Source organism: Ranitomeya variabilis, chromosome 2 (assembly GCF_051348905.1).
Source record: "Ranitomeya variabilis isolate aRanVar5 chromosome 2, aRanVar5.hap1, whole genome shotgun sequence".
NCBI lineage: Eukaryota > Metazoa > Chordata > Amphibia > Anura > Dendrobatidae > Ranitomeya > Ranitomeya variabilis.
The window spans coordinates 586,372,074-586,516,252 of record NC_135233.1 but is presented as its reverse complement, the minus strand read 5'-3'; positions in this window follow the sequence as shown (position 1 = coordinate 586,516,252).

The window sequence follows — 144,179 nt, the reverse complement described above, 5'->3', positions numbered from 1 at the left end:
CACCGTTATTACGCCCAAATAATAAAGACAGTGGTAGTAGGCGCAAAGTATTAAATGGAGGCCAGGGCCCCTGTATATTTTAACTATCACCTATCATTTCAAATAATTCGTATTGGCAGTGCCATTTAAGGTTTTAACCACACAGACTACACAGTGGTGGAGCTGGGAGAGGTAGTATTGCAAGTGGTAGAGCACTGTTCAAGCTGGGGCGGGAACACTCTCTCGTGGGCGGCGGTACTGGCACAGGGCCCCTCATATTACCACAGTGTAATATGAGTTGTGGTTCAGTGTCTCCCCCCAAAAAATGAGGAAGTCTGGTGGAAGAGGCCGTGGGCGGGGGTTGCCAGCTGGTACTGATGGTGCTGGTGGTGCTGCATCTCGTGGTAGTGGCAAAAGCACAGTAGCACCTAAGGCTGGAGGTGTTCAGCCTGCGTCATCGTCTGGCTACACAAGGCCTCTAAGGCTCCCTTACCTGGGAGTAGGAAAACAGCTTTTAAAGCCGGAGAACCAGGAAAAAGTGTTGTCTTTCCTTTCTGACTCACCCTCTAGCTCTTTCGCCTCCTCTTCCCAAAGTTCTAAATGTAAGAGCAGCCAGTCGTCAATGGATGCTCCCGGTCAGGAAAAAGATGTTTCCTTGTGTCCTTCTCCCAAACCAAAAGTGAAGGATGCATCAGGCGACACTACAGGTTACTCCATGGAGCTCTTTACACATACCGTGCCTGGGTTAGAAAGGGAAATTGTACACTGCCAAATACAAGAAGAATCGGACATGGAGTGCACTGATGCACAGCCACAGCTAGATTGTGATGCTGTTCCATTGACTCTGATCACTACATTGCCCTCGCAGTTTACTGAGCCAGAATGTGACCCTGATGAGACTATGGTGCCCTGTCCCGAACGTTATAGCACCTTACACGGTGACACTGAGGAAGGTGCACATGACATTGAGGAGGTGGTGATAGATGACCCAGTTGTTGACCCAGATTGGCAGCCATTGGGGGAAGAGGGTGCCGCTGCCACTAGCTCAGAAGCGGAGGAGGATGATCCGCAGCAGCCATCTACATTGCAACAGCTGTCATCTGGCAGGCCCGTATCAGGCCAAAAATGTTTGCGAAAAACAAAAACAGTTTTAGGAGAGCGTGGCCAGTCGGTGAAAGTAGCACAGCGCAGAATGCCTGAAAAGTAGTGTTGAGCATTCCGATGCTGCAAGTATCGGGTATCGGCCGATACTTGCTGTATCGGAATTCCGATACCGGGATTCCGATACTCTTGTGGTATCGGGTATCGGGTATCGGAACAACATTAATGTTAAAATGTGTAAAATAGAGAATTAAAATAAAAAATATCGCTATACTCACCTGTCCGACGCAGCCGGGACCTCAGCGCAGGAACCGGCAGCGTTGTTTGTTTAAAATTCCCGCTTTTACATGGTTACGCGAAGTCCCGGCTTGTGATTGGTCAGGGCGGCCATGTTGCCGGGCCGCGGACCAATCACAGCAAGCCGTGACGAAAATACGTCACGGCTTGCTGTGATTGGTCCGCGTCCCGGCAACATGGCCGCCATTAACCAATCACAAGCCGTGACGTCACGGGAGGCTGGAAACGCGCTCATTTTAAAAAGGGCGCGTGTCCAGCCTCCCGTGACGTCACGGCTTGTGATTGGTTGCGTCGCGGTCAACCAATCACAAGCCGGGAGGCTGGACACGCGCCCATTTCAAAATGAGCGCGTCCAGCCTCCCGGCTTGTGATTGGTTGATCGCGGCGCAACCAATCACAAGCCGTGACGTCACGGGAGGCTGGACACGCGCCCATTTCAAAATGAGCGCGTGTCCAGCCTCCCGTGACGTCACGGCTTGTGATTGGTCAGGGCGGCCATATTGCCGGGACGCGGACCAATCACAGAAAGCCGTGACGTAATTTCGTCACGGCTTGCTGTGATTGGTCCGCGTCCCGGCAACATGGCCGACCTGACCAATCACAAGCCGGGAATTCACGTAACCATGTAAAAGCGCGAATTTTAAACAAACAACGCTGCCGGTTCCCTCGCTGAATTCCCGGCTGCGTCGGACAGGTGAGTATAGCGATATTTTTTATTTTAATTCTTTCTTTTACACATTTATATGGTTCCCAGGGCCTGAAGGAGAGTTTCCTCTCCTTCAGACCCTGGGAACCATCAGGAATACCGTCCGATACTTGAGTCCCATTGACTTGTATTGGTATCGGGTATCGGTATCGGATTGGATTCCGATACTGTGACGGTATCGGCCGATACTTTCCGATACCGATACTTTCCGATATCGGAAAGTATCGCTCAACACTACTGAAAAGGTTTTCGATAGTAGGAAGAGTGTAGTGTAGCAATTTTTTAACCAAGATCAGAATGATCAGTCAAAAGTTATCTGTAAGAAATGCTCAAAGACCTTTAGCAGAGAGAAGAATCTTCAAAATTTAAATACAACGTGCATGCTTAGACATTTAACCAGCATGCACTTGCAAGCCTGGACTAACTACCAAACGTCCCGTACCGTTGGTGCACCTGCTCGGAATGAAGGTAGTCAGCAATGCTACATTGCTTCCCTCACTGTAAGCCCACCGGTTAGGACACCACCAGCAGCAAATGTGGAGGTATCGTCGTAAGGCCAAAGCAGTCAGGGAATCACAAGGTTATTGGTAGGAAAGACTGTATGTAGGCCAACAACTAGAATACCATAACAAACTCTCTCTCAATCCGCCATGTCCACCACCACCACCGCTATTTCCACCATATGTAGCTCTCCAGTCCAGCTCACCCTACAAGAGACTCTCATTAGGAAAATAAAGTACTCATCCTCTCATCCGCGTACACAGGATTTGAACGCCCACATTGCTATACTAATCTCATTGCAGATGATGCCCTACCGTTTGGTTGAAAGCAAAGCTTTCAAAGACCTGATGGCCCACGCAGTACCACGCTATGACCTACCCAGTCGCCACTTCTTTGCGGGAAAAGCCATCCCAGCCCTCCACCAGCATGTCAAAGACCGCATTGTCCATGCCTTGAGGCAATCAGTCAGTGGAAAGGTGCACCTCACAACAGATGCCTGGACCAGTAGGCATGACCGGGGACGTTACGTGTCCATCACGGCGCACTGGGTTAATGTGTAGGATGCAGGGTCCACAGGGGGCAGCCATAGTGGGACAGTTCAGCCTATCCCACAGTCTAAGGAAACAGTTGGCATACGGCATTCACCACTCCTCCTCCTCCTCCTCCAGAAGCGAAAGCTCGTGCACAGAGCGCAGTCGCCCTACCACTCCATCCGCAGCTGCCAGTGTTGCACACGGGATGTCCCGTTATCGAACAGCTAGTGGTAAGCGTCAGCAGGCTGTGTTTCAAATGAAGTGTATGGGTGACAACAGACACACCACGGAAGTACTGGTGGAGTACTTGCAGCAACAAACTCAGTCATGGCTGGGCAGTGTACATCTTGAGGCAGGCAAGGTATTCAGTGATAACGGAAGGAATTTTATAGCTGCCATAGCACTTTCAGAACTGAAACACATACTTTGCCTGGCTCACACCTTTAACCTGGTGGTGCAGGGCTTCCTCAAAAATTATCCAAAGTTACCAGCCCTGCTCCCGAAGGTGCGAAGACTTTGCTCGCACATCCGCCGGATGCCCATACACTCCAGCCGTATGCTGAACCATCAGCGATCGCTGAATTTTCCCCAGCACCACCTAATAATCGACGTTGCAACAAGGTGGAACTCCACACTGCACATGATTCAGAGGCTGTGCGAACAGAGGCGTGCTGTAATTACTTTGTGGGAGGATACACGGGCAGGCACTTGGATGGCAGACACGGAGTTGTCTGGTGTGCAGAGGTCGACGCCATCATAAGCATGAGCATCCCACTTATGCGTCTGCTGATGCAAAGTTTGATGCACATTAAGGAGCAGGCGTCTGCAGCCGAGGAGGAGGGAAGCCTTGATGACAGTCAGCCATTGTCTGCTCAGGGAACTGTCCAGGTTGAATTGGCGAACGAAGAGGATGAGGAGGCGGATGATGGGGATGAATATGTATGGGAGGAGGATGATTCTCAGGTGGCAATAGAAACTGGTGGCATTGCCAGTTCTGGTACAGGTTTATTGCGGGACACTTGTGATGTTGATTTGCAAGAAAGTGGTCCTCAACCCAGCAGAAACAGTTAATTGACACCTGGAACATTGGCCCACATGGCTGAGTATGCCTTGCGTATCCTAAAAAGGGACCCCCGCATTGTTAAAATGATGACCGATGACGACAACTGGTTGGCCTGCCTCATGGATACAAGATATAAAGGAAAACTGCAAAATATCATGCCACATGAGAACCTAGGTCAAATATTGGCTACCAAACAAGCAACTCTTGTAGACCGTTTGGTTCAGGCATTCCCAGCACACAGCGGCGGTGATGGTTCTCACACGAGCTGCAGGGGGCAACATGGCAGAGGTGTTAGAGGTGCAGAAATCCGAAGTGGCGTTGGATAGAGGGGTTTTATGACAAGGTTGTGGAATGATTTCGCAATGACCGCTGACACGACAGGGACAGCTGCATTGATTCAAAGTGACAGGAGACAGCATTTGTCCAGTATGGTTACAAACTACTTTTCCGCCCTTATCGATGTTCTCCCTCACAGGTCATTCCCCTTTGATTACTGGGCATCTAAACTAGACACCTGGCCTGAATTGCCAGAATATGGATTACAGGACCTCGATTGCCCTGCTGTCAGTGTGCTTTCAGAAAGAGTGTTCAGTGCTGCTGGTTCAATACTGACCGAAAAAAGGACACGTCTGGCTACCAAAAATGTTGATTAGCTAACCTTCATTTAAATTAACCAATCATGGATTTCACATTCTTTTGCCCTACCTTCCCCTGCTGACACGTAGCTTGCCTGAAAGACGACTTGCTTTTGGGGGGAGACACAGAACCCCAACTCTGGTCCTGTGGTATAACACAACACTATGAACGTGGCAGAAAGTGGCTGCCTGATATACGACGCACTAGCAGTACAGCTGAACATACACTGTGTGAGAATTTGAATCTCCATTTTTTGGGGGGAGACACTGAACCCTAACTCTGGCCCTGTGGTATAACACAACACTATGAACGTGGCAGAAAGTGACTGCCTGATATACGATGCACTAGCAGTACAGCTGAATATACACTGTGTGAGAATTTGAATCTCCATTTTTTGGGGGGAGACACTGAACCCTAAATCTGGCCCTGTGGTATAACACAACACTATGAACGTGGCAGAAAGTGGCTGCCTGATATACGACGCACTAGCAGTACAGCTGAATATATACTGTGTGAGAATTTGAATCTCCATTTTTTGGGGGGAGACACTAAACCCTAACTCTGGCCCTGTGGTATAACACAACACTATGAACGTGGCAGAAAGTGGCTGCCTGATATACGACGCACTAGCAGTACAGCTGAATATATACTGTTTGAGAATTTGAATCTCCATTTTTTGGGGGGAGACACTGAACCCTAACTCTGGCTCTGTGGTATAACACAACACTATGAACGTGGCAGAAAGTGGCTGGAATTATTATAAAGAAAAAAAAAAAGGTACTGCAATAACGTGCTCCCTAGTCCCTACAATGATCTCAGGACAAGTATGGCAGCAATAAAAAGGACTTCAGAACAAAAAAGTGTGGACAAATAAACAAGACAGGTAACTGTGCAGAAAGGAGCAACAGGATTTTTGCTTTCAAAAAAGCAGTTGGTTTGCACAGCACCGTGCACACAGATATGCAGCTGATGCACTAAAATACGACCTCCACTGTCCCTGGACAAAAAGGTGGTGTTGGACAGTGGAAATCGCTACAGCACAAGCAGTTTGGGGGTTAATCTTCCCTTCCAAACTATATCCCTTCTTCTGATGAAGCTGCAGCAACCTCTCCCTATGCTAAGATCGGCAGAAGTAAGATGGAGGTCAGCGTGCACGCCCCTTTATAGCCCCTGTGACGCCGCAGAAAGCAAGCCAATCACTGTCATGCCCTTCTCTAAGATGGTGGGGACCGAGACCTATGTCATCACGCTGCCCACACTCTGCGTCCTCCTTCATTGGATGAAAAACGGCGGTAACAGCGTCATACGAAACGCGACTTTGGCGCTCTGATCGCCGACCGCGTGGCCGATCCCACACTAGGATCGGTTCGGGTTTCATGAAACCCGACTTTGCCTAAAAGTCGGCGATTTATGAAAATGACCGATCCGTTTCGCTCAACCCTAGTGCCGACGCTCTCTCGCACTCCGTTGTATCATCTGAGGAGGAGGAAGAGGAGCCTTGGCTTATTGTCCCTTCCGAGAGCCTGAGAACTGTGGCCCCGGTTTCGCTAGAGTCTGTGCCTCCGGGCAAGACTTTTGTACCATCCAGTTTGAGTCCGGAGGTTCTCTTTTGGGCTCACTCGTCTAGGGTTTGTGGACATTTTGGGACCAAAAGGACATCTGAGCTCCTTGCGAGGACATATTGGTGGCCGCATATGGCCCGTGATATCGCAGACTATGTTCGGGCATGTGTCTTCTGCGCCAGGAACAAGTCTTCTCGTCAACGGCCAGCTGGGGTACTTCATCCCCTGCCGGTGGCAGACAGACCCTGGGAGATGGTCTGGATGGATTTTGTGGTGGGCTTACCTAAGTCTCGTAGCTGCACCATTATTTGGGTTATCACCGACCATTTTTCCAAAATGGTGCACTTGGTGCCTCTTCCACGGCTACCTTCTGCACGGGCTCTGGCGGTGTTGTTTATCAAACACATATTTCGCCTACATGGTATGCCGGACAAAATTGTCAGTGACCGGGGTCCCCAGTTTGCGTCTCGTTTCTGGAGAGAGCTTTGTCGTCTACTCAGCATTGACTTGAATCTCTCTTCAGCTTATCATCCCGAGACGAATGAGTTGGTAGAGAGGGCCAACCAGACCTTGGTCACATATCTTCGACATTTTGTCTCAGCCAGGCAGGATGACTGGGCATCCTTGCTACCGTGAGCGGAGTTTGCGCTGAATAATGCTGTAGCTGACTCCACCAGACAGACCCCATTCCTCCTAAACTATGGTCAGCATCCGCGGGTACCTGTGCCTATGCCCTTGTCTTCCGCCAACTCCAGGGTGGCAGACTGGGCTGTGGAGGCACGGGACATTTGGGACCGCACTCAGGATGCCATTCGGGCCTCCAAGGAGAGAATGAGGTCCTCCGCCGATGCACATCAGCGCCCCGCTCAGACCTTTGCTCCTGGTGACTTAGTGTGGCTCTCCGCCCATAACATCAGGCTGAGAGTTGAGTCCACTAAGTTTGCTCCTCACTACCTGGGTCCTTTCAAGGTCCTCGAACAGGTTAACTCAGTGGTCTACCGTCTGGCCCTTCCGCCACGTCTGGGTATCACCGACACCTTTCATGTGTCCCTCTTGAAGCCCGTATACATGTCCCGGTTTTCCGAGTCATCTGGTTCATCTACGGACGATTATGAGGTGAATGCTATTTTGGGGTGCAAGGTAGTACATGGCAAAAAATTTTATTTGGTGGACTGGAAGGGTTATGGTCCTGAGGATAGGTCCTGGGAGCCTGCTGAGAATATTCGGGCTCCGCAGCTCATTGCTGCCTTCGAGGGTGGCGAGGTCCAAGGAGGGGGGGTAATGTGTCATGATCTCAATGGCAAGAGAACATAGCATAAGCATATATAGGAACTAGCTCTTGGAAGATGGGAACTGAGCTGACCATGAACTAAACCTAACGCACAACTAGCAGTGGCCGGGTAGCATGCCTACGTTGATTCTAGATGCCCAGCCCAGCCGGAGGACTAAATAAAGCTAGCAGAAGAAAATATTAGTCCTAGCTCACCTCTAGAGAAATACCCCGAAAGGAGACAGAGGCCCCCCACATGTATTGGCGGTGAGTTGAGATGAAATAACAAACGTAGTATGAAAATAGGTTTAGCAAATTTGAGGTCCACTTACTACATAGCAGAAGACAGAAAGGACACTTTCATGGTCAGCTGAAAACCCTATCAAAAATACCATCCAGAAATTACTTTAAAACTCTGGCATTAACTCATAACACCAGAGTGGCAATTCCCGTTCACAAGAGCTTTCCAGACACAGTAACGAAACTACAGCTGTGAACTGGAACAAAATGCAAAAACAAACATGGACAAGAGTCCAACTTATCTAGTAGTTGTCTAGGAGCAGGAACAAGCACAGAGAGGCTTCTGATAACATTGTTGACCGGCAAGCAACTAACAGAGCAGCAAGGTTATATAGCGACTCCCACATCTTGATGGGAACAGGTGAACAGAGAAGATGAAGACACCAGTTCAATTCCACCAGTAGCCACCGGGGGAGCCCAGAATCCAAATTCACAACAGTACCCCCCCCTCAAGGAGGGGGCACCGAACCCTCACCAGAACCACCAGGGCGATCAGGATGGGCCCTATGAAAGGCACGAACCAGATCGGAGGCATGAACATCAGATGCATTCACCCAAGAATTATCCTCCTGGCCGTATCCCTTCCACTTGACCAGATACTGGAGTCTCCGTCTGGAAACACGAGAGTCCAAGATTTTCTCCACAACGTACTCCAACTCACCCTCAACCAACACCGGAGCAGGAGGCTCAACGGAAGGCACAACCGGTACCTCATACCTGCGCAATAATGACCGATGAAAAACGTTATGAATAGAAAAGGATGCAGGGAGGTCCAAACGGAAGGAAACAGGGTTAAGAATCTCCAATATCTTATACGGGCCGATAAACCGAGGCTTAAACTTAGGAGAAGAGACCCTCATAGGGACAAAACGAGAAGACAACCACACCAAATCCCCAACAGAAAGCCGAGGACCAACACGACGGTGGCGGTTGGCAAAAAGCTGAGTCTTCTCCTGGGACAACCTCAAATTGTCCACCACCTGCCCCCAGATCTGATGCAATCTCTCCACCACAGCATCCACTCCAGGACAATCCGAAGATTCCACCTGACCAGAGGAAAATCGAGGATGAAACCCCGAATTACAGAAAAACGGGGACACCAAAGTGGCAGAGCTGGCCCGATTATTGAGAGCGAACTCCGCCAATGGCAAAAAAGCAACCCAATCATCCTGGTCAGCAGACACAAAACACCTCAGATATGTCTCCAGGGTCTGATTAATCCGCTCGGTCTGGCCATTCGTCTGAGGATGGAAAGCGGACGAAAAAGATAACTCTATGCCCATCCTAGCACAGAATGCCCGCCAAAATCTAGACACGAATTGGGTCCCTCTGTCAGAAACGATATTCTCAGGAATACCATGCAAACGAACAACATTTTGAAAAAACAGAGGAACCAACTCGGAAGAAGAAGGTAACTTGGGCAGAGGAACCAAATGGACCATCTTAGAAAAACGGTCACACACCACCCAGATGACAGACATCTTCTGAGAAACAGGCAGATCTGAAATAAAATCCATCGAGATGTGCGTCCAAGGCCTCTTAGGAACAGGCAAGGGCAACAATAATCCACTAGCCCGAGAACAACAAGGCTTGGCCCGAGCACAAACGTCACAAGACTGCACAAAGCCTCGCACATCTCGTGACAGGGAAGGCCACCAGAAGGACCTTGCCACCAAATCCCTGGTACCAAAAATGCCAGGATGACCTGCCAACGCAGAAGAATGAACCTCAGAGATGACTCTACTGGTCCAATCATCAGGAACAAACAGTTTATCAGGTGGGCAACGATCAGGTCTCTCCGCCTGAAACTCCTGCAAGGCCCGCCGCAGGTCTGGAGAAACGGCTGACAATACCACTCCATCCTTAAGGATACCTGTGGGCTCAGAGTTACCAGGCGAGTCAGGCTCAAAACTCCTAGAAAGGGCATCCGCCTTAACATTCTTAGAACCCGGTAGGTACGACACCACAAAATTAAACCGAGAGAAAAATAATGACCAGCGCGCCTGTCTAGGATTCAGGCGCCTGGCGGTCTCAAGATAAATCAAATTTTTGTGGTCAGTCAATACCACCACCTGATGTCTGGCCCCCTCAAGCCAATGGCGCCACTCCTCAAAAGCCCACTTCATGGCCAAAAGCTCCCGATTCCCAACATCATAATTCCGCTCAGCGGGCGAAAATTTACGGGAAAAGAAGGCACAAGGCCTCATCACGGAGCAGTCAGAACTTTTCTGCGACAACACTGCCCCAGCTCCGATCTCAGAAGCGTCGACCTCAACCTGAAAAGGTAGAGCAACATCAGGCTGACGCAACACAGGGGCAGAGGAAAAACGGCGCTTAAGCTCCCGAAAGGCCTCCACAGCATCAGGGGACCAATCAGCAACATCAGCACCCTTCTTAGTCAAATCGGTCAATGGCTTAGCAATATCCGAAAAACCAGCAATAAATCGACGATAAAAGTTAGCAAAGCCCAAAAATTTCTGAAGACTCTTAAGAGAAGAGGGCTGCGTCCAATCACAAATAGCTTGAACCTTGACAGGATCCATTTCAATGGAAGAGGGGGAAAAAATATATCCCAAAAAGGAAATCCTCTGTACCCCAAAAACACACTTAGAACCCTTCACACACAAAGAATTAGACCGCAAAACCTGAAAAACCCTCCTGACTTGCTGGACATGAGAGTCCCAGTCATCCGAAAAAATCAGAATATCATCCAGATACACAATCATAAATTTATCCAAATAATCGCGAAAAATATCATGCATTAAGGACTGGAAAACTGACGGAGCATTAGAAAGACCAAAAGGCATCACTAAATACTCAAAGTGGCCCTCGGGCGTATTAAATGCGGTTTTCCACTCATCCCCCTGCCTGATTCGCACCAAATTATACGCCCCACGAAGGTCAATCTTAGAGAACCACTTGGCCCCCTTTATGCGAGCAAACAAATCAGTCAGCAACGGCAATGGGTATTGATATTTAACAGTGATTTTATTCAAAAGCCGATAATCAATACATGGTCTCAAAGAGCCGTCTTTTTTTGACACAAAGAAAAAACCGGCTCCTAAGGGAGATGACGATGGACGAATATGTCCCTTTTCCAAGGACTCCTTTATATATTCTCGCATAGCAGCATGTTCAGGCACAGACAGATTAAATAAACGACCCTTTGGGTATTTACTACCCGGGATTAAATCTATGGCACAATCGCACTCTCGGTGCGGAGGTAACGAACCAAGCTTGGATTCTTCAAAGACGTCACGATAGTCAGACAGGAACTCAGGAATTTCAGAGGGAATGGATGATGAAATGGAAACCACAGGTACATCCCCATGAGCCCCCTTACATCCCCAGCTCAACACAGACATAGCTCTCCAGTCGAGGACTGGGTTGTGAGATTGCAGCCAAGGCAATCCTAGCACCAAATCATCATGTAGATTATACAGCACCAGAAAGCGAATAATCTCCTGGTGATCCGGATTAATACGCATAGTTACTTGTGTCCAGTATTGTGGTTTATTATTAGCCAATGGGGTGGAGTCAATCCCCTTCAGAGGAATAGGAGTCTCCAAAGGCTCTAAATCATACCCACAGCGTTTGGCAAAGGACCAATCCATAAGACTCAAAGCGGCGCCAGAGCCGACATAGGCGTCCGTGGTAATAGATGACAAAGAGCAAATCAGGGTCACAGATAGAATAAATTTAGACGGTAAGGTGCAAATGGAAACAGATTTACCAAGCTTTTTAGTGCGCTTAGAGCATGCTGATATAACATGAGTAGAATCACCACAATAGAAACACAACCCATTTTTCCGTCTAAAATTCTGCCGCTCGCTTCGGGACAGAATTCTATCACACTGCATACTCTCTGGCGACTTCTCAGTGGACACCGCCAGATGGTGCACTGGTTTGCGCTCCCGCAAACGCCTATCGATCTGAATAGCCATTGTCATGGACTCATTCAGACCCGCAGGCACAGGGAACCCCACCATAACATCCTTAATGGCATCAGAGAGACCCTCTCTGAAAGTCGCCGCCAGGGCGCACTCATTCCACTGAGTAAGCACAGACCATTTACGGAATCTTTGGCAGTAAATTTCCGCTTCATCTTGCCCCTGAGATAGGGACATCAAAGTTTTTTCTGCCTGAAGCTCCAAATGAGGTTCGTCATAAAGCAACCCCAAGGCCAGAAAAAACGCATCCACATTGAGCAACGCAGGATCCCCTGGTGTCAATGAAAAAGCCCAGTCTTGAGGGTCGCCCCGGAGCAAGGAAATCACAATCCTGACCTGCTGTGCAGGGTCTCCGGCAGAGCGAGATTTCAAAGACAAAAATAATTTGCAATTATTTCGAAAATTCTGAAACCCGGATCTATTCCCCGAGAAAAATTCCGGCAAAGGAATTCTCGGCTCAGATACAGGTGCATGACAAACAAAATCTTGCAAATTTTGTACCTTCGTGGCGAGATTATTCAAACCTGCAATTACACTCTGAAGATCCATTACAAACAGATGGACACAGAGCCATTCAAGGGTTAAGAGGAGGTAAGAAGCAGCTAGACAGCAATTAAGGGCTAGGCAGCAAAACTCTGAGGGGGAAAAAAAAAAAAAAAAAAAAAATTTCCCTTCAACACTTCTTTTTCTCCTGCTTCAGCCCAAACAATTAACACTTTGTCGGCCGGTCAAACTGTCATGATCTCAATGGCAAGAGAACATAGCATAAGCATATATAGGAACTAGCTCTTGGAAGATGGGAACTGAGCTGACCATGAACTAAACCTAACGCACAACTAGCAGTGGCCGGGTAGCATGCCTACGTTGATTCTAGATGCCCAGCCCAGCCGGAGGACTAAATAAAGCTAGCAGAAGAAAATATTAGTCCTAGCTCACCTCTAGAGAAATACCCCGAAAGGAGACAGAGGCCCCCCACATGTATTGGCGGTGAGTTGAGATGAAATAACAAACGTAGTATGAAAATAGGTTTAGCAAATTTGAGGTCCACTTACTACATAGCAGAAGACAGAAAGGACACTTTCATGGTCAGCTGAAAACCCTATCAAAAATACCATCCAGAAATTACTTTAAAACTCTGGCATTAACTCATAACACCAGAGTGGCAATTCCCGTTCACAAGAGCTTTCCAGACACAGTAACGAAACTACAGCTGTGAACTGGAACAAAATGCAAAAACAAACATGGACAAGAGTCCAACTTATCTAGTAGTTGTCTAGGAGCAGGAACAAGCACAGAGAGGCTTCTGATAACATTGTTGACCGGCAAGCAACTAACAGAGCAGCAAGGTTATATAGCGACTCCCACATCTTGATGGGAACAGGTGAACAGAGAAGATGAAGACACCAGTTCAATTCCACCAGTAGCCACCGGGGGAGCCCAGAATCCAAATTCACAACAGTAATGTTAGGGGTCGAGTTCCTGCCTCTGCACAGGGGGGAATCTCAATCCATCTCCGCTGCGGTCTCCCATTCTTCTCCTGCCGCAGTGAAGCCTGCTCAGTGTAGACTTCGGTCCCAGCGTCATGCTCAGTCTGACACTGTGCGAAGGGTTACTGCTGTCCTTCCAGCTTCTGCCATTGTGGCCAGTACTGGTCAGCAGCGAGCAGACGTCTTTGGGACTAAGTCCTACTTTTCCTCTTCTGAGCATGCCCAGGGTAAGATCTCTCATTGGAGATCAAGGGTCACATGCTCAGGTACTGCAGCAAATCCTATTGGTCCTCTAGGAAGGTCCTGAAGGTGTTCAACGTCTGTGGCAGTCTCTCATTGGTCCTTCTAGGAAGGTCCTGTACTTGCTGCAGCTATAAGAGGTGCGCATGACCGCACGGCCATGCGCTAGTGTCAATTTATGTATGAGCTCTGTGCCAGTGTGGTCATGTTTGTGTGTGTATTCAGGGACCAGGTTGAAATAAGCCCCTAGAATGCTGGCACCTCCGGCGAGGAGCTGCGTGCTTGCATTTGACTGCATGACCACCATCTGCTCTACTAATTAGCTGTGTTCCTCTGTGAGCCAAACAGGGCACAGCGTTATCCTTGCTAACAGACTCTGTGAAGTAACAGAGTCTGTTTATATTACTAAATTGTACCGCCATATCTAGCTGCACGTGCTTTCCTGCATGGTGGATCCCGGGTTGCAAACGCACCAACTTCTTCTAATAAATATATATATATTCGGTGCGTTCCGCCAACCCTAACAGACACAGGAACATATGGTATTAAAGTCTCTGGGTGGTTTATTGCTTCATAAACCACAAAGCAAAGCAGTAACACAATAGCAGCCTTTCTGGCCCAAATGAAAATAAAAAGTCCATACAAAAAGTCCTACCCAGTGTGGCTCCAGCCTTCTGGGACACAACACACTTCAGCTCCCAATGGAGGCTGAGTCTGGAGACTTCCTTCCCCCAAACATACAGCAAAGAAAAAAAACAGTAGCTGGACAATTAACTCCCACCAACCACACCCTTGAGTTGGAGATATGGTGAGTAGGTGTCCTGCCCATCTCTTATACCTACTCACAAAAAAAACCCAAACCTCGGTAACTGCTGATTAACCCCTCAACGCATAGCACCCCTTTACAAAATGACATCATACTACACAGCGTAAAGAAGTAATAGAGTAATCATATAAAAAGGAATCCATCTTTAAAAAATCTATGAACAAATAGTTCCTTTTTAGCTTCTTGCACCTGAAATCTGTTTCTGGAGATCAGCAGCTTGAGCCTGTGATAAGCAATAGAAGGAGCGCATTCTAACGGTATACAAACAGAAGTGAAATTCACTCATGAGGAGATTGCCAAACCTTCAAATTATTTTGGCAGCTTCCTCCCAACAGGGACTTTGCAGAAAACCATATCACTGTACTGTACAATATGAATGTTCATTGCATTTCTCACGTCTAAGCTGGTATTATATCCCAAGTAGAGCCAAGTTGCAAAAGATATAGTAGATGGATCCTTTATTTCCAAAATGTAAAGAGTTTCTCTTCTAAAGCTATATTAATTATACACACACAAATATATACCATACAGGACTACGGGCTACCCTCTCTGTTGAATATAGGAAAACATGACTGCTTTCTTCGAGAAACAACGCCACACCTGTCAACAGGATTGCAACTCAGTTGTATAGGAGTGAATGGAGCGGAACTGAAATATCACACACAACCTCTGGACAGGTGTAGAGCCGTCTATGGAAGAACATGTTTACGTTGTTACACACTTCTCCCTTCACCTTGGTCAGCTGGTCTCTGTTGGTCTCTACGTCGGGCTTTGCGGGTTTCTTGTCATGTGACATCATCTCACGAGACCTTTTTACTTCAATCTTCTCTTTATAGAGTAATGATCGATTTAGGAGAACTTGCAGTAGAATGTCAGGTTAGCACTAGCGGGTGCAGCTGGCTCAGCTGCCGTTGAGGAAAGCCCTGGTGGGTGCAGCAGGCTCGGCTGCTGTTGAAGATAGCACTGGCAGGTGAAGCAGGCTAGAATACCAGTACTGGGACCTGAGAACTGACAAGCCTGTTAGGAACAAACTCACAACATTGCACAGGCACCTCCATGTTGGAAGAGGCACTTTAAATAGAAAGTGACCTCCAGCTATTGCTTGGGGACACTTTAGAGGAATGCACATGGCCCTTTTAAGAAAGAGGAAGTGTTCACGTGCATGCCCTAAGCACAGTGCCTGGAGACCTGATAAGAGTGCACCCTAGGCAGTAGCAGACCCGGAAGGGGCAGGACGAGAGGCTTGGCAGTGAGTATGCTGGTGTCTCTGCAGGGAGAGAGGGACTGCAAGCAGGGATGTGGATTCTACGTTCAACAAACCATCTGATGTGAATGGGAGCCTCACGACTCTCCCTGCTACCTGATGTTTGGAAATATGAGGATTAGGCAGATTGAATTTGATCACCCAATCTTTTTGTTCAGCATTCAGACACACAGTTGTCAGGGATAATTGGAAGTGAATTGAGCCACTCTCCCCACTGAGAACATAAAACGCTTTGACCAAGTTAGGCAGTAATGGGGGGAGATTTAGTTGACAGATGTCTAAGGCAACTTTAGTTTTATAATTCTGTTTATGACCCAGGTCAAGATCAGGCAATCATTAACAAAGGGGTTATATGGTCTTGTGGTTGAGAGGTCACATGAAGTTACTGCAGTCCTTTGAATCCTCCAAGTGTATGGCGCACTTGCAGTGAGGGTTCACCGGTATTGCCAATGAGAATGAGTGGTCAAGTGACAATAAATAGTTATTTGCATACATATGGTCACATGCAGACTAGACATGTACTTGCATTGAGAGAAGCCAGTCATGTCTAGTCAGAATGAGCCTCGAAGTATCACTTTCACAGGTTTATGCCGGTGAGTCCTAACAGAGTACACTCTGTATGCTGAGAGGTTTCAAAAGTCTGCAGTCACATAGAGTGACTGCAGACTTTTGTCAGTAGACTGAACATCTCTTTTAATCTACAGGGGTGTCATGGAGAAGCAATTAGGCTCTGATCACGTTGACATCATGGTTTCGATCTATCACAGATGCCATCAAGCTGTGCAGAGTCCATTGGGTCTAAATGGCACACAACAAACTCTGTTGACTTACTTTGATTCGTGAAGGTTTCTAACATTTGACGGTTTAATTTTTATTGCCATCAAAAGTGACAAAACCCCAAAAGGAGCAACTGATGGACAGCCCCGATGCGAATGTGAGCAGAGTCTTAAATCATTAAATGTGTCCTTTGTGATTTTGTCGGGAACAGGCAAATCATAAAAACTAGTGTTTGGTTCAAGCTGGGAATTAAAGCGTGGGGTTAGGGGGTACACGGTACGGTATCAACGGATATGAAATAATTCCAGTAGCTGTAATAGAGTAGAAAATTACACTGACGTATATATCTTTATTGCAGCTTTTCATTCTGCTCTGTGTATTCCAGCTTTGCTTTGAACAGATGCGATCACACGCATGCAATACCAGGACAGAGACAGATGCCAAACGGTGGAATATACATACAGAACTAACACAGCAGTAGCATCTGGATAGCTGGATGATCTTCATTAAAAGATAAAGCTTGTGGCTATACTTTATACCCAAGAGATGTCATATGATAGGGGGATGTTATTTTTGTCTGAGCTGCTGCCTTTATTTTTCTAATGCTAATCCTTCCAAATCAAATTAGGCAATGCAAAACCTTAGTGCTAACTTTGTTCGAAAGAACAGAGAGAGAAAAAAAGATTTCAAAGAGAGGAATTCAGATCAAGTTAAATCAAGTTAAATTTTTGGTGTGTCTTATCAAGAAATTGCGCCACACTTGGCCAATTTAGAGTCTGGTCCTACACCACAGCTCTGTTCACTAAGGGTTGCACCTTTTGGGGCGCAATGTATTTAGGACTTATTATTAGTGAAAAAAGTTGGTAAATCTGCGCTGCTGTTACTGTTGTCCCAACAAAGATCCATTATGTGGTTTGGTTTAAAAAATTGCTGTAGTTAAAAAAGAGGATAAAACTGCATAGCTATTTTTGAATCTGATCTTTTTTGGGAATACAGTACCAGCAGCTGAAATTTGCCAACTCTTTTCCACTATTTGATTACCACATTTTCCAACCTGTTGGTCTTTTGGCAGCTGGGGGTACTGCTTTCTAAAACATAAACCTTGGTTGTGGGACATACAACTTCTCAAGGTGAGCAGTTATCGTATCATCTAATCCCTCAACAGTTTATCAAAAAAGACCCAATTGCTTGTACTGTTCCACTTGTCTTTTTAGTGCTCATTATTTTGTCACTGACTTGGCCCACCGGTTGATCCTCTGCTAGGACAGTCTGAGCAACAGACTTAAAGAGTTGGAGAATGAATGAGAGGAAAGAGTTTTGATAGTTGAAGGATCTGAAAAATATAAGTTCCAGCTGAAAGTAATAAATGGAAAAATATAAGTCAACTCTTTGGTGAATGAGGTCAAAAGTCAGAAATGAGGTTGAATAGGAGCAAAAGATTATGCAAGTTTGTAGGAATCAACTTCCTACAAACTTGCATAATGTGACGACTCAACGACTTAAGGCTCACATACACATTAGACTACTCTCAGCTAAACCAGACGATAACGATGGATTCGGCCGATGGTCTAAGATGCATGGCCAACCCACTGATGGTCTGGAGAGATGTTGTTTGGACATGTCTGATTTCAGACTGTTTATTGCATTGTTCTCCTGGAGGCAAGTCAGTGGCCTACATGTCAGTTGTTGGCTTCTTATTTAGAGCTCAGGAGCAGCTTGAGCTCTTCTATGTATGGGGAGTCAACTGAACAATTGACCAAAGCATTGTTCGAGCAACTACCATCTAATGTCTATGGCCGTTCCATCCAATGGATACATGGTCTATCCCTTAATAAGAATTTGAACGCCAAGTGATGTCTTGCTGGGAGCCCTACAGATCAAATGTGGGGTAATCTTAAAGTAAAGAACCTTATATACTTTAAATAGCTGACAGCCGAAAGGTGATTTGGCTGATCGGTCAGAGGGAAGCTATCTCACTGAACTCTCCCATACACCAAAGTGCTCATAGTTTGAAATCAGGATCCTTATCTCCCGTAACATCATCTGTCGGGAAGAGTTGAGGGCTTTAATATGAACATGTCATGTTGGGAAAAACCTATTTACAGGCAGATATAGGGTTAATCCTCAGGAAAATAGTGTTAAAATGATGCCTGCCTTACTGGAAGCATAGCCGTAGAAAGAAAATTATAATTTATATCCTCCCATTCCTCCTCGAACTTTTATGGCCGTATAGATACTAAATAAGTTTCTGTTTTATTTTTCTAATGTCTTTATTTTGAGGAGGATAAATGTGTGGGATTCAAATGTTTAATTATTTTATCAGACTTGAACTTATGACGAATACAATGGCAATACAAATGACTGGGCTTCATAAGAATACCAACATGGCAGCCATGGGCCAGCTCCCTTGGCTAACTCTTGGCACCCTAAAATTGCCTTGCGGAAGAGCTAGTGGGTGTTCATAGTGATTGTGCTCCTTAAATGCCATTGTCAGAGATTGACAAGAGCAATTATGAGACTAAACAGTATCGAAAGGAGCAAGTTCATGGCCAATTCTGACTGTGTAACACAGCCGGCATCTTCTTTCTCTGGTGCAGGCTCAGGTCTGGAACCTGATCCATATAGTCATATGCTTTACATGTTAGGAAGGGTTTTTTGGAAAGAAATTAAATGTCAAAATTATATGTAAGGAAATGCTAATACTATTTACTCAGCTCTGTTGCATTGATATCTTATATGGTGCTAAATAATTAACATCTGCTGTATCAACAAATCTTCATAATTGTTAAATCTAGAAGTGAATTTAAAAAAAAATAAGGAAATGAGTAAGATAAAATTAAAATTTGTGCACTCACCCTGCTTATTTTAAGCTTTTCCACTCGGTTTAAATATTTCTAGAGGCTCCTCATCATTTGAACTTAATCAGCATTTGTATTCATTTACGGCAACGATTAGAGCGACTACTGTCCAAACAACAGCTTCCACATTTAACACATTTATTAATATAATTGTCTGCGTAAAAGTGAATGTTGCTCTTCCATCCTGCTCCCTAAAATGTTTCAAATAAGGTTATACAGTCATTCCATTTCCAATTAAGCTGTGGGAGATTCAATTACGAGCAGTAGGAAAGAGAATATTATGTCAATAAAGCAGCGGTTGGGTTAAGGGTGCTTGTGCGCTTTGCAAACATGAACAGCTTGACTTCTGAGGGAGTCAGCGTTAAAATTATGTCATGATCATTCTAATTTTACTTCTGTTGAGACTGAACTTTCAAAAACATTGGATGTGTAACTCACTGAAGAGGATAAAGCCAACAGAGCACGGGTTGCCAGTGGTTTCCAGAAGGTTTTGTGGTAGGCTGCAATACCTGAAGGTAGAGAAGTTGATGTGCTTCATCCTTTTTGGATGATTGTGGTGCAGCTTTCGAGGCAAAGCCTTTGTAAGCACTAGAGATGGAGTAGTGTCCATCACAGAGGCTGACAGGAAGTTGTAGATGACAGTATCATCTGTAAGAGGGAAGAGACCACCTAGATCACATGTAGGAAGCTGGACATACACATTAAGTTTATGTTGGCCAAACCCAACGATATTGACAGGTTTGGTTGATGGCCTAATGTGTTTGGAGGTGCCAGCCAAATGATGGTCAGGAGTGGTGTCGATCAGACATGTCCAATTTCGGACTGCCGATTTGCATTTTTCTCCCTGAGATGAGCCGATAGCCAATGTGTCAAAGCATTGTTCCACCAACAGCCATCTAATGCCTATGGCCAGCTTTAGGTGAAAATCAAGTCGACGGTTTTCTCATAGAGAATGTCCTCCCGTCCTGCTGTCTCCTGGCCTCATCTGCTTCTGGGGCCCGCTCATTAACTGCACTTGGCAGTCTTCGGCTTTTTCCGGTAGTGTTGGTGCGATGACGTTACCGAGTGCACTGAATACCGGCAGAATGTAATGAGTGGCCCCAGAAGCAGATGCGGCCGGGAGACAGCGGGGCAGGAGGACGCGTAGCTGGACAGGTAAGTATAATTCTAATGTTTATTATTAATTTTCTACTTTATTTTACAGCCCAAACTGGACCCGAACTGTAACACAGGTTTTCCATAGAAACCTGTGTTCGGGACAATATGTTCGGTACGGTCCTGAAATTTACAGTTCGGTTTCCCCCATCCCTACTGACGACATGATTAACTGTAGGACCAAGTTGAATATTGATCCATTATATTACGATATTAGGGCCATGATTCATCAAAGCTGCTTTTTTTGTATACCAGTCTTAATGAAGCGTTAATTAAAAGGCATGTGCCTCTTAAACATGTTGTCTGGTACTTGTATACTGATGGACTATGCTTAGGATAGATCATCAATACCATATCGGTGGGGGTACAAAACCCAGTTCTCCAATCTATCAGCTGTTGCCACTGGGGTTGAGCGACTTTCATTTTTTTAAGATCGAGTCGGGTTTTGCGAAACCTGACTTTGTCCAGAGTCGAGTCGAGTGCAGTCGGACGATTATCGCTAAAAGTCGGGGATCGACCGAAACACGAAACCCAATGCAAGTCAATGGGGAAGCATAGTCGGCAGTGAGTGGAGGACAGGAAAAAAACACCTACAGTGCCCATTTTAATGCCAAAAACATCCATTCTTGTTTCTGAAGCTTGTCAATCTTAATTAACTTTATAATAATAGTTGGGCATTGGAAATTGGGGGTCATTTGGCAAAAGTTGTGGGGGGTAGGGCTGGTTCAAGGTTTTAGTGGGCCCAGGAAACATGGACTACGTCACGGCGGTGGAGAAGTGAGAGGTAAGTATTTCCACTTTGCAAGTGCTGTGATCCTAAGCAAGCAGGGGGGGCCCACTCGTTGGCATTGGCACTGGCACAGGGCCCCTCAAAGTACAGCGGTGTGTTTGCACGGCGGGGGCGCCTCCCACCAGCAGCGACACTTTTGCGTACTCTGAGGGGCCCTGTGCTAGTGACGTCGCCAACGAGTATGCCCCCCCACCTGATGAAGGAACCTGCACTTTCATCTGCACCTTCCTCTTTGTCCCTGTGTAAGGTGGTATAACATGCGGGAAGGGGAACCTTACTTTCAGCAGGGTCAGATTCTGGCTGTGTAGAGTGCAAGGGGAATGTAGTGGTCTAGGTCAATGTACCAGCAGACTCATCTAGCAGTGGCTGGGCAATGGGCAGGATGAGGAGGAAACACAGATATAGGGCCAAAGAATAAAGTAGGCTAAATGCAGTTCAAAATTGGTAACAGGACTAAACAGGCGGCATTGCTTTGTTCAGTGGAGGAGCAAACCCAGGAGCAGCAGACACTGTTTTAAGGGCCCAACCACACTAGTAGGCCAAATGCAGTTTAATATCTGCTACTATAGGCCAAAAGCCTTAAGACTGAAGCTCAGCTTTATACAGTGGAGGACAACACCAGGGAGCGGCAGACCCAGTTAGTATGCCGTAACCACCAAGCTTTTTAAAAAACAGCACTTAATGAGAGCCAGAAGGTTGAAGCTCAGCTTTATTCAGTTGAGGTCGACACCAGGGAGGGGCAGACACCGTTAGTAGGCCGTAACCAAAGTTGAAGGCCAAATGCAGTTTAATATCTGATACTTTAGGCTGAAAGCCTAAAGACTGAAGCTCAGCTTTATACAGTTGAGGTCAACACCAGGCAGCGGCAGACACCGTTAGTAGGCCGTAACCACCAAGCTTTTTAAAAAACAGCACTTAATGAGAGCCAGAAGGTTGAAGCTCAGATTTATTCAGTTGAGGAAAACACCAGGGAGCAGCAGACACCGTTAGTAGGCCGTAACCACCAAGCTTTTTAACCCCTTTCTGTCATTAGACGTACTATTCCGTCCATGTGGGGTGGGCCCTACTTCCCAAGGACGGAATAGTACGTCATACGCGATCGGCCGCGCTCACGGGGGGAGCGCGGCCGATCGCGGCCGGGTGTCAGCTGCCTATCGCAGCTGACATCCGGCACTATGTGCCAGGAGCGGTCACGGACCGCCCCGGCACATTAACCCCCGGCACACCGCGATCAAACATGATCGCGATGTGCCGGCGGTGCAGGGAAGCATCGCGCAGGGAGGGGGCTCCCTGCGGGCTTCCCTGAGCCCCCCGCAGCAACGCGATGTGATCGCGTTGCTGCGAGGGTCTTACCTCCCTCCCTGCCTGCTCCAGACCCGGATCCAAGATGGCCGCGGATCCGGGTCCTGCAGGGAGGGAGGTGGCTTCACAGAAGCCTGCTCAGAGCAGGCACTGTGAAGCAGCCTGCACTTCTCTCAGATCGGTGATCTGTCAGAGTGCTATCCAAAAAACTGACAGATCACCGATCTGTATTGTCCCCCCCTGGGGCAAAGTAAAAAAGTAAAAAAAAAATTTTCCAAAATAATGAAAAAAAATAAATAAATATTATTCCCATAAATACATTTCTTTATCTAAATAAAATAAAAAAAACAATAACAGTACACATATTTAGTATCGCCGCGTCCGTAACGACCCGACCTATAAAACTGGCCCACTAGTTAACCCCTTCAGTAAACACCGTAAGAAAAAAAAAAAAAACGAGGCAAAAAACAACGCTTTATTATCATACCGCCGAACAAAAAGTGGAAAACACGCGATCAAAAAGACGGATATAAATAACCATGGTACCACTGCAAACATCATCTTGTCCCGCAAAAAAAGAGCCGCCATACAGCATCATCAGCAAAAAAATAAAAAAGTTATAGTCCTGAGAATAAAGCGATACCAAAATAATTATTTTTTCTATAAAATAGTTTTTATCGTATAAAAGCGCCAAAACATAAAAAAAATGATATAAATGAGATATCGCTGTAATCGTACTGACCCGACGAATAAAACTGCTTTATCAATTTTACCAAACGCGGAACGGTATAAACGCCTCCCCAAAAAGAAGTTCATGAATAGCTGGTTTTTGATCACTCTGCCTCACAAAAATCGGAATAAAAAGCGATCAAAAAATGTCACGTGTCCGAAAATGTTACCAATAAAAACGTCAACGCATCCCGCAAAAAACAAGATCTCACATGACTCTGTGGACTCAAATATGGAAAAATTACAGCTCTCAAAATGTGGTAACGCAAAAAATATTTTTTGCAATGAAAAGCGTCTTTCAGTGTGTGACAGCTGCCAATCATAAAAATCTGCTAAAAAACCCGCTATAAAAGTAAATCAAACCCCCCTTCATCACCCCCTTAGTTAGGGAAAAATAAAAAAATTAAAAAATGTATTTATTTCCATTTTCCCATTAGGGTTAGGGTTAGGGCTAGAGTTAGGACTAGAGTTAGGGCTAGGGTTATTGCTAGGGTTAGGGCTAGGGTTAGGGCTAGGGTTAGGGCTAGGGTTAGGGTTGGGGCTAGGGTTGGGGCTAGGGTTGGGGCTAGGGTTAGGGCTAGGGTCAGGGCTAGTGTTACGGCTAGTGTTAGGGCTAGGGTTATTGCTAGGGTTAGGGCTAGGGTTGGGGCTAGGGTTGGGGCTACAGTTAGGGTTGGGGCTAAAGATAGGGTTAGGGTTTGGATTACATTTACGGTTGGGAATAGGGTTGGGTGTGTCTGGGTTAGAGGAGTGGTTAGGGTTACTGTTGGGATTAGGGTAAGGGGTGTGTTTGGATTAGGGTTTCAGTTATAATTGGGGGGTTTCCACTGTTCGGGCACATCAGGGGCTTTCCAAACGGGATATGGCATCCGATCTGAATTCCAGCCAATTCTGCGTTGAAAAAGGAAAACAGTGCTCCTTCCCTTCCGAGCTCTCCCGTGTGCCCAAACAGGGGTTTACCCCAACATATGGGGTATCAGCATACTCAGGACAAATTGGACATCATCTTTTGGGGTCCAATTTCTCCTGCTACCCTTGGGAAAATACAAAACTGGGGGCCAAAAAATAAGTTTTGTGGGAAAAAAAAGATTTTTTATTTTCACGGCTCTGCGTTGTAAACTGTAGTGAAACACTTGGGGGTTCAAAGTTCTCACAACACATCTAGATTAGTTCTTTGGGGGGTCTAATTTCCGATATGGGGTCACTTGTGGGGGGTTTGTACTGTTTGCGTACATCAGGGGCTCTGCAAATGCAACGTGACGCCTGCAGACCAATCCATTTAAGTCTGCATTCCAAATGGCGCTCCTTCCCTTCCGAGCTCTGTCATGCGCCCAAACAGTGGTTCCCCCCCACATATGGGGTATCAGCATACTCAGGACAAATTAGACAACAACTTTTTGGGTCCAATTTATCCTGATACCCTTGTGAAAATACAAAACTGGGGGCTAAAAAAATCATTTTTGTGAAAAAAAAAAGATTTTTATTTTCACGGCTCTGCGTTATAAACTGTAGTGAAACACTTGGGGGTTCAAAGTTCTCACAACACATCTAGATAAGTTCCTTGGGGGGTCTAGTGTCCAATATGGGGTCACTTGTGGGGGGTTTGTACTGTTTGGGTACATCAGGGGCTCTGCAAATGCAACGTGACGCCTGCAGACCAATCCATTTAAGTCTGCATTCCAAATGGCGCTCCTTCCCTTCCGAGCTCTGTCATGCGCCCAAACAGTGGTTCCGCCCCACATATCGGGTATCAGCATACTCAGGACAAATTGGACAACAAATTTTGGGGTCCAATTTATCCTGTTACCCTTGTGAAAATACAAAACTGGGGGCTAAAAAATAATTTTTGTGAAAAAAAAAAAGAATTTATTTTCACGGCTCTGCGTTATAAACTGTAGTGAAACACTTGGGGGTTCAAAGTTCTCACAACACATCTAGATAAGTTCCTTGGGGGGTCTAGTTTCCAATATGGGGTCACTTGTGGGGGGTTTGTACTGTTTGGGTACATCAGGGGCTCTGCAAATGCAACGTGACGCCTGCAGACCAATCCATTTAAGTCTGCATTCCAAATGGCGCTCCTTCCCTTCCGAGCTCTGTCATGTGCCCAAACAGTGGTTCCCCCCCACATATCGGGTATCAGCATACTCAGGACAAATTGGACAACAAATTTTGGGGTCCAATTTATCCTGTTACCCTTGTGAAAATACAAAACTGGGGGCTAAAAAATAATTTTTGTGAAAAAAAAAAAGAATTTATTTTCACGGCTCTGCGTTATAAACTGTAGTGAAACACTTGGGGGTTCAAAGTTCTCACAACACATCTAGATAAGTTCCTTGGGGGGTCTAGTTTCCAATATGGGGTCACTTGTGGGGGGTTTGTACTGTTTGGGTACATCAGGGGCTCTGCAAATGCAACGTGACGCCTGCAGACCAATCCATTTAAGTCTGCATTCCAAATGGCGCTCCTTCCCTTCCGAGCTCTGTCATGCGCCCAAACAGTGGTTCCCCCCCACATATCGGGTATCAGCATACTCAGGACAAATTGGACAACAAATTTTGGGGTCCAATTTATCCTGTTACCCTTGTGAAAATACAAAACTGGGGGCTAAAAAATAATTTTTGTGAAAAAAAAAAAGAATTTATTTTCACGGCTCTGCGTTATAAACTGTAGTGAAACACTTGGGGGTTCAAAGTTCTCACAACACATCTAGATAAGTTCCTTGGGGGGTCTAGTTTCCAATATGGGGTCACTTGTGGGGGGTTTGTACTGTTTGGGTACATCAGGGGCTCTGCAAATGCAACGTGACGCCTGCAGACCAATCCATTTAAGTCTGCATTCCAAATGGCGCTCCTTCCCTTCCGAGCTCTGTCATGTGCCCAAACAGTGGTTCCCCCCCACATATCGGGTATCAGCATACTCAGGACAAATTGGACAACAAATTTTGGGGTCCAATTTATCCTGTTACCCTTGTGAAAATACAAAACTGGGGGCTAAAAAATCATTTTTGTGAAAAAAAAAAAGAATTTATTTTCACGGCTCTGCGTTATAAACTGTAGTGAAACACTTGGGGGTTCAAAGTTCTCACAACACATCTAGATAAGTTCCTTGGGGGGTCTAGTTTCCAATATGGGGTCACTTGTGGGGGGTTTGTACTGTTTGGGTACATCAGGGGCTCTGCAAATGCAACGTGACGCCTGCAGACCAATCCATTTAAGTCTGCATTCCAAATGGCGCTCCTTCCCTTCCGAGCTCTGTCATGCGCCCAAACAGTGGTTCCCCCCCACATATCGGGTATCAGCATACTCAGGACAAATTGGACAACAAATTTTGGGGTCCAATTTATCCTGTTACCCTTGTGAAAATACAAAACTGGGGGCTAAAAAATCATTTTTGTGAAAAAAAAAGAATTTATTTTCACGGCTCTGCGTTATAAACTGTAGTGAAACACTTGGGGGTTCAAAGCTCTCAAAACACATCTAGATAAGTTCCTTAGGGGGTCTACTTTCCAAAATGGTGTCACTTGTGGGGGTTTTTAATGTTTAGGCACATCAGGGGCTCTGCAAACGCAACATGGCATCCCATCTTAATTCCAGTCAATTTTGCATTGAAAAGTAAAATAGCGCTCCTTCCCTTCCGAGCTCTGCTATGCGCCCAAACAGTGGTTTACCCCCACATATGGGGTATCTTCGTACTCAGGACAAATTGCACAACAACTTTTGTGCTTTAATTTCTTCTCTTACCCTTGGGGAAATAAAAAAATGGGGGCGAAAAGATCATTTTTGTGAAAAAATATGATTTTTTATTTTTACGGCTCTGCATTATAAACTTCTGTGAAGCACTTGTTGGGTCAAAGTGCTCACCACACATCTAGATAAGTTCCTTAGGGGGTCTACTTTCCAAAATGGTGTCACTTGTGGGGGGTTTCAATGCTTAGGCACATCAGGGGCTCTCCAAATGCAACATGGCGTCCCATCTCAATTCCAGTCAATTTTGCATTGAAAAGTCAAATGGCGCTCCTTCCCTTCCGAGCTCTGCCCTGCGCCCAAACAGTGGATTACCCCCACATATGGGGTATCAGCGTACTCAGGACAAATTGCACAACAATTTTTGGGGTCCAATTTCTTCTCTTACCCTTGGGAAAATAAAAAATTGGGGGCGAAAAGATCATTTTTGTGAAAAAATATGATTTTTTATTTTTACCGCTCTGCATTATAAACTTCTGTGAAGCACTTGTTGGGTCAAAGTGCTCACCACACATCTAGATAAGTTCCTTAGGGGGTCTACTTTCCAAAATGGTGTCACTTGTGGGGGGTTTCAATGTTTAGGCACATCAGGGGCTCTCCAAATGCAACATGGCGTCCCATCTCAATTCCAGTCAATTTTGCATTGAAAAGTCAAATGGCGCTCCTTTCCTTCCGAGCTCTGCCATGCGCCCAAACAGTGGATTACCCCCACATATGGGGTATCAGCATACTCAGGACAAATTGTACAACAAATTTTGGGGTCTATTTTCTCCTGTTACCCTTGGTAAAATAAAACAAATTGGATCTGAAATAAATTTTGTGTGAAAAAAAGTTAAATGTTCATTTTTATTTAAACATTCCAAAAATTCCTGTGAAACACCTGAAGGGTTAATAAACTTTTTGAAAGTGGTTTTGAGTACCTTGAGGGGTGCAGTTTTTAGAATGGTGTCACACTTGGGTATTTTCTATCATATAGACCCCTCAAAATGACTTCAAATGAGATGTGGTCCCTAAAAAAAAATGGTGTTGTAAAAATGAGAAATTGCTGGTCAACTTTTAACCCTTATAACTCCGTCACAAAAAAAAATTTTGGTTCCAAAATTGTGCTGATGTAAAGTAGACATGTGGAAAATGTTACTTATGAAGTATTTTGCGTGACATATGTCTGTGATTTAAGGGCATAAAAATTAAAAGTTGGAAAATTGCGAAATTTTCAAAATTTTCGCCAAATATTCATTTTTTTCACAAATAAACGCAACTTATATCGAATAAATTTTACCACTATCATGAAGTACAATATGTCACGAGAAAACAATGTCAGAATCGCCAAGATCCGTTGAAGCGTTCCAGAGTTATAGCCTCATAAAGGGACAGTGGTCAGAATTGTAAAAATTGGCCCGGTCATTAACGTGCAATCCACCCTTGGGGGTGAAGGGGTTAAAAAACAGCACTTAATGAGAGCCAGAAGGTTGAAGCTCAGATTTATTCAGTTGAGGAAAACACCAGGGAGCAGCAGACACCGTTAGTAGGCCGTAACCACCAAGTTTTTTAAAAAACAGCACTTAATGAGAGCCAGAAGGTTGAAGCTCAGATTTATTCAGTTGAGGTCAACACCAGGGAGCGGCAGACACCGTTAGTAGGCCATAACCACCAAGCTTTTTAAAAAACAGCACTTAATGAGAGCCAGAAGGTTGAAGCTCAGATTTAGACAGTGGAGGACAATTTGAATTAGGGACTGCAGACAGACTTAGGCTGTCCCCTGTGGACCATGCATCCACCACATTAACCCATTGCGCCGTAATGGACACGTAACCTTCCGTGGCCATGCCTACAGGTCCATGCGTCTGTTGTCAGGTGCACCTTTGTACTCACAGATTGCCAGATTGCATGGACAATGCGGTCTTTTACATGCTGGTGGAGGGTTGGGATGGCTTTTCTCGCAAAAGAAGTGTCGACTGGTTAGCTTGTAGCGTGGTACAGCGTAGTCCATCATGGCTTTATTAATATTAAATAAAATATATAAATAGGCTCTATGAACTTTTAAATAGGTTCCAGGGGTACACGGGCAGCATTGGTCAGCGGAGGAGTATTGCAAGTAGGGACCGCAGACAGGCTAATGAAGGCCCACAGACAGGCTAATGAAGGCCTAAAATAACTAAAAATAGGCTCATGGCAGTTTTAAATAGGTTACATGGATACACAGGCAGCATTGTGGTCAGTGGAGGAGTATTGCAAGTAGGGACCGCACACAGGCTAATGAAGGCCCGCAGACAGGCTAATGAAGGCCTAAAATAACTAAAAATAGGCTCATGGCAGTTTTAAATCGGTTACATGGATACACAGTCAGCATTGTGGTCAGTGGAGGAGTATTGCAAGTAGGGACCACAGACAGGCTAATGAAGGCCTAAAATAACTAAAAATAGGCTCATGGCAGTTTTAAATCGGTTACATGGATACACAGGCAGCATTGTGGTCAGTGGAGGAGTATTGCAAGGAGGGACCGCAGACAGGCTAATGAAGGCCTAAAATAACAAAAAATAGGCTCATATCAGTTTTAAATCGGTTACATGGATACACAGGCAGCATTGTGGTCAGTGGAGGAGTATTGCAAGTAGGGACCGCAGACAGGCTAATGAAGGCCTAAAATAACAAAAAATAGGCTCAAGGCAGTTTTAAATCGGTTACATGGATACACAGGCAGCATTGTGGTCAGTGGAGGAGTATTGCAAGTAGGGACCGCAGACAGGCTAATGAAGGCCTAAAATAACAAAAAATAGGCTCAAGGCAGTTTTAAATCGGTTACATGGATACACAGGCAGCATTGTGGTCAGTGGAGGAGTATTGCAAGTAGGGACCGCAGACAGGCTAATGAAGGCCTAAAATAGCAAAAAATAGGCTCAAGGCAGTTTTAAATCGGTTACATGGATACACAGGCAGCATTGTGGTCAGTGGAGGAGTATTGCAAGTAGGGACCGCAGACAGGCTAATGAAGGCCTAAAATAACAAATAATAGGCTCAAGGCAGTTTTAAATCGGTTACATGGAAACACAGGCAGCTTTGTGGTCAGTGGAGGAGTATTGCAAGGAGGGACCGCAGACAGGCTAATGAAGGCCTAAAATAACAAAAAATAGGCTCATAGCAGTTTTAAATCGGTTACATGGATACACAGGCAGCATTGTGGTCAATGGAGGAGTATAGTAAGTAGGGACCGCAGACAGGCTAATGAAGGACGCAGACAGGCTAATGAGGGCCTAATATAACTAAAAATAGTCTCATGGCAGTTTTAAATAGGTTACATGGATACACAGGCAGCATTGTGGTCAGTGGAGGAGTATTGCAAGGAGGGACCGCAGACAGGCTAATGAAGGCCTAAAATAACAAAAAATAGGCTCATGGCAGTTTTAAATCGTTTACATGGATACACAGGCAGCATTGTGGTCAGTGGAGGAGTATTGCAAGTAGGGGCCACAGACAGACTAATGAAGGCCTAAAATAGCAAAAAATAGGCTCATGGCAGTTTTAAATTGGTTACATGGATACACAGGCAGCATTGTGGTCAGTGGAGGAGTATTGCAAGTAGGGACCGCAGACAGGCTAATGAAGGCCTAAAATAACTAAAAATAGGCTCATGGCAGTTTTAAATCGGTTACATGGATACACAGGCAGCATTGTGGTCAGTGGAGGAGTATTGCAAGGAGGGACCGCAGACAGGCTAATGAAGGCCTAAAATAACTAAAAGTAGGCTCAAGGCAGTTTTAAATCGGTTACATGGATACACAGGCAGCATTGTGGTCAGTGGAGGAGTATTGCAAGGAGGGACCGCAGACAGGCTAATGAAGGCCTAAAATAACTAAAAATAGGCTCATGGCAGTTTTAAATAGGTTACATGGATACACAGGCAGCATTGTGGTCAGCGGAGGAGGATTGCAAGGAGTGTCTGACACAGTTAGTACTCACAAGAAATAAATAGATGTTAATGTCTCGCAAAACAACAACAACAAAAAAAAAAAGTGTGGCATACTTAGGTACAGGGGTGGGCTCATCTGCTGAGTTTCTGACAAAGTAATTTGGCAGTAAGTATTTACTGGTGTCAATATAGGACACTGACCCAGACTACTTTAACTAGCATCATAGATGTCAACAAATTGGTATTGTCAGTGCCAGGCATTGAATGATGTCAGCGCATAGACTAAACATTGGTGGAGCTGTGCGAGAGAATTTTGCACGTGGTAGAGCACAGTTTGAGCTGGGGGGGGAACTCTCTTGTGGCAGGCGGTACCGTCCCAGGGCCCCTCATGTTACAACGGTGTGTCTGACGTTGGGTGCGCACCACCACCGCCAGAGACACTTCATTGTACTATGAGGGACCCAGTGGCAGTGCCGTCGACCAAAAGCGGGCACACCCACCTCTTCAGACAAACAGCACTGTAACGGGTGCTTGCGCCAAGTGGCGAGACCACGGCCCCGTGGGGGGAGTTTTCCCATTGAGGGAGGTGTAAACATGTCATATGCTTTACAAACAGCTGCTGCAAATTAAGAGATTGGAACACTCAGTAAGACCAGTCCACAAGCAAGACCTTTTTATAGGAAAGCTAGGTGTCAGCCGGGAAAGGTGGGGCAAAATAATTTGAAATCCAGGAGTGGTTCATTTTAATGAAGGTGAGATCATCCACATTTTGGGTAGCCAGACGAGTCCTTTTTTCGGTTAATATTGAACCAGCAGCACTGAATACTCTTTCTGATAGCACACTAGCTGCTGGGCAAGCAAGCTCCTGCAATGCATATTCTGCCAATTCAGGCCAGGTGTCTAATTTGGATGCCCAGTAATCAAATGGGAATGATGGTTGAGGGAGAACATCGATAAGGGATGAAAAATAGTTAGTAACCATACTGGACAAATGTTGTCTCCTGTCACTTTGAATAGATGCTGCAGTACCTGTCCTGTATGCGGTCATTGCGAAATCACTCCACAACCTGGTCAGAAAACCCCTCTGTCCAACGCCACTTCTGATCTGTGCACCTCTAACACCTCTGCCCTGTAGCCCCCTGCAGCTTGTGTGAGAACCATCACCGGCGCTGTGTGCTGGGAATGCCTGAATCAAACGGTCTACAAGAGTAGCTTGTTTGGTTGCTAATGTTTGTTCGAGGTTCTCATGTGGCATAATATTTTGCAATTTGCCTTTATAGCGAGGGTCAAGGATGCAGGCCAACCAGTAATCGTCATCGCTCATCATTTTAATAATGCGTGGGTCCCTTTTGAGGATACGTAAGGCATAATCTGCCATGTGGGCCAAAGTTCCAGTTGTCAAATCTGCGGTTGTGCTGGTTTGAGGGGCAGTTACAGGCAAATCTACGTCACTTGTCTCCCTTAAAAAAACAGAACCCGGCCTTGCAACGCCACTAATTTCGGTTGGCCCAGGAGAAGCTTCCTCATTAAAAAAGTACTCATCCCCATCATCCTCCTCGTCCTCCTCCTCCTCTTCGCCCCCTACCGCGTCCTCTACACGGCCCTGACCAGACAATGGCTGACTGTCATCAAGGCTTTCCTCTTCCTCGGCTGCAGACGCCTGCTCCTTTATGTGCATCAAACTTTGCATCAGCAGACGCATTAGGGGGATGCTCATGCTTATTATGGCATTGTCTGCACTAACCAGCCGTGTGCATTCCTCAAAACACTGAAGGACTTGACACAGGTCTTGTAGCTTCGACCACTGCACACCTGACAACTCCATGTCTGCCATCCAACTGCCTGCCCGTGTATCCTCCCACAAATACATAACAGCATGCCTCTGTTCACACAGTCTCTGAAGCATGTGCAGTGTGGAGTTCCACCTTGTTGCAACGTCGATGATTAGGCGATGGTGGGGAAGGTTCAAAGACTGCTGATAGTTCTGCATACGGCTGGAGTGTACGGGCGAACGGCGGATATGCGAGCAAAGTCTGCGCACTTTGAGGAGCAGGTCGGGTAACCCCGGATAACTTTTCAGGAAGCACTGCACCACCAGGTTTAAGGTGTGAGCCAGGCAAGGAATGTGTTTCAGTTGGGAAAGGGCTATGGCAGCCATGAAATTCCTTCCGTTATCACTCACTACCTTGCCTGCCTCAAGATGTACAGTGCCCAGCCATGACTGAGTTTCTTTCTGCAAGAACTCGGACAGAACTTCCGCGGTGTGCCTGTTGTCGCCCAAACACTTCATTGCCAATACAGCCTGCTGACGCTTGCCACTAGCTATCCCATAATGGCACACCTGGTGTGCAACAGTGGCAGCTGCGGATGGAGTGGATGTGCGACTGCGGTCTGTGGACGAGCTCTCGCTTCTGCAGGAGGAGGAGGAAGAGGAGGAGGGGGGGCGAACGCCTACAGCCAACTCTTTCCTTGACCGTGGGCTAGGCAGAACTGTCCCAATATTGCTGTCCCCTGTGGACCCTGCATCCACCACATTCACCCAGTGTGCCGTGATGGACACGTAACGTCCCTGGCCATGCCTACTGGTCCATGCATCTGTTGTCAGGTGCACCTTTGTAGTCACAGACTGCCTGAGTGCATGGACGATGCGGTCTTTAACATGCTGTTGGAGGGCTGGGATGGCTTTTCTAGAAAAGAAGTGTCGACTGGGTAGCTCGTAGCGTGGTACAGCGTAGTCCATCAGCGCTTTGAAAGCTTCGCTTTCAACTAACCGGTAGGGCATCATCTCTAATGAGATTAGTCTAGCAATGTGGGTGTTCAAACCCTGTGTACGCGGATGCGAGGATGAGTACTTCCTTTTCCTAACAAGAGTCTCATGTAGGGTGAGCTGGACTGGAGAGCTGGAGATCGTGGAACTAGCGGTGGTGCCGGTGGACATGGGTGACTGAGAGAGGGTTGGAGATGGTATTCTTGCCGGTGCCCTACATGCAGTGTTTCCTACTGCGAACCTGGTGATTCCCTGACTGCTTTGGCCTGGCGACGAAAGCTGCACAGATACTGCAGGTGGTGCGGGAAATGGTGGGTTTACAGTGAGGGAAGGGATGTAGCGTTGCTGACTTGCTTCATTGGCCGAGGGTGCTGCAAGCTTTAGGGACGTTTGGTGGTTAGTCCAGGCTTGCAAATGCATGGTGGATAAATGTCTATGCATGCAACTTGTATTTAGACTTTTAAGATTCTGACCTCTGCTTAAGGTAGTTGAACATTTTTGACAGATGACTTTGCGCTGATCATTTGGATGTTGTTTAAAAAAATGCCAGACTGCACTCTTTCTACTATCGGATACCTTTTCAGGCATTGCAGACTGAGCTTCTTTAACCGGATGGCCACGCTGTCCTCCAACTGGTTTTGGTTTTGCCACGCGTTTTTGGCCAGATACGGGCCCGGCAGATGGAACCTGTTGTGATGTTGATGCCTGCTGCGGCTCCTCCTCCTCCGCTTCAGAACTACTGCCGCCTGCACCCTGTTCCCCCAATGGCTGCCAATCGGGGTCAACAACTGGGTCATCTATGACCTCCTCTTCTATGTCGTGTGCAACTTCGTCTGTGTCACCGTGTAAGCCGGTGGTATTGCGTTCGTGACGGGGCACCATAGTCTCCGCTGGGTTTGATTCTGCCTCAGTACACTGCGAGGGCAATGTTCTGGTCTGAGTCAAAGGAACAGCATAGTAATCTGGCTGTGGCTGTGCATCTGTGCACTCCATGTCAGATTCAACTTCTAATGGGCATGGCCTGTTAACTGTTTCACTGTCTAACCCAGGAACGGTATGTGTAAAGAGCTCCATGGAGTAACCTGTTGTGTCGACTGACGCATCCTTCACTGTTGTTCTGGGTGAAGGACACAAGGAAGCGACTTTTTCCTGACCGGGAGCATCCACTGACGATGCACTGCTCTGACATTTGGCACTTTCCGAGGAGGAGGCGGAAGAGCTAGAGGCAGAGTCAGCAATGAAAGCCAATACTTGTTCCTCCTGCTCCGGCTACAAAAGTGGTTTTCCTACTCCCAGAAAAGAGAGCGTTCGAGGCCTTGTGTAGCCAGACAACGAACCTGGATCAACAACTCGAGACTTAGGTGCTGTACTGCTTTTACCATGACCACCTGATGCTCCACCACCACTACCATCATTACCAGCTGACAATGACCGCCCACGGCCACGACCTCTTCCACTAGACTTCCTCATTGTTTGCAAAACGTAACCAAAGTAACGGCATTTGTTACTGTAAAACAACTTATAAGGTGAACTCAAACTTCTGTAGGATTTATATATACCTTTTTAGGTGCCTGACACTGAAAGGAAAATCAGGCCCAATGTTACACACTAGGTTTTCTGTGCCCCAATAATTTGAGACAGATGGCACACACAGAACCAGCACTCAAGCAGAAATGCCAATCTTAATCTCCCACAATTTTTTTTTTTTTCTGGGAGAATTAAAAAAAAAACAAAAAAACAATATTACACACTAGGTTTTCTGTGGCACACAATGAGAGACAGATGCCACACACAGGACTGGCACAGAGGCAGACTTGCCAACCTTTATCTCCCATTGATTATTTTTTTTTTTACAGGGAGAATTTACCCCCCCCAAAAAAATGGCCAAGTATTACACAGTGGTTTTCGGTGGCACACAATGAGAGACAGATGCCACACACAGGACTGGCACAGAGGCAGACTTGCCAATCTTTATCTCCCAGACTCCCACTAATTATTTTTTTTTTGACAGGGAGAATTTAGAAAAAAAAAAAAAAGGCCCAGTATTACACAGTGGTTTTCGGTGGCACACAATGAGAGACAGATGCCACACACAGGACTGGCACAGAGGCAGACTTGCCAATCTTTATCTCCCACTAATTATTTTTTTTTTTACAGGGAGAATTTAGAAAAAAAATAAAAAAGGCCCAGTATTACACAGTGGTTTTCGGTGGCACACAATGAGAGACAGATGCCACACACAGGACTGGCACAGAGGCAGACTTGCCAATCTTTATCTCCCACTAATTATTTTTTTTTTACAGGGAGAATTTACCCCCCCAAAAAAAGAATGGCCCAGTATTACACAGTGGTTTTCGGTGGCACACAATGAGAGACAGATGCCACACACAGGACTGGCACAGAGGCAGACTTGCCAATCTTTATCTCCCTGCAGTAATCTCAGGAAAGTATGGCAGGCAGCTATAAAAAGGACTGCTGCACACAAATGTGGGGACAAACACACAAGATAGCTGTGCAGAAAGGAAGGAACAACAGGATTTGTGCTTTGAAAAAAGCAGTTGGTTTGCACAGTGGCGTACACACACAGCAACGCAGCTATCAGGGTCAGGGAGCCTTCTAGGGCAGCCCAATGAGCTACAGCACTGAGGAAAAAAAATGTAGCTTCCACTGTCCCTGCAAACAAAAGGTGGTGTTGGACAGTGGAAATCGCTACAGCACAAGCGGTTTGGGGGTGAATGTACCCTGCCTAACACTGTCTATCCCTGCTTCTGATGAAGCGGCACCTCTCCCTACGCTCAGATCAGCAGCAGTAAGATGGCGGTCGGCGGGAACGCCCCTTTATAGCCCCTGTGATGCAGCAGAAAGCAAGCCAATCACTGCAATGCCCTTCTCTAAGATGGTTGGGACTGAGATCTATGTCATCACGCTGCCCACACTCTGCGTCCACCTTCATTGGCTGAGAAATGGCGCTTTTAGCGTAATTGAAACGCGACTTTGGCGCGAAAGTCGCGTACCGCATTGCCGACCCCACACAGGGATCGGGTCGGTTTCATGAGACGCCGACTTTGCCAAAAGTCGGCGACTTATGAAAATGAACGATCCGTTTCGCTCAACCCTAGTTGCCACTGCTGGCGCTAACCAGATGTGGTCACTTGTTTGGAGCGGAACAGCACAACCCTATCAACTGCATACTGGCCATAGTCGGGTACTTTCCATTCACCGCTATTCGAATGAGTGGGAGTGGATCTTCAGTACCCGCTGTGGCCACTATTCATTATATACGAAGCTGTACTGCTCCACTCCACAACTGATCATATCCAGCCACCTGATCGGCAGAAGTGCTGGGTTTTGAACTCCGCCAATTTCCCACCAATCCTAGGGATAGGCCATCAGTATAGCATGTTATTATTAAACCTACTACATATTGAGATAGGAATCTCAATATATAGTTGTAACGAATGGAAACGGAGGCACAGATGTAGAAGTTCACATTCGTATTTATTAAGGTTTGATGTGGAACCACTAGACCACTGTCTGGGGGGCTCCGAAGGGGGCATTACTGCGTGAGCCCCAGATACCTGTAGTAAGTCCCCTCGAACAGGGACACAATGGAATGCCTGGAGGACATGGGTGCTACCTTCAGTTAGACCCCGTACTCGTGGCGGCTGTCCCAGCGGAACAGACGGACCAGCAAGGTTAGCAGGTATTGCAGAGCTGACTGGAGGATACTGGGTGTAGAAGCTGGCACCGTGGGTACTGGCGTGGTCCGGAAGTGAGGCTGGCGGACTGGCAGGACTAGACAGGTCCAGCGTAGATACTGCGGATGCAGTCCAGAATAACCGGGTAACTGTTAGCAGAAGATCTGTGGAGACAGACAGAATAAGCGGAGTTCCTTGCAGATACTTCAGAAACTTCAGAAACAGAAGTGCAAGATAACAGGAACCGGAAGTTAGCAACAGTAAATACTTGTTGCTCTGGCGCCCACCCTATGGTGGAAGGGCTAGAAATAATAGATATACACACGCCATTGGTTAGAGGAAACATTTGGAAAATGCACACTGTCTCTTTACGAGACCGGGAGCAAGCGTGTGGGTGACCTAAGAACCCTGCCAGGAAACCTGCTGGCCGCACGCCAGGAAGCAGGAGAGGAAGGAGGGGTGGGGGCTGTGTCCAGACAGCGTGAAGCTGGCACAGAGTGAGAGTCCTGACGGAGACCCCCTGGAGGTACAGTAAACAGACCGGGTGTAACAGTAGTAGGTGTAATAATAACATAATTAGCAAATACCTCCAATAAGAAATGTAGTACAGTTCTTCTGATTAGATATGTTGCTTACCCCATGTGGAGGGCATTTCAGTAGCTTAGGTACCCATGGTTTCGATTAGAGATAAACAAACCCAAATTTAAAAGTTCAGGGCTCATAATAGACAGTTAGTATCCAGTGCTAATTGCCGAACACGGACTTTTGAAGGAAGTCTGTTGGAATGTTCCGGTAGAGTACCAGAACCCAAACTTCCATCGGTCCGCTCATCACTAGTTGTGACCAAAATCAGCTAACTGTCACTATATGAGTGTTCATAATCATGGATATCTAAGCTACTGCAATGACCTGCACATAGGGTAAAAGTCATAGCTAATCAGAAGAACTATCCTACAATTATAATTAAGGGTATTTGCTAGTATTATTATTAGTATTACACCAACTACATATTGGGATAGGATCATGGAGACCGCCAATACGTCTTTTAACTGACCTGAGATATAAGAGAATTGCCTCCCCATGGAGGTGACAATCCAGCAGCTGTCATCTGTACACTATATCTGACAACTTGCTGTATCAGCCACGATCAGTGTTTGCAACGTGTAAATCTGTTTAACGCCTTAGGGTACCGTTACACAAAACGATTTACCAACGATCACGACCAGCGATACGACCTGGCCGTGATCATTGGTAAGTCGTTGTGTGGTCGCTGGGGAGCTGTCACACAGACAGCTCTCCAGCGACCAATGATGCCGAAGTCCCCGGGTAACCAGGGTAAACATCGGGTTACTAAGCGCAGGGCCGCGCTTAGTAACCCGATGTTTACCCTGGTTACCAGCGTAAACATAAAATAAAAAAAACACATACTCACATTCCGGTGCCTGCGTCCACTTCCCTGCACTCCTCCTGCATCCTGTGTAAGCGCCGGCCAAAGCAGAGCGGTGACGTCACCGCTGTGATCTGCTTTCACTTTACGGCCGGCGCTCACAGTCAGTGCAGGGAAGCAGACGGCCAGGGACCTGACGGACACCGGAATGTAAGTATGTACTGTTTGTTTTTTTTTACATTTACGATGGTAACCAGGGTAAACATCGGGTTACTAAGCGCGGCCCTGGTTACAAGCGAACGCATCGCTGGATCGGTGTCACACACACCGATGCAGCTATGACAGCGGGAGATCCAGCGACGAAAGAAAGTTCCAAACGATCTGCTACGACGTACGATTCTCAGCGGGGTCCCTGATCGCTGCTGCGTGTCAGACACAGCGATATCGTATGGATATCGCTGGAACGTCACGGATCGTACCGTCGTAGCGACAAAGTGCCAATGTGAGACGGTACCCTTAGATGCTGCTGTCAATACTGACTACATCATTATAAATGGTTAACAGAGTGTGGGGGCTTCCTCTTTTTCCCAATTGGTGCCCTCAGATCATGATTGTGTGATCCTGATGTTTGCCATGGCAATTCATGAACAAATAGCGGCCTTAGAGTCTGACGGCTGTTGTAATCTGTTCAGAAGTTAGAGGCATTTAGGTGGTAAAAATACACATTTTCATTTCTGTCATGCCACTTTCCATTAATTCCTGAAAATCACCTGAAGGGTTAATAAACTACCTGACTGCAGTTTTCAATATGTCAGGGGGTGCCATTTTAAAAATGGTATGACTTTTGGGGGGTTCCCAATATATAGGACCCCTAAAGTCACTTCAAACATGGATAGGTCCCTAAAAAAATAAATTTTGCAAATTCCCTTGAAAAAAATGAAAAATTGCTGCTACATTTTTAAACCTCCTAAAATGCAAACAAAATAAAAGAACATTTTACAAATGGTGCTGATGTAAAGCAGACATGTGGGAAATGTTATTTATTAATGTTTTGCTGTGGTATGACTATCTGAATTAAATGGATAATCATTCAAAGTTTGAAAATTGCTAATTTTTTTACATTTTTCTCAAATTTCTGATATTTTTTATAAATAAACACAAAACATATTGACCTAAATTTACCATTAGCATAAATTATAATGAGTCACGAAAAAAACAGTCTCAAAATCAATGGGATTTGTTGAAGCGTTGCAGAGTTATTACCACATAAAGGGACACTGGTCAGATTTAAAAAATTTGGCTCCGTCACTAAGGGGTTAACTTTGACAAAACTTCATTGATACCTTCATGTATGGATTGCAAGCTTTTTCTCGTATGAGTTTTTACTTGCAATTATTTCTCATCTAATGCAATTCTACTGGGAAAATTTGCACATAAGGCTACTTTCACACTAGCGTCGTGCACTGCACGTCGCTATGCGTCGTTTGGTTGGAAAAACGCATCCTGCAAAAGTGCTTGCAGGATGCGTTTTTTCACCATTGATTTGCATTAGCATCGCATTGCGACGCTTTGCCACACGTCGCAACTGTCGTGCGACGGTTGTGCCGTCTTGTGGCGGACCGTCGGCTGCAAAAAACGTTACATGTAACGTTTTTTGCTGCCAACGGACTGCCATTTCCAACCGCGCATGCGCGGCCGGAACTCCGCCCCCACCTCCCCGCACCTCACAATGGGGCGGTGGATGCGCTGGAAAAATGCATCCGCTGCCCCCGTTGTGCGGCGCATTCACTGCTAGCGTCAGTACGTCGGCCCGACGCACTGCGACGGGCCGAGTATGACGCTAGTGTGAAAGTAGCCTAAAAGTCAACGTACCCATCAGAAACATTCACACGTTGCGGTTTTCAAAAACTTTTCCGCAACGTCAAGACTCTGCATTCTTCGCGCAGCGTCAAAAACTCATCGTGGGAACTTAATCTCAAACTTGGAATTGTTTTTCTCAGGTTTCGAATTAACTAATATACGGTCATAATTGGTTAGCTACCTTTCGGAAAAAAAGTCACAGTGGCTATAATCCATCTATTAATTAATTAATATGTAACTAAGTCCAAAACGATTGAATGCACTTGTCGGGAGACGCCGAATATTTACCATTTTCTTGTGTCATGATCCTCTGGTATCCTCTCTCTGGGCTGGTCATGCGGGAGTTAATCTCCTCGGCCTCATTTTGGAGCTGCCTGGGCTTTTTCAGTGCTCTGCAGTCTGCTGGCCACCGTCAGTGATATTTCATGCTTCCATGCTAGAGCAGCTGACCCATATACCCTGGTGATCCTTCTGCCTCTGACTTCACGTGTTTGCGTGAGACGCGTTTCCTATCCCTGATTTAGTGTTTGTCTGGTGGTTTTCCTTGCAGTGTATGACTCGGCCTGATCTCTGAACTCCGCCTTTTATTTTCCATCTCTTATACCACATTCCCTGACCAGTTTTGACTCTTTGGCTTGTACCCCAACTTCATCTCACGTCTCATGTTTTGGATACCATGCTCCCGTTTGGCTCTGACTTCTGGCTTGTCTCTGACTATGTGCATTGCTGTGACCTCTGGTACTTCTGCTCCTGACAGTTTCTGTCTCGGCTCGTTTGACCACTCTTTCTTTAGCTGCTCAGTGTTGCTACGCTGTGAGTGTGCAACCCCTCTTTCCTCACCAGCACCCCCTGGTGGAGGTTGCACTATACAGTACTGAAGCCGCATTACATGTTGTATTTCATGAGATCAGTGGATCAATGCAAAAGCAGAAAGAGAAAAATGGAGAAATTTTCCTTTTTCTGGATTTTACCGCTGCTGAAAAACTTGGCGTGCGAATTACATTTTATTACAATCCCTCTTTAGTTCCCAGCCACGAGCTATCAATATACCAAAATATCCCACAAGGGAGAGATAAAGATTTTTATCATTTTATTTTTCTTCTCAAAAGTTGTAAAATATATAAAAAAAGGAAACAAATAGTAAAAATTATTCAACTTATGTAAATGAGCCAAGTGTGGAGTGTAGGGAAGAAAATGTTCTGTTGACGTGCTGGCAATGCATCAAAGACATGAACCCGCGCTCTTCAGCCCTGATCAAAATGCTGGAACTAATAAACGACCAAAATTTGAGAGCCGCTAATCAGAGGAGTAAAATATTTATGCTCTTGAAGAAATTAATTAATGTATTATAATCTGGAGCCAATTATTACCGCCGGTAGTAACAACCAAAGCCTCAGTAATTGCTTGTAATAAGACACATTGCATTGTGTGATCCTCCAAATAGTCAGTTCAGATTGTGAAGATGTAGGATCTGTAGATCAGTCTGAGATTCCAAGAATTGATCCCCAGGACCCTCTTTACACAGGGAATTGTGAAGAAGTGACTACAGCACTAACGAGGCGGTGTCCTGGTGGGGGTTTACTACAGACTGACATCTACTGTACTAGTCTTCCATTGTCTCCATGTACTTTTCTGCTATCTGCCTGTACTACATGCACTGTACTAGAGTTCCAATGTCTCCATGTACTATACTATCTGCCAGCACTACATGTATTGTACTAGTCTTCCATTGTCTCCATGTACTATACTATCTGCCAGCACTACTTGTACTGTACTGTTATCTGCCTGCACTACATGTACTGTACTGCTATCTGCCTGCACTACATGTACTGTACTGCTATCTGCCTGCACTACATGTACTGTACTAGTCTTCCATTGTTACATAGTTACATAGTTATTAAGGTTGAAGGAAGACTTTAAGTCCATCTAGTTCAACCCATAGCCTAGCATGCCCTAACATGTTGATCCAGGGGAAGGCAAAAAAAAAACCCATGTGGTAAGAGTAAGCTCCATCATGGGGAAACAAATTCCTTCCCGACCCCACATACAGCAATCAGACTAGTTGCCTGGATCAACGCCTTATCAAGGAATCTAATATATATACCCTGTAATATTATACTTTTCCAGAAAGGTATCCAGTCCCCTCTTAAATTGAAGCAATGAGTCACTCATTACCACATCATACGGCAGAGAGTTCCATAGTCTCACTGCTCTTACAGTAAAGAATCCGCGTCTGTTATTATGCTTAAACCTTTTTTCCTCCAGACGTAGAGGATGCCCCCTTGTCCCTGTCTCAGGTCTATGAATAAAAAGATCATCAGAAAGGTCTTTGTACTGTCCCCTCATATATTTATACATTAAAATAAGATCACCCCTTAGTCTTCGTTTTTCCAAACTAAATAGCCCCAAGTGTAATAACCTATCTTGGTATTGCAGACCCCCCGGTCCTCTAATAACCTTGGTCACTCTTCTCTGCACCCGCTCCAGTTCAGCTATGTCTTTCTTATACACCGGAGACCAGAACTGTGCACAGTATTCTAAGTGTGGTCAGACTAGTGACTTCTTGTATAGAGGTAAAATTATGTTCTCCTCATGAGCATCTATGCCTCTTTTAATGCATCCCATTATTTTATTTGCCTTTGTAGCAGCTGCCTGACACTGGCCACTGAATATGAGTTTGTCATCCACCCATACACCCAGGTCCTTTTCATTGACGGTTTTGCCCAAAGTTTTAGAATTAAGCACATAGTTATACATCTCATTACTTCTACCCAAGTGCATGACCTTACATTTATCCCCATTAAAGCTCATTTGCCATTTATCAGCCCAAGCTTCTAGTTTACATAAATCAGCCTGTAATATAAAATTGTCCTCCCCTGTATTGATTACCCTGCAGAGTTTGGTGTCATCTGCAAATATTGAAATTCTACTCTGAATGCCCCCTACAAGGTCATTAATAAATATGTTAAAAAGAAGAGGGCCCAATACTGACCCCTGTGGTACCCCACTACTAACCGTGACCCAGTCCGAGTGTGCTCCAATAATAACCACCCTTTGTTTCCTATCCCTGAGCCAACTCTCAACCCACTTGCACATATTTTCCCCTATCCCCATTATTCTCATTTTATGTATCAACCTTTTGTGTGGCACCGTATCAAAAGCTTTTGAAAAGTCCATATACACTACATCTACTGGGTTCCCTTGGTCCAGTCCGGAACTTACCTCTTCATAGAAGCTGATCAAATTAGTCTGACAGGAACGGTCCCTAGTAAACCCGTGCTGATACTGGGTCATGAGGTTATTCCTCTTCAGATACTCCAGTATAGCATCCCTTAGAAAGCCCTCCAGGATTTTACCCACAGTAGAGGTTAAACTTACTGGCCTATAATTTCCGAGTTCAGTTTTTGTCCCCTTTTTGAATATTGGCACCACATTCAAAGACTGTACTAGTCTACAATCGTCTCCATGTACTTCACTGCTATCTGCCTGTACTATATGTACTGTACTAGTCTTCCATTGCCTCCATGTACTGCACTGCTATCTGCCTGTACTATATGTACTGTACTAGTCTTCCATCTTCTCCATGTACTGCACTGCTATCTGCCTGTACTATATGTACTGTACTAGTCTTCCATCTTCTCCATGTACTGCACTGCTATCTGCCTGCACTACATGTACTGTACTAGTCTTCCATCGTCTCCATGTACTGCAGTGCTATCTGCCTGCACTACATGTACTGTACTAGTCTTCCATCGTCTCCATGTACTGCACTGCTATCTGCCTGCACTACATGTACTGTACTAGTCTTCCATCTTCTCCATGTACTGCACTGCTATCTGCCTGTACTATATGTACTGTACTAGTCTTCCATCGTCTCCATGTACTGCAGTGCTATCTGCCTGTACTATATGTACTGTACTAGTCTTCCATCGTCTCCATGTACTGCACTGCTATCTGACTGTACTACATGTACTGTACTAGTCTTCCATCTTCTCCATGTACTGCACTGCTATCTGCCTGTACTACATGTACTGTACTAGTCTTCCATCGTCTCCATGTACTGCACTGCTATCTGCCTGTACTATATGTACTGTACTAGTCTTCCATCGTCTCCATGTACTGCACTGCTATCTGCCTGTACTATATGTACTGTACTAGTCTTCCATCGTCTCCATGTACTGCACTGCTATCTGCCTGCACTACATGTACTGTACTAGTCTTCCATCTTCTCCATGTACTGCACTGCTATCTGCCTGTACTATATGTACTGTACTAGTCTTCCATTGCCTCCATGTACTGCACTGCTATCTGCCTGTACTATATGTACTGTACTAGTCTTCCATCGTCTCCATGTACTGCACTGCTATCTGCCTGTACTATATGTACTGTACTAGTCTTCCATCGTCTCCATGTACTGCACTGCTATCTGACTGTACTATATGTACTGTACTAGTCTTCCATCGTCTCCATGTACTGCACTGCTATCTGCCTGTACTACATGTACTGTACTAGTCTTCCATTGTCTCCATGTACTGCACTGCTATCTGACTGTACTATATGTACTGTACTAGTCTTCCATTGTCTCCATGTACTGCACTGCTATCTGCCTGTGCTATATATACTGTACTAGTCTTCCATTGTCTCCATGTACTGCACTGCTATCTGTCTGTACTACATGTACTGTACTAGTCTTCCATTGTCTCCATGTACTGCACTGCTATCTGACTGTACTATATGTACTGTACTAGTCTTCCATCGTCTCCATGTACTGCACTGCTATCTGCCTGTACTATATGTACTGTACTAGTCTTCCATCTTCTCCATGTACTGCACTGCTATCTGCCTGTACTATATGTACTGTACTACTCTTCCATTGCCTCCATGTACTGCACTGCTATCTGACTGTACTATATGTACTGTACTAGTCTTCCATTGTCTCCATGTACTGCACTGCTATCTGCCTGTACTATATGTACTGTACTAGTCTTCCATCGTCTCCATGTACTGCACTGCTATCTGCCTGCACTACATGTACTGTACTAGTCTTCCATTGCCTCCATGTACTGCACTGCTATCTGCCTGTACTATATGTACTGTACTAGTCTTCCATCGTCTCCATGTACTGCACTGCTATCTGCCTGTACTATATGTACTGTACTAGTCTTCCATCTTCTCCATGTACTGCACTGCTATCTGTCTGTACTATATGTACTGTACTAGTCTTCCATTGCCTCCATGTACTGCACTGCTATCTGCCTGTACTATATGTACTGTACTAGTCTTCCATTGCCTCCATGTACTGCACTGCTATCTGCCTGTACTATATGTACTGTACTAGTCTTCCATCTTCTCCATGTACTGCACTGCTATCTGCCTGTACTATATGTACTGTACTAGTCTTCCATTGTCTCCATGTACTGCACTGCTATCTGCCTGTACTATATGTACTGTACTAGTCTTCCATTGTCTCCATGTACTGCACTGCTATCTGCCTGTACTATATGTACTGTACTAGTCTTCCATCTTCTCCATGTACTGCACTGCTATCTGCCTGCACTACATGTACTGTACTAGTCTTCCATCGTCTCCATGTACTGCACTGCTATCTGCCTGTACTACATGTACTGTACTAGTCTTCCATTGCCTCCATGTACTGCACTGCTATCTGCCTGTACTATATGTACTGTACTAGTCTTCCATTGTCTCCATGTACTGCACTGCTATCTGCCTGTACTATATGTACTGTACTAGTCTTCCATCGTCTCCATGTACTGCACTGCTATCTGCCTGCACTACATGTACTGTACTAGTCTTCCATTGCCTCCATGTACTTCACTGCTATCTGCCTGTACTATATGTACTGTACTAGTCTTCCATCGTCTCCATGTACTGCACTGCTATCTGCCTGTACTATATGTACTGTACTAGTCTTCCATCGTCTCCATGTACTGCACTGCTATCTGCCTGTACTATATGTACTGTACTAGTCTTCCATCGTCTCCATGTACTGCACTGCTATCTGCCTGTACTATATGTACTGTACTAGTCTTCCATTGCCTCCATGTACTGCACTGCTATCTGACTGTACTATATGTACTGTACTAGTCTTCCATCGTCTCCATGTACTGCACTGCTATCTGCCTGTACTACATGTACTGTACTAGTCTTCCATTGTCTCCATGTACTGCACTGCTATCTGACTGTACTATATGTACTGTATTAGTCTTCCATTGTCTCCATGTACTGCACTGCTATCTGCCTGTACTATATGTACTGTACTAGTCTTCCATCGTCTCCATGTACTGCACTGCTATCTGCCTGCACTACATGTACTGTACTAGTCTTCCATTGCCTCCATGTACTGCACTGCTATCTGCCTGTACTACATGTACTGTACTAGTCTTCCATTGTCTCCATGTACTGCAGTGCTATCTGCCTGTACTATATGTACTGTACTAGTCTTCCATCTTCTCCATGTACTGCACTGCTATCTGCCTGTACTATATGTACTGTACTAGTCTTCCATCGTCTCCATGTACTGCACTGCTATCTGCCTGTACTATATGTACTGTACTAGTCTTCCATCGTCTCCATGTACTGCACTGCTATCTGCCTGTACTATATGTACTGTACTAGTCTTCCATCGTCTCCATGTACTGCACTGCTATCTGCCTGTACTATATGTACTGTACTAGTCTTCCATCGTCTCCATGTACTGCACTGCTATCTGCCTGTACTATATGTACTGTACTAGTCTTCCATTGCCTCCATGTACTGCACTGCTATCTGACTGTACTATATGTACTGTACTAGTCTTCCATCGTCTCCATGTACTGCACTGCTATCTGCCTGTACTACATGTACTGTACTAGTCTTCCATTGTCTCCATGTACTGCACTGCTATCTGACTGTACTATATGTACTGTACTAGTCTTCCATTGTCTCCATGTACTGCACTGCTATCTGCCTGTACTATATGTACTGTACTAGTCTTCCATCGTCTCCATGTACTGCACTGCTATCTGCCTGCACTACATGTACTGTACTAGTCTTCCATTGCCTCCATGTACTGCACTGCTATCTGCCTGTACTACATGTACTGTACTAGTCTTCCATTGTCTCCATGTACTGCAGTGCTATCTGCCTGTACTATATGTACTGTACTAGTCTTCCATCTTCTCCATGTACTGCACTGCTATCTGCCTGTACTATATGTACTGTACTAGTCTTCCATCGTCTCCATGTACTGCACTGCTATCTGCCTGTACTATATGTACTGTACTAGTCTTCCATCTTCTCCATGTACTGCAGTGCTATCTGCCTGTACTATATGTACTGTACTAGTCTTCCATTGCCTCCATGTACTGCACTGCTATCTGCCTGTACTATATGTACTGTACTAGTCTTCCATTGTCTCCATGTACTGCAGTGCTATCTGCCTGTACTATATGTACTGTACTAGTCTTCCATTGCCTCCATGTACTGCACTGCTATCTGCCTGTACTACATGTACTGTACTAGTCTTCCATTGTCTCCATGTACTGCAGTGCTATCTGCCTGTACTATATGTACTGTACTAGTCTTCCATCTTCTCCATGTACTGCACTGCTATCTGCCTGTACTATATGTACTGTACTAGTCTTCCATCGTCTCCATGTACTGCACTGCTATCTGCCTGTACTATATGTACTGTACTAGTCTTCCATCTTCTCCATGTACTGCAGTGCTATCTGCCTGTACTATATGTACTGTACTAGTCTTCCATTGCCTCCATGTACTGCACTGCTATCTGCCTGTACTATATGTACTGTACTAGTCTTCCATCTTCTCCATGTACTGCACTGCTATCTGCCTGTACTATATGTACTGTACTAGTCTTCCATTGCCTCCATGTACTGCACTGCTATCTGCCTGTACTATATGTACTGTACTAGTCTTCCATCTTCTCCATGTACTGCACTGCTATCTGCCTGTACTATATGTACTGTACTAGTCTTCCATCGTCTCCATGTACTGCACTGCTATCTGACTGTACTATATGTACTGTACTAGTCTTCCATTGCCTCCATGTACTGCACTGCTATCTGCCTGTACTATATGTACTGTACTAGTCTTCCATCGTCTCCATGTACTGCACTGCTATCTGCCTGTACTATATGTACTGTACTAGTCTTCCATCGTCTCCATGTACTGCACTGCTATCTGCCTGTACTATATGTACTGTACTAGTCTTCCATTGTCTCCATGTACTGCACTGCTATCTGCCTGTACTACATGTACTGTACTAGTCTTCCATTGTCTCCATGTACTGCACTGCTATCTGCCTGTACTATATGTACTGTACTAGTCTTCCATCGTCTCCATGTACTGCACTGCTATCTGCCTGTACTATATGTACTGTACTAGTCTTCCATCTTCTCCATGTACTGCACTGCTATCTGCCTGTACTATATGTACTGTACTAGTCTTCCATTGCCTCCATGTACTGCACTGCTATCTGCCTGCACTACATGTACTGTACTAGTCTTCCATCGTCTCCATGTACTGCACTGCTATGTGCCTGTACTATATGTACTGTACTAGTCTTCCATCTTCTCCATGTACTGCACTGCTATCTGCCTGTACTATATGTACTGTACTAGTCTTCCATCTTCTCCATGTACTGCACTGCTATCTGCCTGTACTATATGTACTGTACTAGTCTTCCATCTTCTCCATGTACTGCACTGCTATCTGCCTGTACTATATGTACTGTACTAGTCTTCCATCTTCTCCATGTACTGCACTGCTATCTGACTGTACTATATGTACTGTACTAGTCTTCCATTGTCTCCATGTACTGCACTGCTATCTGCCTGTACTATATGTACTGTAATAGTCTTCCATCGTCTCCATGTACTGCACTGCTATCTGCCTGTACTACATGTACTGTACTAGTCTTCCATCGTCTCCATGTACTGCACTGCTATCTGCCTGTACTATATGTACTGTACTAGTCTTCCATCGTCTCCATGTACTGCACTGCTATCTGCCTGCACTACATGTACTGTACTAGTCTTCCATTGCCTCCATGTACTGCACTGCTATCTGCCTGTACTATATGTACTGTACTAGTCTTCCATCGTCTCCATGTACTGCACTGCTATCTGCCTGTACTATATGTACTGTACTAGTCTTCCATCTTCTCCATGTACTGCACTGCTATCTGCCTGTACTATATGTACTGTACTAGTCTTCCATTGCCTCCATGTACTGCACTGCTATCTGCCTGCACTACATGTACTGTACTAGTCTTCCATCGTCTCCATGTACTGCAGTGCTATCTGACTGTACTATATGTACTGTACTAGTCTTCCATCTTCTCCATGTACTGCACTGCTATCTGCCTGTACTATATGTACTGTACTAGTCTTCCATTGCCTCCATGTACTGCACTGCTATCTGCCTGCACTACATGTACTGTACTAGTCTTCCATCTTCTCCATGTACTGCACTGCTATCTGCCTGTACTATATGTACTGTACTAGTCTTCCATCGTCTCCATGTACTGCACTGCTATCTGCCTGTACTATATGTACTGTACTAGTCTTCCATCTTCTCCATGTACTGCACTGCTATCTGCCTGTACTACATGTACTGTACTAGTCTTCCATTGTCTCCATGTACTGCACTGCTATCTGCCTGTACTACATGTACTGTACTAGTCTTCCATCGTCTCCATGTACTGCAGTGCTATCTGACTGTACTATATGTACTGTACTAGTCTTCCATTGTCTCCATGTACTGCACTGCTATCTGCCTGTACTATATGTACTGTACTAGTCTTCCATCTTCTCCATGTACTGCACTGCTATCTGCCTGTACTATATGTACTGTACTACTCTTCCATTGCCTCCATGTACTGCAGTGCTATCTGCCTGTACTATATGTACTGTACTAGTCTTCCATCGTCTCCATGTACTGCACTGCTATCTGCCTGTACTATATGTACTGTACTAGTCTTCCATTGCCTCCATGTACTGCACTGCTATCTGCCTGTACTATATGTACTGTACTAGTCTTCCATCGTCTCCATGTACTGCACTGCTATCTGCCTGCACTACATGTACTGTACTAGTCTTCCATTGCCTCCATGTACTGCACTACTATCTGCCTGTACTATATGTACTGTACTAGTCTTCCATCGTCTCCATGTACTGCACTGCTATCTGCCTGTACTATATGTACTGCACTAGTCTTCCATCTTCTCCATGTACTGCACTGCTATCTGCCTGTACTATATGTACTGTACTAGTCTTCCATCTTCTCCATGTACTGCACTGCTATCTGCCTGTACTATATGTACTGTACTACTCTTCCATTGTCTCCATGTACTGCACTGCTATCTGCCTGTACTACATGTACTGTACTAGTCTTCCATTGTCTCCATGTACTGCACTGCTATCTGCCTGTACTACATGTACTGTACTAGTCTTCCATCGTCTCCATGTACTGCACTGCTATCTGCCTGTACTATATGTACTGTACTAGTCTTCCATCGTCTCCATGTACTGCACTGCTATCTGCCTGTACTATATGTACTGTACTAGTCTTCCATCGTCTCCATGTACTGCACTGCTATCTGCCTGTACTATATGTACTGTACTAGTCTTCCATCGTCTCCATGTACTGCACTGCTATCTGCCTGTACTATATGTACTGTACTAGTCTTCCATTGCCTCCATGTACTGCACTGCTATCTGCCTGCACTACATGTACTGTACTAGTCTTCCATCGTCTCCATGTACTGCACTGCTATCTGCCTGTACTACATGTACTGTACTAGTCTTCCATCTTCTCCATGTACTGCACTGCTATCTGCCTGTACTATATGTACTGTACTAGTCTTCCATCTTCTCCATGTACTGCACTGCTATCTGCCTGTACTATATGTACTGTACTAGTCTTCCATCGTCTCCATGTACTGCACTGCTATCTGCCTGTACTATATGTACTGTACTAGTCTTCCATTGTCTCCATGTACTGCACTGCTATCTGCCTGTACTACATGTACTGTACTAGTCTTCCATTGTCTCCATGTACTGCACTGCTATCTGACTGTACTATATGTACTGTACTAGTCTTCCATCGTCTCCATGTACTGCACTGCTATCTGCCTGTACTATATGTACTGTACTAGTCTTCCATCGTCTCCATGTACTGCACTGCTATCTGCCTGTACTATATGTACTGTACTAGTCTTCCATTGTCTCCATGTACTGCACTATCTGCCTGTACTATATGTACTGTACTAGTCTTCCATTGTCTCCATGTACTGCACTGCTATCTGCCTGTACTACATGTACTGTACTAGTCTTCCATTGCCTCCATGTACTGCACTGCTATCTGCCTGTACTATATGTACTGTACTAGTCTTCCATTGTCTCCATGTACTGCACTATCTGCCTGTACTATATGTACTGTACTAGTCTTCCATCTTCTCCATGTACTGCACTGCTATCTGCCTGTACTATATGTACTGTACTTGTCTTCCATCTTCTCCATGTACTGCACTGCTATCTGCCTGTACTATATGTACTGTACTAGTCTTCCATCTTCTCCATGTACTGCACTGCTATCTGCCTGTACTATATGTACTGTACTAGTCTTCCATCTTCTCCATGTACTGCACTGCTATCTGCCTGTACTATATGTACTGTACTAGTCTTCCATCTTCTCCATGTACTGCACTGCTATCTGCCTGTACTATATGTACTGTACTAGTCTTCCATTGTCTCCATGTACTGCACTGCTATCTGCCTGTACTATATGTACTGTACTAGTCTTCCATCGTCTCCATGTACTGCACTGCTATCTGCCTGTACTACATGTACTGTACTAGTCTTCCATTGTCTCCATGTACTGCACTGCTATCTGCCTGTACTATATGTACTGTGCTAGTCTTCCATTGCCTCCATGTACTGCACTGCTATCTGCCTGTACTACATGTACTGTACTAGTCTTCCATCTTCTCCATGTACTGCACTGCTATCTGCCTGTACTATATGTACTGTACTAGTCTTCCATTGCCTCCATGTACTGCACTGCTATCTGCCTGTACTATATGTACTGTACTAGTCTTCCATCTTCTCCATGTACTGCACTGCTATCTGCCTGTACTATATGTACTGTACTAGTCTTCCATCGTCTCCATGTACTGCACTGCTATCTGCCTGTACTACATGTACTGTACTAGTCTTCCATCTTCTCCATGTACTGCACTGCTATCTGCCTGTACTATATGTACTGTACTAGTCTTCCATCGTCTCCATGTACTGCACTGCTATCTGCCTGTACTATATGTACTGTACTAGTCTTCCATCTTCTCCATGTACTGCACTGCTATCTGCCTGTACTATATGTACTGTACTAGTCTTCCATCTTCTCCATGTACTGCACTGCTATCTGCCTGTACTATATGTACTGTACTAGTCTTCCATTGTCTCCATGTACTGCACTGCTATCTGCCTGTACTACATGTACTGTACTAGTCTTCCATCTTCTCCATGTACTGCACTGCTATCTGCCTGTACTATATGTACTGTACTAGTCTTCCATCTTCTCCATGTACTGCACTGCTATCTGCCTGTACTATATGTACTGTACTAGTCTTCCATTGTCTCCATGTACTGCACTGCTATCTGCCTGTACTACATGTACTGTACTAGTCTTCCATCTTCTCCATGTACTGCACTGCTATCTGCCTGTACTATATGTACTGTACTAGTCTTCCATCTTCTCCATGTACTGCACTGCTATCTGCCTGTACTATATGTACTGTACTAGTCTTCCATCGTCTCCATGTACTGCACTGCTATCTGCCTGTACTATATGTACTGTACTAGTCTTCCATTGTCTCCATGTACTGCACTGCTATCTGCCTGTACTATATGTACTGTACTAGTCTTCCATCTTCTCCATGTACTGCACTGCTATCTGCCTGTACTATATGTACTGTACTAGTCTTCCATCGTCTCCATGTACTGCACTGCTATCTGCCTGTACTATATGTACTGTACTAGTCTTCCATCGTCTCCATGTACTGCACTGCTATCTGCCTGCACTACATGTACTGTACTAGTCTTCCATTGCCTCCATGTACTGCACTGCTATCTGCCTGTACTATATGTACTGTACTAGTCTTCCATCTTCTCCATGTACTGCACTGCTATCTGCCTGTACTATATGTACTGTACTAGTCTTCCATTGTCTCCATGTACTGCAGTGCTATCTGCCTGTACTATATGTACTGTACTAGTCTTCCATCTTCTCCATGTACTGCACTGCTATCTGCCTGTACTATATGTACTGTACTAGTCTTCCATCGTCTCCATGTACTGCACTGCTATCTGCCTGTACTATATGTACTGTACTAGTCTTCCATCTTCTCCATGTACTGCACTGCTATCTGCCTGTACTATATGTACTGTACTAGTCTTCCATCGTCTCCATGTACTGCACTGCTATCTGCCTGCACTACATGTACTGTACTAGTCTTCCATTGCCTCCATGTACTGCACTGCTATCTGCCTGTACTATATGTACTGTACTAGTCTTCCATCTTCTCCATGTACTGCACTGCTATCTGCCTGTACTATATGTACTGTACTAGTCTTCCATTGCCTCCATGTACTGCACTGCTATCTGCCTGTACTATATGTACTGTACTAGTCTTCCATCTTCTCCATGTACTGCACTGCTATCTGCCTGTACTATATGTACTGTACTAGTCTTCCATTGTCTCCATGTACTGCACTGCTATCTGCCTGTACTATATGTACTGTACTAGTCTTCCATCGTCTCCATGTACTGCACTGCTATCTGCCTGTACTATATGTACTGTACTAGTCTTCCATCTTCTCTATGTACTGCACTGCTATCTGCCTGTACTATATGTACTGTACTAGTCTTCCATTGCCTCCATGTACTGCACTGCTATCTGCCTGCACTACATGTACTGTACTAGTCTTCCATCGTCTCCATGTACTGCACTGCTATCTGCCTGCACTATATGTACTGTACTAGTCTTCCATCTTCTCCATGTACTGCACTGCTATCTGCCTGTACTATATGTACTGTACTAGTCTTCCATCGTCTCCATGTACTGCACTGCTATCTGCCTGTACTACATGTACTGTACTAGTCTTCCATTGTCTCCATGTACTGCACTGCTATCTGACTGTACTATATGTACTGTACTAGTCTTCCATCTTCTCCATGTACTGCACTGCTATCTGCCTGTACTATATGTACTGTACTAGTCTTCCATTGCCTCCATGTACTGCACTGCTATCTGCCTGCACTACATGTACTGTACTAGTCTTCCATCGTCTCCATGTACTGCACTGCTATCTGCCTGTACTATATGTACTGTACTAGTCTTCCATCTTCTCCATGTACTGCACTGCTATCTGCCTGTACTATATGTACTGTACTAGTCTTCCATCTTCTCCATGTACTGCACTGCTATCTGCCTGTACTATATGTACTGTACTAGTCTTCCATTGTCTCCATGTACTGCACTGCTATCTGCCTGTACTATATGTACTGTACTAGTCTTCCATTGTCTCCATGTACTGCACTGCTATCTGCCTGTACTACATGTACTGTACTAGTCTTCCATCGTCTCCATGTACTGCAGTGCTATCTGACTGTACTATATGTACTGTACTAGTCTTCCATTGTCTCCATGTACTGCACTGCTATCTGCCTGTACTATATGTACTGTACTAGTCTTCCATCTTCTCCATGTACTGCACTGCTATCTGCCTGTACTATATGTACTGTACTAGTCTTCCATCTTCTCCATGTACTGCACTGCTATCTGCCTGTACTATATGTACTGTACTAGTCTTCCATCTTCTCCATGTACTGCACTGCTATCTGCCTGTACTACATGTACTGTACTAGTCTTCCATTGCCTCCATGTACTGCACTGCTATCTGCCTGTACTACATGTACTGTACTAGTCTTCCATCTTCTCCATGTACTGCACTGCTATCTGCCTGCACTACATGTACTGTACTAGTCTTCCATCTTCTCCATGTACTGCACTGCTATCTGTCTGTACTATATGTACTGTACTAGTCTTCCATCGTCTCCATGTACTGCACTGCTATCTGCCTGTACTACATGTACTGTACTAGTCTTCCATCGTCTCCATGTACTGCACTGCTATCTGCCTGCACTACATGTACTGTACTAGTCTTCCATCTTCTCCATGTACTGCACTGCTATCTGCCTGTACTACATGTACTGTACTAGTCTTCCATTGCCTCCATGTACTGCACTGCTATCTGCCTGTACTACATGTACTGTACTAGTCTTCCATCTTCTCCATGTACTGCACTGCTATCTGCCTGCACTACATGTACTGTACTAGTCTTCCATCTTCTCCATGTACTGCACTGCTATCTGCCTGTACTATATGTACTGTACTAGTCTTCCATCTTCTCCATGTACTGCACTGCTATCTGCCTGTACTATATGTACTGTACTAGTCTTCCATCGTCTCCATGTACTGCACTGCTATCTGCCTGTACTATATGTACTGTACTAGTCTTCCATCTTCTCCATGTACTGCACTGCTATCTGCCTGTACTACATGTACTGTACTAGTCTTCCATTGCCTCCATGTACTGCACTGCTATCTGCCTGTACTATATGTACTGTACTAGTCTTCCATTGTCTCCATGTACTGCACTGCTATCTGCCTGTACTACATGTACTGTACTAGTCTTCCATCGTCTCCATGTACTGCAGTGCTATCTGACTGTACTATATGTACTGTACTAGTCTTCCATTGTCTCCATGTACTGCACTGCTATCTGCCTGTACTATATGTACTGTACTAGTCTTCCATCTTCTCCATGTACTGCACTGCTATCTGCCTGTACTATATGTACTGTACTAGTCTTCCATCTTCTCCATGTACTGCACTGCTATCTGCCTGTACTATATGTACTGTACTAGTCTTCCATCTTCTCCATGTACTGCACTGCTATCTGCCTGTACTACATGTACTGTACTAGTCTTCCATCGTCTCCATGTACTGCACTGCTATCTGCCTGCACTACATGTACTGTACTAGTCTTCCATCTTCTCCATGTACTGCACTGCTATCTGCCTGTACTACATGTACTGTACTAGTCTTCCATCGTCTCCATGTACTGCACTGCTATCTGCCTGTACTACATGTACTGTACTAGTCTTCCATCTTCTCCATGTACTGCACTGCTATCTGCCTGTACTACATGTACTGTACTAGTCTTCCATTGCCTCCATGTACTGCACTGCTATCTGCCTGTACTATATGTACTGTACTAGTCTTCCATCGTCTCCATGTACTGCACTGCTATCTGCCTGTACTATATGTACTGTACTAGTCTTCCATTGTCTCCATGTACTGCACTGCTATCTGCCTGTACTATATGTACTGTACTACTCTTCCATTGCCTCCATGTACTGCAGTGCTATCTGCCTGTACTATATGTACTGTACTAGTCTTCCATCGTCTCCATGTACTGCACTGCTATCTGCCTGCACTACATGTACTGTACTAGTCTTCCATCGTCTCCATGTACTGCACTGCTATCTGCCTGTACTATATGTACTGTACTAGTCTTCCATCTTCTCCATGTACTGCACTGCTATCTGCCTGTACTATATGTACTGTACTAGTCTTCCATCTTCTCCATGTACTGCACTGCTATCTGCCTGTACTATATGTACTGTACTAGTCTTCCATTGCCTCCATGTACTGCACTGCTATCTGCCTGCACTACATGTACTGTACTAGTCTTCCATCTTCTCCATGTACTGCACTGCTATCTGACTGTACTATATGTACTGTACTAGTCTTCCATTGCCTCCATGTACTGCAGTGCTATCTGCCTGTACTATATGTACTGTACTAGTCTTCCATCGTCTCCATGTACTGCACTGCTATCTGCCTGTACTATATGTACTGTACTAGTCTTCCATCGTCTCCATGTACTGCACTGCTATCTGCCTGTACTATATGTACTGTACTAATCTTCCATCTTCTCCATGTACTGCACTGCTATCTGCCTGTACTATATGTACTGTACTAGTCTTCCATTGCCTCCATGTACTGCACTGCTATCTGCCTGCACTACATGTACTGTACTAGTCTTCCATTGTCTCCATGTACTGCACTGCTATCTGCCTGTACTATATGTACTGTACTAGTCTTCCATCTTCTCCATGTACTGCACTGCTATCTGCCTGTACTATATGTACTGTACTAGTCTTCCATCTTCTCCATGTACTGCACTGCTATCTGCCTGTACTATATTTACTGTACTAGTCTTCCATCTTCTCCATGTACTGCACTGCTATCTGCCTGTACTATATGTACTGTACTAGTCTTCCATTGTCTCCATGTACTGCACTATCTGCCTGTACTATATGTACTGTACTAGTCTTCCATCTTCTCCATGTACTGCACTGCTATCTGCCTGTACTATATGTACTGTACTAGTCTTCCATCGTCTCCATGTACTGCACTGCTATCTGCCTGTACTATATGTACTGTACTAGTCTTCCATCTTCTCCATGTACTGCACTGCTATCTGCCTGTACTATATGTACTGTACTAGTCTTCCATCTTCTCCATGTACTGCACTGCTATCTGCCTGTACTACATGTACTGTACTAGTCTTCCATCTTCTCCATGTACTGCACTGCTATCTGCCTGTACTATATGTACTGTACTAGTCTTCCATTGCCTCCATGTACTGCACTGCTATCTGCCTGCACTACATGTACTGTACTAGTCTTCCATCGTCTCCATGTACTGCACTGCTATCTGCCTGTACTATATGTACTGTACTAGTCTTCCATCGTCTCCATGTACTGCACTGCTATCTGCCTGTACTATATGTACTGTACTAGTCTTCCATCTTCTCCATGTACTGCACTGCTATCTGCCTGTACTACATGTACTGTACTAGTCTTCCATCTTCTCCATGTACTGCACTGCTATCTGCCTGTACTATATGTACTGTACTAGTCTTCCATCTTCTCCATGTACTGCACTGCTATCTGCCTGTACTATATGTACTGTACTAGTCTTCCATCTTCTCCATGTACTGCACTGCTATCTGCCTGTACTATATGTACTGTACTAGTCTTCCATTGCCTCCATGTACTGCACTGCTATCTGCCTGTACTATATGTACTGTACTAGTCTTCCATCTTCTCCATGTACTGCACTGCTATCTGCCTGTACTATATGTACTGTACTAGTCTTCCATCGTCTCCATGTACTGCACTGCTATCTGCCTGTACTATATGTACTGTACTAGTCTTCCATCTTCTCCATGTACTGCACTGCTATCTGCCTGTACTATATGTACTGTACTAGTCTTCCATTGCCTCCATGTACTGCACTGCTATCTGCCTGCACTACATGTACTGTACTAGTCTTCCATCTTCTCCATGTACTGCACTGCTATCTGACTGTACTATATGTACTGTACTAGTCTTCCATTGCCTCCATGTACTGCAGTGCTATCTGCCTGTACTATATGTACTGTACTAGTCTTCCATCGTCTCCATGTACTGCACTGCTATCTGCCTGTACTATATGTACTGTACTAGTCTTCCATCGTCTCCATGTACTGCACTGCTATCTGCCTGTACTATATGTACTGTACTAGTCTTCCATCTTCTCCATGTACTGCACTGCTATCTGCCTGTACTATATGTACTGTACTAGTCTTCCATTGCCTCCATGTACTGCACTGCTATCTGCCTGCACTACATGTACTGTACTAGTCTTCCATTGTCTCCATGTACTGCACTGCTATCTGCCTGTACTATATGTACTGTACTAGTCTTCCATCTTCTCCATGTACTGCACTGCTATCTGCCTGTACTATATGTACTGTACTAGTCTTCCATCTTCTCCATGTACTGCACTGCTATCTGCCTGTACTATATTTACTGTACTAGTCTTCCATCTTCTCCATGTACTGCACTGCTATCTGCCTGTACTATATGTACTGTACTAGTCTTCCATTGTCTCCATGTACTGCACTATCTGCCTGTACTATATGTACTGTACTAGTCTTCCATCTTCTCCATGTACTGCACTGCTATCTGCCTGTACTATATGTACTGTACTAGTCTTCCATCGTCTCCATGTACTGCACTGCTATCTGCCTGTACTATATGTACTGTACTAGTCTTCCATCTTCTCCATGTACTGCACTGCTATCTGCCTGTACTATATGTACTGTACTAGTCTTCCATCTTCTCCATGTACTGCACTGCTATCTGCCTGTACTACATGTACTGTACTAGTCTTCCATCTTCTCCATGTACTGCACTGCTATCTGCCTGTACTATATGTACTGTACTAGTCTTCCATTGCCTCCATGTACAGCACTGCTATCTGCCTGCACTACATGTACTGTACTAGTCTTCCATCGTCTCCATGTACTGCACTGCTATCTGCCTGTACTATATGTACTGTACTAGTCTTCCATCTTCTCCATGTACTGCACTGCTATCTGCCTGTACTATATGTACTGTACTAGTCTTCCATCTTCTCCATGTACTGCACTGCTATCTGCCTGTACTATATGTACTGTACTAGTCTTCCATCTTCTCCATGTACTGCACTGCTATCTGCCTGTACTATATGTACTGTACTAGTCTTCCATTGCCTCCATGTACTGCACTGCTATCTGCCTGTACTATATGTACTGTACTAGTCTTCCATCTTCTCCATGTACTGCACTGCTATCTGCCTGTACTATATGTACTGTACTAGTCTTCCATCGTCTCCATGTACTGCACTGCTATCTGCCTGTACTATATGTACTGTACTAGTCTTCCATCTTCTCCATGTACTGCACTGCTATCTGCCTGTACTATATGTACTGTACTAGTCTTCCATCGTCTCCATGTACTGCACTGTTATCTGTCTGTACTACATGTACTGTACTAGTCTTCCATCTTCTCCATGTACTGCACTGTTATCTGTCTGTACTATATGTACTGTACTAGTCTTCCATTGTCTCCATGTACTGCACTGCTATCTGCCTGTACTATATGTACTGTACTAGTCTTCCATCGTCTCCATGTACTGCACTGCTATCTGCCTGTACTACATGTACTGTACTAGTCTTCCATCTTCTCCATGTACTGCACTGTTATCTGTCTGTACTATATGTACTGTACTAGTCTTCCATTGTCTCCATGTACTGCACTGCTATCTGCCTGTACTATATGTACTGTACTAGTCTTCCATTGCCTCCATGTACTGCACTGCTATCTGCCTGTACTACATGTACTGTACTAGTCTTCCATCTTCTCCATGTACTGCACTGCTATCTGCCTGTACTATATGTACTGTACTAGTCTTCCATCTTCTCCATGTACTGCACTGCTATCTGCCTGTACTATATGTACTGTACTAGTCTTCCATCTTCTCCATGTACTGCACTGCTATCTGCCTGTACTATATGTACTGTACTAGTCTTCCATTGCCTCCATGTACTGCACTGCTATCTGCCTGTACTATATGTACTGTACTAGTCTTCCATCTTCTCCATGTACTGCACTGCTATCTGCCTGTACTATATGTACTGTACTAGTCTTCCATCGTCTCCATGTACTGCACTGCTATCTGCCTGTACTATATGTACTGTACTAGTCTTTTATTGCCTCCATGTACTGCACTGCTATCTGCCTGTACTACATGTACTGTACTAGTCTTCCATCTTCTCCATGTACTGCACTGCTATCTGCCTGTACTATATGTACTGTACTAGTCTTCCATTGCCTCCATGTACTGCACTGCTATCTGCCTGCACTACATGTACTGTACTAGTCTTCCATCTTCTCCATGTACTGCACTGCTATCTGCCTGTACTATATTTACTGTACTAGTCTTCCATCGTCTCCATGTACTGCACTGCTATCTGCCTGTACTATATGTACTGTACTAGTCTTCCATTGTCTCCATGTACTGCACTGCTATCTGCCTGTACTATATGTACTGTACTAGTCTTCCATCTTCTCCATGTACTGCACTGCTATCTGCCTGCACTACATGTACTGTACTAGTCTTCCATCTTCTCCATGTACTGCAGTGCTATCTGCCTGTACTATATGTACTGTACTAGTCTTCCATCGTCTCCATGTACTGCACTGCTATCTGCCTGTACTATATGTACTGTACTAGTCTTCCATCGTCTCCATGTACTGCACTGCTATCTGCCTGTACTATATGTACTGTACTAGTCTTCCATCGTCTCCATGTACTGCACTGCTATCTGCCTGTACTATATGTACTGTACTAGTCTTCCATCTTCTCCATGTACTGCACTGCTATCGGCCTGTACTATATGTACTGTACTAGTCTTCCATCTTCTCCATGTACTGCACTGCTATCTGCCTGTACTACATGTACTGTACTAGTCTTCCATTGTCTCCATGTACTGCACTGCTATCTGCCTGTACTATATGTACTGTACTAGTCTTCCATTGCCTCCATGTACTGCACTGCTATCTGCCTGCACTACATGTACTGTACTAGTCTTCCATCGTCTCCATGTACTGCAGTGCTATCTGACTGTACTATATGTACTGTACTAGTCTTCCATCTTCTCCATGTACTGCACTGCTATCTGCCTGTACTACATGTACTGTACTAGTCTTCCATCTTCTCCATGTACTGCACTGCTATCTGCCTGTACTATATGTACTGTACTAGTCTTCCATCTTCTCCATGTACTGCACTGCTATCTGCCTGTACTATATGTACTGTACTAGTCTTCCATCTTCTCCATGTACTGCACTGCTATCTGCCTGTACTATATGTACTGTACTAGTCTTCCATCTTCTCCATGTACTGCACTGCTATCTGCCTGTACTACATGTACTGTACTAGTCTTCCATCTTCTCCATGTACTGCACTGCTATCTGCCTGTACTATATGTACTGTACTAGTCTTCCATCTTCTCCATGTACTGCACTGCTATCTGCCTGTACTATATGTACTGTGCTAGTCTTCCATTGCCTCCATGTACTGCACTGCTATCTGCCTGTACTACATGTACTGTACTAGTCTTCCATCGTCTCCATGTACTGCACTGCTATCTGCCTGTACTATATGTACTGTACTAGTCTTCCATTGCCTCCATGTACTGCACTGCTATCTGCCTGTACTATATGTACTGTACTAGTCTTCCATTGCCTCCATGTACTGCACTGCTATCTGCCTGTACTATATGTACTGTACTAGTCTTCCATCTTCTCCATGTACTGCAGTGCTATCTGCCTGTACTATATGTACTGTACTAGTCTTCCATTGTCACCATGTACTGCACTGCTATCTGCCTGTACTACATGTATTGTACTAGTCTTCCATTGTCTCCATGTACTGCACTGCTATCTGCCTGTACTATATGTACTGTACTAGTCTTCCATCTTCTCCATGTACTGCACTGCTATCTGCCTGTACTATATGTACTGTACTAGTCTTCCATCTTCTCCATGTACTGCACTGCTATCTGCCTGTACTATATGTACTGTACTAGTCTTCCATCTTCTCCATGTACTGCACTGCTATCTGCCTGTACTATATGTACTGTACTAGTCTTCCATTGCCTCCATGTACTGCACTATCTGCCTGTACTATATGTACTGTACTAGTCTTCCATTGCCTCCATGTACTGCACTGCTATCTGCCTGCACTACATGTACTGTACTAGTCTTCCATCGTCTCCATGTACTGCACTGCTATCTGCCTGTACTATATGTACTGTACTAGTCTTCCATCTTCTCCATGTACTGCACTGCTATCTGCCTGTACTATATGTACTGTACTAGTCTTCCATTGCCTCCATGTACTGCACTGCTATCTGCCTGTACTACATGTACTGTACTAGTCTTCCATCGTCTCCATGTACTGCACTGCTATCTGCCTGTACTATATGTACTGTACTAGTCTTCCATTGTCTCCATGTACTGCACTGCTATCTGCCTGTACTACATGTACTGTGCTAGTCTTCCATTGTCTCCATGTACTGCACTGCTATCTGCCTGTACTATATGTACTGTACTAGTCTTCCATCTTCTCCATGTACTGCACTGCTATCTGCCTGTACTATATGTACTGTACTAGTCTTCCATCTTCTCCATGTACTGCACTGCTATCTGCCTGTACTATATGTACTGTACTAGTCTTCCATCGTCTCCATGTACTGCACTGCTATCTGCCTGTACTACATGTACTGTACTAGTCTTCCATTGTCTCCATGTACTGCACTGCTATCTGCCTGTACTATATGTACTGTACTAGTCTGCCATTGCCTCCATGTACTGCACTATCTGCCTGTACTACATGTACTGTGCTAGTCTTCCATTGTCTCCATGTACTGCACTGCTATCTGCCTGTACTATATGTACTGTACTAGTCTTCCATCTTCTCCATGTACTGCACTGCTATCTGCCTGTACTATATGTACTGTACTAGTCTTCCATCGTCTCCATGTACTGCACTGCTATCTGCCTGTACTATATGTACTGTACTAGTCTTCCATCTTCTCCATGTACTGCACTGCTATCTGCCTGTACTATATGTACTGTGCTAGTCTTCCATTGCCTCCATGTACTGCACTGCTATCTGCCTGTACTACATGTACTGTACTAGTCTTCCATCGTCTCCATGTACTGCACTGCTATCTGCCTGTACTATATGTACTGTACTAGTCTTCCATTGCCTCCATGTACTGCACTGCTATCTGCCTGTACTATATGTACTGTACTAGTCTTCCATTGCCTCCATGTACTGCACTGCTATCTGCCTGTACTATATGTACTGTACTAGTCTTCCATCTTCTCCATGTACTGCAGTGCTATCTGCCTGTACTATATGTACTGTACTAGTCTTCCATTGTCACCATGTACTGCACTGCTATCTGCCTGTACTACATGTACTGTACTAGTCTTCCATTGTCTCCATGTACTGCACTGCTATCTGCCTGTACTATATGTACTGTACTAGTCTTCCATCTTCTCCATGTACTGCACTGCTATCTGCCTGTACTATATGTACTGTACTAGTCTTCCATCTTCTCCATGTACTGCACTGCTATCTGCCTGTACTATATGTACTGTACTAGTCTTCCATCGTCTCCATGTACTGCACTGCTATCTGCCTGTACTACATGTACTGTACTAGTCTTCCATTGTCTCCATGTACTGCACTGCTATCTGCCTGTACTATATGTACTGTACTAGTCTGCCATTGCCTCCATGTACTGCACTATCTGCCTGTACTATATGTACTGTACTAGTCTTCCATTGCCTCCATGTACTGCACTGCTATCTGCCTGCACTACATGTACTGTACTAGTCTTCCATCGTCTCCATGTACTGCACTGCTATCTGCCTGTACTATATGTACTGTACTAGTCTTCCATCTTCTCCATGTACTGCACTGCTATCTGCCTGTACTATATGTACTGTGCTAGTCTTCCATTGCCTCCATGTACTGCACTGCTATCTGCCTGTACTACATGTACTGTACTAGTCTTCCATCGTCTCCATGTACTGCACTGCTATCTGCCTGTACTATATGTACTGTACTAGTCTTCCATTGTCTCCATGTACTGCACTATCTGCCTGTACTATATGTACTGTACTAGTCTTCCATCTTCTCCATGTACTGCACTGCTATCTGCCTGTACTATATGTACTGTACTAGTCTTCCATCGTCTCCATGTACTGCACTGCTATCTGCCTGTACTATATGTACTGTACTAGTCTTCCATCTTCTCCATGTACTGCACTGCTATCTGCCTGTACTATATGTACTGTACTAGTCTTCCATCTTCTCCATGTACTGCACTGCTATCTGCCTGTACTACATGTACTGTACTAGTCTTCCATCTTCTCCATGTACTGCACTGCTATCTGCCTGTACTATATGTACTGTACTAGTCTTCCATTGCCTCCATGTACAGCACTGCTATCTGCCTGCACTACATGTACTGTACTAGTCTTCCATCGTCTCCATGTACTGCACTGCTATCTGCCTGTACTATATGTACTGTACTAGTCTTCCATCTTCTCCATGTACTGCACTGCTATCTGCCTGTACTATATGTACTGTACTAGTCTTCCATCTTCTCCATGTACTGCACTGCTATCTGCCTGTACTATATGTACTGTACTAGTCTTCCATCTTCTCCATGTACTGCACTGCTATCTGCCTGTACTATATGTACTGTACTAGTCTTCCATTGCCTCCATGTACTGCACTGCTATCTGCCTGTACTATATGTACTGTACTAGTCTTCCATCTTCTCCATGTACTGCACTGCTATCTGCCTGTACTATATGTACTGTACTAGTCTTCCATCGTCTCCATGTACTGCACTGCTATCTGCCTGTACTATATGTACTGTACTAGTCTTCCATCTTCTCCATGTACTGCACTGCTATCTGCCTGTACTATATGTACTGTACTAGTCTTCCATCGTCTCCATGTACTGCACTGTTATCTGTCTGTACTACATGTACTGTACTAGTCTTCCATCTTCTCCATGTACTGCACTGTTATCTGTCTGTACTATATGTACTGTACTAGTCTTCCATTGTCTCCATGTACTGCACTGCTATCTGCCTGTACTATATGTACTGTACTAGTCTTCCATCGTCTCCATGTACTGCACTGCTATCTGCCTGTACTACATGTACTGTACTAGTCTTCCATCTTCTCCATGTACTGCACTGTTATCTGTCTGTACTATATGTACTGTACTAGTCTTCCATTGTCTCCATGTACTGCACTGCTATCTGCCTGTACTATATGTACTGTACTAGTCTTCCATTGCCTCCATGTACTGCACTGCTATCTGCCTGTACTATATGTACTGTACTAGTCTTCCATCTTCTCCATGTACTGCACTGCTATCTGCCTGTACTATATGTACTGTACTAGTCTTCCATCGTCTCCATGTACTGCACTGCTATCTGCCTGTACTATATGTACTGTACTAGTCTTCCATTGTCTCCATGTACTGCACTGCTATCTGCCTGTACTATATGTACTGTACTAGTCTTCCATTGCCTCCATGTACTGCACTGCTATCTGCCTGTACTACATGTACTGTACTAGTCTTCCATCTTCTCCATGTACTGCACTGCTATCTGCCTGTACTATATGTACTGTACTAGTCTTCCATTGCCTCCATGTACTGCACTGCTATCTGCCTGTACTATATGTACTGTACTAGTCTTTTATTGCCTCCATGTACTGCACTGCTATCTGCCTGTACTACATGTACTGTACTAGTCTTCCATCTTCTCCATGTACTGCACTGCTATCTGCCTGTACTATATGTACTGTACTAGTCTTCCATTGCCTCCATGTACTGCACTGCTATCTGCCTGTACTATATGTACTGTACTAGTCTTTTATTGCCTCCATGTACTGCACTGCTATCTGCCTGTACTACATGTACTGTACTAGTCTTCCATCTTCTCCATGTACTGCACTGCTATCTGCCTGTACTATATGTACTGTACTAGTCTTCCATTGCCTCCATGTACTGCACTGCTATCTGCCTGCACTACATGTACTGTACTAGTCTTCCATCTTCTCCATGTACTGCACTGCTATCTGCCTGTACTATATTTACTGTACTAGTCTTCCATCGTCTCCATGTACTGCACTGCTATCTGCCTGTACTATATGTACTGTACTAGTCTTCCATTGTCTCCATGTACTGCACTGCTATCTGCCTGTACTATATGTACTGTACTAGTCTTCCATCTTCTCCATGTACTGCACTGCTATCTGCCTGCACTACATGTACTGTACTAGTCTTCCATCTTCTCCATGTACTGCAGTGCTATCTGCCTGTACTATATGTACTGTACTAGTCTTCCATCGTCTCCATGTACTGCACTGCTATCTGCCTGTACTATATGTACTGTACTAGTCTTCCATCTTCTCCATGTACTGCACTGCTATCTGCCTGTACTACATGTACTGTACTAGTCTTCCATTGTCTCCATGTACTGCACTGCTATCTGCCTGTACTATATGTACTGTACTAGTCTTCCATTGCCTCCATGTACTGCACTGCTATCTGCCTGCACTACATGTACTGTACTAGTCTTCCATCGTCTCCATGTACTGCAGTGCTATCTGACTGTACTATATGTACTGTACTAGTCTTCCATCTTCTCCATGTACTGCACTGCTATCTGCCTGTACTACATGTACTGTACTAGTCTTCCATCTTCTCCATGTACTGCACTGCTATCTGCCTGTACTATATGTACTGTACTAGTCTTCCATCTTCTCCATGTACTGCACTGCTATCTGCCTGTACTATATGTACTGTACTAGTCTTCCATCTTCTCCATGTACTGCACTGCTATCTGCCTGTACTATATGTACTGTACTAGTCTTCCATCTTCTCCATGTACTGCACTGCTATCTGCCTGTACTATATGTACTGTACTAGTCTTCCATCGTCTCCATGTACTGCACTGCTATCTGCCTGTACTATATGTACTGTACTAGTCTTCCATCTTCTCCATGTACTGCACTGCTATCTGCCTGTACTACATGTACTGTACTAGTCTTCCATCTTCTCCATGTACTGCACTGCTATCTGCCTGTACTATATGTACTGTACTAGTCTTCCATCTTCTCCATGTACTGCACTGCTATCTGCCTGTACTATATGTACTGTGCTAGTCTTCCATTGCCTCCATGTACTGCACTGCTATCTGCCTGTACTACATGTACTGTACTAGTCTTCCATCGTCTCCATGTACTGCACTGCTATCTGCCTGTACTATATGTACTGTACTAGTCTTCCATTGCCTCCATGTACTGCACTGCTATCTGCCTGTACTATATGTACTGTACTAGTCTTCCATTGCCTCCATGTACTGCACTGCTATCTGCCTGTACTATATGTACTGTACTAGTCTTCCATCTTCTCCATGTACTGCAGTGCTATCTGCCTGTACTATATGTACTGTACTAGTCTTCCATTGTCACCATGTACTGCACTGCTATCTGCCTGTACTACATGTATTGTACTAGTCTTCCATTGTCTCCATGTACTGCACTGCTATCTGCCTGTACTATATGTACTGTACTAGTCTTCCATCTTCTCCATGTACTGCACTGCTATCTGCCTGTACTATATGTACTGTACTAGTCTTCCATCTTCTCCATGTACTGCACTGCTATCTGCCTGTACTATATGTACTGTACTAGTCTTCCATCTTCTCCATGTACTGCACTGCTATCTGCCTGTACTATATGTACTGTACTAGTCTTCCATTGCCTCCATGTACTGCACTATCTGCCTGTACTATATGTACTGTACTAGTCTTCCATTGCCTCCATGTACTGCACTGCTATCTGCCTGCACTACATGTACTGTACTAGTCTTCCATCGTCTCCATGTACTGCACTGCTATCTGCCTGTACTATATGTACTGTACTAGTCTTCCATCTTCTCCATGTACTGCACTGCTATCTGCCTGTACTATATGTACTGTACTAGTCTTCCATTGCCTCCATGTACTGCACTGCTATCTGCCTGTACTACATGTACTGTACTAGTCTTCCATCGTCTCCATGTACTGCACTGCTATCTGCCTGTACTACATGTACTGTGCTAGTCTTCCATTGTCTCCATGTACTGCACTGCTATCTGCCTGTACTATATGTACTGTACTAGTCTTCCATCTTCTCCATGTACTGCACTGCTATCTGCCTGTACTATATGTACTGTACTAGTCTTCCATCTTCTCCATGTACTGCACTGCTATCTGCCTGTACTATATGTACTGTACTAGTCTTCCATCGTCTCCATGTACTGCACTGCTATCTGCCTGTACTACATGTACTGTACTAGTCTTCCATTGTCTCCATGTACTGCACTGCTATCTGCCTGTACTATATGTACTGTACTAGTCTGCCATTGCCTCCATGTACTGCACTATCTGCCTGTACTATATGTACTGTACTAGTCTTCCATCGTCTCCATGTACTGCACTGCTATCTGCCTGTACTATATGTACTGTACTAGTCTTCCATCTTCTCCATGTACTGCACTGCTATCTGCCTGTACTATATGTACTGTGCTAGTCTTCCATTGCCTCCATGTACTGCACTGCTATCTGCCTGTACTACATGTACTGTACTAGTCTTCCATCGTCTCCATGTACTGCACTGCTATCTGCCTGTACTATATGTACTGTACTAGTCTTCCATTGCCTCCATGTACTGCACTGCTATCTGCCTGTACTATATGTACTGTACTAGTCTTCCATTGCCTCCATGTACTGCACTGCTATCTGCCTGTACTATATGTACTGTACTAGTCTTCCATCTTCTCCATGTACTGCACTGCTATCTGCCTGTACTATATGTACTGTACTAGTCTTCCATCTTCTCCATGTACTGCACTGCTATCTGCCTGTACTATATGTACTGTACTAGTCTTCCATTGTCACCATGTACTGCACTGCTATCTGCCTGTACTACATGTACTGTACTAGTCTTCCATTGTCTCCATGTACTGCACTGCTATCTGCCTGTACTATATGTACTGTACTAGTCTTCCATCTTCTCCATGTACTGCACTGCTATCTGCCTGTACTATATGTACTGTACTAGTCTTCCATCTTCTCCATGTACTGCACTGCTATCTGCCTGTACTATATGTACTGTACTAGTCTTCCATCGTCTCCATGTACTGCACTGCTATCTGCCTGTACTACATGTACTGTACTAGTCTTCCATTGTCTCCATGTACTGCACTGCTATCTGCCTGTACTATATGTACTGTACTAGTCTGCCATTGCCTCCATGTACTGCACTATCTGCCTGTACTATATGTACTGTACTAGTCTTCCATTGCCTCCATGTACTGCACTGCTATCTGCCTGCACTACATGTACTGTACTAGTCTTCCATCGTCTCCATGTACTGCACTGCTATCTGCCTGTACTATATGTACTGTACTAGTCTTCCATCTTCTCCATGTACTGCACTGCTATCTGCCTGTACTATATGTACTGTACTAGTCTTCCATCTTCTCCATGTACTGCACTGCTATCTGCCTGTACTATATGTACTGTACTAGTCTTCCATCGTCTCCATGTACTGCACTGCTATCTGCCTGTACTATATGTACTGTACTAGTCTTCCATCGTCTCCATGTACTGCACTGCTATCTGCCTGCACTACATGTACTGTACTAGTCTTCCATTGCCTCCATGTACTGCACTGCTATCTGCCTGTACTATATGTACTGTACTAGTCTTCCATCGTCTCCATGTACTGCACTGCTATCTGCCTGTACTATATGTACTGTACTAGTCTGCCATTGCCTCCATGTACTGCACTATCTGCCTGTACTATATGTACTGTACTAGTCTTCCATTGCCTCCATGTACTGCACTGCTATCTGCCTGCACTACATGTACTGTACTAGTCTTCCATCGTCTCCATGTACTGCACTGCTATCTGCCTGTACTATATGTACTGTACTAGTCTTCCATCTTCTCCATGTACTGCACTGCTATCTGCCTGTACTATATGTACTGTACTAGTCTTCCATCTTCTCCATGTACTGCACTGCTATCTGCCTGTACTATATGTACTGTACTAGTCTTCCATCGTCTCCATGTACTGCACTGCTATCTGCCTGTACTATATGTACTGTACTAGTCTTCCATCTTCTCCATGTACTGCACTGCTATCTGCCTGCACTACATGTACTGTACTAGTCTTCCATTGCCTCCATGTACTGCACTGCTATCTGCCTGTACTATATGTACTGTACTAGTCTTCCATTGTCTCCATGTACTGCACTGCTATCTGCCTGTACTATATGTACTGTACTAGTCTTCCATTGTCTCCATGTACTGCACTGCTATCTGCCTGCACTACATGTACTGTACTAGTCTTCCATTGCCTCCATGTACTGCACTGCTATCTGCCTGTACTATATGTACTGTACTAGTCTTCCATCGTCTCCATGTACTGCACTGCTATCTGCCTGTACTATATGTACTGTACTAGTCTTCCATCTTCTCCATGTACTGCACTGCTATCTGCCTGTACTATATGTACTGTACTAGTCTTCCATCTTCTCCATGTACTGCACTGCTATCTGCCTGCACTATATGTACTGTACTAGTCTTCCATCTTCTCCATGTACTGCACTGCTATCTGCCTGCACTATATGTACTGTACTAGTCTTCCATTGTCTCCATGTACTGCACTGCTATCTGCCTGTACTATATGTACTGTACTAGTCTTCCATCTTCTCCATGTACTGCACTGCTATCTGCCTGTACTATATGTACTGTACTACTCTTCCATTGCCTCCATGTACTGCAGTGCTATCTGCCTGTACTATATGTACTGTACTAGTCTTCCATCGTCTCCATGTACTGCACTGCTATCTGCCTGCACTACATGTACTGTACTAGTCTTCCATTGCCTCCATGTACTGCACTGCTATCTGCCTGTACTATATGTACTGTACTAGTCTTCCATCGTCTCCATGTACTGCACTGCTATCTGCCTGTACTATATGTACTGTACTAGTCTTCCATCTTCTCCATGTACTGCACTGCTATCTGCCTGTACTATATGTACTGTACTAGTCTTCCATTGTCTCCATGTACTGCACTGCTATCTGCCTGTACTATATGTACTGTACTAGTCTTCCATTGTCTCCATGTACTGCACTGCTATCTGCCTGTACTACATGTACTGTACTAGTCTTCCATCGTCTCCATGTACTGCACTGCTATCTGCCTGTACTATATGTACTGTACTAGTCTTCCATTGCCTCCATGTACTGCACTGCTATCTGCCTGTACTATATGTACTGTACTAGTCTTCCATTGCCTCCATGTACTGCACTGCTATCTGCCTGTACTACATGTACTGTACTAGTCTTCCATCGTCTCCATGTACTGCAGTGCTATCTGCCTGTACTATATGTACTGTACTAGTCTTCCATCGTCTCCATGTACTGCAGTGCTATCTGACTGTACTATATGTACTGTACTAGTCTTCCATCTTCTCCATGTACTGCACTGCTATCTGCCTGTACTATATGTACTGTACTAGTCTTCCATTGTCTCCATGTACTGCACTGCTATCTGCCTGCACGACATGTACTGTACTAGTCTTCCATCGTCTCCATGTACTGCAGTGCTATCTGACTGTACTATATGTACTGTACTAGTCTTCCATCTTCTCCATGTACTGCACTGCTATCTGCCTGTACTATATGTACTGTACTAGTCTTCCATCTTCTCCATGTACTGCACTGCTATCTGACTGTACTATATGTACTGTACTAGTCTTCCATTGCCTCCATGTACTGCACTGCTATCTGCCTGTACTACATGTACTGTACTAGTCTTCCATCTTCTCCATGTACTGCACTGCTATCTGCCTGTACTATATGTACTGTACTAGTCTTCCATTGTCTCCATGTACTGCACTGCTATCTGCCTGTACTATATGTACTGTACTAGTCTTCCATCTTCTCCATGTACTGCACTGCTATCTGCCTGTACTATATGTACTGTACTAGTCTTCCATCGTCTCCATGTACTGCACTGCTATCTGCCTGTACTATATGTACTGTACTAGTCTTCCATCTTCTCCATGTACTGCACTGCTATCTGCCTGTACTATATGTACTGTACTAGTCTTCCATCGTCTCCATGTACTGCAGTGCTATCTGCCTGTACTATATGTACTGTACTAGTCTTCCATTGCCTCCATGTACTGCACTGCTATCTGCCTGCACGACATGTACTGTACTAGTCTTCCATCGTCTCCATGTACTGCAGTGCTATCTGACTGTACTATATGTACTGTACTAGTCTTCCATTGCCTCCATGTACTGCACTGCTATCTGCCTGTACTACATGTACTGTACTAGTCTTCCATCTTCTCCATGTACTGCACTGCTATCTGCCTGTACTATATGTACTGTACTAGTCTTCCATTGTCTCCATGTACTGCACTGCTATCTGCCTGTACTATATGTACTGTACTAGTCTTCCATCTTCTCCATGTACTGCACTGCTATCTGCCTGTACTATATGTACTGTACTAGTCTTCCATCGTCTCCATGTACTGCACTGCTATCTGCCTGTACTATATGTACTGTACTAGTCTTCCATCTTCTCCATGTACTGCACTGCTATCTGACTGTACTATATGTACTGTACTAGTCTTCCATTGCCTCCATGTACTGCACTGCTATCTGACTGTACTATATGTACTGTACTAGTCTTCCATTGTCTCCATGTACTGCACTGCTATCTGCCTGTACTATATGTACTGTACTAGTCTTCCATTGTCTCCATGTACTGCACTGCTATCTGCCTGTACTATATGTACTGTACTAGTCTTCCATCTTCTCCATGTACTGCACTGCTATCTGCCTGTACTATATGTACTGTACTAGTCTTCCATTGTCTCCATGTACTGCACTGCTATCTGCCTGCACTACATGTACTGTACTAGTCTTCCATCGTCTCCATGTACTGCACTGCTATCTTCCTGTACTATATGTACTGTACTAGTCTTCCATCGTCTCCATGTACTGCACTGCTATCTGCCTGTACTATATGTACTGTACTAGTCTTCCATCTTCTCCATGTACTGCACTGCTATCTGACTGTACTATATGTACTGTACTAGTCTTCCATCTTCTCCATGTACTGCACTGCTATCTGCCTGTACTATATGTACTGTACTAGTCTTCCATTGCCTCCATGTACTGCACTGCTATCTGACTGTACTATATGTACTGTACTAGTCTTCCATCGTCTCCATGTACTGCACTGCTATCTGCCTGTACTATATGTACTGTACTAGTCTTCCATCTTCTCCATGTACTGCACTGCTATCTGCCTGTACTACATGTACTGTACTAGTCTTCCATCGTCTCCATGTACTGCACTGCTATCTGACTGTACTATATGTACTGTACTAGTCTTCCATTGTCTCCATGTACTGCACTGCTATCTGCCTGTACTATATGTACTGTACTAGTCTTCCATCTTCTCCATGTACTGCACTGCTATCTGCCTGTACTATATGTACTGTACTAGTCTTCCATTGCCTCCATGTACTGCAGTGCTATCTGCCTGTACTATATGTACTGTACTAGTCTTCCATCGTCTCCATGTACTGCACTGCTATCTGCCTGCACTACATGTACTGTACTAGTCTTCCATCGTCTCCATGTACTGCACTGCTATCTGCCTGTACTATATGTACTGTACTAGTCTTCCATCGTCTCCATGTACTGCACTGCTATCTGCCTGTACTATATGTACTGTACTAGTCTTCCATCTTCTCCATGTACTGCACTGCTATCTGCCTGTACTATATGTACTGTACTAGTCTTCCATTGCCTCCATGTACTGCACTGCTATCTGCCTGCACTACATGTACTGTACTAGTCTTCCATCGTCTCCATGTACTGCACTGCTATCTGCCTGTACTATATGTACTGTACTAGTCTTCCATCGTCTCCATGTACTGCACTGCTATCTGCCTGTACTATATGTACTGTACTAGTCTTCCATCTTCTCCATGTACTGCACTGCTATCTGCCTGTACTATATGTACTGTACTAGTCTTCCATTGCCTCCATGTACTGCACTGCTATCTGCCTGCACTACATGTACTGTACTAGTCTTCCATCTTCTCCATGTACTGCAGTGCTATCTGCCTGTACTATATGTACTGTACTAGTCTTCCATCGTCTCCATGTACTGCACTGCTATCTGCCTGTACTATATGTACTGTACTAGTCTTCCATCTTCTCCATGTACTGCACTGCTATCTGCCTGTACTACATGTACTGTACTAGTCTTCCATTGTCTCCATGTACTGCACTGCTATCTGCCTGTACTATATGTACTGTACTAGTCTTCCATTGCCTCCATGTACTGCACTGCTATCTGCCTGCACTACATGTACTGTACTAGTCTTCCATCGTCTCCATGTACTGCACTGCTATCTGCCTGTACTATATGTACTGTACTAGTCTTCCATTGCCTCCATGTACTGCACTGCTATCTGCCTGCACTACATGTACTGTACTAGTCTTCCATCGTCTCCATGTACTGCAGTGCTATCTGACTGTACTATATGTACTGTACTAGTCTTCCATCTTCTCCATGTACTGCACTGCTATCTGCCTGTACTATATGTACTGTACTAGTCTTCCATTGCCTCCATGTACTTGGAGCGCCCCCACACCGCCGCAGGGCCGAGGGGTACCCGGAGCCGGGCCTCTAGGTCTCAGTCTTGGGGTTGTCACGGTGGCTAGACCCGGTCCGTGGCCCTGTCTGTCAGTGGGGGACGTCCGGTGCAATAAGTGGTGTTGTAGCGGTGCAGGTCGCGGTAAATAATGAGGACACCAGGTTGCAGTCTCTTTACCTCTTTACTGAAGATGTTGGAGACCTCAGTCCAGAGCGCTGTTAACTGGGTTTTCAGAGACCGGCCGGTCCAACGACACATCAGGAGTTCCTCCTTACAGGTGGGAATCAGTAACTACCTTCTAGCGCTGTGTGTTGTAGTTCTTCCCTGCTGAGCTCCCGGGATAGTCCTCACAACTGTTTCTTTCTGTCTCTACTGTTCTTTCTCCGTCCTCCAGATGATATGGTAGGACGCACCCGTATGACGGGGTAGGCCTGGAGTTCTTCCGGGACCCTAGAGTCGCCCCTCTCCCACAGCTGCCTCCGTTGTCTGCTTAGGTGTTAAGTGAGACAGCCAACCTGTAATTAGCTGTCCGGCCGTGGTTTGCAATGTACTTAAAGTCTCTTACTTGCTCGGCGTTCCGGCCACCGACTGTTTGCGCCTCAGAAGGATGTTGCCTCGGTCTAACAGCAGGACCCCTTCTGGTATTTCTCCTTTTCTGTATTCCCGTTGTTTACTGGTTAGTTCTGCTCTGAGGAGTCTGCCAGGATCCCATCCCTGACAGGTTCTCTCACTAGCTCTTCCCAGCTACTTCTCCCTGTCTTCCTGTCCAACCCCCAGTTTTACCAGAGTTGTGAGGAGTGGCCTACTAGATAGGACCACCCCCCCTGGTGGCCGGAGTGTGAAGTGTGGTGTGAGTGTACCTGATCAGAGAAACTCCTTAGTGCAATCAGACGTACCATAGCTCCCCGTAGTGGCGGAGCCACAGTACTGCAACAACCAGGACTCTGGGGTGCTGCACTCCCCCCCGGTTAAATCCAGTACTCCGGGACTGGGAAAACAAGAACAATAATACATGTTAACAGAAAACACACACATTTTTGAAATAGCATAACAATTGAACATAACAATGCTTCCCTTTACAGGAGGTGAGGATTCTTGAACGTTGCAAAAGTTAGGTCATGCACAGTTTATGACTCTCAGTTCAGTGGTTGAAACAGCGGGGACCCCGGGTAAACAAAGGGGCCCCCTTTTTGAAAGTTTTTGAGCAATTCACCGTCCATTACTCTATTGTCCATTTAAAAACCTGTAACAAAAAGATATATATACAAACATTTTCAATTAAATAGCAGCCCTTATTAATACCTCCAAAGTTTGTAGCGGAGGGGAGTTTGATTTTGAGTGCTGCGTGTGGACCTTCGCAGCGCAGGGGTTGCTATCGGCCTAACAGGGCCCGCTATGCTTGCTACCGCTGGTGTAGTGCACTGTCTTCTAGCTACACTTCTAGTGAGTTGGGGTAGCACTGGCAGGTTAGGGCTCTCAGAGCTGCTGCTATCAACAGTGGGTACAGCAGATTCACCAATAGCAGAGGGAGGATTTGCCGGTTCAACGGTTGGCATGGCTTCATCAGGTAAGGCTTGTTGAGGTAGTGGGACCGGATGATCTGGTACCACCATTGTTTCTGGTGGGTCCGGCTGTGGAAACGTTAGAACAGGTACCGCGATGGCGTGATTTATCTGAGTCCAGGACTGGGGAAAGTCACCAAGGACAGTATGGAACACCTTCTCCTTTTCTACCGGCGGGGAGATTTCTGGGGCCGTGCCCCTCTCTTTCAGCTTATCGGGGCAGGCCTTAAGGTGATCCCTGGATACCGCTGTCGAGGTCTCCCCTCTGTCCTTACTGATGAGGCAGACCTTGGTGTTGTCGAAGTCAGATGGCAAGATGGTGTACGGTTCCGCTTCCCATTGGTCATCGAGCTTGTGTAACCTCCTCTTTCGCTTAAGCACTTGCTCACCAGGTGACAGGGGAATCGCAGGAGCGTGTTGGTTGTAGTCCCTTTCTTGCTTCTGCCTAGCCTGGGCGAGACATCTCTCTACACACTCCTGTACTTCGCGGTACCTTCGCTGCCTTTCTGCATCCCAATCTGCATCCGGCGAGGTATCTTCGGGTACTAGGACCCCCATGTCCAGATCAACGGGTAACCGACTAGACCTTCCTCGCATCAGGTACGCTGGAGTACAGTTGGTGGAACTTACTGGGATGTGGTTGTACATATCCACTAAGTCAGGCAACTTTGTCGGCCACAGATTCCGTTCCTCCACAGGCAAGGTCTTCAACAAATCGATTACTACCTGGTTCATCTTCTCGCACATCCCGTTGGTTTGAGGGTGGTACGGTGTAGTTCTGATCTTCTTACACCCGTACAACTGGCAAAATTCTTGGAACACTTCCGCTTCGAATGCAGGCCCCTGATCGGTCAGTACTTTCTCTGGGTAGCCATGGGGCCTACAAAAGTGCTGCTGGAAGGCCCTAGCGGCAGTCCTAGCTGTTAGATCCTTGACAGGCACAACCACCAAAAACCTGGAGTAGTGGTCCACGATGGTAAGGGCGTAGATATAGCCCGACCGGCTAGGTGTCAGCTTCACATGATCCAGCGCGACCAGTTCGAGCGGCCGTTTGGTGATGATAGGCCGCAGGGGAGCCCGTTGACTGTCACGGTCCTTCCTGCGCAGACTACATGGACCACACTCCCGACACCACTTCTCAATGGTTCTCTTCATGCCAATCCAATAGAACCTCCCTCGGAGCAGCTTCTCCAGCTTCTTCCATCCGAAGTGTCCGGCTCCATCATGGTAGGCTCCCAGAACCATGGGCGCATCTCGCCTTGGCACCACTATCTGCCACACCAATTCATGAGTACGTGGGTCGATGCTCCTCCTGCACAACTTGCCATCATGGATAAACAGTTTGCTTCTCCCCTTCCACAGCTGTTGGGTCTCTTGTGGATCATCTGGGCCAGGGTGCAAGCCAGCCTGCGTCAAGAGTTCCTTCACCTGACGGACCGCGGGGTCACTATCCTGGGTTTCTGCCCATCCGTGGTGGGGCAGGGGATTCAGCGCGGCATCCGGTTGGTTTTTGTGCCTGTTCTTCACATGGTGAGAGTTCTGAGTGGCTTTGGGGCGATGGAAGGCAGGCAGCTCCACCTCTTCAAGTGCCTCCGGGTCTTCTCCCACTTCAGGTAAATTAGGCATTCGGGACAGAGCATCGGCATTGGCATTCTGGTGCCCTGCCCGATATTTGATGGTGAAATTGTAGTTGGACAGCCGGGCCATCCACCGCTGTTCCAAAGCCCCGAGTTTGGCAGTATCCAGATGCGTTAGCGGATTGTTGTCCGTGAAAACGGTGAATTTCGCAGAGGCCAGGTAGTGCTTAAACCTCTCTGTCACTGCCCAGACAAGGGCAAGGAATTCCAGTTTGAAGGAACTATAGTTGTCAGGGTTCCTTTCCGTGGGACGGAGTTTCCTGCTGGCGTAAGCGATCACTCTTTCCTTGCCTTTCTGGACTTGAGACAGCACGGCTCCTAATCCCACATTACTGGCATCTGTGTACAGCACAAACGGTTGGTCGTATTCGGGGTAAGCCAGTACCTCTTCCCCCGTCAGCGCCGACTTCAAGCAGGTGAAGGATTCCTCCAGCTCCCCGTCCCAGTCAAAGGGGGTGTTCTTTCCCCTGGTCTTCTTTGGTTGGCCCACCAACAGGTTTTGCAATGGTGCGGCCTTTTTGGTGAAGTCTTTAATGAACCTCCGGTAATAGCCTACCAGCCCGAGGAACTGCCGGACTTCATGGAGGTCACTGGGCTTTGGCCAGTCCTTGATCACTGTGACCTTGTCGGGGTCTGGGGCCACTCCTTCAGCGCTCACCACATGGCCCAGGTACTGCACTTTAGGTTTCAGCAGATGACACTTGGACGGTTTCACTTTTAGGCCGAAGTTGGACAAGGCTTCAAACACCTCGGCCAGGTGCTTCAGATGGTCTTCGTAGGTTTTAGAGAAGACTATGACGTCATCCAGATATAGCAGCACGGTTTCAAAGTTCAGGTGTCCCAGGCAGCTCTCCATCATCCTCTGGAACGTTCCGGGAGCATTGCACAATCCGAAGGGCATGTAGTTGAACTCACAGAGGCCCATTGGCGTCGTGAAGGCCGTCTTCTCTTTGTCCGCCTCCGCTACAGGAACCTGCCAGTACCCACTGGTGAGATCTAAGGTAGAGAAGTAGTTAGCAGATTTTAAGGCAGCCAGAGACTCCTCTATCCTGGGTAGTGGGTATGCGTCCTTATGTGTAATGCGATTCAACTGCCTGTAATCAACACACATCCTCATTGTACCATCTTTCTTTTTAACAAGGACTAACGGAGCTGCCCAGGGGCTACAGCTGTCTCTCACCACCCCAGCCTCCTTCATTTCCCGTAACATGTCCTTGGCACACTGGTAATGAGCTGGGGGTACAGGGCGATATCTCTCTTTTATGGGTCGGTGATCTCCCGTGGGGATGTGATGTTTGATCCCTTTCACTTGCCCAAAATCTGAGGGGTGTTTGCTGAATACCTGCTCGTACTCGTGTACCACCCTGTAAGCCCCCTGTATTTGATGAGATGGGGTAGAGTCAGTGCCCACATGCAATTCCCGACACCAGTCTTTCGAGTGCTCTGCAGAACCTTTGTTCTCCGCCACGTTTGACGGGACCAAGGGTTCAGGTGCCTGTATTACACTATTATTGACAGTGAACAGTTTGGCGAGCGTGGTATACTTGGTTAGGTGGACCTCTTCCTCCCCACAATTGAGGACACGTACGGGCACTCTCCCCTGTCGGACGTCGACCACCCCCCGAGCTGTCAGAACAGTAGGCCTATTGTCTGAATATACAGGTTCTACCAAGGCCTGGTAGTCCCTACCCCTGAGGCCTATGGCTGCTCGACACCATATTAACATTTCACTCTTGGGAGGTATCGCGATGGGGTTTGAATCACTTACAGTGACACGACCAATCTCGCCACCAGTCAGCTCTACCTGCTGTCTCTGCATCAGAGCCCTGATTTCCTTCTGCAGGGCACGTTGCTCACTGTGGCCAGCGTTTTCTGCCACCTGTTGCAACAAAACAATCACTTCTGCAAGACAATTTTCTATAACATTAGTACCAAGAGTCATCATGGGATTACATTCTCGACGATCAATATCTACAATCACAATCCCTTGGGCTTTCAATTCCACCCGCCCCACTTTGATGGTGACCTCCTTATACCCCACTTGTGGCAACGGCTGACCATTACTGGCGATTATGGTGAAATCATCGTCAGGGCCACGAGTAATATCAGCGTCCTCCCAATACCGTTTGTAGAGCACGTGAGGTATAGTCGTCACCTGAGAACCGGTGTCCAGCAAAGCATTCAAGGGGATTCCATCAATCACTACAGGGAGAACTGGTCGTCCTCCAATATACTTGGTTCTCCAATGCTGCGGGCCTGACCGTCCTACTCCTGGGGGTTGGCCCTTTGCCCCAGGGGTTGCTCGTTTAAAGGACAGTACCTTGCAAGATGGCCCACCTGGTGACAGCGGCGGCAGATGGGTCGTCCATCCTGGTGGAAGCGATCGTCGGGCCGGCTCCTGGTCGGCGGAGTCCTCCTCCGTCGCATCCAAGGGACATCCTCCGGGCTGGAAGCCAACTGGATCTTCTCTTTGGGGGCCTCCTGTAGGGACTGCACCGTCCGGGCCAGGGCAGCAACGCTCTTGGTTAGCTCTTGCATCTGGAGACGGAGTCCTGCAGGGGAGTCGTCCTCGAAGCTCTGGGCGTCGGCCTCCGCGGCAACTGGGGTATCCGATGCCACCTCCTGGTGGTAGGTGAGAGCGGGGGGGCCTGGGTGGTACTGCGCGGCTGGGCTGTCGCTCCTGCAATGCCTGGATAGCTTTATCTTTAAACTGCGCAAAAGTCAAGTCTGGATTTTGCATGGCCAGGAAGTGCAATTGGCCCCGCTGGTGACTGCACAGGAGCCCCTCAATGAACCGCTCCTTCAGGATTTTATCCTCATCCTGCATGCTGCCGGGGTCACTCTGCTTAATGGCCCGCATCGCTTCCTGGAGATTAAGGGCATAGTCCCGTAAGTTATCCTGCGACCTCTGTTTGCATCCATAGAAAGTCAGTTTAATCTCTGTGGCAGTGCGAGTATCAAAGGTGGCTTTAAGCTTGGCAAAAATCTGTTGTGCAGTTCCTTTATCCTCAGCGGGCCAGGATTTCACTTCTCTCAGAGCCGCCCCAAAGAGTTGGCCGGTTATCATATGGACCTTCTGGGGCTCGGTTAGGGGATAGAACTCGAGCAGGCTGCAGAGCCCTTCTTTAAAGTCAGTGAACGTATGCGCCTCCCCAGAATATCGTGGGAGCCAGGCCGCTCCGGGCAGGTAGGGCATGGAGAAGGGCATTATGGCTTTCGCATTAGCGGCAGTGTCCGACTGGCTGATGGGGGCAGCGGGTTCTGCGGCAGCCAGTGGTGGTATTAGGGCCGCGGCTTCGCCCGCTGCGGGGACCGGAGCTGCCCCTGCGTCCGCGGCTGCGACCGCCACCTCCTCTCCTCCCGACTCGGACATGGCCGTCCCTTCCTCCCACTAACCTGCTGGAGGTCGGAGTTCCTCTTCCGGGATTGGCGTCTCACCGCGCTTTCCGTTCCGCGCTTCTTTTGGCTGATCCCGCCCAAGTAGCTAAGGCTCCTCCCTCCGCGCGCGGCAATGGCGAATTTTGGCGGTAACTTTCCGCGGCAAGCAGTAGCACACAGTTCTCTCAATAAAGTACAGTCCAAGCACGATAAATCACAGTTCCAAGGCACACATGACCTGATTCTTCAGGCTTTAGTAAATCCTGTTCGTGACGCCAAGTTGGAGCGCCCCCACACCGCCGCAGGGCCGAGGGGTACCCGGAGCCGGGCCTCTAGGTCTCAGTCTTGGGGTTGTCACGGTGGCTAGACCCGGTCCGTGGCCCTGTCTGTCAGTGGGGGACGTCCGGTGCAATAAGTGGTGTTGTAGCGGTGCAGGTCGCGGTAAATAATGAGGACACCAGGTTGCAGTCTCTTTACCTCTTTACTGAAGATGTTGGAGACCTCAGTCCAGAGCGCTGTTAACTGGGTTTTCAGAGACCGGCCGGTCCAACGACACATCAGGAGTTCCTCCTTACAGGTGGGAATCAGTAACTACCTTCTAGCGCTGTGTGTTGTAGTTCTTCCCTGCTGAGCTCCCGGGATAGTCCTCACAACTGTTTCTTTCTGTCTCTACTGTTCTTTCTCCGTCCTCCAGATGATATGGTAGGACGCACCCGTATGACGGGGTAGGCCTGGAGTTCTTCCGGGACCCTAGAGTCGCCCCTCTCCCACAGCTGCCTCCGTTGTCTGCTTAGGTGTTAAGTGAGACAGCCAACCTGTAATTAGCTGTCCGGCCGTGGTTTGCAATGTACTTAAAGTCTCTTACTTGCTCGGCGTTCCGGCCACCGACTGTTTGCGCCTCAGAAGGATGTTGCCTCGGTCTAACAGCAGGACCCCTTCTGGTATTTCTCCTTTTCTGTATTCCCGTTGTTTACTGGTTAGTTCTGCTCTGAGGAGTCTGCCAGGATCCCATCCCTGACAGGTCCTCTCACTAGCTCTTCCCAGCTACTTCTCCCTGTCTTCCTGTCCAACCCCCAGTTTTACCAGAGTTGTGAGGAGTGGCCTACTAGATAGGACCACCCCCCCTGGTGGCCGGAGTGTGAAGTGTGGTGTGAGTGTACCTGGTCAGAGAAACTCCTTAGTGCAATCAGACGTACCATAGCTCCCCGTAGTGGCGGAGCCACAGTACTGCAACAACCAGGACTCTGGGGTGCTGCATACTGCACTGCTATCTGCCTGCACTACATGTACTGTACTAGTCTTCCATTGTCTCCATGTACTGCACTGCTATCTGCCTGTACTATATGTACTGTACTAGTCTTCCACCGTCTCCATGTACTGCACTGCTATCTGCCTGTACTATATGTACTGTACTAGTCTTCCATCTTCTCCATGTACTGCACTGCTATCTGCCTGTACTATATGTACTGTACTAGTCTTCCATTGCCTCCATGTACTGCACTGCTATCTGCCTGCACTACATGTACTGTACTAGTCTTCCATTGTCTCCATGTACTGCACTGCTATCTGCCTGTACTATATGTACTGTACTAGTCTTCCACCGTCTCCATGTACTGCACTGCTATCTGCCTGTACTATATGTACTGTACTAGTCTTCCATCTTCTCCATGTACTGCACTGCTATCTGCCTGTACTATATGTACTGTACTAGTCTTCCATTGCCTCCATGTACTGCACTGCTATCTGCCTGCACTACATGTACTGTACTAGTCTTCCATCGTCTCCATGTACTGCACTGCTATCGGCCTGTACTATATGTACTGTACTAGTCTTCCATCTTCTCCATGTACTGCACTGCTATCTGCCTGCACTACATGTACTGTACTAGTCTTCCATCGTCTCCATGTACTGCACTGCTATCTGCCTGTACTATATGTACTGTACTAGTCTTCCATCGTCTCCATGTACTGCACTGCTATCTGCCTGTACTATATGTACTGTACTAGTCTTCCATCTTCTCCATGTACTGCACTGCTATCTGCCTGTACTACATGTACTGTACTAGTCTTCCATCTTCTCCATGTACTGCACTGCTATCTGCCTGTACTATATGTACTGTACTAGTCTTCCATCTTCTCCATGTACTGCACTGCTATCTGCCTGTACTATATGTACTGTACTAGTCTTCCATCTTCTCCATGTACTGCACTGCTATCTGCCTGTACTATATGTACTGTACTAGTCTTCCATTGTCTCCATGTACTGCACTATCTGCCTGTACTATATGTACTGTACTAGTCTTCCATCTTCTCCATGTACTGCACTGCTATCTGCCTGTACTATATGTACTGTACTAGTCTTCCATCTTCTCCATGTACTGCACTGCTATCTGCCTGTACTATATGTACTGTACTAGTCTTCCATCGTCTCCATGTACTGCACTGCTATCTGCCTGTACTATATGTACTGTACTAGTCTTCCATCTTCTCCATGTACTGCACTGCTATCTGCCTGTACTATATGTACTGTACTAGTCTTCCATCTTCTCCATGTACTGCACTGCTATCTGCCTGTACTATATGTACTGTACTAGTCTTCCATCGTCTCCATGTACTGCACTGCTATCTGCCTGTACTACATGTACTGTACTAGTCTTCCATTGTCTCCATGTACTGCACTGCTATCTGCCTGTACTATATGTACTGTGCTAGTCTTCCATTGCCTCCATGTACTGCACTGCTATCTGCCTGTACTACATGTACTGTACTAGTCTTCCATCTTCTCCATGTACTGCACTGCTATCTGCCTGTACTATATGTACTGTACTAGTCTTCTATCTTCTCCATGTACTGCACTGCTATCTGCCTGTACTATATGTACTGTACCTAGTATTCCATTGCCTCCATGTACTGCACTGCTATCTGCCTGTACTACATGTACTGTACTAGTCTTCCATTGCCTCCATGTACTGCACTGCTATCTGCCTGTACTACATGTACTGTACTAGTCTTCCATCTTCTCCATGTACTGCACTGCTATCTGCCTGTACTATATGTACTGTACTAGTCTTCCATTGTCTCCATGTACTGCACTGCTATCTGCCTGTACTATATGTACTGTACTAGTCTTCCATTGCCTCCATGTACTGCACTGCTATCTGCCTGCACTATATGTACTGTACTAGTCTTCCATTGTCTCCATGTACTGCACTGCTATCTGCCTGTACTATATGTACTGTACTAGTCTTCCATTGCCTCCATGTACTGCACTGCTATCTGCCTGTACTACATGTACTGTACTAGTCTTCCATCTTCTCCATGTACTGCACTGCTATCTGCCTGTACTATATGTACTGTACTAGTCTTCCATCGTCTCCATGTACTGCACTGCTATCTGCCTGTACTACATGTACTGTACTAGTCTTCCATCTTCTCCATGTACTGCACTGCTATCTGCCTGTACTATATGTACTGTACTAGTCTTCCATTGCCTCCATGTACTGCACTGCTATCTGCCTGCACTACATGTACTGTACTAGTCTTCCATCTTCTCCATGTACTGCACTGCTATCTGCCTGTACTATATGTACTGTACTAGTCTTCCATCGTCTCCATGTACTGCACTGCTATCTGCCTGTACTATATGTACTGTACTAGTCTTCCATCTTCTCCATGTACTGCACTATCTGCCTGCACTATATGTACTGTACTAGTCTTCCATCTTCTCCATGTACTGCACTGCTATCTGCCTGTACTATATGTACTGTACTAGTCTTCCATCGTCTCCATGTACTGCACTGCTATCTGCCTGTACTATATGTACTGTACTAGTCTTCCATCGTCTCCATGTACTGCACTGCTATCTGCCTGTACTATATGTACTGTACTAGTCTTCCATCGTCTCCATGTACTGCACTGCTATCTGTCTGTACTATATGTACTGTACTAGTCTTCCATCTTCTCCATGTACTGCACTGCTATCTGCCTGTACTATATGTACTGTACTAGTCTTCCATCGTCTCCATGTACTGCACTGCTATCTGCCTGTACTACATGTACTGTACTAGTCTTCCATTGTCTCCATGTACTGCACTGCTATCTGCCTGTACTATATGTACTGTACTAGTCTGCCATTGCCTCCATGTACTGCACTATCTGCCTGTACTATATGTACTGTACTAGTCTTCCATTGCCTCCATGTACTGCACTGCTATCTGCCTGCACTACATGTACTGTACTAGTCTTCCATCTTCTCCATGTACTACACTGCTATCTGCCTGTACTATATGTACTGTACTAGTCTTCCATCGTCTCCATGTACTGCACTGCTATCTGCCTGTACTATATGTACTGTACTAGTCTTCCATCTTCTCCATGTACTGCACTGCTATCTGCCTGTACTACATGTACTGTACTAGTCTTCCATCTTCTCCATGTACTGCAGTGCTATCTGCCTGTACTATATGTACTGTACTAGTCTTCCATCTTCTCCATGTACTGCACTGCTATCTGCCTGTACTATATGTACTGTACTAGTCTTCCATCGTCTCCATGTACTGCACTGCTATCTGCCTGTACTATATGTACTGTACTAGTCTTCCATCTTCTCCATGTACTGCACTGCTATCTGCCTGTACTACATGTACTGTACTAGTCTTCCATTGTCTCCATGTACTGCACTGCTATCTGCCTGTACTATATGTACTGTACTAGTCTGCCATTGCCTCCATGTACTGCACTATCTGCCTGTACTATATGTACTGTACTAGTCTTCCATCGTCTCCATGTACTGCACTGCTATCTGCCTGTACTATATGTACTGTACTAGTCTTCCATCTTCTCCATGTACTGCACTGCTATCTGCCTGTACTATATGTACTGTACTAGTCTTCCATCTTCTCCATGTACTGCACTGCTATCTGCCTGTACTATATGTACTGTACTAGTCTTCCATCTTCTCCATGTACTGCACTGCTATCTGCCTGTACTATATGTACTGTACTAGTCTTCCATTGTCTCCATGTACTGCACTGCTATCTGCCTGTACTATATGTACTGTGCTAGTCTTCCATCGTCTCCATGTACTGCACTGCTATCTGCCTGTACTATATGTACTGTACTAGTCTTCCATCTTCTCCATGTACTGCACTGCTATCTGCCTGTACTATATGTACTGTACTAGTCTTCCATTGCCTCCATGTACTGCACTGCTATCTGCCTGTACTACATGTACTGTACTAGTCTTCCATCTTCTCCATGTACTGCACTGCTATCTGCCTGTACTATATGTACTGTACTAGTCTTCCATCGTCTCCATGTACTGCACTGCTATCTGCCTGTACTACATGTACTGTACTAGTCTTCCATCTTCTCCATGTACTGCACTGCTATCTGCCTGTACTATATGTACTGTACTAGTCTTCCATTGCCTCCATGTACTGCACTGCTATCTGCCTGCACTACATGTACTGTACTAGTCTTCCATCTTCTCCATGTACTGCACTGCTATCTGCCTGTACTATATGTACTGTACTAGTCTTCCATCGTCTCCATGTACTGCACTGCTATCTGCCTGTACTATATGTACTGTACTAGTCTTCCATCTTCTCCATGTACTGCACTGCTATCTGCCTGTACTACATGTACTGTACTAGTCTTCCATTGTCTCCATGTACTGCACTGCTATCTGCCTGTACTATATGTACTGTACTAGTCTGCCATTGCCTCCATGTACTGCACTATCTGCCTGTACTATATGTACTGTACTAGTCTTCCATCGTCTCCATGTACTGCACTGCTATCTGCCTGTACTATATGTACTGTACTAGTCTTCCATCTTCTCCATGTACTGCACTGCTATCTGCCTGTACTATATGTACTGTACTAGTCTTCCATCTTCTCCATGTACTGCACTGCTATCTGCCTGTACTATATGTACTGTACTAGTCTTCCATCGTCTCCATGTACTGCACTGCTATCTGCCTGTACTACATGTACTGTACTAGCCTTCCATTGTCTCCATGTACTGCACTGCTATCTGCCTGTACTATATGTACTGTGCTAGTCTTCCATCGTCTCCATGTACTGCACTGCTATCTGCCTGTACTATATGTACTGTACTAGTCTTCCATCTTCTCCATGTACTGCACTGCTATCTGCCTGTACTATATGTACTGTACTAGTCTTCCATCTTCTCCATGTACTGCACTGTTATCTGCCTGTACTATATGTACTGTACTAGTCTTCCATCGTCTCCATGTACTGCACTGCTATCTGCCTGTACTACATGTACTGTACTAGTCTTCCATCTTCTCCATGTACTGCACTGCTATCTGCCTGTACTATATGTACTGTACTAGTCTTCCATTGCCTCCATGTACTGCACTGCTATCTGCCTGCACTACATGTACTGTACTAGTCTTCCATCGTCTCCATGTACTGCACTGCTATCTGCCTGTACTATATGTACTGTACTAGTCTTCCATCTTCTCCATGTACTGCACTGCTATCTGCCTGTACTATATGTACTGTACTAGTCTTCCATCTTCTCCATGTACTGCACTGCTATCTGCCTGTACTATATGTACTGTACTACTCTTCCATTGCCTCCATGTACTGCAGTGCTATCTGCCTGTACTATATGTACTGTACTAGTCTTCCATCGTCTCCATGTACTGCACTGCTATCTGCCTGCACTACATGTACTGTACTAGTCTTCCATTGCCTCCATGTACTGCACTGCTATCTGCCTGTACTATATGTACTGTACTAGTCTTCCATCGTCTCCATGTACTGCACTGCTATCTGCCTGTACTATATGTACTGTACTAGTCTTCCATCTTCTCCATGTACTGCACTGCTATCTGCCTGTACTATATGTACTGTACTAGTCTTCCATCTTCTCCATGTACTGCACTGCTATCTGCCTGTACTATATGTACTGTACTAGTCTTCCATTGCCTCCATGTACTGCACTGCTATCTGCCTGTAGTATATGTACTGTACTAGTCTTCCATCTTCTCCATGTACTGCACTGCTATCTGCCTGTACTATATGTACTGTACTAGTCTTCCATTGCCTCCATGTACTGCACTGCTATCTGCCTGTACTATATGTACTGTACTAGTCTTCCATCTTCTCTTTGTACTGCACTGCTATCTGCCTGTACTATATGTACTGTACTAGTCTTCCATTGCCTCCATGTACTGCACTGCTATCTGCCTGTACTATATGTACTGTACTAGTCTTCCATCTTCTCCATGTACTGCACTGCTATCTGCCTGTACTATATGTACTGTACTAGTCTTCCATCGTCTCCATGTACTGCACTGCTATCTGCCTGTACTATATGTACTGTACTAGTCTTCCATCTTCTCCATGTACTGCACTGCTATCTGCCTGTACTATATGTACTGTACTAGTCTTCCATCTTCTCCATGTACTGCACTGCTATCTGCCTGTACTATATGTACTGTACTAGTCTTCCATCTTCTCCATGTACTGCACTGCTATCTGCCTGTACTATATGTACTGTACTAGTCTTCCATCTTCTCCATGTACTGCACTGCTATCTGCCTGTACTACATGTACTGTACTAGTCTTCCATCTTCTCCATGTACTGCACTGCTATCTGCCTGTACTATATGTACTGTACTAGTCTTCCATCTTCTCCATGTACTGCACTGCTATCTCCCTGTACTATATGTACTGTACTAGTCTTCCATCTTCTCCATGTACTGCACTGCTATCTGCCTGCACTACATGTACTGTACTAGTCTTCCATCTTCTCCATGTACTGCACTGCTATCTGCCTGTACTACATGTACTGTACTAGTCTTCCATTGTCTCCATGTACTGCAGTGCTATCTGCCTGTACTACATGTACTGTACTAGTCTTCCATCTTCTCCATGTACTGCACTGCTATCTGCCTGTACTATATGTACTGTACTAGTCTTCCATCTTCTCCATGTACTGCACTGCTATCTGCCTGTACTATATGTACTGTACTAGTCTTCCATCTTCTCCATGTACTGCACTGCTATCTGCCTGTACTATATGTACTGTTCTAGTCTTCCATTGTCTCCATGTACTGCACTGCTATCTGCCTGCACTACATGTACTGTACTAGTCTTCCATTGTCTCCATGTACTGCACTGCTATCTGCCTGTACTATATGTACTGTACTAGTCTTCCATCGTCTCCATGTACTGCACTGCTATCTGCCTGTACTATATGTACTGTACTAGTCTTCCATCTTCTCCATGTACTGCACTGCTATCTGCCTGCACTACATGTACTGTACTAGTCTTCCATCTTCTCCATGTACTGCACTGCTATCTGCCTGTACTATATGTACTGTACTAGTCTGCCATTGCCTCCATGTACTGCACTATCTGCCTGTACTATATGTACTGTACTAGTCTTCCATTGCCTCCATGTACTGCACTGCTATCTGCCTGCACTACATGTACTGTACTAGTCTTCCATCGTCTCCATGTACTGCACTGCTATCTGCCTGTACTACATGTACTGTACTAGTCTTCCATCTTCTCCATGTACTGCACTGCTATCTGCCTGTACTACATGTACTGTACTAGTCTTCCATCGTCTCCATGTACTGCACTGCTATCTGCCTGTACTACATGTACTGTACTAGTCTTCCATCTTCTCCATGTACTGCACTGCTATCTGCCTGTACTACATGTACTGTACTAGTCTTCCATCGTCTCCATTTACTGCACTGCTATCTGCCTGTACTATATGTACTGTACTAGTCTTCCATTGTCTCCATGTACTGCACTGCTACCTGCCTGTACTATATGTACTGTACTAGTCTTCCATCTTCTCCATGTACTGCACTGCTATCTGCCTGTACTATATGTACTGTACTAGTCTTCCATTGTCTCCATGTACTGCACTGCTATCTGTCTGTACTATATGTACTGTACTAGTCTTCCATTGTCTCCATGTACTGCACTGCTATCTGCCTGTACTATATGTACTGTACTAGTCTTCCATCTTCTCCATGTACTGCACTGCTATCTGCCTGTACTACATGTACTGTACTAGTCTTCCATCGTCTCCATGTACTGCACTGCTATCTGCCTGTACTACATGTACTGTACTAGTCTTCCATCTTCTCCATGTACTGCACTGCTATCTGCCTGTACTACATGTACTGTACTAGTCTTCCATCGTCTCCATTTACTGCACTGCTATCTGCCTGTACTATATGTACTGTACTAGTCTTCCATTGTCTCCATGTACTGCACTGCTACCTGCCTGTACTATATGTACTGTACTAGTCTTCCATCTTCTCCATGTACTGCACTGCTATCTGCCTGTACTATACGTACTGTACTAGTCTTCCATTGTCTCCATGTACTGCACTGCTATCTGCCTGTACTATATGTACTGTACTAGTCTTCCATCGTCTCCATGTACTGCACTGCTATCTGCCTGCACTACATGTACTGTACTAGTCTTCCATCTTCTCCATGTACTGCACTGCTATCTGCCTGTACTATATGTACTGTACTAGTCTTCCATCTTCTCCATGTACTGCACTGCTATCTGCCTGTACTATATGTACTGTACTAGTCTTCCATCTTCTCCATGTACTGCACTGCTATCTGCCTGTACTATATGTACTGTACTAGTCTTCCATTGTCTCCATGTACTGCACTGCTATCTGCCTGTACTATATGTACTGTACTAGTCTTCCATTGTCTCCATGTACTGCACTGCTATCTGCCTGTACTATATGTACTGTACTAGTCTTCCATCTTCTCCATGTACTGCACTGCTATCTGCCTGTACTATATGTACTGTACTAGTCTTCCATTGTCTCCATGTACTGCACTGCTATCTGCCTGTACTATATGTACTGTACTAGTCTTCCATCTTCTCCATGTACTGCACTGCTATCTGCCTGTACTATATGTTCTGTACTAGTCTTCCATCTTCTCCATGTACTGCACTGCTATCTGTCTGTACTATATGTACTGTACTAGTCTTCCATTGTCTCCATGTACTGCACTGCTATCTGCCTGTACTATATGTACTGTACTAGTCTTCCATCTTCTCCATGTACTGCACTGCTATCTGCCTGTACTATATGTACTGTACTAGTCTTCCATCTTCTCCATGTACTGCACTGCTATCTGTCTGTACTATATGTACTGTACTAGTCTTCCATTGCCTCCATGTACTGCACTGCTATCTGCCTGTACTATATGTACTGTACTAGTCTTCCATCTTCTCCATGTACTGCACTGCTATCTGCCTGTACTACATGTACTGTACTAGTCTTCCATCTTCTCCATGTACTGCACTGCTATCTGCCTGTACTATATGTACTGTACTAGTCTTCCATTGTCTCCATGTACTGCACTGCTATCTGCCTGTACTATATGTACTGTACTAGTCTTCCATCTTCTCCATGTACTGCACTGCTATCTGCCTGTACTATATGTACTGTACTAGTCTTCCATCTTCTCCATGTACTGCACTGCTATCTGCCTGTACTACATGTACTGTACTAGTCTTCCATCTTCTCCATGTACTGCACTGCTATCTGTCTGTACTATATGTACTGTACTAGTCTTCCATTGCCTCCATGTACTGCACTGCTATCTGCCTGTACTATATGTACTGTACTAGTCTTCCATCTTCTCCATGTACTGCACTGCTATCTGCCTGTACTATATGTACTGTACTAGTCTTCCATCTTCTCCATGTACTGCACTGCTATCTGTCTGTACTATATGTACTGTACTAGTCTTCCATTGCCTCCATGTACTGCACTGCTATCTGCCTGTACTATATGTACTGTACTAGTCTTCCATCTTCTCCATGTACTGCACTGCTATCTGCCTGTACTATATGTACTGTACTAGTCTTCCATCTTCTCCATGTACTGCACTGCTATCTGTCTGTACTATATGTACTGTACTAGTCTTCCATTGCCTCCATGTACTGCACTGCTATCTGCCTGTACTATATGTACTGTACTAGTCTTCCATCTTCTCCATGTACTGCACTGCTATCTGCCTGTACTATATGTACTGTACTAGTCTTCCATCTTCTCCATGTACTGCACTGCTATCTGCCTGTACTATATGTACTGTACTAGTCTTCCATTGTCTCCATGTACTGCACTGCTATCTGTCTGTACTATATGTACTGTACTAGTCTTCCATCTTCTCCATGTACTGCACTGCTATCTGCCTGTACTATATGTACTGTACTAGTCTTCCATCTTCTCCATGTACTGCACTGCTATCTGCCTGTACTATATGTACTGTACTAGTCTTCCATCTTCTCCATGTACTGCACTGCTATCTGTCTGTACTATATGTACTGTACTAGTCTTCCATTGCCTCCATGTACTGCACTGCTATCTGCCTGTACTATATGTACTGTACTAGTCTTCCATCTTCTCCATGTACTGCACTGCTATCTGCCTGTACTATATGTACTGTACTAGTCTTCCATCTTCTCCATGTACTGCACTGCTATCTGTCTGTACTATATGTACTGTACTAGTCTTCCATTGCCTCCATGTACTGCACTGCTATCTGCCTGTACTATATGTACTGTACTAGTCTTCCATCTTCTCCATGTACTGCACTGCTATCTGCCTGTACTATATGTACTGTACTAGTCTTCCATCTTCTCCATGTACTGCACTGCTATCTGCCTGTACTATATGTACTGTACTAGTCTTCCATTGTCTCCATGTACTGCACTGCTATCTGTCTGTACTATATGTACTGTACTAGTCTTCCATCTTCTCCATGTACTGCACTGCTATCTGCCTGTACTATATGTACTGTACTAGTCTTCCATCTTCTCCATGTACTGCACTGCTATCTGCCTGTACTATATGTACTGTACTAGTCTTCCATTGTCTCCATGTACTGCACTGCTATCTGCCTGTACTACATGTACTGTACTAGTCTTCCATTGCCTCCATGTACTGCACTGCTATCTGCCTGTACTATATGTACTGTACTAGTATTCCATCTTCTCCATGTACTGCACTGCTATCTGTCTGTACTATATGTACTGTACTAGTCTTCCATCTTCTCCATGTACTGCACTGCTATCTGCCTGTACTATATGTACTGTACTAGTCTTCCATCTTCTCCATGTACTGCACTGCTATCTGTCTGTACTATATGTACTGTACTAGTCTTCCATCTTCTCCATGTACTGCACTGCTATCTGCCTGTACTATATGTACTGTACTAGTCTTCCATTGTCTCCATGTACTGCACTGCTATCTGCCTGTACTATATGTACTGTACTAGTCTTCCATTGTCTCCATGTACTGCACTGCTATCTGCCTGTACTATATGTACTGTACTAGTCTTCCATCTTCTCCATGTACTGCACTGCTATCTGCCTGTACTATATGTACTGTACTAGTCTTCCATCTTCTCCATGTACTGCACTGCTATCTGTCTGTACTATATGTACTGTACTAGTCTTCCATCGTCTCCATGTACTGCACTGCTATCTGCCTGTACTACATGTACTGTACTAGTCTTCCATTGTCTCCATGTACTGCACTGCTATCTGCCTGTACTATATGTACTGTACTAGTCTTCCATCTTCTCCATGTACTGCACTGCTATCTGCCTGTACTATATGTACTGTACTAGTCTTCCATCTTCTCCATGTACTGCACTGCTATCTGTCTGTACTATATGTACTGTACTAGTCTTCCATTGCCTCCATGTACTGCACTGCTATCTGCCTGTACTATATGTACTGTACTAGTCTTCCATCTTCTCCATGTACTGCACTGCTATCTGCCTGTACTACATGTACTGTACTAGTCTTCCATTGCCTCCATGTACTGCACTGCTATCTGCCTGCACTACATGTACTGTACTAGTCTTCCATCTTCTCCATGTACTGCACTGCTATCTGCCTGTACTATATGTACTGTACTAGTCTTCCATCGTCTCCATGTACTGCACTGCTATCTGCCTGTACTATATGTACTGTACTAGTCTTCCATCTTCTCCATGTACTGCACTGCTATCTGCCTGTACTATATGTACTGTACTAGTCTTCCATTGCCTCCATGTACTGCACTGCTATCTGCCTGTACTATATGTACTGTACTAGTCTTCCATCTTCTCCATGTACTGCACTGCTATCTGTCTGTACTATATGTACTGTACTAGTCTTCCATTGCCTCCATGTACTGCACTGCTATCTGCCTGTACTATATGTACTGTACTAGTCTTCCATCTTCTCCATGTACTGCACTGCTATCTGCCTGTACTACATGTACTGTACTAGTCTTCCATTGCCTCCATGTACTGCACTGCTATCTGCCTGTACTATATGTACTGTACTAGTCTTCCATCTTCTCCATGTACTGCACTGCTATCTGCCTGTACTATATGTACTGTACTAGTCTTCCATCTTCTCCATGTACTGCACTGCTATCTGCCTGTACTACATGTACTGTACTAGTCTTCCATTGCCTCCATGTACTGCACTGCTATCTGCCTGTACTATATGTACTGTACTAGTCTTCCATCTTCTCCATGTACTGCACTGCTATCTGTCTGTACTATATGTACTGTACTAGTCTTCCATCTTCTCCATGTACTGCACTGCTATCTGCCTGTACTACATGTACTGTACTAGTCTTCCATTGTCTCCATGTACTGCACTGCTATCTGCCTGTACTATATGTACTGTACTAGTCTTCCATTGCCTCCATGTACTGCACTGCTATCTGCCTGCACTACATGTACTGTACTAGTCTTCCATCTTCTCCATGTACTGCACTGCTATCTTCCTGTACTATATGTACTGTACTAGTCTGCCATTGCCTCCATGTACTGCACTATCTGCCTGTACTATATGTACTGAACTAGTCTTCCATCTTCTCCATGTACTGCACTGTTATCTGCCTGTACTATATGTACTGTACTAGTCTTCCATCTTCTCCATGTACTGCACTGCTATCTGCCTGTACTATATGTACTGTACTAGTCTTCCATCGTCTCCATGTACTGCACTGCTATCTGCCTGTACTATATGTACTGTACTAGTCTTCCATCTTCTCCATGTACTGCACTGCTATCTGCCTGTACTATATGTACTGTACTAGTCTTCCATCTTCTCCATGTACTGCACTGCTATCTGCCTGTACTATATGTACTGTACTAGTCTTCCATCTTCTCCATGTACTGCACTGCTATCTGCCTGTACTACATGTACTGTACTAGTCTTCCATCTTCTCCATGTACTGCACTGCTATCTGCCTGTACTATATGTACTGTACTAGTCTTCCATTGACTCCATGTACTGCACTGCTATCTGTCTGTACTACATGTACTTTACTAGTCTTCCATCTTCTCCATGTACTGCACTGCTATCTGCCTGTACTATATGTACTGTACTAGTCTTCCATTGTCTCCATGTACTGCACTGCTATCTGCCTGTACTATATGTACTGTACTAGTCTTCCATTGCCTCCATGTACTGCACTGCTATCTGCCTGTACTATATGTACTGTACTAGTCTTCCATTGCCTCCATGTACTGCACTGCTATCTGTCTGTACTATATGTACTGTACTAGTCTTCCATCGTCTCCATTTACTGCACTGCTATCTGCCTGTACTACATGTACTGTACTAGTCTTCCATTGCCTCCATGTACTGCACTGCTATCTGCCTGTACTATATGTACTGTACTAGTCTTCCATTGCCTCCATGTACTGCACTATCTGCCTGTACTACATGTACTGTACTAGTCTTCCATTGCCTCCATGTACTGCACTGCTATCTGCCTGTACTACATGTACTGTACTAGTCTTCCATCTTCTCCATGTACTGCACTGCTATCTGCCTGCACTACATGTACTGTACTAGTCTTCCATCGTCTCCATGTACTGCACTGCTATCTGCCTGTACTATATGTACTGTACTAGTCTTCCATTGCCTCCATGTACTGCACTGCTATCTGCCTGTACTATATGTACTGTACTAGTCTTCCATCGTCTCCATGTACTGCACTGCTATCTGCCTGTACTATATGTACTGTACTAGTCTTCCATCGTCTCCATGTACTGCAGTGCTATCTGCCTGTACTATATGTACTGTACTAGTCTTCCATCTTCTCCATGTACTGCACTGCTATCTGCCTGTACTATATGTACTGTACTAGTCTTCCATCTTCTCCATGTACTGCACTGCTATCTGCCTGTACTATATGTACTGTACTAGTCTTCCATCTTCTCCATGTACTGCACTGCTATCTGCCTGTACTATATGTACTGTACTAGTCTTCCATCTTCTCCATGTACTGCACTGCTATCTGCCTGTACTATATGTACTGTACTAGTCTTCCATCTTCTCCATGTACTGCACTGCTATCTGCCTGCACTACATGTACTGTACTAGTCTTCCATCGTCTCCATGTACTGCACTGCTATCTGCCTGTACTATATGTACTGTACTAGTCTTCCATCGTCTCCATGTACTGCACTGCTATCTGCCTGTACTATATGTACTGTACTAGTCTTCCATTGCCTCCATGTACTGCACTGCTATCTGCCTGTACTACATGTACTGTACTAGTCTTCCATCTTCTCCATGTACTGCACTGCTATCTGCCTGCACTACATGTACTGTACTAGTCTTCCATCGTCTCCATGTACTGCACTGCTATCTGCCTGTACTATATGTACTGTACTAGTCTTCCATCGTCTCCATGTACTGCACTGCTATCTGCCTGTACTATATGTACTGTACTAGTCTTCCATCTTCTCCATGTACTGCACTGCTATCTGCCTGTACTACATGTACTGTACTAGTCTTCCATTGTCTCCATGTACTGCACTGCTATCTGCCTGTACTATATGTACTGTACTAGTCTTCCATCGTCTCCATGTACTGCACTGCTATCTGCCTGTACTATATGTACTGTACTAGTCTTCCATTGCCTCCATGTACTGCACTGCTATCTGCCTGTACTACATGTACTGTACTAGTCTTCCATCTTCTCCATGTACTGCACTGCTATCTGCCTGCACTACATGTACTGTACTAGTCTTCCATCGTCTCCATGTACTGCACTGCTATCTGCCTGTACTATATGTACTGTACTAGTCTTCCATCGTCTCCATGTACTGCACTGCTATCTGCCTGTACTATATGTACTGTACTAGTCTTCCATCTTCTCCATGTACTGCACTGCTATCTGCCTGTACTACATGTACTGTACTAGTCTTCCATTGTCTCCATGTACTGCACTGCTATCTGCCTGTACTATATGTACTGTACTAGTCTTCCATCTTCTCCATGTACTGCACTGCTATCTGCCTGTACTATATGTACTGTACTAGTCTTCCATCTTCTCCATGTACTGCACTGCTATCTGCCTGTACTATATGTACTGTACTAGTCTTCCATCTTCTCCATGTACTGCACTGCTATCTGCCTGTACTATATGTACTGTACTAGTCTTCCATCTTCTCCATGTACTGCACTGCTATCTGCCTGTACTATATGTACTGTACTAGTCTTCCATCTTCTCCATGTACTGCACTGCTATCTGCCTGTACTATATGTACTGTACTAGTCTTCCATTGTCTCCATGTACTGCACTGCTATCTGCCTGTACTATATGTACTGTACTAGTCTTCCATCTTCTCCATGTACTGCACTGCTATCTGCCTGTACTACATGTACTGTACTAGTCTTCCATCGTCTCCATGTACTGCACTGCTATCTGCCTGTACTACATGTACTGTACTAGTCTTCCATTGCCTCCATGTACTGCACTGCTATCTGCCTGTACTATATGTACTGTACTAGTCTTCCATCTTCTCCATGTACTGCACTGCTATCTGCCTGCACTACATGTACTGTACTAGTCTTCCATTGCCTCCATGTACTGCACTGCTATCTGCCTGTACTATATGTTCTGTACTAGTCTTCCATTGCCTCCATGTACTGCACTGCTATCTGCCTGTACTACATGTACTGTACTAGTCTTCCATCTTCTCCATGTACTGCACTGCTATCTGCCTGCACTACATGTACTGTACTAGTCTTCCATCGTCTCCATGTACTGCACTGCTATCTGCCTGTACTACATGTACTGTACTAGTCTTCCATTGTCTCCATGTACTGCACTGCTATCTGACTGTACTATATGTACTGTACTAGTCTTCCATCTTCTCCATGTACTGCACTGCTATCTGCCTGTACTATATGTACTGTACTAGTCTTCCATCGTCTCCATGTACTGCACTGCTATCTGCCTGTACTATATGTACTGTACTAGTCTTCCATTGCCTCCATGTACTGCACTGCTATCTGCCTGTACTATATGTACTGTACTAGTCTTCCATCTTCTCCATGTACTGCACTGCTATCTGCCTGTACTATATGTACTGTACTAGTCTTCCATCGTCTCCATGTACTGCAGTGCTATCTGCCTGTACTATATGTACTGTACTAGTCTTCCATCTTCTCCATGTACTGCACTGCTATCTGTCTGTACTATATGTATTGTACTAGTCTTCCATCTTCTCCATGTACTGCACTGCTATCTGCCTGTACTACATGTACTGTACTAGTCTTCCATTGCCTCCATGTACTGCACTGCTATCTGCCTGCACTACATGTACTGTACTAGTCTTCCATCTTCTCCATGTACTGCACTGCTATCTGCCTGTACTATATGTACTGTACTAGTCTTCCATTGCCTCCATGTACTGCACTGCTATCTGCCTGCACTACATGTACTGTACTAGTCTTCCATTGTCTCCATGTACTGCACTGCTATCTGCCTGTACTATATGTACTGTACTAGTCTTCCATTGTCTCCATGTACTGCACTGCTATCTGCCTGTACTATATGTACTGTACTAGTCTTCCATTGTCTCCATGTACTGCACTGCTATCTGCCTGTACTATATGTACTGTACTAGTCTTCCATTGTCTCCATGTACTGCACTGCTATCTGCCTGTACTACATGTACTGTACTAGTCTTCCATTGCCTCCATGTACTGCACTGCTATCTGCCTGTACTATATGTACTGTACTAGTCTTCCATCTTCTCCATGTACTGCACTGCTATCTGCCTGTACTATATGTACTGTACTAGTCTTCCATCTTCTCCATGTACTGCACTGCTATCTGCCTGTACTACATGTACTGTACTAGTCTTCCATCTTCTCCATGTACTGCACTGCTATCTGCCTGTACTATATGTACTGTACTAGTCTTCCATCTTCTCCATGTACTGCACTGCTATCTGCCTGTACTATATGTACTGTACTAGTCTTCCATCTTCTCCATGTACTGCACTGCTATCTGCCTGTACTATATGTACTGTACTAGTCTTCCATTGCCTCCATGTACTGCACTGCTATCTGTCTGTACTACATGTACTTTACTAGTCTTCCATCTTCTCCATGTACTGCACTGCTATCTTCCTGTACTATATGTACTGTACTAGTCTGCCATTGCCTCCATGTACTGCACTATCTGCCTGTACTATATGTACTGTACTAGTCTTCCATCTTCTCCATGTACTGCACTGTTATCTGCCTGTACTATATGTACTGTACTAGTCTTCCATCTTCTCCATGTACTGCACTGCTATCTGCCTGTACTATATGTACTGTACTAGTCTTCCATCGTCTCCATGTACTGCACTGCTATCTGCCTGTACTATATGTACTGTACTAGTCTTCCATCTTCTCCATGTACTGCACTGCTATCTGCCTGTACTATATGTACTGTACTAGTCTTCCATCTTCTCCATGTACTGCACTGCTATCTGCCTGTACTATATGTACTGTACTAGTCTTCCATCTTCTCCATGTACTGCACTGCTATCTGCCTGTACTACATGTACTGTACTAGTCTTCCATCTTCTCCATGTACTGCACTGCTATCTGCCTGTACTATATGTACTGTACTAGTCTTCCATCTTCTCCATGTACTGCACTGCTATCTGCCTGTACTATATGTACTGTACTAGTCTTCCATCTTCTCCATGTACTGCACTGCTATCTGCCTGTACTATATGTACTGTACTAGTCTTCCATTGCCTCCATGTACTGCACTGCTATCTGTCTGTACTACATGTACTTTACTAGTCTTCCATCTTCTCCATGTACTGCACTGCTATCTGCCTGTACTATATGTACTGTACTAGTCTTCCATTGTCTCCATGTACTGCACTGCTATCTGCCTGTACTATATGTACTGTACTAGTCTTCCATTGCCTCCATGTACTGCACTGCTATCTGCCTGTACTATATGTACTGTACTAGTCTTCCATTGCCTCCATGTACTGCACTGCTATCTGTCTGTACTATATGTACTGTACTAGTCTTCCATCGTCTCCATGTACTGCACTGCTATCTGCCTGTACTATATGTACTGTACTAGTCTTCCATTGCCTCCATGTACTGCACTATCTGCCTGTACTACATGTACTGTACTAGTCTTCCATTGCCTCCATGTACTGCACTGCTATCTGCCTGTACTATATGTACTGTACTAGTCTTCCATCTTCTCCATGTACTGCACTGCTATCTGCCTGTACTATATGTACTGTACTAGTCTTCCATCTTCTCCATGTACTGCACTGCTATCTGCCTGTACTATATGTACTGTACTAGTCTTCCATCTTCTCCATGTACTGCACTGCTATCTGCCTGTACTACATGTACTGTACTAGTCTTCCATCTTCTCCATGTACTGCACTGCTATCTGCCTGTACTATATGTACTGTACTAGTCTTCCATCTTCTCCATGTACTGCACTGCTATCTGCCTGTACTATATGTACTGTACTAGTCTTCCATCTTCTCCATGTACTGCACTGCTATCTGCCTGTACTATATGTACTGTACTAGTCTTCCATTGCCTCCATGTACTGCACTGCTATCTGTCTGTACTACATGTACTTTACTAGTCTTCCATCTTCTCCATGTACTGCACTGCTATCTGCCTGTACTATATGTACTGTACTAGTCTTCCATTGTCTCCATGTACTGCACTGCTATCTGCCTGTACTATATGTACTGTACTAGTCTTCCATTGCCTCCATGTACTGCACTGCTATCTGCCTGTACTATATGTACTGTACTAGTCTTCCATTGCCTCCATGTACTGCACTGCTATCTGTCTGTACTATATGTACTGTACTAGTCTTCCATCGTCTCCATGTACTGCACTGCTATCTGCCTGTACTATATGTACTGTACTAGTCTTCCATTGCCTCCATGTACTGCACTATCTGCCTGTACTACATGTACTGTACTAGTCTTCCATTGCCTCCATGTACTGCACTGCTATCTGCCTGTACTATATGTACTGTACTAGTCTTCCATTGCCTCCATGTACTGCACTATCTGCCTGTACTACATGTACTGTACTAGTCTTCCATTGCCTCCATGTACTGCACTGCTATCTGCCTGTACTACATGTACTGTACTAGTCTTCCATCTTCTCCATGTACTGCACTGCTATCTGCCTGCACTACATGTACTGTACTAGTCTTCCATCGTCTCCATGTACTGCACTGCTATCTGCCTGTACTATATGTACTGTACTAGTCTTCCATTGCCTCCATGTACAGCACTGCTATCTGCCTGTACTATATGTACTGTACTAGTCTTCCATCGTCTCCATGTACTGCACTGCTATCTGCCTGTACTATATGTACTGTACTAGTCTTCCATCGTCTCCATGTACTGCAGTGCTATCTGCCTGTACTATATGTACTGTACTAGTCTTCCATCTTCTCCATGTACTGCACTGCTATCTGCCTGTACTATATGTACTGTACTAGTCTTCCATCTTCTCCATGTACTGCACTGCTATCTGCCTGCACTACATGTACTGTACTAGTCTTCCATCGTCTCCATGTACTGCACTGCTATCTGCCTGTACTATATGTACTGTACTAGTCTTCCATCGTCTCCATGTACTGCACTGCTATCTGCCTGTACTATATGTACTGTACTAGTCTTCCATTGCCTCCATGTACTGCACTGCTATCTGCCTGTACTACATGTACTGTACTAGTCTTCCATCTTCTCCATGTACTGCACTGCTATCTGCCTGTACTATATGTACTGTACTAGTCTTCCATTGCCTCCATGTACTGCACTGCTATCTGCCTGTACTATATGTACTGTACTAGTCTTCCATCGTCTCCATGTACTGCACTGCTATCTGCCTGTACTATATGTACTGTACTAGTCTTCCATTGCCTCCATGTACTGCACTGCTATCTGCCTGTACTACATGTACTGTACTAGTCTTCCATCTTCTCCATGTACTGCACTGCTATCTGCCTGCACTACATGTACTGTACTAGTCTTCCATCGTCTCCATGTACTGCACTGCTATCTGCCTGTACTATATGTACTGTACTAGTCTTCCATCGTCTCCATGTACTGCACTGCTATCTGCCTGTACTATATGTACTGTACTAGTCTTCCATCTTCTCCATGTACTGCACTGCTATCTGCCTGTACTACATGTACTGTACTAGTCTTCCATTGTCTCCATGTACTGCACTGCTATCTGCCTGTACTATATGTACTGTACTAGTCTTCCATCTTCTCCATGTACTGCACTGCTATCTGCCTGTACTATATGTACTGTACTAGTCTTCCATCTTCTCCATGTACTGCAGTGCTATTTGCCTGTACTATATGTACTGTACTAGTCTTCCATCTTCTCCGTGTACTGCACTGCTATCTGCCTGTACTATATGTACTGTACTAGTCTTCCATCTTCTCCATGTACTGCACTGCTATCTGCCTGTACTATATGTACTGTACTAGTCTTCCATTGTCTCCATGTACTGCACTGCTATCTGCCTGTACTATATGTACTGTACTAGTCTTCCATCTTCTCCATGTACTGCACTGCTATCTGCCTGTACTACATGTACTGTACTAGTCTTCCATCGTCTCCATGTACTGCACTGCTATCTGCCTGTACTACATGTACTGTACTAGTCTTCCATTGCCTCCATGTACTGCACTGCTATCTGCCTGTACTATATGTACTGTACTAGTCTTCCATTGCCTCCATGTACTGCACTATCTGCCTGTACTACATGTACTGTACTAGTCTTCCATCGTCTCCATGTACTGCACTGCTATCTGCCTGTACTATATGTACTGTACTAGTCTTCCATTGCCTCCATGTACTGCACTGCTATCTGCCTGTACTATATGTACTGTACTAGTCTTCCATCGTCTCCATGTACTGCACTGCTATCTGCCTGTACTATATGTACTGTACTAGTCTTCCATCGTCTCCATGTACTGCAGTGCTATCTGCCTGTACTATATGTACTGTACTAGTCTTCCATCTTCTCCATGTACTGCACTGCTATCTGCCTGTACTATATGTACTGTACTAGTCTTCCATCTTCTCCATGTACTGCACTGCTATCTGCCTGCACTACATGTACTGTACTAGTCTTCCATCGTCTCCATGTACTGCACTGCTATCTGCCTGTACTATATGTAATGTACTAGTCTTCCATCGTCTCCATGTACTGCACTGCTATCTGCCTGTACTATATGTACTGTACTAGTCTTCCATTGCCTCCATGTACTGCACTGCTATCTGCCTGTACTACATGTACTGTACTAGTCTTCCATCTTCTCCATGTACTGCACTGCTATCTGCCTGCACTACATGTACTGTACTAGTCTTCCATCGTCTCCATGTACTGCACTGCTATCTGCCTGTACTACATGTACTGTACTAGTCTTCCATTGTCTCCATGTACTGCACTGCTATCTGCCTGTACTATATGTACTGTACTAGTCTTCCATCTTCTCCATGTACTGCACTGCTATCTGCCTGTACTATATGTACTGTACTAGTCTTCCATCTTCTCCATGTACTGCAGTGCTATCTGCCTGTACTATATGTACTGTACTAGTCTTCCATCTTCTCCGTGTACTGCACTGCTATCTGCCTGTACTATATGTACTGTACTAGTCTTCCATCTTCTCCATGTACTGCACTGCTATCTGCCTGTACTATATGTACTGTACTAGTCTTCCATTGTCTCCATGTACTGCACTGCTATCTGCCTGTACTATATGTACTGTACTAGTCTTCCATCTTCTCCATGTACTGCACTGCTATCTGCCTGTACTACATGTACTGTACTAGTCTTCCATCGTCTCCATGTACTGCACTGCTATCTGCCTGTACTATATGTACTGTACTAGTCTTCCATCTTCTCCATGTACTGCACTGCTATCTGCCTGTACTATATGTACTGTACTAGTCTTCCATCTTCTCCATGTACTGCACTGCTATCTGCCTGCACTACATGTACTGTACTAGTCTTCCATTGCCTCCATGTACTGCACTGCTATCTGCCTGTACTATATGTTCTGTACTAGTCTTCCATTGCCTCCATGTACTGCACTGCTATCTGCCTGTACTACATGTACTGTACTAGTCTTCCATCTTCTCCATGTACTGCACTGCTATCTGCCTGCACTACATGTACTGTACTAGTCTTCCATCGTCTCCATGTACTGCACTGCTATCTGCCTGTACTACATGTACTGTACTAGTCTTCCATTGTCTCCATGTACTGCACTGCTATCTGACTGTACTATATGTACTGTACTAGTCTTCCATCTTCTCCATGTACTGCACTGCTATCTGCCTGTACTATATGTACTGTACTAGTCTTCCATCGTCTCCATGTACTGCACTGCTATCTGCCTGTACTATATGTACTGTACTAGTCTTCCATTGCCTCCATGTACTGCACTGCTATCTGCCTGTACTATATGTACTGTACTAGTCTTCCATCTTCTCCGTGTACTGCACTGCTATCTGCCTGTACTATATGTACTGTACTAGTCTTCCATCTTCTCCATGTACTGCACTGCTATCTGCCTGTACTATATGTACTGTACTAGTCTTCCATTGTCTCCATGTACTGCACTGCTATCTGCCTGTACTATATGTACTGTACTAGTCTTCCATCTTCTCCATGTACTGCACTGCTATCTGCCTGTACTACATGTACTGTACTAGTCTTCCATCGTCTCCATGTACTGCACTGCTATCTGCCTGTACTACATGTACTGTACTAGTCTTCCATTGCCTCCATGTACTGCACTGCTATCTGCCTGTACTATATGTACTGTACTAGTCTTCCATTGCCTCCATGTACTGCACTATCTGCCTGTACTACATGTACTGTACTAGTCTTCCATCGTCTCCATGTACTGCACTGCTATCTGCCTGTACTATATGTACTGTACTAGTCTTCCATTGCCTCCATGTACTGCACTGCTATCTGCCTGTACTATATGTACTGTACTAGTCTTCCATCGTCTCCATGTACTGCACTGCTATCTGCCTGTACTATATGTACTGTACTAGTCTTCCATCGTCTCCATGTACTGCAGTGCTATCTGCCTGTACTATATGTACTGTACTAGTCTTCCATCTTCTCCATGTACTGCACTGCTATCTGCCTGTACTATATGTACTGTACTAGTCTTCCATCTTCTCCATGTACTGCACTGCTATCTGCCTGCACTACATGTACTGTACTAGTCTTCCATCGTCTCCATGTACTGCACTGCTATCTGCCTGTACTATATGTAATGTACTAGTCTTCCATCGTCTCCATGTACTGCACTGCTATCTGCCTGTACTATATGTACTGTACTAGTCTTCCATTGCCTCCATGTACTGCACTGCTATCTGCCTGTACTACATGTACTGTACTAGTCTTCCATCTTCTCCATGTACTGCACTGCTATCTGCCTGCACTACATGTACTGTACTAGTCTTCCATCGTCTCCATGTACTGCACTGCTATCTGCCTGTACTATATGTACTGTACTAGTCTTCCATCGTCTCCATGTACTGCACTGCTATCTGCCTGTACTATATGTACTGTACTAGTCTTCCATCTTCTCCATGTACTGCACTGCTATCTGCCTGTACTACATGTACTGTACTAGTCTTCCATTGTCTCCATGTACTGCACTGCTATCTGCCTGTACTATATGTACTGTACTAGTCTTCCATCTTCTCCATGTACTGCACTGCTATCTGCCTGTACTATATGTACTGTACTAGTCTTCCATCTTCTCCATGTACTGCAGTGCTATCTGCCTGTACTATATGTACTGTACTAGTCTTCCATCTTCTCCGTGTACTGCACTGCTATCTGCCTGTACTATATGTACTGTACTAGTCTTCCATCTTCTCCATGTACTGCACTGCTATCTGCCTGTACTATATGTACTGTACTAGTCTTCCATTGTCTCCATGTACTGCACTGCTATCTGCCTGTACTATATGTACTGTACTAGTCTTCCATCTTCTCCATGTACTGCACTGCTATCTGCCTGTACTACATGTACTGTACTAGTCTTCCATCGTCTCCATGTACTGCACTGCTATCTGCCTGTACTATATGTACTGTACTAGTCTTCCATCTTCTCCATGTACTGCACTGCTATCTGCCTGTACTATATGTACTGTACTAGTCTTCCATCTTCTCCATGTACTGCACTGCTATCTGCCTGCACTACATGTACTGTACTAGTCTTCCATTGCCTCCATGTACTGCACTGCTATCTGCCTGTACTATATGTTCTGTACTAGTCTTCCATTGCCTCCATGTACTGCACTGCTATCTGCCTGTACTACATGTACTGTACTAGTCTTCCATCTTCTCCATGTACTGCACTGCTATCTGCCTGCACTACATGTACTGTACTAGTCTTCCATCGTCTCCATGTACTGCACTGCTATCTGCCTGTACTACATGTACTGTACTAGTCTTCCATTGTCTCCATGTACTGCACTGCTATCTGACTGTACTATATGTACTGTACTAGTCTTCCATCTTCTCCATGTACTGCACTGCTATCTGCCTGTACTATATGTACTGTACTAGTCTTCCATCGTCTCCATGTACTGCACTGCTATCTGCCTGTACTATATGTACTGTACTAGTCTTCCATTGCCTCCATGTACTGCACTGCTATCTGCCTGTACTATATGTACTGTACTAGTCTTCCATCTTCTCCATGTACTGCACTGCTATCTGCCTGTACTATATGTACTGTACTAGTCTTCCATCGTCTCCATGTACTGCACTGCTATCTGCCTGTACTATATGTACTGTACTAGTCTTCCATCGTCTCCATGTACTGCACTGCTATCTGTCTGTACTATATGTACTGTACTAGTCTTCCATTGCCTCCATGTACTGCACTGCTATCTGCCTGTACTACATGTACTGTACTAGTCTTCCATCGTCTCCATGTACTGCACTGCTATCTGCCTGTACTATATGTACTGTACTAGTCTTCCATCGTCTCCATGTACTGCACTGCTATCTGCCTGTACTTTATGTACTGTACTAGTCTTCCATCTTCTCCATGTACTGCACTGCTATCTGTCTGTACTATATGTATTGTACTAGTCTTCCATCTTCTCCATGTACTGCACTGCTATCTGCCTGTACTACATGTACTGTACTAGTCTTCCATCGTCTCCATGTACTGCACTGCTATCTGCCTGCACTACATGTACTGTACTAGTCTTCCATCTTCTCCATGTACTGCACTGCTATCTGCCTGTACTATATGTACTGTACTAGTCTTCCATTGCCTCCATGTACTGCACTGCTATCTGCCTGCACTACATGTACTGTACTAGTCTTCCATTGTCTCCATGTACTGCACTGCTATCTGCCTGTACTATATGTACTGTACTAGTCTTCCATTGTCTCCATGTACTGCACTGCTATCTGCCTGTACTATATGTACTGTACTAGTCTTCCATTGTCTCCATGTACTGCACTGCTATCTGCCTGTACTACATGTACTGTACTAGTCTTCCATCTTCTCCATGTACTGCACTGCTATCTGCCTGTACTATATGTACTGTACTAGTCTTCCATCGTCTCCATGTACTGCACTGCTATCTGCCTGTACTATATGTACTGTACTAGTCTTCCATCTTCTCCATGTACTGCACTGCTATCTGTCTGTACTATATGTACTGTACTAGTCTTCCATTGCCTCCATGTACTGCACTGCTATCTGCCTGTACTATATGTACTGTACTAGTCTGCCATTGCCTCCATGTACTGCACTATCTGCCTGTACTATATGTACTGTACTAGTCTTCCATCTTCTCCATGTACTGCAGTGCTATCTGCCTGTACTATATGTACTGTACTAGTCTTCCATCTTCTCCATGTACTGCAGTGCTATCTGCCTGTACTATATGTACTGTACTAGTCTTCCATCTTCTCCATGTACTGCACTGCTATCTGCCTGTACTATATGTACTGTACTAGTCTTCCATTGCCTCCATGTACTGCACTGCTATCTGCCTGTACTACATGTACTGTACTAGTCTTCCATTGTCTCCATGTACTGCAGTGCTATCTGCCTGTACTATATGTACTGTACTAGTCTTCCATCGTCTCCATGTACTGCACTGCTATCTGCCTGCACTACATGTACTGTACTAGTCTTCCATCGTCTCCATGTACTGCACTGCTATCTGCCTGTACTATATGTACTGTACTAGTCTTCCATCGTCTCCATGTACTGCACTGCTATCTGCCTGTACTATATGTACTGTACTAGTCTTCCATCTTCTCCATGTACTGCACTGCTATCTGCCTGTACTATATGTACTGTACTAGTCTTCCATCGTCTCCATGTACTGCACTGCTATCTGTCTGTACTATATGTACTGTACTAGTCTTCCATTGTCTCCATGTACTGCACTGCTATCTGTCTGTACTACATGTACTGTACTAGTCTTCCATCTTCTCCATGTACTGCACTGCTATCTGCCTGTACTATATGTACTGTACTAGTCTTCCATCTTCTCCATGTACTGCACTGCTATCTGCCTGTACTACATGTACTGTACTAGTCTTCCATTGCCTCCATGTACTGCACTGCTATCTGCCTGTACTACATGTACTGTACTAGTCTTCCATCTTCTCCATGTACTGCACTGCTATCTGCCTGTACTATATGTACTGTACTAGTCTTCCATTGTCTCCATGTACTGCACTGCTATCTGTCTGTACTACATGTACTGTACTAGTCTTCCATCGTCTCCATGTACTGCACTGCTATCTGCCTGTACTATATGTACTGTACTAGTCTTCCATTGTCTCCATGTACTGCACTGCTATCTGACTGTACTATATGTACTGTACTAGTCTTCCATCTTCTCCATGTACTGCACTGCTATCTGCCTGTACTATATGTACTGTACTAGTCTTCCATTGCCTCCATGTACTGCACTATCTGCCTGTACTATATGTACTGTACTAGTCTTCCATTGCCTCCATGTACTGCACTGCTATCTGACTGTACTATATGTACTGTACTAGTCTTCCATTGTCTCCATGTACTGCACTGCTATCTGCCTGTACTATATGTACTGTACTAGTCTTCCATCTTCTCCATGTACTGCACTGCTATCTGCCTGTACTACATGTACTGTACTAGTCTTCCATTGCCTCCATGTACTGCACTGCTATCTGCCTGCACTACATGTACTGTACTAGTCTTCCATCTTCTCCATGTACTGCACTGCTATCTGCCTGTACTATATGTACTGTACTAGTCTTCCATTGTCTCCATGTACTGCACTGCTATCTGCCTGTACTATATGTACTGTACTAGTCTTCCATCGTCTCCATGTACTGCACTGCTATCTGCCTGTACTATATGTACTGTACTAGTCTTCCATTGTCTCCATGTACTGCACTGCTATCTGCCTGTACTACATGTACTGTACTAGTCTTCCATCTTCTCCATGTACTGCACTGCTATCTGCCTGTACTATATGTACTGTACTAGTCTTCCATTGTCTCCATGTACTGCACTGCTATCTGTCTGTACTATATGTACTGTACTAGTCTTCCATTGTCTCCATGTACTGCACTGCTATCTGCCTGTACTATATGTACTGTACTAGTCTTCCATCTTCTCCATGTACTGCACTGCTATCTGCCTGTACTATATGTACTGTACTAGTCTTCCATCTTCTCCATGTACTGCACTGCTATCTGCCTGTACTATATGTACTGTACTAGTCTTCCATCTTCTCCATGTACTGCACTGCTATCTGCCTGTACTACATGTACTGTACTAGTCTTCCATCTTCTCCATGTACTGCACTGCTATCTGCCTGTACTATATGTACTGTACTAGTCTTCCATCGTCTCCATGTACTGCACTGCTATCTGCCTGTACTATATGTACTGTACTAGTCTTCCATCTTCTCCATGTACTGCACTGCTATCTGCCTGTACTACATGTACTGTACTAGTCTTCCATCGTCTCCATGTACTGCACTGCTATCTGCCTGTACTATATGTACTGTACTAGTCTTCCATTGTCTCCATGTACTGCACTGCTATCTGCCTGCACTATATGTACTGTACTAGTCTTCCATTGTCTCCATGTACTGCACTGCTATCTGCCTGCACTACATGTACTGTACTAGTCTTCCATCGTCTCCATGTACTGCACTGCTATCTGCCTGTACTACATGTACTGTACTAGTCTTCCATTGCCTCCATGTACTGCACTGCTATCTGCCTGTACTATATGTACTGTACTAGTCTTCCATTGTCTCCATGTACTGCACTGCTATCTGCCTGTACTATATGTACTGTACTAGTCTTCCATCTTCTCCATGTACTGCACTGCTATCTGTCTGTACTATATGTACTGTACTAGTCTTCCATCTTCTCCATGTACTGCACTGCTATCTGCCTGTACTACATGTACTGTACTAGTCTTCCATTGTCTCCATGTACTGCAGTGCTATCTGCCTGTACTATATGTACTGTACTAGTCTTCCATTGCCTCCATGTACTGCACTGCTATCTGCCTGTACTACATGTACTGTACTAGTCTTCCATTGCCTCCATGTACTGCACTGCTATCTGTCTGTACTACATGTACTGTACTAGTCTTCCATCTTCTCCATGTACTGCACTGCTATCTGCCTGTACTATATGTACTGTACTAGTCTTCCATCTTCTCCATGTACTGCACTGCTATCTGCCTGTACTATATGTACTGTACTAGTCTTCCATCGTCTCCATGTACTGCACTGCTATCTGCCTGTACTATATGTACTGTACTAGTCTTCCATTGTCTCCATGTACTGCACTGCTATCTGCCTGTACTATATGTACTGTACTAGTCTTCCATTGTCTCCATGTACTGCACTGCTATCTGCCTGTACTATATGTACTGTACTAGTCTTCCATTGCCTCCATGTACTGCACTGCTATCTGCCTGTACTATATGTACTGTACTAGTCTTCCATCGTCTCCATGTACTGCATTGCTATCTGCCTGCACTACATGTACTGTACTAGTCTTCCATTGCCTCCATGTACTGCACTGCTATCTGTCTGTACTACATGTACTGTACTAGTCTTCCATCTTCTCCATGTACTGCACTGCTATCTGCCTGTACTATATGTACTGTACTAGTCTTCCATTGCCTCCATGTACTGCACTGCTATCTGCCTGTACTACATGTACTGTACTAGTCTTCCATCTTCTCCATGTACTTCACTGCTATCTGCCTGTACTATATGTACTGTACTAGTCTTCCATCTTCTCCATGTACTGCACTGCTATCTGCCTGTACTATATGTACTGTACTAGTCTTCCATCGTCTCCATGTACTGCACTGCTATCTGCCTGTACTATATGTACTGTACTAGTCTTCCATCTTCTCCATGTACTTCACTGCTATCTGCCTGTACTATATGTACTGTACTAGTCTTCCATCGTCTCCATGTACTGCACTGCTATCTGCCTGTACTATATGTACTGTACTAGTCTTCCATCGTCTCCATGTACTGCACTGCTATCTGCCTGTACTATATGTACTGTACTAGTCTTCCATCTTCTCCATGCACTGCACTGCTATCTGCCTGTACTACATGTACTGTACTAGTCTTCCATCGTCTCCATGTACTGCACTGCTATCTGCCTGTACTACATGTACTGTACTAGTCTTCCATTGCCTCCATGTACTGCACTGCTATCTGCCTGTACTACATGTACTGTACTAGTCTTCCATTGCCTCCATGTACTGCACTGCTATCTGCCTGTACTACATGTACTGTACTAGTCTTCCATTGTCTCCATGTACTGCACTGCTATCTGCCTGTACTATATGTACTGTACTAGTCTTCCATTGCCTCCATGTACTGCACTGCTATCTGCCTGTACTATATGTACTGTACTAGTCTTCCATTGTCTCCATGTACTGCACTGCTATCTGCCTGTACTATATGTACTGTACTAGTCTTCCATTGTCTCCATGTACTGCACTGCTATCTGCCTGCACTACATGTACTGTACTAGTCTTCCATCTTCTCCATGTACTGCACTGCTATCTGCCTGTACTATATGTACTGTACTAGTCTTCCATCTTCTCCATGTACTGCACTGCTATCTGCCTGTACTATATGTACTGTACTAGTCTTCCATTGCCTCCATGTACTGCACTATCTGTCTTACTCCATATTCTCTTCCATAGCATTCCATGTACTATAATGCTTTCTGCATATACTACATGAACTATACTGCTATCTGCCTGTGCGACATGCACTGTATTATTATCTGACTGTAATCTTTTCTTGTATTCTGTGCACTGTACTGTTTACTGCCTGTACTATATGGACTGTAATGCTACCTGACTGTACTACATAGGCCGCACTGTTTAATGGTTGTACTACGTGGGTATAAACTGTACTGTTACCTACCTGTTCTATATGTGCTGTACCACTCTTTTCTTATGTTACATGTAATATTTTTCTATCTGCCTATATTGAATATACCGCTCTATGTTCTACTTGCACCAGATGTACAGTACTACCACTATCTGTCTGTATTACTACCTACCTGTCCTCGATATACATGTACAGCTGTCTTTCTATATTGCATGTACTGTACTGCTCACTAACTGTTCTACATACAGAAGTTTTCTTCTTTCTATCTCTTTTGGCTCAATATATCCTTAGATGAATGGCAGGTAGTGATCAGCTATAGAATAAAAAAACAAACAAGATTTTGAGATATCGGAAGACATGTACGTTATATGTTTCTATATGTGACCTCCCAATGGTTGAGACCTTAATTTGTCCAATATTTACTAATATATGATAAATATTTATTTCTCCATTTATTCGTTATGTCAGATTATTTTTCCAAGATTCGTGCTCAATAGTTTCCTTGCTGATTTGACTTATGAGCGCTCCGTCTCCTATCTGCAAAATATAAGAAAAAAGTTTCTCTCATTTAAAAGGTAAAGGTTAAATACAAGTCTTAGGAAGCCAGGATTTCCTAAAACAATAGTGCACCAAACATGGAGATTACTCAGTGAGATAAAGGCAAAAGCAGTGTAAGGGTCAATAAATGTAAATGAAACATATTAACAGAATGCAAGTATGGAGCACAGCCGTGGAATGACCTCAGTGTCCCTCCTCACCCCGACGCACGTTTCGCATCCTGCTTCTTCTGGGGTCGAAATGTTTTGACTGGTTGTCAAAAACCCTACCTGTTTTTTTTTTCATTATTTAAATCATTTAAAAAAAATTACCTGGGGACCCCTCTTTTTTTTATAACCAGCCAAGATAAAGCTGACAGCCCGCAGCTGTCGTTTTATCGTGCACTGGTTAGCAAAAATAGAGGAGAGCCTACACCATTTAAAAGAATATATTTATTTATTTAGCCTGCTGATAGCGGCAAGAGCAGGCGTACGATGGTGAAGGTAGTACTCTCATCATCTGACGCCTGTGACCGTCGGTAACATTTTTACCACTGGTCACAGCTGTTGGCCCACACGTTGTCATCTGAATGACAGCATGGGAACTTCAGCGCTCTGACTAGCGGTAACCTAAAATGTTACCGCCAATCAGAGCCGGTGTTTATTGCGCAGTCACACAGATGATAGCATGGGAAACACCAGATGTTGAAGCTGCCGAACCCGAACAGTAATGCGAACTTCAGACAGAAGTCCATGTTTGGGGTCCAGGCACGGACTCTAGGTTTTCAGTGCGGAATGTTACTATTGGGGTTCGCCCATCCCTAGTTGCATCTCATTCTTCAAATGGTCACACCACCGTATTTTCTCACATCCAAGAAAATCCTGCCAATTATGAGTTTAACCAAAGTATAATCAGAGTGTGATCCGATTTTCTCCATTTTGTCAGTCTGTGAATTGTCATGTCATCGTAGTGTAGCCTGATGTAGTTTTTTCACAGACTCAGTGACTTGCTTGGCCGAGTATGATACGAATATTGGTTGCAAATTGTGCATGCTGCAATTTTTTTTCAGTGGACAGACTTGGTCCGAGGAAAAAATTGGACTTGTGTACAGCCCCGTAGAATAACATTGGTATGAGTTGCGACTCAATGTTTTGTTGGATCGCACTTGGAACGAAAGTAGATCCATCTGCACGTGCCCTTAGATAGATAGATAATAGATGGATGATAGACAGATAGATAGATGATAGATAATAGATAGATAGATAGATAGATAGATAGATAGATAGATAGATAGTGTCACGATATGGTATGAAATATCATATAAGTTTAGTTTCTCTTGTCAGCCCAGGATGTGGGCTAAGAAACCCCCCTTCTCTCTGGTTCTCTTTCCTTCCCTGTGTTTCTAACTGTGTAGAAGAGCTTGCCTTGTGGGGGAGTTTTATTGACAAAAGGTATTTACGACCAGTATTTCTTGTGGGGGGAAAGTGCCCAGCTTTAACTAGATTAGAACCTTCCAGAAAATGAAAGTCTTTTGTTCTGTTTTTGGAAGATATTATGCAAACCGGTTAAGTTACGAACACCAAAATATATCGTCATAATCACACTCGGAGGATCTACGCATCACTCTAATCACAGGCTTGTAGCTCCATCTGGTACAGAGGTAGGGATTTCTCTGTCAGTGTGCGTGACAAATAGGACATATTTGATCTCATCGGAATGCCCACGATACTATGAGATGAACGATGGGTAGGGTGCGATTATTTTATGTTCTGTAGCGAAGTTACGGGCATCAGATATATTTAATGCCCAGTGAGCAATACTGAAGAAGTAGGAGGGGTTGGAAAAACCAGCCCTTTCTGTGAGGTCACAGGCTGTAGGTTATAAAGTTGCTGGCAGGTTTCCAGGGGGGGAGTTGTGAGTTTTTACCTGAAGCGACCAGACTGCGAGTGCCAATGCACTGGGATAGATGGAAAGCTCCTAGCCTGTTGCCTGCAATGCAATGATCTGAGAATATGTGAGTGTTACCTTTTCTTCATTTAATCCTTTTATTTTTAAAATTACCTTGTACATATTTGCAATTGTCTCATTTGTAACATCTTTGTGAAATATTTTATAAACACTGCCTAAAAATCATTTATGGGGTATAATATTTATTACTAGTTCGTTCTCCATGCTCTAAAAACGTACCCTGTCTTTGAAGGGAATTTACGCTACTGTTTTGGGTTAGCAGCCGAACCCGTTTAATCGGCGCTGGTGGCAGCTTACCGTGTGCCGGCTGTTGGGGGGTCACTGTAGCGACTGCGGCTTGATAATTATTGTTCCTGCCTGAGTGGGAGTAGTTATCGCGTTGCTGTAGTGCGCCAAATAGCCAGTACATAGCAGGCAGCCTTTCTGGCGACTAATTACCCCAGGTGCAGTACCTAATCTGACCTGAGAGTAAGGGGGGCGCCAGAGAGCTGCAAGTGTTAAGTGGAACTGTAAGCGGGATAGACACAAATCCCTGCAGTTCATGGTATATTGAAGAGCAGTGGGATACCTAAAATAAGCCCCTGCTGTAAACAAGAGGTCAATAGCCTCGTGTGTGTTTTTTCATCACATTGTGGCAGTGGAGGGATAACTAGGATAAGCCCCCCTGCACATGTGATAGCCGTCTGCTGGTCTAAAGTCACCCCAATCCGTGACATATTGTGGGCAGCGGCTAAGGGATCTTGACAGTCACGGTGTGAATCGTGACAAATTGGTGGCAAGGCGGTGGGATATTAGAGCATTAGTGATTTGGTTTGAGCAATCATTCCTCTCACTAAAACTTGCAGAAAGTTCTTGCGAGAACTCTGCGCAAATAAGTTTGGAGAACGAACTCAGTGTTTATTAGTTGTGAGACAATTGTGTACTGGTAATTATCCCTTCCCTTTTTCTTCGTTTTTCTATCCTATCTTTTATTTGGCAACCATGGTTGTGCTGGGAGAAACCTTTTATGAGCAGCAGACCAAAGACACCCTTGTGGCCTTGTGCAAGTCACAGCACATTGACTATGCAAACAAAAACAAAAGCCAACTGGTCGCAGTCCTGATGCAATGGGAAGCCGCTCTAGACCACTCACAGAGCCCAGAAGCCGCAGATGTCAGCACCAGCGAACATGGTGCTGCAGCAGAGGTCCAACCACTGAATGCTCGCCCCGTTAGCAATCCGGGCGAATTGGACCCCCACCTGCAGGCAGCCTTGAAAGAATTCCCCACTGACGACCATGAGGGACGTCGGCAGCTGATTCAGCAATACCGGCAGGAGGCTGAGGCCCGAGCCGAGCGAGAGGCCCAGCGAGAGGCCGAGAGAGCTGAGCGAGAGGCCCAGCGAGCCGAGCGAGAGGCCCAAGCGGAGCGGGAGTACCAGCTGCAGATGGCCCAACTGCAAATGCAGGGGTCGTCCCAGTCCAGCCGTGAGCCCAGCAGCGCTCAGACGCCAAAGCCCCGGCCCGACCACTTTCCTGTTATGGAAAAGGATGGGGACTTGGACACTTTTCTGCGGGCCTTTGAGAAAGCCTGCAGACAGTATCAGCTGCCTACACAAGAATGGGCACGGTACCTGACACCAGGGCTGAGAGGAAAAGCTCTGGAGGCGTTTGCTGCACTCCCTCAAGAACAAGATGGTGACTATGAGGCCATCAAGCAGGCTCTCATAGCTAAGTACCAGCTTACGCCCGAGGTGTACCGCAAAAAGTTTCGGACCCTCCAACGTGGCCCACACGACAGTTACAGTGATGTGGTGCATGGACTGGGGACCCACTTTGACCAGTGGACCCAAGGACTGTCAGTGACCACCTTTGCACAGCTGCGAGACCTGATGATCAAAGACCAGTTCTTCCGTCTTTGCCCAACTGAGGTGCGACAGTTTGTGATGGACAGAGAACCCAAAGACGTGACGAAAGCAGCGCAGATTGCCGATGCCTATGAGGCCAACCGTAGATCGGAAGTGCGGAAGCCAGTCACCACCAGCTGGAGAGGGGGTAAGCCTGCAGCCAACGCCAGTACCCCTGCCAGCCAACATACCAGAGGTCCTGTCCCCGTGGCCAACAGCACCAGACCTACCACCGAACTTCGCCAGTGTTACCACTGCAGGCAGACTGGACACCTCAGTCACCAATGTCCAGCCAAGCAGAAGAACCCCTCATCCCAGGCCCCAGGGCCTAATGCAGCTGTTCTTTTGGTGGGTGGTGTGGTTGGGAGGGTGTGTGACAACGTACAGCCCGTCACTGTGGGAGGTCGTGTTGCTACAGGCCTCAAGGACACCGGGGCTGAACGAACCCTCATCCGACCCGAACTGGCGGCCCCTGAAGAAATCATTCCGGGGAAAACCCTAAATGTCACTGGGATTGGGGGCATCAGCTGTCCCTTACCGATGGCCCGGGTTTTTATTGATTGGGGTGCCGGGAGCGGGGTGAAGGAAGTGGGGCTGTCTGATAATTTGCCCACTGATGTTTTGTTGGGGACTGATTTGGGGAGGTTGGTTGCATACTTCGTGGATGACCCTCCTCCCCAATCTACTAATGAGGGTAAAGTTAACCCTGGTGATGATGATGATGATGATGGGAAATCGCATGTGTTACCTGACCATGCTTTATCTTGTAGTGATGCATCTGCTAACCATTTTTTCCCTAGGATTGATGGTGAAAATGCTGTACCTGTGCCAACTGTATCTGATAATGATGTTTCTGTGAAAGTTGATGTGTCCATAGGTACAGGAGTGCTCAGCCACGTCGCTCTGCGGAGTGAGACGGCTGAGGAACCCCTAGCAGGGGCAAGTGTCGGTGCTACAAGAAATGGGGAGATACATGGGAACCGTGAGCAAGGTGATGCCATGCAATTGACCAGTGCCACCGAGGAAGGTAACTGGCCCATAAGTAGCAATGCTCCTGAGGTAATGGGGGTGGATGGGGAGGTAGAGCCCATAGCAGCGTCGGCTGTTGGGTCTGTAGAAATCTCCGGGGAGACAGCCTACGTAGCTGCTGTCACCCGCAGTCAGAGTGCCCGGAACGCAGATACCTGTCTGCCTTCCGGACCCTCCTCAGTCATCAGTGTGGCTGAACCAGAGGTGGACCCAGAGCAGGTCCAAGAGGGTTCCCGTGGGGAAGGGACCCTGACATCGCTTTTGGCTTCCCCTAGCCAGGAGTTTCAGGCCGCTCTGCACACAGATGCGAGCCTAGAGAGTTTGAGACAACTCGCCGGGACGCGCTTCTCCGAGACTGATAAGGAGAAGGTGTTCTGGGAAGGAGGAAGGTTGTACCGGGAGACAGTACCCGGAGAATCACAAAAGGAGTGGTTGAGGGAAAGACAGCTGGTCGTCCCACAGCAATTCCGGGGTGAGTTGTTGCGGATTGCCCATGAGATCCCGCTAGCTGGACACTTGGGTATCAGCAAAACTAAGGCCCGGCTGTCTCAACACTTCTATTGGCCTAAGATGGGGACAGATGTGTCAAACTACTGCCGCTCCTGTGTCACCTGTCAAAGAGTGGGGAAGGCGGGGCCTGCTCTTAAGGCTCCCCCGATCCCTTTGCCAGTGATAGAGGAGCCTTTCCAGAGGATTGCGGTGGACATTGTGGGCCCGCTGGCCGTCTCCAGCAGCTCTGGAAAGCGATTTATTCTTACTGTGGTAGACTACGCTACCCGGTACCCAGAGGCAGTAGCTCTGTCGTCAACTAGGGCAGATAAGGTGGCGGATGCCCTGTTGGCCATCTTTTCACGTGTAGGATTTCCCAGGGAAATGCTTACTGATCGAGGGACCCAATTTATGTCTCACCTAATGGAGGCTCTCTGTAAGAAAATGCAGGTGAAGCACCTGGTATCGAGTGCGTATCACCCACAGACCAATGGCTTGTGTGAACGTTTCAATGGTACCCTCAAACAGATGCTACGCATGCTGGTTGAGACACAAGGGCGCGACTGGGAGCGGTACCTCCCACACCTGCTATTCGCTTACCGAGAGGTTCCGCAGGCCTCGACGGGGTTCTCCCCCTTCGAGCTCCTGTACGGCAGGCGAGTCCGGGGACCCCTTGGGTTGGTAAGAGAATCCTGGGAAGAGGAGCCGAACCCTTCTGAAGTGTCCATAGTGGAGTATGTCATGCGCTTCCGTGACAAGATGCAGACCTTGACGCAGTTGGTGCATGACAACATGACGCAGGCTCAGGCTGATCAGAAGCACTGGTATGACCAAAACGCCCGGGAGCGGACCTACCACGTGGGTCAAAAGGTGTGGGTGCTGGTTCCTGTACCAACGGATAAGCTTCAGGCAGCCTGGGAGGGCCCGTACGTCGTCCACCAACAGCTCAACCCGGTCACCTACGTGGTCACGCTTGACCACGCTCGGGGTAGGCGAAAGGCCTTTCACGTCAACATGATGAAGGCTCATCACGAACGTGAACCTTTCGTCCTACCGGTCTGCAGCTTACCCGAAGACGGGGAGGAAGACACCCTCCTGGACATGCTGGCCCAAGCCAAGGCCCGTGGGTCCATTGAGGACGTGGAGGTGAGCGCCTCGCTAGATGAACCACAGCGGTTGCAGTTGCAAACCACACTGGAACCCTTCCGGGTCGTGTTCTCCAACCGGCCTGGAAGGACTGAGTTAGCGGTCCACGAGGTGGACACCGGGAATCACGCCCCACTACGGCGAACACTCTATCGAATCTCTGACCAGGTGCAGCAGATTATGCGCCAGGAGATCGATGAGATGTTACAGCTGGGGGTGATTCGACGGTCAAAGAGCGCGTGGGCCTCACCTGTAGTTCTCGTGCCAAAGAAGGACCGGACCACCCGGTTCTGCGTGGACTACAGGGGGCTCAACGCCATTACAGCCTCTGACGCGCACCCAATGCCGCGCATCGAGGAGCTGCTTGAGAAGTTAGCTGGCGCAGAATACCTGACAATAATGGATCTGAGTCGCGGATACTGGCAGATTCCCCTGAGCCCCGAGGCGCAGGAGAAGTCCGCCTTTATCACACCCTTTGGACTGTACGAGTCCACGGTCATGCCCTTCGGCATGAAGAATGCCCCTGCCACTTTCCAGCGGATGGTCAATCTCCTGCTTCAGGGACTGGAGAAGTACGCTGTGGCGTACTTAGATGACATTGCCATCTTCAGTCCCTCCTGGGATGAACACCTGCAGCATCTCGAGGAGGTGCTCGGGCGAATTCACCAAGCAGGCCTGACTATCAAGCCCGGAAAGTGCCAGATGGGCATGAGGGAGGTTCACTACCTGGGACACCGGGTAGGCGGAGGCACCCTGAAACCAGAGCCTGACAAAGTGGGCGTGATCGTGAACTGGCCCACTCCCAGGAACAAGAAACAGGTGATGTCCTTCCTGGGCACTGCAGGGTACTATAGGCGCTTCGTGCAGCACTATAGTAGCCTGGCAAAACCTTTGACGGACCTCACCAGGAAGAAGCTACCCCACATCATCAACTGGACAGATGGCTGTGAGGGGGCCTTCCAGGCGTTGAAGACCGCACTGTGCAACGCCCCTGTGTTGAAAGCAGTCGACAGCAGTCGACCGTTCTTGGTACAGACCGACGCCAGCGAGTTTGGCCTTGGTGCTGTGCTCAGCCAGGTTGACTCGGAGGACCAAGAGCACCCCGTGTTGTACCTGAGCCGGAAACTTTTGCCGAGGGAAGTGGCCTACTCCACCATTGAGAAGGAGTGCCTGGCCATAGTCTGGGCCCTGCAGCGCTTGCAGCCCTACTTGTACGGGCGCACCTTCACTGTGGTGACCGACCACGACCCTCTGCGCTGGCTAAGCACCATGTGTGGAACCAATGGCAGGTTGCTACGCTGGAGCCTTGCCCTTCAGCAATTTGACTTCACCATTAAACACAAAGCGGGCAAAGAGCATGGGAATGCAGATGGACTGTCCCGCCAGGGTGAACCCACGGAGGTGCGCATGGAGGCATACCGAGAGGTTCTGCCGCCGTAGCGCACGCTAAAAGGGGGAGGTGTCACGATATGGTATGAAATATCATATAAGTTTAGTTTCTCTTGTCAGCCCAGGATGTGGGCTAAGAAACCCCCCTTCTCTCTGGTTCTCTTTCCTTCCCTGTGTTTCTAACTGTGTAGAAGAGCTTGCCTTGTGGGGGAGTTTTATTGACAAAAGGTATTTACGACCAGTATTTCTTGTGGGGGGAAAGTGCCCAGCTTTAACTAGATTAGAACCTTCCAGAAAATGAAAGTCTTTTGTTCTGTTTTTGGAAGATATTATGCAAACCGGTTAAGTTACGAACACCAAAATATATCGTCATAATCACACTCGGAGGATCTACGCATCACTCTAATCACAGGCTTGTAGCTCCATCTGGTACAGAGGTAGGGATTTCTCTGTCAGTGTGCGTGACAAATAGGACATATTTGATCTCATCGGAATGCCCACGATACTATGAGATGAACGATGGGTAGGGTGCGATTATTTTATGTTCTGTAGCGAAGTTACGGGCATCAGATATATTTAATGCCCAGTGAGCAATACTGAAGAAGTAGGAGGGGTTGGAAAAACCAGCCCTTTCTGTGAGGTCACAGGCTGTAGGTTATAAAGTTGCTGGCAGGTTTCCAGAGGGGGAGTTGTGAGTTTTTACCTGAAGCGACCAGACTGCGAGTGCCAATGCACTGGGATAGATGGAAAGCTCCTAGCCTGTTGCCTGCAATGCAATGATCTGAGAATATGTGAGTGTTACCTTTTCTTCATTTAATCCTTTTATTTTTAAAATTACCTTGTACATATTTGCAATTGTCTCATTTGTAACATCTTTGTGAAATATTTTATAAACACTGCCTAAAAATCATTTATGGGGTATAATATTTATTACTAGTTCGTTCTCCATGCTCTAAAAACGTACCCTGTCTTTGAAGGGAATTTACGCTACTGTTTTGGGTTAGCAGCCGAACCCGTTTAATCGGCGCTGGTGGCAGCTTACCGTGTGCCGGCTGTTGGGGGGTCACTGTAGCGACTGCGGCTTGATAATTATTGTTCCTGCCTGAGTGGGAGTAGTTATCGCGTTGCTGTAGTGCGCCCAATAGCCAGTACATAGCAGGCAGCCTTTCTGGCGACTAATTACCCCAGGTGCAGTACCTAATCTGACCTGAGAGTAAGGGGGGCGCCAGAGAGCTGCAAGTGTTAAGTGGAACTGTAAGCGGGATAGACACAAATCCCTGCAGTTCATGGTATATTGAAGAGCAGTGGGATACCTAAAATAAGCCCCTGCTGTAAACAAGAGGTCAATAGCCTCGTGTGTGTTTTTTCATCACATTGTGGCAGTGGAGGGATAACTAGGATAAGCCCCCCTGCACATGTGATAGCCGTCTGCTGGTCTAAAGTCACCCCAATCCGTGACATATTGTGGGCAGCGGCTAAGGGATCTTGACAGTCACGGTGTGAATCGTGACAAATTGGTGGCAAGGCGGTGGGATATTAGAGCATTAGTGATTTGGTTTGAGCAATCATTCCTCTCACTAAAACTTGCAGAAAGTTCTTGCGAGAACTCTGCGCAAATAAGTTTGGAGAACGAACTCAGTGTTTATTAGTTGTGAGACAATTGTGTACTGGTAATTATCCCTTCCCTTTTTCTTCGTTTTTCTATCCTATCTTTTATTTGGCAACCATGGTTGTGCTGGGAGAAACCTTTTATGAGCAGCAGACCAAAGACACCCTTGTGGCCTTGTGCAAGTCACAGCACATTGACTATGCAAACAAAAACAAAAGCCAACTGGTCGCAGTCCTGATGCAATGGGAAGCCGCTCTAGACCACTCACAGAGCCCAGAAGCCGCAGATGTCAGCACCAGCGAACATGGTGCTGCAGCAGAGGTCCAACCACTGAATGCTCGCCCCGTTAGCAATCCGGGCGAATTGGACCCCCACCTGCAGGCAGCCTTGAAAGAATTCCCCACTGACGACCATGAGGGACGTCGGCAGCTGATTCAGCAATACCGGCAGGAGGCTGAGGCCCGAGCCGAGCGAGAGGCCCAGCGAGAGGCCGAGAGAGCTGAGCGAGAGGCCCAGCGAGCCGAGCGAGAGGCCCAAGCGGAGCGGGAGTACCAGCTGCAGATGGCCCAACTGCAAATGCAGGGGTCGTCCCAGTCCAGCCGTGAGCCCAGCAGCGCTCAGACGCCAAAGCCCCGGCCCGACCACTTTCCTGTTATGGAAAAGGATGGGGACTTGGACACTTTTCTGCGGGCCTTTGAGAAAGCCTGCAGACAGTATCAGCTGCCTACACAAGAATGGGCACGGTACCTGACACCAGGGCTGAGAGGAAAAGCTCTGGAGGCGTTTGCTGCACTCCCTCAAGAACAAGATGGTGACTATGAGGCCATCAAGCAGGCTCTCATAGCTAAGTACCAGCTTACGCCCGAGGTGTACCGCAAAAAGTTTCGGACCCTCCAACGTGGCCCACACGACAGTTACAGTGATGTGGTGCATGGACTGGGGACCCACTTTGACCAGTGGACCCAAGGACTGTCAGTGACCACCTTTGCACAGCTGCGAGACCTGATGATCAAAGACCAGTTCTTCCGTCTTTGCCCAACTGAGGTGCGACAGTTTGTGATGGACAGAGAACCCAAAGACGTGACGAAAGCAGCGCAGATTGCCGATGCCTATGAGGCCAACCGTAGATCGGAAGTGCGGAAGCCAGTCACCACCAGCTGGAGAGGGGGTAAGCCTGCAGCCAACGCCAGTACCCCTGCCAGCCAACACACCAGAGGTCCTGTCCCCGTGGCCAACAGCACCAGACCTACCACCGAACTTCGCCAGTGTTACCACTGCAGGCAGACTGGACACCTCAGTCACCAATGTCCAGCCAAGCAGAAGAACCCCTCATCCCAGGCCCCAGGGCCTAATGCAGCTGTTCTTTTGGTGGGTGGTGTGGTTGGGAGGGTGTGTGACAACGTACAGCCCGTCACTGTGGGAGGTCGTGTTGCTACAGGCCTCAAGGACACCGGGGCTGAACGAACCCTCATCCGACCCGAACTGGCGGCCCCTGAAGAAATCATTCCGGGGAAAACCCTAAATGTCACTGGGATTGGGGGCATCAGCTGTCCCTTACCGATGGCCCGGGTTTTTATTGATTGGGGTGCCGGGAGCGGGGTGAAGGAAGTGGGGCTGTCTGATAATTTGCCCACTGATGTTTTGTTGGGGACTGATTTGGGGAGGTTGGTTGCATACTTCGTGGATGACCCTCCTCCCCAATCTACTAATGAGGGTAAAGTTAACCCTGGTGATGATGATGATGATGATGGGAAATCGCATGTGTTACCTGACCATGCTTTATCTTGTAGTGATGCATCTGCTAACCATTTTTTCCCTAGGATTGATGGTGAAAATGCTGTACCTGTGCCAACTGTATCTGATAATGATGTTTCTGTGAAAGTTGATGTGTCCATAGGTACAGGAGTGCTCAGCCACGTCGCTCTGCGGAGTGAGACGGCTGAGGAACCCCTAGCAGGGGCAAGTGTCGGTGCTACAAGAAATGGGGAGATACATGGGAACCGTGAGCAAGGTGATGCCATGCAATTGACCAGTGCCACCGAGGAAGGTAACTGGCCCATAAGTAGCAATGCTCCTGAGGTAATGGGGGTGGATGGGGAGGTAGAGCCCATAGCAGCGTCGGCTGTTGGGTCTGTAGAAATCTCCGGGGAGACAGCCTACGTAGCTGCTGTCACCCGCAGTCAGAGTGCCCGGAACGCAGATACCTGTCTGCCTTCCGGACCCTCCTCAGTCATCAGTGTGGCTGAACCAGAGGTGGACCCAGAGCAGGTCCAAGAGGGTTCCCGTGGGGAAGGGACCCTGACATCGCTTTTGGCTTCCCCTAGCCAGGAGTTTCAGGCCGCTCTGCACACAGATGCGAGCCTAGAGAGTTTGAGACAACTCGCCGGGACGCGCTTCTCCGAGACTGATAAGGAGAAGGTGTTCTGGGAAGGAGGAAGGTTGTACCGGGAGACAGTACCCGGAGAATCACAAAAGGAGTGGTTGAGGGAAAGACAGCTGGTCGTCCCACAGCAATTCCGGGGTGAGTTGTTGCGGATTGCCCATGAGATCCCGCTAGCTGGACACTTGGGTATCAGCAAAACTAAGGCCCGGCTGTCTCAACACTTCTATTGGCCTAAGATGGGGACAGATGTGTCAAACTACTGCCGCTCCTGTGTCACCTGTCAAAGAGTGGGGAAGGCGGGGCCTGCTCTTAAGGCTCCCCCGATCCCTTTGCCAGTGATAGAGGAGCCTTTCCAGAGGATTGCGGTGGACATTGTGGGCCCGCTGGCCGTCTCCAGCAGCTCTGGAAAGCGATTTATTCTTACTGTGGTAGACTACGCTACCCGGTACCCAGAGGCAGTAGCTCTGTCGTCAACTAGGGCAGATAAGGTGGCGGATGCCCTGTTGGCCATCTTTTCACGTGTAGGATTTCCCAGGGAAATGCTTACTGATCGAGGGACCCAATTTATGTCTCACCTAATGGAGGCTCTCTGTAAGAAAATGCAGGTGAAGCACCTGGTATCGAGTGCGTATCACCCACAGACCAATGGCTTGTGTGAACGTTTCAATGGTACCCTCAAACAGATGCTACGCATGCTGGTTGAGACACAAGGGCGCGACTGGGAGCGGTACCTCCCACACCTGCTATTCGCTTACCGAGAGGTTCCGCATGCCTCGACGGGGTTCTCCCCCTTCGAGCTCCTGTACGGCAGGCGAGTCCGGGGACCCCTTGGGTTGGTAAGAGAATCCTGGGAAGAGGAGCCGAACCCTTCTGAAGTGTCCATAGTGGAGTATGTCATGCGCTTCCGTGACAAGATGCAGACCTTGACGCAGTTGGTGCATGACAACATGACGCAGGCTCAGGCTGATCAGAAGCACTGGTATGACCAAAACGCCCGGGAGCGGACCTACCACGTGGGTCAAAAGGTGTGGGTGCTGGTTCCTGTACCAACGGATAAGCTTCAGGCAGCCTGGGAGGGCCCGTACGTCGTCCACCAACAGCTCAACCCGGTCACCTACGTGGTCACGCTTGACCACGCTCGGGGTAGGCGAAAGGCCTTTCACGTCAACATGATGAAGGCTCATCACGAACGTGAACCTTTCGTCCTACCGGTCTGCAGCTTACCCGAAGACGGGGAGGAAGACACCCTCCTGGACATGCTGGCCCAAGCCAAGGCCCGTGGGTCCATTGAGGACGTGGAGGTGAGCGCCTCGCTAGATGAACCACAGCGGTTGCAGTTGCAAACCACACTGGAACCCTTCCGGGTCGTGTTCTCCAACCGGCCTGGAAGGACTGAGTTAGCGGTCCACGAGGTGGACACCGGGAATCACGCCCCACTACGGCGAACACTCTATCGAATCTCTGACCAGGTGCAGCAGATTATGCGCCAGGAGATCGATGAGATGTTACAGCTGGGGGTGATTCGACGGTCAAAGAGCGCGTGGGCCTCACCTGTAGTTCTCGTGCCAAAGAAGGACCGGACCACCCGGTTCTGCGTGGACTACAGGGGGCTCAACGCCATTACAGCCTCTGACGCGCACCCAATGCCGCGCATCGAGGAGCTGCTTGAGAAGTTAGCTGGCGCAGAATACCTGACAATAATGGATCTGAGTCGCGGATACTGGCAGATTCCCCTGAGCCCCGAGGCGCAGGAGAAGTCCGCCTTTATCACACCCTTTGGACTGTACGAGTCCACGGTCATGCCCTTCGGCATGAAGAATGCCCCTGCCACTTTCCAGCGGATGGTCAATCTCCTGCTTCAGGGACTGGAGAAGTACGCTGTGGCGTACTTAGATGACATTGCCATCTTCAGTCCCTCCTGGGATGAACACCTGCAGCATCTCGAGGAGGTGCTCGGGCGAATTCACCAAGCAGGCCTGACTATCAAGCCCGGAAAGTGCCAGATGGGCATGAGGGAGGTTCACTACCTGGGACACCGGGTAGGCGGAGGCACCCTGAAACCAGAGCCTGACAAAGTGGGCGTGATCGTGAACTGGCCCACTCCCAGGAACAAGAAACAGGTGATGTCCTTCCTGGGCACTGCAGGGTACTATAGGCGCTTCGTGCAGCACTATAGTAGCCTGGCAAAACCTTTGACGGACCTCACCAGGAAGAAGCTACCCCACATCATCAACTGGACAGATGGCTGTGAGGGGGCCTTCCAGGCGTTGAAGACCGCACTGTGCAACGCCCCTGTGTTGAAAGCAGTCGACAGCAGTCGACCGTTCTTGGTACAGACCGACGCCAGCGAGTTTGGCCTTGGTGCTGTGCTCAGCCAGGTTGACTCGGAGGACCAAGAGCACCCCGTGTTGTACCTGAGCCGGAAACTTTTGCCGAGGGAAGTGGCCTACTCCACCATTGAGAAGGAGTGCCTGGCCATAGTCTGGGCCCTGCAGCGCTTGCAGCCCTACTTGTACGGGCGCACCTTCACTGTGGTGACTGACCACGACCCTCTGCGCTGGCTAAGCACCATGTGTGGAACCAATGGCAGGTTGCTACGCTGGAGCCTTGCCCTTCAGCAATTTGACTTCACCATTAAACACAAAGCGGGCAAAGAGCATGGGAATGCAGATGGACTGTCCCGCCAGGGTGAACCCACGGAGGTGCGCATGGAGGCATACCGAGAGGTTCTGCCGCCGTAGCGCACGCTAAAAGGGGGAGGTGTCACGATATGGTATGAAATATCATATAAGTTTAGTTTCTCTTGTCAGCCCAGGATGTGGGCTAAGAAACCCCCCTTCTCTCTGGTTCTCTTTCCTTCCCTGTGTTTCTAACTGTGTAGAAGAGCTTGCCTTGTGGGGGAGTTTTATTGACGAAAGGTATTTACGACCAGTATTTCTTGTGGGGGGAAAGTGCCCAGCTTTAACTAGATTAGAACCTTCCAGAAAATGAAAGTCTTTTGTTCTGTTTTTGGAAGATATTATGCAAACCGGTTAAGTTACGAACACCAAAATATATCGTCATAATCACACTCGGAGGATCTACGCATCACTCTAATCACAGGCTTGTAGCTCCATCTGGTACAGAGGTAGGGATTTCTCTGTCAGTGTGCGTGACAAATAGGACATATTTGATCTCATCGGAATGCCCACGATACTATGAGATGAACGATGGGTAGGGTGCGATTATTTTATGTTCTGTAGCGAAGTTACGGGCATCAGATATATTTAATGCCCAGTGAGCAATACTGAAGAAGTAGGAGGGGTTGGAAAAACCAGCCCTTTCTGTGAGGTCACAGGCTGTAGGTTATAAAGTTGCTGGCAGGTTTCCAGGGGGGGAGTTGTGAGTTTTTACCTGAAGCGACCAGACTGCGAGTGCCAATGCACTGGGATAGATGGAAAGCTCCTAGCCTGTTGCCTGCAATGCAATGATCTGAGAATATGTGAGTGTTACCTTTTCTTCATTTAATCCTTTTATTTTTAAAATTACCTTGTACATATTTGCAATTGTCTCATTTGTAACATCTTTGTGAAATATTTTATAAACACTGCCTAAAAATCATTTATGGGGTATAATATTTATTACTAGTTCGTTCTCCATGCTCTAAAAACGTACCCTGTCTTTGAAGGGAATTTACGCTACTGTTTTGGGTTAGCAGCCGAACCCGTTTAATCGGCGCTGGTGGCAGCTTACCGTGTGCCGGCTGTTGGGGGGTCACTGTAGCGACTGCGGCTTGATAATTATTGTTCCTGCCTGAGTGGGAGTAGTTATCGCGTTGCTGTAGTGCGCCCAATAGCCAGTACATAGCAGGCAGCCTTTCTGGCGACTAATTACCCCAGGTGCAGTACCTAATCTGACCTGAGAGTAAGGGGGGCGCCAGAGAGCTGCAAGTGTTAAGTGGAACTGTAAGCGGGATAGACACAAATCCCTGCAGTTCATGGTATATTGAAGAGCAGTGGGATACCTAAAATAAGCCCCTGCTGTAAACAAGAGGTCAATAGCCTCGTGTGTGTTTTTTCATCACATTGTGGCAGTGGAGGGATAACTAGGATAAGCCCCCCTGCACATGTGATAGCCGTCTGCTGGTCTAAAGTCACCCCAATCCGTGACATATTGTGGGCAGCGGCTAAGGGATCTTGACAGTCACGGTGTGAATCGTGACAGATAGATAGATAATATGTAGATAATAGATATAGATAGATAATAAATCACAGATAGATAATAGATAGATAATAGGTAGATAGATAATAGATAGATAATGGATGGATGATAGATAGATAGATGATAGATAATAGATGGATGATAGATAGATAATGGATAGATAATAGACAGATAATAGATCTATATATAGATAATATGTAGATAATAGATATAGATAGATAATAAATCACAGATAGATATAATAGGTAGATAGATAATAGATAGATAATAGGTAGATAGATAATAGGTAGATAATAGATAGATAGATAGATGATAAATAGATGATAGATAGATAATAGATAGAGAGATAATAGATATAGATAGATGATAGATAATAGATAAATAGATAATAGGTAGATAAATAGATAGATAGATAGATAGATGATAGATAGATAGATAGATAGATAGATAGATAGATAGATAGTAGAAAAGGTAGATCACCACTGTTTTGTCTTAGAAGTATTTTTAGTACATTATTTCAACTTTTCAGCATTTTCCATACTTGAAAGCATAAAAATCTCAGGAAAGATCTTACATTTCTAGTGTTCGCTAAATAGCAGCGTCAATGGATATTTCTAAATCAGACTTCTGTTAAAGGTTACTGAGTTACACATTGATTTGCTGTGATCTAACTTCACACACATTTCATGCAGTATTGGGTTCTGAGTCCCGTCTCATTATGATCTCTTATTGTCTGTGGTTGTTCTCAGACACAGTCCTAATACTGATAACTGGCCACACATTCCACTCCAGACGTATTAACCCTGCACGGACTGGCAGCTCTGCACAAGAATGCAGAAAGGGACACTCAGATAATATGTCCTTCACTGACAGCTCTCCATTACTAAATGATGTGTGTGACGCTCCTCAACGTCCAGAAATAACATATGAAATTATTCTAATTTTGCACAAATGGTGAGAAACAAGAATACTCTCAATGTTCAATAGGCTGTCTGGGGAAATGGCACATCATGAGATTGGTTTTTGTTTAGTTAGATATCAGTTGACGAAGGTGAGAACAAACCAGACAGAAGAAGAGGACTACCTGTACTAATGAGGTCAGTCCAAACTAAAGAAAACCACCCAACTGCAAAAGGGCTGTGCTGTAAGGATAGGTCAACTCCTTCCTTCCCCAGTTTCTAGCTTTTTCTTTCTTTCCTTCCTTCTTTTTTTTCTTTCCATCGTTTTTTCCTTCTTTCTCCCTTTATATTTTCCATACTGACAGTATCTATCTATCTATCTATCTATCTATCTATCTATCTATCTATCTATCTATCTATCTATCATCTATCTATTATATATTATCTATCTATTATCTATCTATCTATCATCTATTATCTATTATTTTTCTATCTATCTATTATCTATGTATTATCTATCTATCTATCTATCTATCTAGCATCTATATTTTATCTATGTATTATCTATCTATCATCTATCTATTATCTATTATCTTTCTGTTATCTATCTATCTATCTATCTATCTATGTATTATCTATCTATCATCTATCTATTATCTTTCTATCCATCATCTATCTATTATATATTATCTATCTATTATCTATCTATCTATCATCTATTATCTATTATTTTTCTATCTATCTATTATCTATGTATTATCTATTTATCTATCTATCTAGCATCTATATTTTATCTATGTATTATCTATCTATCATCTATCTATTATCTATTATCTTTCTGTTATCTATCTATCTCTTATCTATCTATTATCTATCTATTCTTCTATCTATCTATATATCATCTATTATCTATCATCTATCTATCTATCTATCTATCTATCTATCTATCTATCTATCTATCATATATCTATCTATTATCTATCCATCTTTCTGTCTATTTTTCTGTAGTGCCTATCTCTTCTCATTTTTGGTCTTTAGAATACAGCAGATGTCTTGGGTCTGACTTTGTAAACATGACATGCCCGTCCCTTTATACAGGCAGGTTTTCAGCTCTGTGAAACAATTTTGAAAGCTCAGTTTGCCATAAGGGTTTTGTCCACTCAGTCAGAATGTGAAATGAGCAGGGTGTGCGGCATGCATTCCTCACTACTACTAAACGATATAAGGTGAAGTATTTAATACAAAGTGCAATCCGGAGAAATTCTTCTGCAGATAACTTCTTTTGTTGTGATTGTCCTTGTAATGAGACTTGCCGGGCCATGCATTCAGCTTTACATTAGAATGCAAAGAGATGAATTCACTCTTGGCTTGGCTTCAGGGCAAATAGTCTATACAAGACATGCTCCTTCTAGATAATTTGTTTTTTAATTGCCTTCTGCTTTCTGAAATACAATTAAAGTTATTGCTCAAATAACAACATCAACTTTGTGATTACAAAAGAGAAGTATGAATATCTGTATTACCTGGGATGTTGGGGACGTCTTAAACCACACTAAGAAATGGGCCTTAAAGACAGATATGACATCAATTGTGTTTAAATAGGTGAATATATGTGAAATAGCGTGATCAATGCATGTATGATGTAGAGAAAAAAATATTAAATAAGTAAATAGAAGATAAATAGATACATTAGTAGAGAAATGTTGGTTAATGCTATTAGAGGAACCTAGGGATGGATGGAAGGATGAATGGAGACTAGATGGATGGATGGAAGGATGGATGGAGAATAGATGGATGGATGGATGGAGAATGGATGGATGGATGGAGAATAGATGGAAGGATGGATTGAGAATAGATGGATGGAAGGATGGATGGAGAATAGATGGATGGAAGGATGGATGGAGAATAGATGGATGGATAGATGGATGGATGGATGGAGAATATATGGATGATGGATGGAAGGATGGATGGAGAATAGATGGATGATGGATGGAAGAATGGATGGAGAATAGATGGATGGAAGGATGGATGGAGAATAGATGGATGGATGGAAAATAGATGGATGGAAGGATGGATGGAGAATGGATGGATGGATGGATGGAAGGATGGATAGAGAATAGATGGATGGATTGAGAATGGATGGACTGATGGATGGATGGAAGAATAGATGGATGAATTGCTGAATGAATAGAAGGAAGAATGGATGGATACATATATGGAAGGATGGATGTAAGAATAAATGGATGGATGGATGTAAGAATAGTTGGATGGATTGCTGAATGGATAGAAGGAAGAATGGATGGATGCATTTATGAATGAATGGATGGATGGATGGAAGAATAGATGGACGGATTGCTGAATGGATAGAAGGAAGAACAGATGGATGCATTTATGGATGGATGTAAGAATAAATGGATGGATGGATGGAATGATAATTAAAATGGTAAAGAAATAAATAAAAAATACATGTTTGATAAATAAAAAATATACAGATTGAAATTGATAAATAAATAGATATGAAATGGCATAAAAAATTACATACCTGTATAAGATGATATGATAGATTGACAAATAGATGCAAATGTCTCAAGCTTTTGCTTGCTCACCGGGGATTAGAGTCTCTGTAACTTCAGTACATTGATGGCTAACTACACAATCCGGTAGCACCCTGCTTTTGGTGAGCACCCACAGATAGGAGGTAGTGACAAGCTTAGGAAGCTGACAGAGCACAGTGAGGTATGTGACCTGATTGTCTCAACCTTCGATCTCCAATCATCTTTGTGGGTTCATTGATGGGCAGTGGAGCAGATCTGTATTCTACCAGCTGGATCCAGGGTTAATTAGGCTAATAGCCTGTACAGACAGCCCCCTTTTATATTCCACAGCTCTTATTCATGGCATTCTCTCATAGGATTGGGATAAGGTGGGGTGAGATAAACCCTCAGTGTTTGATTGTTCAATTAACCTGCATATTTGTCCTTCAGGTTGTGCAGGCAAGTGCACCGCAGGGGGCTGATATAATATGTAATCAACAGGCAGTCCACAAATTAACGTACAACAAAGGTCAACTGACAGACTCAAACTAGACAATGGCTAATGTCTTTTGACCTACTGAACTAAAGGACAATATGTCTGGGATAATTAAGAATAATTCACCCACACACAGGTGATCAGATTAATGCTGCGTCATCACAGATAAATAGCAAGATAAATAAGTAGATAGATGGAAAATATCAAGGCAGCACAAGCAAGAAATGGAAGGATGCGAGGGGAAGCAGAGCCTCCCAGGAATAAACTAATATACATACAAAAATGAAGGCAGCACTCCCAAAATAGAAAATTAGAAAAATAGCCCGTTGTGACTGCAACATTTCGGTCCTATTGAGGACGTTTATCAAGCTTGAAAAAGTTCCTCAATTGGACCAAACTGATGCCATCACTACGAGCTAATAATTTTTTCTAATTTTCTATTTTGGGAGTGCTGTCTTCATTTTTGTATGTAGATAGATAGATAGATAGATAGATAGATAGATAGATAGATAGATAGATAGATAGATAGTAATACAATGGTGACTTGACCACAGAAGGCTGTATGAGAATAAATGTTTTTTTATATTAACCCTTTCCTGGTTCTTTTAAAGTCCAACATATTGGTAACCGACTGATTATCTGTCAGACACCTTCCCTGGTCCGTTAGATTTTCTTTTGCACCAAATCAGGCTTTACAAGTAGTCTGCACAGAGTTCCATTCCACAATCATCAGGGTGTCTCCTGGCTGCCTGTGGTTTCCAATCCATCAGTTACTTGTCTGTATTTCTAGTAGCCATTCTGCCTGCCAGTGTTATTCAAGACTTCACCTGTCTGTGGCTTCCAGTAAATCTGCTGCCTGTCAGTGATCTTTAGAATGTAACCTGTTTGCAGTTTCCAGTAAAGCTACCTGTCAGTGTCCTTCAGCACTTCATCTGTTTGCCTGAGGCTTCCAGTAACCTTTGTGTGAGTGGAGGACTTCACCTGCTTGCTTGTGGCTTCCAGAACCCTTTTAAGACTTCCAGTTTGATTCTATGTGTCTTTTTGCAGCTTCCAGGACACTTTTAAGACTTCCAGTAACTAAGTCCGCAAGCTGATTCTTGTATGCTGACACACAGTGGCCTGTGTGTTTACCCAGACTTTGGGCTTAGAGGATCTACTTCACCTAGTGAGTCCGCTTTCTGTGACACCGCCATTTTGCTTGATTCACCGAACTCGCATCAATAACAATTCTAATTCAGATTTTTTTTTCTGAAACACAAGGCAACTTTGATTTGCCTGAAAGCAAAATTTAGACCATTCTTATCGAGTTGGCCACAACTTAGTGATTTTCCTGACAAAGTCCAAAACTTTCAAGGTAGCGTAACATTGTAAATCCCAAAAGTGTGTGTTATACACACCGCAAGAATCTCGCACTGTGTGTCAATTTCAGCCATCATCTCATAAACATTCATGGAATTTGTATTCTTCCTTCTTTGAAAGAAGCCAAAAGAGGAAATGGTCATCACGTGACTACGAATATATGGCCTGCTGAGCTTATAGGTATAGACTCTGGATACAGGTATCTACAGTTACATGGTCACTTTGTCGCTCTCACTTCTGAAGGTCACTCATTGCTTCCATACGAGGACACGTGCATGGTATCAAAGTATGGGTCTTACTCACTAGAGAACGAGATGTGTAAGACCAACCATTGAAGCCTGAGTCTTCATGAATGTCTCATGTGGTCCTGGAATAACCCTTTAAGTTTACGCTTTAAATCCTTTGTGAATACAATTGGTTCCTTCACATCTGTTTGTCATTAACCCTCAGATTTACTTTTACCTTCTAATGTAGAAATATTGCAAACACATTGTTTGACTTCACAAATTTCCCGTGAACTTTAGGAAGACAGATTGAACTTTCAGAACAGCTCATGTCTGTTTTTTGTTTGGCGCTTATTAAATGAACGTGTTGTAGACTTGTCTCCATTTTGCAGTTTATCTAGAATTAGCGATCTGATTCATTCTGGTATCTCAAGAGATTTGGAAAGACGGCATATGCAAATCTAATATATAAAAGAGATGGAATGCCAGAGGAGTCCACAGCTACTGTTTCTACAAGTGATCATATTAGGCTAATAGCTTAATAATTGAAAAAAAAACCATAATAACAGTATTAATAGTAATAATAACGGTATTAATAAAAATAGTAAATATTACAATAAGGCTAGGCTTATACTAATGGATACAAGAAATCATGTTCTTTTCATCCAGAATTTTCATCTCAATTAGAATCCGTATGGCATCTGTTTTTATACAACTGTAGTTTTACTAGATCAAATACAGTTACCTATGTTAAAGAAGCACTCCTCCTCCTCCTCTCATGAAAGTTGCTACCCTCTTAATAGATTGCAGTCATATTATATTACACTGTGTACTTACAATTGCTCATTTTGTCTTTCTGCCCAGCTAATTGTTCTCTTTTCTCTGCTCTATTTAGAAACAGGAAGTCTCTTTCCTTCATGAGTCATCCCCCTCTTCAACTCCTGATCCAGTTACTCTGCTCCTCCACACTGCCAGGGATTTTTTGCAGTGATGACTCATACAGGGAAAAGAGACATCCTGTTTCTACATAGAGCTTAGAAGAAGTCAGCTCGTCAGTTTTTAATCTCATAATATCATAGACCTAATGGAAAAGAGGGGAATTATCTGAGTAGAAAGGTAAAATGAGCAATTGGAAGTACAAAGAGCTATATAATATGATGACAGCAATATATTAAGAGGATAACAATCAATTTTGATGAGAGGAGTGCTTTTTTAAAGAATTGCAATGTATCCATACAAATCAAATGCCATATGGCTGATCCACATATGAGCTGATTTTTTTGTGCAACCATAGACTTCATTTGCATATTGGATTCTAGAGATTGATGAGTGACTCCGTCGGAAGACATCCACCTATCTACTAGTTTCCATCTATCTAGTTGGTACCTGAAAATTGGTCATAACTAGTGTTGAGCGTTACCTTCCGACATTCAAAAGTATCGGTATCGGATTGGATCGGCCGATATCCCAAAAATATCGAATATCGCCGATACCGATACCCGATACCAATACAAGTCAATGGGACACAAATATCGGAAGCGATCCTGGATGGTTCCTAGGGTCTGAAGGAGAGGAAACTCTCCTTCAGGCCCTGGGATCCATATTCATGTAAAAAATAAAGAATTAAAATAAAAAATATGGATATACTCACCTGTTGTGAACTCCGTTTTCAGGCTCCCTCTTGTGGTCACAGATGGTATTGTGTGACTTTGGTTTTTTGGCTCCCCCTGGTAGTTTGGTTTATTATCCTGCGGGTCTGCTGGATCAGCTGCCTCGTTATTCACCAGGGAGGCTCCTATTTAGCTCTGCTTCACTTCCACTTGTTGCCGGCTGTCAATGTATTCAGTGCTATTCTGATTACTCCTGATTATCTTGTTTTCTTCCGCTTCAGGATAAGCTAAGTTCTGTTTGAATATTTTTTGCTCATCTGCCTGCAATATGATTTCTGTGTATGATGAGTCTAGTCCAGCTTGCTAACATGTGATTTCTTTTTGCTGGTAAGCTCTGGGGTACGGAGTTGCTTCCCCCGCACCGTTAGTTGGTGCGGGGGCTCGAGTAATCTCTGCGTGGATATTTTAAATAGGGTTTTTTATTGACCGCACAGTTTCCTTCCTATTTTCTGCTATCTAGTATTAGCGGGCCTCACTTGTTAAATCTGATTTCATCTCTGCATTTGTGCTTTCCCCTTAACTCACCGTTAATATTTGTGGGGGGCTATTCTATATCTTTGGGGTCTTCCACTGAGGCAAGTGAGGACTTACTTTCCCTCCAGGAATAGTCAGTTTCTCAGGCCGTGACGAGACGTCTAGGATTTTTAGGTAAAGTTCCACGGCTGCCTATAGTTGTTTGCGGATAGGATCAGGTTGCGGTCAATCTAGTTACCACTTCCCCAGAGCTAGTAGTCTGTTCAGTTACTTAGCTAGTCCGACCTGCAATCCTTGCCACTAGGATCATAACAGTACAGCCGGCCTATAAAGTGTTAATTGCATGGCAGAAGCAGGAGAAAAGAAGCTTGGAGATATTTTTTTTTTTTTTTTTGCTGCCGTGTGTCTAGCTCCTGTGTGTCTGGCTTCTCTCCTCCTCTTAATCTTGGTGTGGCTCTGAGTTCAGCTGCTGATATGGATATCCAGAGTTTAGCCTCCAGTGTAGATCATCTTGCTGCAAGGGTACAAAGTATTCAGGATTTTGTTGTGCACAGTCCTATGTCAGAGCCTAGAATACCTATTCCGGAGTTGTTTTCTGGAGATAGATCTAGGTTCCTGAATTTTAAGAACAATTGCAAGTTGTTTCTTTCTTTGAAACCTCGTTCCTCTGGAGATTCTGTTCAGCAAGTTAAGATTATTATTTCTTTCTTGCGTGGCGACCCTCAAGATTGGGCTTTCGCATTGGCTCCAGGGGATCCTGCATTGCTCAGTGTGGATGCGTTTTTTCTGGCCCTTGGATTGCTCTATGAGGAACCTAATCTTGAGAACCAGGCTGAAAAAGCATTGTTGGCCCTCTCTCAGGGGCAAGATGATGCAGAGGTGTACTGCCAGAAATTTCGGAAATGGTCTGTGCTTACTCAATGGAATGAGTGTGCCCTGGCTGCAAATTTCAGAAAAGATCTTTCTGAAGCCATTAAGAATGTCATGGTGGGGTTCCCTACACCTGCAGGTCTGAATGAGTCAATGACTCTGGCCATTCAGATTGATCGGCGTTTGCGGGAGCGCAAACTTGCGCACCATTTGGCGGTGTCTTCTGAACAGACACCTGAGTCTATGCAATGTGATAGAATTCTGACCAGAAGTGAACGGCAAAATTATAGACGGCAAAATGGGTTGTGCTTTTACTGTGGTGACTCAGCTCATGTTATCTCAGCATGCTCTAAGCGCACAAAAAAGATTGATAAATATGTCACCATCGGTACTTTACAGCCTAAGTTTATTTTGTCTGTTACCCTGATTTGTTCCCTGTCATCTTACCCGGTTATGGCTTTTGTGGATTCAGGTGCTGCCCTGAGTCTGATGGATTTGTCATTTGCCAGGCGCTGTGGTTTTGTTTTGGAGCCTTTAAAATTCCCTATTCCACTAAGGGGAATTGATGCTACACCATTGGCTATGAATAAACCTCAGTACTGGACACAAGTGACCATGTGCATGACTCCTGTTCATCAGGAGGTGATTCGCTTTCTTGTATTGCATAATTTGCATGATGTTGTCGTGTTGGGCCTGCCATGGTTGCAGACTCATAATCCAGTCCTGGATTGGAAAGCAATGTCTGTGTCAAGTTGGCGTTGTCAGGGAATTCATGGCGACGCTCCTGTGGTGTCAATTGCTTCATCCACTCCTTCTGAGGTCCTTGCGTTTTTGTCAGATTACCAGGATGTATTTGATGAGCCCAAACTCAGTTCTCTACCTCCTCATAGGGATTGTGATTGTGCTATAAATTTGATTCCTGGTAGTAAGTTTCCTAAGGGACGACTTTTCAATTTGTCAGTGCCGGAGCATGCTGCTATGCGGAGTTATATAAAGGAGTCTTTGGAGAAAGGACTTATTCGCCCCTCCTCCTCCCCTCTTGGTGCGGGGTTCTTTTTTGTGGCTAAGAAGGATGGTTCCTTGAGACCTTGTATTGATTATCGCCTTCTAAACAAAATCACGGTCAAATTTCAGTATCCTTTGCCATTGTTATCTGATCTGTTTGCTCGCATTAGGGGGTCTAGTTGGTTCACCAAGATAGATCTTCGTGGTGCGTATAACCTTGTGCGTATTAAGCAGGGTGATGAATGGAAAACTGCATTTAATACGCCCGAAGGCCATTTTGAGTACTTGGTGATGCCTTTTGGACTTTCTTACGCTCCTTCTGTCTTTCAGTCCTTTATGCACGACATCTTCCGCGAATATCTGGATAAATTTATGATTGTGTATCTGGATGATATTCTGTTTTTTTCGGATGATTGGGAGTCCCATGTTAAGCAGGTCAGGATGGTGTTTCAGGTCCTGCGTGCCAATGCTTTATTTGTGAAGGGCTCAAAATGTCTTTTTGGAGTCCAGAAGGTCTCTTTTTTGGGTTTCATTTTTTTCTCCTTCTGCTATTGAGATGGACCCAGTCAAGGTTCAGGCTATTCATGACTGGACTCAGCCTACATCTGTTAAGAGTCTTCAGAAGTTCTTGGGTTTTGCTAATTTTTACCGTCGCTTCATCGCTAATTTTTCTGGTGTTGTTAAGCCATTGACGGATTTGACCAAGAAGGGTTCTGATGTTACTAATTGGTCTCCTGCGGCTGTGGAGGCCTTTCGGGAGCTGAAGCGCCGGTTTTCTTCGGCTCCGGTCTTATGTCAGCCAGACGTCTCCCTTCCTTTCCAGGTCGAGGTTGATGCTTCTGAGATTGGAGCGGGGGCTGTTTTGTCGCAGAGAAGCTCTGATGGCTCTGTGATGAAGCCATGTGCTTTCTTTTCAAGAAAGTTTTCGGCTGCCGAGCGGAATTATGATGTTGGTAATCGGGAGTTGTTGGCTATGAAGTGGGCATTTGAGGAGTGGCGACATTGGCTCGAGGGAGCTAAGCATCGTGTGGTGGTCTTGACTGATCACAAGAATTTGATTCATCTCGAGTCGGCCAAGCAGCTGAATCCTAGACAGGCTCGTTGGTCGTTGTTTTTCTCTCGTTTTGATTTCGTGGTCTCGTACCTGCCTGGTTCGAAGAATGTGAAGGCTGATGCTCTTTCTAGGAGTTTTGTGCCTGACTCTCCTGGTGATTCAGAGCCAGCTGGTATCCTCAGAGAAGGGGTGATTTTGTCTGCCATTTGCGACGAGTGCTGCAGGAGTTTCAGGCGGATAGACCTGACCGTTGTCCACCGGAGAGACTGTTTGTCCCGGATAGATGGAACAACAGAGTTATTTCCGAGGTTCATTTTTCGGTGTTGGCAGGCCATCCTGGGATTTTTGGTACCAGAGATTTGGTGGCTAGGTCCTTCTGGTGGCCTTCCTTGTCGCGGGATGTGCGTTCCTTTGTGCAGTCTTGTGGAATTTGTGCTCGGGCTAAGCCTTGCTGTTCTCGTGCCAGTGGCTTGTTGTTGCCTTTGCCTGTCCCGAAGAGGCCTTGGACGCACATTTCCATGGATTTTATTTCAGATCTCCCTGTCTCTCAGAGAATGTCGGTCATTTGGGTGGTGTGTGATCGTTTTTCTAAAATGGTCCATTTGGTGCCCTTGCCTAAGTTGCCTTCCTCCTCCAAGTTGGTTCCTCTGTTTTTTCAAAATGTGGTTCGTTTGCACGGAATCCCTGAAAATATTGTTTCAGACAGAGGATCCCAGTTTGTGTCTAGATTTTGGCGGACCTTTTGTGCTAAGATGGGCATTAATTTGTCATTTTCGTCCGCCTTCCATCCTCAGATGAATGGCCAAACCGAGCGCACTAATCAGACTTTGGAAACCTATTTAAGATGTTTTGTTTCTGCTGATCAGGACGACTGGGTGACTTTTTTGCCAACCGCCGTCGCTGTGTGGGTCCCCGACTTCGCGTTGGGGATTTGGTGTGGTTGTCTTCTCGCTTTGTTCCTATGAAGGTCTCCTCTCCTAAGTTTAAGCCTCGGTTTATCAGTCCTTATAAGATTTTGGAAGTCCTTAACCCTGTGTCATTTCGTTTGGACCTCCCGGCATCGTTTGCTATTCATAATGTGTTCCATCGGTCATTGTTGCGGAGGTATGTGGTGCCTGTGGTTCCTTCGGTTGAGCCTCCTGCCCCTGTTCTGGTTGAGGGAGAATTGGAATACGTGGTGGAGAAGATCTTGGATTCTCGTATTTCTAGACGGAGGCTTCAGTATTTGCTTAAGTGGAAAGGCTATGGTCAGGAGGATAATTCCTGGGTTGTCGCCTCTGATGTTCATGCGGCCGATTTGGTTCGTGCCTTCCATGTGGCTCACCCTGATCGCCCTGGGGGTATTGATGAGGGTTCGGTGACCCCTCCTCAAGGGGGGGGTACTGTTGTGAACTCCGTTTTCAGGCTCCCTCTTGCGGTCACAGATGGTATTGTGTGACTTTGGTTTTTTGGCTCCCTCTGGTGGTTTGGTTTATTATCCTGCGGGTCTGCTGGATCAGCTGCCTCGTTATTCACCAGGGAGGCTCCTATTTAGCCCTGCTTCACTTCCACTTGTTGCCGGCTGTCAATGTATTCAGTGCTATTCTGATTACTCCTGATTATCTCGTTTTCTTCCTCTTCAGGATAAGCTAAGTTCTGTTTGAATATTTTTTGCTCATCTGCCTGCAATATGATTTCTGTGTATGATGAGTCTAGTCCAGCTTGCTAACATGTGATTTCTTTTTGCTGGTAAGCTCTGGGGTACGGAGTTGCTTCCCCCGCACCGTTAGTTGGTGCGGGGGCTCGAGCAATCTCTGCGTGGATATTTTGAATAGGGTTTTTTATTGACCGCACAGTTTCCTTCCTATTTTCTGCTATCTAGTATTAGCGGGCCTCATTTGCTAAATCTGATTTAATCTCTGCGTTTGTGCTTTCCCCTTAACTCACTGTTAATATTTGTGGGGGGCTATTCTATATCTTTGGGGTCTTCCACTGAGGCAAGTGAGGACTTACTTTCCCTCCAGGAATAGTCAGTTTCTCAGGCCGTGACGAGACGTCTAGGATTTTTAGGTAACGTTCCACGGCTGCCTATAGTTGTTTGCGGATAGGATCAGGTTGCGGTCAATCTAGTTACCACTTCCCCAGAGCTAGTAGTCTGTTCAGTTACTTAGCTAGTCCGACCTGCGATCCTTGCCACTAGGATCATAACACTCACCCCTCCGACGGACCCTGGCTCTCACCGGTGCAAGCATCTGCCTCCGTTCCTAAGAATGCTGTGAGTGAAGGACCTTCAATGATGTCGCGGTCACATGAACGGTCACGCGACCAATTACAAGACCGCGACGTCATCGCAGGTCCTACACTCACTACATTCTTAGGAACGGAGGCAGACGCTTGCACCGGTGAGAGCCAGGGGCCGTCAGAGGGGTGAGTATATCCATATTTTTTATTTGTATTATTTATTTTTTACATGAATATGGATCCCAGGGCCTGAAGGAGAGTCTCCTCTCCTCCA